Here is a 144,179-nt window from a genome sequence, read left to right on the forward strand (position 1 = left end):
GATCCTGATCTTGAGGCTGGGAGATACAAGTTTCTGGCCTGGATCTTGGCACAGAGATCTTGAGGTAGGGTGGCTATGAATCCCAGGAGACTAGGGCAGGAGATCTCTGAGTTCAAGGTCATCTGGGACAAATCAAGTCCCAGATCCAGGCATGGTGGTACACACCTTTAATCTGGGACACACCTTCTGCTGGTGACCTACATAAGGACATTGGAAGGAGGAAGATTCTTCACCTGCCTTGTGGGACTGAGCAACTGCTAGATCCTTGGACTTCCATTCACAGCTGCTGGTGGCCATTGTTGGGGAGTTGGACTACAGACTGTAAGTCATCAACAAATTCCCTTACTATATAGAGACTACCCATAAGTTTTACAACTCTAGAAAATCCTGACTAATACATCTGGATTTGGGACTTGCTCTGTCCCGGGCTGGCCTTGAACTCAGAGATCTGTTTTCCTCTGTCTCCTGGGATTAAAGATGTACGTGTACTACCTTGCCTGGGTCTAAGCTTTTCAAGGTCGCTATGCCTCAAGATCTTCATGTCAAGATCTGGGTCAGAAGCCTGTGTCTCAAGATCTGGACCATAGGTTCTATTTCCGGATTGTGGTTCATTTCAGAGGTAGTCAAATGACAACCAGGAATAGCCAACGCGAGGGGGGTAATGCCATCAATCCTGATGGCCTAAACTTGATGTCCAAGGCCCACAAGGCAGAAGGAGAGAATCAACTCCTACAGGCTGCCGTCTGATCTCCACACACGCAGCACGGCATGCGTGTTCTCACACAGACACTAAAGTAACTTACAACTTTTTAAAGAACTAGAATGAAGAAAATGCAAATAAAATCAGAGTTTAGGGATTGGCTCCATTAGCAATTAATAAGATAGTGACAAACATATTTGTGTCAGAGCGTGCCTGGCAAACGTGTCAGGAATGTGCTTAAAAGGCATGAGTACATGTTAATTCCAGTTCATCTGAACACCAACATGGACCACACATTGGGATTAAAGGAAGTCTGGGAATTACATTTTAGTAATAAAAATGGATGATGGTTTATGAGGGAAAGAAAAGAGTTGGAAAAGATGCTGAAGTAAGTGCCGAGACTAGATGACTGTTAATGTGTCACCAAGTAGAAGCAAGTTTAGAAAATAGATTTGTGTTTGCCACATGCTGTTGACATGACAAAGCTGATGTGATACATCTATCCTCTTTCCTGATTCCTCCTGTAGTTGTTACAAGCTATTAACATGACTAGTATATTAGAACAAGCCCTTAGGATAAACTGCCACACAGATTTATATATGACACATTCTGCCCTTTAATACACAGGGAGTTGATCTGAGCTGTTCAAGGGTTCAAATCATCTCCATTGCACAACATGGAATGAGCAATCACAGGATAGCTCTCCCCAGGTCCGTGTCAAAGAAACAGGGTTTTCCAGACATGACAGAGATGTCTCACAAATGAACTCATAGCTGCTATGACTGCATGCACAACACCTGCAACAAGATCCGTTCAGCCAAAAGTCCAGCATGATTGGAGGACAGACTCATGAAGGTCTAGTTATAGCTAAGGAGCTATGTAAAATTCACAGCCGCTCATGTTTTAGGATGAGGTCATAAGCCCTTACACAAACTTGCAGCATTAAGTAGATTCAGGGGGCTAAAGACATGATTCGATGTTTCAGAGTATTTGTTTTACAGAGCACTGGGGTACAACCTACATATTGGCTCACATTTGTCCATAACTCCTGAATAAAAAGAGGACATGGCTGCTCCAAGGGATGGTTGAGGAGAAGGGTTTTATTGTAGATATGAGAAAGGGCACAGCTAGAGGCATCTGAAAGAGTCCAGAGCAGAGAGAATTGTAGACGAAACATGACTAGTAGACTGAACTGGACCATAAGAGGAGAGATGGGGAGAGGGAGAGTATTGTGTTTTATAAAACAGTGGCAATGGTGCAGTTGAAGAGAGCACCTGGGCAGACCATGTCAAGGCATTTCCTCTGACAAATAAGGCCAGATTTAATATAAAAGTTTGTTGGTGAGAAGGGAAGGGAGAGAGGGAAGAGGAAGAGGGAGGGAAGATGAGAGGCTGGCTGGGGACATATGGGGGAGAAAAAGAGAGAAACAGAGAGAGAGAGAGACAGAGAAGTAAGGGTGGGGGGAAGAAGGGGGAGAAGAAGGAGAAGGATGAGGAGGAGAGAGAGGAAGCAGACCAAGAGCCAAGAGCACAGGAGCAAGAGAACCAAGAATGGCAGGGTTATACAGGAATCAGAAGCTAGGGGCAGTTGGGCATTAGTGGCACAGGCCTTTAATTTCAGCCCTTGGGAGGCAGAGGAAGGTGTATCTCTGTGAGTTCGAGGCTACCCTGGTTTACAGAGCAGGTTTCAAGGCAGTGAGGACTATACAGAGAAACCCTGTCTTGGGGAGCTGGGGAGAAGCAAAGCAGGCTAGATGGGTTTAGGGTGGGGCCGGGAGTGAGAAGAACTGAAAGGAGCTACTGGTACTGAGGGCGTATGGAGACCAGGTGGACACTTTGGGATGCTAATAGGCACCACAGTTAGCCATTTGTCCTAAGTTTCTTCAGGACCTGACATTTGTTGATAAGGTGAGATCTCTTCTGCTTTTTAGCTGAAATTTGGGCAATATTGTCAGGGACTCAGGAAGACAGGAGTGTTGGTCAAAGGCATGGAAGGGAGAGAGGAGGCTGGGGGATATCTGTTTCACTAGATGCACATCTAGTTTGCATCTGTTTCCAGCGAGTTCATGCCTCACTGGTTCTGATTTGGAGCAGTTTACCATCTTCAGTTGATTGGAAATCTGTTGGGAGAGATATAGACTAGGGACAGAAAGTAAAGTTAAGGAGGACAATCCTTTATCTTTGGCGTACATCTGAAACTTGCAGACCTGGACTACTGGTAGTTAAGGTACAGAAATAGTCCCAAGACTAGATGAAGCGGACAGAGGGACAGAGGGAGAAAGCAGAGTGTGGTGGGTGGCACAGGACACAAGACATCCACCCTCAGGAATAGAGAGTAGATTGAAAGCTGTTGATTAATGAGAATATTTATCTGGAGTGTGTTTGACCTAGATCCAATTCTTGACTACCTGAAGCATACGAGACTTTTTAAGTTTACAAAAAGATAAAATTTTAGATATACCATTATCACCACTGTTTACAATTTGTACTGAAATCCTCATTGTAGAAAAATCAGTAGCCTCACACGTTTAGTAATAGCAAAAGCTATGTTTTTGGATTAAAAGCATGAATATTCTTTTCTCTGTCTAGATGGCTCTATATATACATCTGACAGAGATCTGTTCAGCATGATAAGAAGACAAAGAAATTTAAATTTTTAGCTTGGGACTAGGATAACAGTAGTCTGTGCTTCACAAAGGCTTGACTGATAGTTTATCAGAAGTCCACTGATTAACCTTTTGGAATTTTAGTATAACAATACCATAAGAGGGAAAGAACTGAAATATTTCAAATTTTTGCATACTTTAAATCACTTTCTTGGACCCTCATAACTTACTGAAGCTTTCACATCTAGACCTTTACGGCTTATATTTACATCCCTAAATTTACTTTCTTAGTAAATTTAGCATTTCAACCTTTTTTTTTTTCTGTCCCAACAATTATCATGAGACATAAGTGGTTGATTACTGAAAGCAGTCATTTCAGAGGAAGTGCTTTTAAACAAATGACTAGTAAAAAAAAAAGTTACATTGAAATCCATTTTGTGAATTTATCTTTCAGTCTCCATAGGAGACCTGACGACTATAGAGAAAAGCAAGTCTTAATTGTTGAACATGAAATTAACTGCCAGGCAGCTGCAGCCTTACAGAGAGGAACTGGTTTGCTTGCTCTTACTAAAACAAGAATACTGCAGTAGCCATCAACCCCATCAGAGGTGCTGGCCTCTGTATCAGCTAAAATGGCAGAGACATACCCCCCACCTAAACAGTTTCCCTAGGCTTCCAGATAGTTTCATTGGGGTCAGTCAGTCTTCAGCTGTCACAGTGCCAGCTACCACAAATCAGGACAGCATTGGCCTTCAGCTGCCAGACCCAGAATCTCTGGGAGATTTTCCTGTGGAGGAAGAACTTGAGAAACCTGCCTACCTTGGTGGAGCAGAGTAGGTCGGTCAACCCAACAGTGTCCACAGTCTAGGCAGGGTTCTGGTGGCAGGTGAGTCATGGGCTAGTTATTTGCCCAGTGATTCACATTACCAGAATCCAGGTGGAGTGTGTCAGGTCCAAAATAAACCTAGGACAAGTGGCTAACTGGGATGTCTACTAGTGTGTGCTAGCTCCACTCAGCTATGGCCCCTCTCAGCTCCTTACCTGGCTCTCACATTAACCTCTCCAGCCCATTGGCTTTACTTTCCTTCCTCCAGCTTTTGATTCCTGTATAGCCCTGCCATTTTGACCATGTACTCTCTTGTATCTGTTTGTATCTTCCTCCTACTCCCTTCCCCATTGTGGATCAGTCCAGTCTGCTGGTCATGTTCAGTCTACTTCCTTCTCTTCATGCTCTCTTGCAGACGCCTCTGACTGTACCTTCACTCATACTAACAATGAAAACCTCCTCAACCATACGCTGGAGCAGTCATGTCTTCATTTTGTTGAGAGTCATTTATGCCTCATTGTCTTCTTTAAAAACCTTAGTTTCAGATCTTGGGACAAAGGACTGATGGTCCTCCTTGGTGGAGCAGAGTAGGTCTACCAAAGCAGACCTGACTTCCAGATTTTCCAGCATCCTTTAGTCCTTACCTAGCAAACCCTGCCCCCAACCCTGAACTTTCCAGATCAGCAGCTGGGCTGCCTTTTCCCCAGAGGCTCTTCCAGACATTTTAGCCTCTCCTTCTCTCTGCATGCGCGCGCGCACACACACACACACACACACACACACACACACACACACACACGCACGCACACGAGCACGCACACACACACACACACACACACACACATGCTCTAGTCTGCCTTGAATTGGCTCATTTCACCAGCATCAGAGAAATAGCCCGTAACTTAGCATTGTCCCCTAGGAGCTGCATTCTGTCATAGGACCTTTTTTTTTTTTTAATTAAACAATTTAAATCTGATATTCAGCAGATCTCTGAGGAATTTGAGGACCATCTATTAAATATATATGATTTTTTTAAAAAAAACTTTACTGTTTTAGTTAATGGCTTTAGGCTTAACCTTGAAAATATAACAGAAGGCTGAATAAATCTTGTCCCTTTAAAATATATTATATTTGTATATAGCATAACTACAAACATAGTTCTGATCACATTAAAGACTTTGATCAAACATTTATAAGGTGATTATTAACTTGCATGTCTTAATTATCTTTAACAGTTTACAGGAAGTAAGTTTTATAAGATTAGGATTTTACAGCTTTATCCCTGTGAACCTTAAAAATCTTGAGTTTAAGGTTTAACTGAAGATCCTTTGGCATACAATAAAACTATAAACATAGGCCACAGAGAGACTGGGAACCTCACCTTTCTGACCCTTTCATAGTGTACTTTTATAAACTATCAAGTTCTTAGATAACTCAGTTTATCCAAATAGCTAAAACTTAATAAAGTGAGCGAAGACAAAGAGGCTAGATATACATCTTCAAGTCAATTACTGTTTACCTGAGTAAAGGTAAGGGATTTATAAACTATATTTCTTAAACATACTTTTTAGAGTTTTTTTTTAAAGTTTTTTTAGAATCCTGGGGTTGAACGGTTGGCAAAGACATAAGTAGTTATCTCTAAGTCACTTTTTGTTATCCTGAGTATACTTGCATAATCTTAGGAATTTATCACTGTGCAAAAATCCATTCTAATCCAAAATACTTTGCAGACATGCTCCTTTTCAGTCTAAAATGGAGATCAAGGATAAGAGGGCTCAGTAGAAATCAGAGGTTCTGTGATAGTTGCTTTAGTTGGGTTTGTACCATGTGGTCATCTCTATTACGATGGTGGTAACGTGTCATGACATGGGCTGTCTTTTAACCTGAGTAAGGATGGCTGCAAGCCCCATGGTTGCTTCATCCGGATGAGATCATCAGTCCAGATGAAGGTGAACCACATAGTTATTTAAGAACATTTATTTCCCTAAACAAGAGTTGAATCCAAGTTACATAAATAGTGAGTAGGTCCTTTTTTTCTAAAAAAAAAAAAACAAACAAATAATTCTAAATAAAGAATTGAATCACATACATTGTAACAAATTCAGGTTACCTATGTTTAACTTTTTTTATATATCAACTTTTTGCTACAAGTTTTAAACTAACTTTACAGACTTTTTAAAAAAAACTATATTCAATGGGCTTACAAACACTAGGATAAAGAGTTTACGCAGTAGTTATAAGAGATTCCTTAGGAACAGAAAATGAAAAAATGGTAGAGATAATATTGTCACGAGTAGAAAGTAGAAGAGCTTAGAGATAAGAGCTTTTCGGAAGTGTAAAGTATAGCTGTAAGAGACTTGGTGTCATCTGTGCCAAGGCAGAAGTTATTACTGTAGGACAGAATTTGGGACTCAAGTGTGCAATTTTTGGCCATTGAGCAAGTGTGCTAAGGCCAAACTGTTTTTATAATACAGCAAGTGTTGTGTTTATAAAAAGAGAGAGAGAAAGAATATGTTTGGCGGGTGTGGAGTCGGGTGGGGGAAGGTGGTGCCTCCGTGGGCCTATACTGAGGCATCCCTTCCCCCTGAGGGACCAGTCACACGATGGTATTGTATAGAATAGAGTTTATTTAGAGTATGGGGAGGCGAGTTGAGAGGGTAGTAGAGACAGAGAAAGAAACACACACACATTCACAGAGAGAGAGAGAGAGAGAGAGAGAGAGAGAGAGAGAGAGAGAGAGAGAATATGAGTAGAGGCTGGCCATGAGCATGTGGAGAGAGGGGGAAGGGAATGGGGAGAGAGGGGGAAGGGACAAGAGGACAAAGCAGGAACGGGAAGGCAAGAGTGCAAGAGAAAGCAGAGAGGATGAGCAGCCCCTTTTATAGTGAGCCAGGCACACCTGGAGGAGCTTAGACAAAATACTAACATCAAGGCTAATGAAATCTGTCAGACTAAGGAGGAAACTGAGTCTATAAAGGAAAAGAAAGGGTCACAACTGATTGCCCAAAAGAAGGTTCCGGTAAGCTGCAAGAGGGAACTGATAGACAACAAGGTCACCATGAGGGACAAGGGCTGCAAGCAGGAACTCCTCTAGAGGGCAGATTTCAGTATCATACAGCCCCAGGAGAGAACTTCTGGGAGAGGGATACTAAGAGACATAAAGGACAGGGTCACAGACAGAAACTCTTCCAGAGGGAGGGTTCTAATATTTTAGAGGCCCGGAAGGGTATAGGGAAGTTGTAGGACTTCCCAGATGGTTCCTAGGGGGAAAGGGGGAAGAGAACAGGGTGACAATATGTAGGCCCAGGAATGTATATAAGGAAAGAGAGAGCAGGTACCTCTGAGGGGGAGGAGGTAAGAAAGAAGTCAGAATCAGGACTGGTACTAAAGGTAGGCTCTGGAGAACATAGAGAAGCTACAGGCTTCAACTCCTGAAGGAAGGCAAGAGAACTTCAGAAAGGAACTGAGAACAAAGGGAGCAGAGGAAGGTATATGTCATGGTGAGGAGAATGTCAATCTGGCACATCTACAAGAGAACTGAGAGGGCTGTCAGAGAGAAATGTTTCAAATCACAGAGGAGAGGTGTCACTTTCCACATGATAGAGGCCCCATCAGGCAAGAGGAGCTTTCTAGGACACTGGCGTTGTCTTTTGTAGTAGTCCAATAGAAGCAAAGCAGGCACCTCCAGAGTGACACCAGTAGAAGAGGAGAGTCCAGTGGTTAGAACAGAAGAGAAAACAGCTAAAGAGGTGGACTCGGAGAGGCTTTTGGGGGAAAGGGAAGTTCCAACTGAGGCAGAGAAGTGTCTTATTAAAAAGATGCCCAGGCGACAGGTGCCCAAGAAAGCATAGCAGGCTCTAGGAGCCAGAGACACCAAGTAGAACCTTACCAAGAAAGTGAGGAGAGGAGAGACAAATGGTTAGAGCAGGGGGCCTGAAGAAGTAGCTGAGGAAGTGGACTCTAGAGTCAAATATGGTGAGTAGCAGCAGCCAGAAGAAACAAACAATCTATACATACCTTAGGAGAATCAAATCAGCAGTTTGCTTTGGTTAGGAGAGGCTGAGCCCCTTGGGTTGGGGGAGCAGCATGTCATACAGTCCCTCCCGGGTTTAGGTACCAGATGACTGAAATGAAGACATAACATTTCCAAAGTGTGGTTGAGAAGAGTACAGACAGGGACATCTGGAAAAGCCCAGAGCAGGGAGAGAATGTAGTGGACTAAACATGGCCAGTAGACTGAACTGAACCATGGGGTTGGGGGGAGAGAAGAGGAGAGAGAGCAAGCAGACCAAGAGTCAAGAGCAGAAGACCAGGAGAGAGTTATGGCTGCAATAGCAGGAATCAAAAGCTAAGGGAAGAAAAGCAAAGCCCATGGGCTGGAGAGGGTTAGGGTAGCAGATAGAGTAAGGAGAGGTGAGAGGAACCACAGGTACTGAGTGAGCCTGGAGGCATGTCTGACACTCTGGGATGTTAATAAGCACCACAGTTAGCCATCTCTTTGGTACTTAATAACTGCAGCTCTAGGTATTCTGCACCTGCTACAGGATATTTGATCACACTGTGAGCCCCAAGATTGTCTTGTTTAATGGAAAAACCTGTCTCTAGTTGTGGTATGGCTCACCCTTAGAACACACAACTTTAATCCCTCTGGCTGGAAAAGGTGTGCCCTTAGTACACACCTTTAATCCCAAATAGTGAAGACAAAGTTAATTTGTAGAAGGAAGCACCCATGTTTGAAAGTGATGTTTAATTGAGTGGCAGACAAAGTGACGAATCAGAGAAAGATTTAACAGAAAAGATTTGCCCAACTCTCTTGAGAAGAAAGCTACTTGAGAGGGCAGGAGGGGGGAGGGGGAGAGGAAGAGGGAAAGGGAAAGAGAGAGGGAGGGAAAGAGGGAGAGGAAGAGGGGGGGCAGTTTTACTGGGAGAGTTTTAGAGAGAAAGATTGAAGAGAGAGCAAGCTAGACACAGAGGACCCCCCAGAGAATGAGAAAGCTGAAGATCTGAGTTAGTGTGACACCAAACAGAGGAAAAAATCAGAGACCAAGAGAGAAGCCAGATTGAATTAGTCAGCTTGGAGAGGATTTTGAGCCAGAAGAGCCGAGTTGAACCAGCCAGTGAGAATTCAGAAAGAACTGAACAGGATGCGCTTACTCAGCAGTAAGTCTCAGAGCCTGAAAACATTCTAGGTCTAGATTAGCTTCCAGGCTAGAAGCTTCCAGGACTAGGCCTAGATTAGCAGAATATGGCAGTGTTCAGAGACAACGATTACGCAAGGTGAATAAAAGATACTTTAACACAGGACGGTGGAACACCCTCTTCTGAGATCCACGTTATAGAAACGTATATTCAAGAAAACATTCATAAACAAAGTCAAATGTTAAAATGATAGAAAAGGAGTACTTTGAGTTGAGGAAAAGTCATAATTGAATATGGGGGTACTTGGGGGGAAGTGAATTGGAGGAGTGGATTTGATCAAAACATTCATGTACATACGTGTGGAGTGTGTGTAATGGAGGTTTTTGGTGCCAGATATGTAAAATAAGGACATGACTGCTCAAAGGTATGTTTGAAGGGAAGGTTTTTGTTGTATTAGCAAAAGTATAGCCAGAAAAATCCACAACAGGGAGAGAAAATGGTAGACTGGACCTGATCTACCGACTGAACTGGGCCATGGTGTGGGGTGGGGTCAGACAAGTATGGGCAAAGGAGACGGTGAGAGAGGAGGCTAAAGGAGGGAGTGGGAAGGAGAAAGAGAGAGAATGAGACAAATAGTAGGGTTTTGTGGGAATGAAAAACTCATGAGAGAGAAGCTCGTGAGCTGGAGAAGTTTTAGGGTAGGAGGTGGGGCAAGAAGAGCCACAGGTACCAAGTCAGAAGTCCAGTCCTATGTTTTGATAGGCTAATAGGCACCAGGGATCCTGACAGTGATGACAGGAAATGACACTTTTGGTAGAGAGAGTGGTGCCAGAATTTGGGGGAGTATTTGGACCTGACTGAGAATCAAGGGAACATCTTAAATAGGTGTGCTGTAGGCAGCCATGAACATCTTGGGCTGCTGTTCACTGGAATCTTGAGAACCAGTGTTCTGGAGCCAGATGCAGGCTAGAATATATCTAGCTTGTGATCTTGGCCAAATTATTTTTCTCCCTCATTCATTCCACAAGCATGACAGGACTCCTGGCTCATCAACTGTGCTTATCAGTTTGTGGGTGTGTGATCCTAATAACAGCTGTATGTTTCAGGAAACTCCAGTGTTTAGTACTTAATTCAAAGGGAAATTCCCAATAAACGTTAATTATTAGGGTTTGCCCCTTTTCACTCAAAAAAAAAAGCAGGTAAATTCTTAATAAAAGCAAGTTATTCTTTTGAGGTTTGCTTCTAAAGGCAGCTTTTGAATTTAAGGGTCTTAATTCTTTCGCGATCACAGACACGCCCATTCCCGGAAGGGCAGGGCATTTCCAGGGCTACACAAGCCCTCGCCTAAACCCCTTTACTGAGCTGCTTTTAGTCCCACACCTGCTACGACTGAGGTGGTGTGAGAGGCCTGTGAGTGAATCCTTAGATAGAAAATCGCCGCAATGGAAGACAGGCCAGGCTGACAATGGCTCTGGGGAGCTTGTCAGCTCCGAAGAGACCCATAGGACGCAGGTCTGGCGGGCTTAGGGCGATGCGGCCCAGATAACAATGGTGGTAGTGAGGGTGGAGCCCAGCGGCCCGCAGAGGAAGTCAGAGCGAGGATGTGAGTAGGTCTGGCCCAGGGGGGGAGGGGAAACTGGCGAAGACACATGATGCAACCCCACGCCCCCTCTTCATTTCCGATGCTCCAGCCTCTCCTTGCGGCCAGAACCCAAAGAAGTCCGTTCAGATAAAGGGGGCGTTAGCGAGGGCGGAGGCGAGGTCGTGCGGGGCGAGATCGTGCCGAGCGGGGTCACGTGCCCCCTAGGACCGCCCCTTAGGAAGCCACTGCCCGGCCCCCTGGAAGGGGCGGCAGCGGAAATGACCTCACGACGTCCTTTGCTGCGTGCGGCTACGTGGCGGAGCCGGCGGAAGCAGTTCCTTCGCTGGACCCAGAGTGTTTGTGTTTTGGTTCGTGAGGAGCCGGGGCGGTCTGAGGGGAGGAGACGGAGGGAGGAGGAAGAGGACGACGACGAGGAGGAAGAAGTCCTCGGAACTCGAGCCCGGCGACTCTGGAGGAGGAGAGAGGAAGGCGGAGCAGAGAGGCGGAGACGCAGCCCGGCAGGGGCGGCACGGCGCTCGGAGTCCCGCGTCGGCCAGTGTGAGAAGCAGCGAGTAGGCGACGCCGCTGCAACTGCGGCGCGTCGGATCTCCGGGCCGTGCGTGGCCTCACTGCCGGGAACCGCGCCCCAGGTAAGCTGCGGTCGGGGCGTGTCTCCGTGGTCCCCGGCTGTGCCTGGGCCTCCAAGCCTCCGTGGGCCCTCAGCTCTAGTGACTCATCCTTCCAGCAGCTTCCGAGCCTGGGACGCCGGGATCCGCTGAGGGAGCGGCGGGTGTCATCCTCTTCCCTTCACAAGATGGCGCCGTGGGAAGAGCCTGGGACCGTGGCGGTCTCCAGCCGGGTCCTTGGGTCTCTGTCCCGGCCGTCGAGCCGAATCGCATCCGGGGTGAGGGGTGGCTCAGGAGCGCGCCCACAGGGGCCAGCAGAGCTCCTGGCCCTCGCACCCCGTCTTGATGTCTCGGCTTCTTCCAGACAGGAACCCTGGCCTCAGCAGGTGGGGAGTGAGGAGCTCCGCCTACCTCTGACTGGTGTGGTCTGGCTTTGCTAATGGTGGGATCCTCAGGTCTTTTCCGTGGGAGGTGGTGAACCCAGACTGTGGGGCTCAGTGGGAGCAGGTTAACATCCTGACATCTCCAGAAGTTTAAAGCTTTGACTGTCACACTTGGCATATTAGTTTTTGCCTCGCCGAAATGGATTCAAAGTTCTGAATCAGTTGCCTTGCACGTAACTAATATAAAAACAAAAGCCAACCTATGTTACATCATTCAGAATATTGAGGGCTGCCCAGAGTGGTAAATTAACGTAAAATTTGAACCCGTAAGGTTGTGAACAAAGTATGCAGTACAACAGTGCCCGGCACAGTTTAAGGACGCGGTGCATTTTTAATCAAAAACTACCCAATCGTATAAGATAAATAATATTTTAACGATTCAAGATGTATATTATGCAGAAGTTTTCCTTTGCAGAATAAAGGTACAAGTAAGAAATACAGAGCCTCTGTGCGATGAGCAGTAGCTTCACTGAAGTAACCCCAGCCCTTGCACTCAACATTAATATTATGGTCAGTCTGTGTATGTTTATAATTTGGTTTGTTTCCGGTTTGAGGTCTGTGGAAGTACAGATTTAGCTTTTGCACTTTAAGAAGCATTGACTATGAAGGCATCCACCTGTCATCCCAGCACTCTGGAAGCTGAGGTAGGATCAGGAGTCCAGGCCATCCCTAACCTATCCTGTGCTTGCCTAGGCTACAAGTCCCTGTATCTCAAAAAATGCCATGGGGATGTGCGGCAGGGAACAATTTTTAAAAAAACAAAACTAAGTACTAATTTTTGTTTGTATTTTCAATGAGAATTGATGTTTCCCTGAGATTTTGGAAGTACCGTAGTCACACAGAACAAGTTTTGTCCTGGATAAAATCATTTACTGTGGGTTGGGGATTTAGCTCAGTGGTAGAGCGCTTGCCTAGGAAGCACAAGGCCCTGGGTTCAGTCCCCAGCTCCGGAAAAAAAAAAAATCATTTACTGTTTTGTAGGTAAGGGACAGTTGAGAAACATTTAAGCTGAAGATATGTTGTGCGCTTTCAGTCTGTATGAGTCTATTGATCTACAAGAATGCATTAATTAATTAATTCACCAAGAGGCCATTTTAATTGCCAATTTCAAAGACTGTGTACTTAGAAAGCACTTTATTAGAGACTACATATGTTGTCTTAATTCTCACAGTTGTGCAGTGTTAGAGTATAATAGACATAGAAATTTGAAAATTAAAACTTTGCTGAGGCAGAAATTGGCATAGCTGGGACTAGACTTCAAAATCTGGCTTATTTTATGAATTAGGGAGAAATGGGAGTTTTACTTACTTTTGACAAGCTCTCACTGTATAATTCTGGATGACTTGAAACATACTTTGCAGACCAGGGTAGTCTGGAACCCTCAGAGATTCATCCACCTTTTTCTGGCCCTGAAGTTCTAGAATTAAAATCTTGGACCACTATGTCTGTTTCGAAATGAGCCTTGCTAAATATTTCTGACTGGCATGCTTCTGCCTCAGTTTCTCAAGTTCTAGGACCACAGGCAAGCTCCATCATGCTAGGCTGAAATGATAGTTTTATTTATGTGCTGTTGGTTAGAAGCAATTCAAACATTTCATCTATAAATGTGTTAGTATTTATTGGTAAAGGTAGGAACTCTTCAAAAGTAGTAACTATAAGGCTAAGAGGTGGTATCTTAAAAACTGAGCTGGACTTGGTGGGGCATACCTCAGGAGGCAAAGACAGATGTACTGATTGATGGGGCATACCTCAGGAGGCAAAGACAGATGTACTGATTGATCTCTTTGAGTTGAGGGACAGCCAGGGCTACACAGGAGACCTTGTCCTTAAAGGGGAGAGAACTGTCACTCCGACCAGCTTTTTCCAAAAACATTGCTAAAAAGAAAATTGTGTGTGTGTGTGTGTGTGTGTGTGTGTGTGTGTGTGTGTGTGTGTATTGTTAACCCCAAAGCAACCCTCCAAAATTACTGTAAGTAAATATGCCACTCCTGATCGTACCAGAGAAATCGTTATCAGCTAGGCACACAATCATGGGAGTTAAAATTATTTGTTGTTTGGGAATTACAATTAAATGAAAAATGAGTCATTTAATGGAAGCCTTCAGGTAGTAAACTCTAGACTTATTCTAGAAGCTTTCCATTTACTAGCATAATTTCCTTCAAAATAACTTTAACCCAAGTATTATGACATTAGAACCTAGTTTTCTTTTTCTGTCTGTCTTTCTGTTCTTTCAAGATTTTGGTTTTAATTTGTTTTAGTTTATATGTCTATGGGTTTGTGCTTATGAGGCCCGAGGAGGATGTCAGATCACCTGAAGCTTATGTTGTGAGTGGTTGCGAATCGCTCTGTAAATTGAATTCCAGTCACCTAGAATTGCAGTACTTATACTAATACTAAGCAGCCATCTCTCCAGCACCTAGAATCTGAATTCTTGACTTCTCAGATTGCTGTCATAGTTAATGTGTGATCTCAGTGAAGGTATTTAACCTTTCAATGCCTGTTTCCTCGTTGATAAGAATTGTAATAGTGCTTGATACTGTTGAGTGACTTTATTAAGTATATAGAACCAAGTCAAGTCTTCTTTCTGTTTGTTTGTTTTGGACCTAGAGCTCACTGCCTGCCCCAGCTCCAAAGTCAAATTGTTGAAGGTTAGTTGCTGTTTAGTTTTACCGTCAGGTCTTAACATGTGATCTGTGACTTTGAGTCCTGCCTCTGCCTTCCCAAGTTTGGCATTGCTGTTGCCACCACACCATACTGAAAACTTACCTCTTTCCTTTTTTCATTTTTCTTGGTTAATATACAGAGGTGGGTTATGGGCGACATTTTCATTTGTGTCATATTTTGTTTCCACTGTTCTTTTTTGTCCTGCTCTCTTACCCCTTCTCCATAGATTATCTACCTTCTGCTTTTTCTTTTTAAGATTTATTTATTATATATAAGTACATTGTAATTCTCTTCAGTCACACCAGAAGAGTGTATCAGATCTCATTATAGATGGATGTAAGTCACCTTGTAGTTGCTGGGATTTGAACTCGAGACCTCTGGAAGAGCAGTTAGTGCTCTTAACCACTGAGCCATCTCTCCAGCCCTTACCACCACTGAGCCGTCTCTCCAGCCCATACCTTTTGTTTTCATGATACACATATTGTATTACTTTTTCTTCCAAGCATTTTTTTCTCCTTAGATTTCTCAGTCTTTTTGAAGGTTAGCTTAAGGTGATTTTAGGCTCAAATCTTGTGCCATTATTTCTCCTTAAAGGTGGAAAAATAAACTAAATGATACTGGCTGTCTAGTTAGTTGGTCTTTACAATATAGTGAGTAAACTTACTAATGTGACTATACTGACTTAGTTTTTTTATTTACTTATTATTTGTGTCTCCATAGGTATTTTCTCCAGAAAGAAGAAAACATTGATACCTTGCATCCTGGAAGTTCATTTAGGAATCTGAAATCAGGGACTTCTTTATAATTTGGACATGGCTAATCGAGGAGCAACAAGACCCAACGGGCCAAATACTGGAAATAAAATATGCCAGTTCAAACTGGTTCTTCTAGGAGAGTCTGCTGTTGGCAAATCAAGTCTGGTGCTTCGCTTTGTGAAAGGCCAATTTCATGAGTTTCAAGAGAGTACCATTGGGGGTGAGATTCATATTTTCCTTTTAATATTTGTTCTAAATGTGATTTTGAATAGCTAAATTGATTGTGCAAGAGAGAAAAAAAGTTTTAGGAGACCTCAAACTTTAAAATATACTTTATTTTGGTGTTTGTTTAAACAGGGTGTTGTACTCTAAACTGTTCTGAAATTCCTGTGAATTTCCGAGTGGCGTGCCTCCGCCTTCTAGTTATGGGATTACAGTTAGAATCTAGCCCAGCATTGTGTTTTAGCTCAAACAGTACTTAATGGTGGGGGAGGGGCACAAAATTGAAACCACTTGTTTATTTATGTAGGAAAGTCTTCCTTTTAAGACAAAGTCTAGTCCTATATCCCATGCTTCCTGTGAACTCTTGGCATCCCTACTTGCCTTGGCCTACCAAGTATAGGGCTACAGGTTTAGTTACCATACGCGGCTTTTTTTTTTTTTTTTTTTTTTGAGTCAGGGTGTCAAACCTAGCACAGCTTGTTTTTTGGGAGAGTGACATAAGAGGAGTGGGACATTCATAAGACTCATATAGCCAAGGTTGGTCTGGAACAGAAGCTAGGTAATTATGGATGACCTTGAATATCTGGTCTTCTGCCTCCTGAGTGTTTACAGGTGGGTCACCACAACCCATGTTTGTGGTGCTAGGAATGAAACCCAGGGTTTTGTGCGTGGTAGGAAAGCACGAGTAAGGTATATCTCTAGGCAGCGATTTTTAACATATTTTCATCTTTAATCCTCCAGTGCATGCTACTTTTGTTAGGTTAGGGAAGTCACATGTTAATTTTCCTCTTACATGAAATGGAAATAACAGCTTTACCTGAAATAAAAACAGATGTTCTTATCTCTAAGCAAAGGATAAATTGTCAGCTAAACAAATACCAGAATAATTGTTGCTGAGTAATTTTTAGCATGTTAATATTTTATATAATAATTTTTTTGGATGATACCTGATTAGTATTTGATTTAACGTTTTTGTTAAAAATTTTAATTAAGTAGGAGCTGGAGAGATGGCTAAGCAGTTAGCTCTGGTTGCTCTTCCAGAGGTAAGAACTTTAGACCAAGACTATATAGACCAGTGGTTCTCAACCTGTGGGTCCAGACCTCTTTGGGAGGTTGAATGACCCTTTTGCAGGGGTTGCACATATCAAATTCCTGTATATCAGATATGTACATGATGATTCATAACAGTAGCAAAATTATAGCTATAAAGTTGCAACAAGATAATTTCATGGTTTAGGGTTACCACAGCATGAGGAACTGTATTAAATGGTCGCAGCATTAGTAAGATTCTGAGCTACTAACTTAGACAATAAGATTTATTACTGAGGGGTTGGGGATTTAGCTCAGCGGTAGAGCGCTTGCCTAAGAAGCGCAAGGCCCTGGGTTCGATCCCCAGCTCCGAAAAAAAGAACCAAAAAAAAAAAAAAAAAAAAGATTTATTACTGAAAGTTACAGTTGCTAGGCATGGTGGTACATCCCTTCAATCCTAGCACTCAGGAGGCAGAGGTGTGTGCATTCCTCTGAATTGGGAGGTCGAAACAGGAGAATTAGGAGTTCACATTATCTTTGGCTATGAGTTTGAGGTAACCTGCTCTACATGAAATCCTCCCTCAAAACACAGAGATCAGAGTATGGTCACACACATCTTTAAATTCTAGCCCCCAGGAGACTCAGGCCAGCCAAGGCTCCAAGGTGAGACCCTGTCTCAAAAAAAACCCAGTAAAATAAAATATACACTACACATGGTGGTTTATGTCTGTTGTAGTCCTAATACTTGGCAATGTGAGATGTTAGGATTGCTGTGAATGTGAAGGCAGCCTAGGTTACGTGAGAACTGTCTCAATAAAAGGAAGAACCAAGTAAACCAGTAACAAATAAGTACAGAAATGTAAGAAGCAAGTGTTTTCTAAACCTGAAACTCCCTAAAGAAATTAGTTATGTAATTCATTCACACAGATAATATGAACATTTTACAGCCAAGTTTATGGAATTGGGCATGGTAAATTCTTAGTAATTTTAAGTTCATTTCTTGGTTTTCACAAATGTGGCCAGACATGTAAACAATGGATTTCACTCAACATCAAATGAGTTACTTGCTAGATGATTACCTTGGGGAGTACAGGTAAATAGATTACTACTTGTATATATGTTAAAGTTTCTGGTTATTACAATTAGTGATAATGTAATTTAAAGGGGTGGGTTGCAGAGATGGCTCAGTGGTAAAGAGCACTGGCTACTCTTCAGGGGTAGGGTTCAAATCCCAGCAATCACATGGTGGCTCACAACCATCTGTAATGAAATCTGACAATGTACTCATACATAAAATACATAAATAAAATGAATAGTTTTCTTTTTATTTTTTTTTAAAGATTTATTTATTTATTATATATAAGTACACTGTAGCTGTCTTCAGACACACCAGAAGAGGGCATCAGATCTCATTACAGATGGTTGTGAGCCACCATGTGGTTGCTGGGATTTGAACTCAGGACCTCTGGGAGAGCAGTCAGTGCTCTTAACCACTGAGCCATCTCTCCAGCCCATTTTCTTTTTATTTTAAATGTGAATAGAAACTAGTAGGTGTTTCATTTATTTGTTTCATTTAGAGACAAGAGTTTTCTTTGGACTGACCCAAACTCACTGTGTTAAGGCTATCCTGGCCTTAAACTCATAGCCTTATTACCTCGTGCTGGAATTACAGGCTTGGGCCACCAAACCAGGATGTTTGTTTGTATTGTTTGTTTCTTAAGACAGTGTTTATGTATATGATCTCTGCTGACGTTATGTATTATATGAGTATTGACAGAAGTGTATGTGCCACAGTGCATATTTGGAGGGCAAAGGACAACTTTCTGGAGCTGGCTCTCCTTCTATAATACATTTTCAGAGCTTAAACTCAGGTCATCAAGTACCTGGTTTACCCACTGAGCCATTTGCCTGCCCTAAAATTATTTTTCATTGCTAGACAACATATGATAGTTTGATTCAATTGTCAACAGTATATGCGTGTATCAAAACTGTGTGTTGAAGTATATTTGACTTTTGTTCCTCAGTTATATCTGTGCTGTCTTTGTTGGCTAGGCCAGTGAGGAAATGAAAAGACAACTGTAGACACACATAAATAGCTGGGATTGGTTGGACTAGGATCTCTAGAAGAGAAATCACAACAATCCCAGAAGCACCTGTTAATTTATTATAAAGTTGAGCAAGGAAGCAGGATTATTACATATAGCAGAACAAGGAGTAGAGGTTGTTACATAAGAATAAACAAAGGTAAAGTTTCTGGTATACAACTGGATCAAGGAGACAGGTTTGGCCAATCTTCATGACAGAATTGTCTGTATGGGAACAGTTCTCAGGCTATAAAAATCTCAAAGAGAACAAACTGTGATGGAATTTTCTACACACACTGTCAAAGCTTACACTCACTCAGTCCCCTAAGGAAGGCTTTGCTGTTGTTCCTCTGAGCCTAAGGCTATGGGGATCTTGACATGGCATTGCCCATGACATACCCATGTCAACAACACGCATTCACCTAGGACCTCACTACAACACCTTAATAAAATTAGCAGGAAAATGGGGCTGGGGATATTTATCTTTGTTTTGGTTTTAGACACAGGTTCTCTGTTGCACAAGCAGGCTTAGAACTCACAGCAGTTTGGCCTTAACCTCCTGAGGTGTGCCACCACACCTCAGCTTTCACGGTGTTGATGGTACTGGTTAGTTGGTTGGGTTTGTTTAGATAGGATCTTATGTAGATCAGGTTGGCCTCGAACTCACTGTGTAGCTAAAGCTAACCTCAACTGATTATCCTGCCTCCACTACCCAAGTTCTGGGGAGTACACATGTGTGCTACTGTCTACCATGCCCTGCTTTTGTTAAAGCTACTTTTTAATAAAATGGTAGAAGAGCCCCATGTGGGAAAGGGGATTATTATTTCAAGCAAGGATAATTCAGACTGGGCCTGAACTCCGGGTCTTATTAAGAGCTAGACCTTTTTTTTTTTTTTTTTTTTTTCCTCTTCTTTTTTCTTTTTTTGGGAGCTGGGGACCGAACCCAGGGCCTTGCGCTCGCTAGGCAAGCGCTCTACCATTGAGCTAAATCCCCAACCCCTAGACCTTTTTAATATATAGCATTGATTCATAAAAACAAGGGATACTTTAAAATACTTAAACTGTTTGTAGGTTTGTTGTTGCTGTTTGGCTTTGAGTTTTTTGTTTGGGTTTTGAGATCTTCATCTGTAGCCCAGGCAGCTTATAGTTATCTTCCTGCCTAAGCTTTCCTGAGTGCTGAGGCTAAAGGAATGAGCCACCACATCTAATTTATTGTGTTTCTTAATAAAATAATAATAATAATAAAACTACTGTGTGGTGTCTTTGGTTCTAGGTAAAAGACTGTTATCTTAATGGGTAAAATATTATTTCCTCATAGAACTTATGTCCATGGGCTCGTAGTTGTAGAAGATGTTGGTAGAAATTTGATTTTTCATATTAGTTTGTGCCACTCAAGACCTAAACAGATAATGATGCAGTAGTTATACTATCAGTCCTCTTGAGTTATGCATTTAAAATGTTTCTGTGTAATTGAAATATTACTGTTGAATAGGATTGATGACAATTCTATGCCCTTTATAAACACTTTTTGCATATTTTGCAAATGAGGTATTGAACTGGATAAAGATTTCCCAGGGACCCCTTTTGTTGATGTTTCATTTTGTTCGTAATACTGGAGGTTGAACCTACAGCTTCATGTAGACTAGGCTAGTGCTCTACCACTGTGTGACTGCATTCCCAGCCCCAGGTGTTCTTTTAAATTGCATGTCATGGTGCACACTTAACCCCAACGCTTGGGAAGCAGAGGCAGGCTTGAATCTAGTTTGGAGCCAGCTTGTTCATCAAAGTGAATTCCAGGAAAGCCAGGACTCATAGACTCTGTCTTAAAAACAAAACAGGGGCTGGGGATTTAGCTCAGTGGTAGAGCACTTACCTAGGAAGCGCAAGGCCCTGGGTTCGGTCCCTAGCTCCGAAAAAAAGAACCAAAAAAAAAAAAACAAAAAAACAAAACAAATATTGAAGCTATATTCAGTGGTAAAGTGTTTGCTTAGTATTCATAAGGTCTTGGTTTCAATTCCCATGCCCCCAATATCACAAAAGATGTAGTCACACATAGACATAGGTATTATGATCAATTGTGTATTTTATCTTAAAATTTGTTGAGAAGAATCATTATGAATTGTGAGTATTAGTATTTTTACCCTGTCTCAATGTTGGGGTTAGGGAGCTGGCACCAATCAAGTATTTGAAAATGTTCAGCAGACTAAGTTGACTAAGAACCTCTAACTTAGTGAACTGCCTCTGTTGGTTCACTTAACCATTCTGTTGGATACTGGGGCACAGTAGATTGTCTGAAGTTCATTTCCCATTACCAAACACTGTACTACCTGAAATTACATACCTGTGTATAATATACGGTACACTGCCAATAGTCCCAGCTTCTGAAGGTGGCAAAAGTGTAAGTTCAACATCAGTCTCAAATATGTAGTAAGTCTGAAGTCATATCTCCCTCCCAAAAGGGGAAACAGTAATTCAAGACATTTTTGTGGTTGATTTTTTTTTTTTTTAAAACAGGGTTTCTTACAGCCCAAACTGACCTTGAATTCACTGTGTAGTGCTGAGCTATTCCTTCTACTTCCCCAATGATAGCATTAGAGGCTACTGAGGCAGTGCTGGGGATTGAACCCATGAGTTAGTATATGATAATGCAAACTACCACCACCTAAACTACATTCTCAGTTCTATTTGGAAGGTTTTGGGGTTTGTTTGTTTTGTTTAATTAGTATTTTGTGTGATCTGTGGGTACTTGGGTGCTGTGGCATATGTATGTGGCAGTCAGAACTAATTTTACCATACTCCTTCCTTTTGCCATATACTCCAAGGATATACCTCAGGTTATCAGGTTTGTGTGCCAGGCACCCAAGGCCATTTTGCTGGCCCAGGTTTTTATTTTTATCAATTTTTTTTTCTTTTTTTGGAGCTGGGGACCGAACCCAGGGCCTTGCGCTTGCTAGGCAAGCGCTCTACCACTGAGCTAAATCCCCAACCCCTTTATCAACTATTTTGATGTAAGTAAACTCTAGCTATTTAATTGCTAACCCATGAAAACGAGATTTTTGTTGGTATCATGTCTTAGACTTTTTTCTTTATGTATTGTTAACATTAGGGATTGAACCTAGCACTTTACCCATGCTAAACAAGTACTCTACCTCTGAATTAATAGCCCAGCCCACCTTATTTTCCTCTTTGTTTTTAAGACAGGGTCTTTGAACACACTCTGGCAGAGAGAAGGATGTGAACTCTTAAGAGCAGAATCTTCCTCCCTCAGCTACCAGAGTAACTGAGATTTGATTTTTTTTTTTTTTTTTTTTTTTTTTAGGTCCAATCATCATTGGACTTTGAAGATAATCCCAGTAATTTACAAATCTCCACCGCTCCCTTCTTGATGATTTCTTTCTCTTCCTTTTTTCCCCTCCTTCCCTTTATTTTAAGATAGTCTTGTGGTATAGTCCAGACTGGCCTTGAAATCATGCTTTCTTTAGTTGGGACTACTGAAATGACAGGGATGGGGGATTGGCACTCTTTATCTTTGTTTAAAAGAAAAACATAAAATAACAGTACATTTTGGGGCTATATTGCATTTGTATCTAATTGGTAAGTTTTAAAAAGATGTTACTTTATAGAAACAATTTGACCTATTAAAACACATGTCCACTCATGAACTTAGATTACACATTTCCAAGTCTCATCAGTGCATTAGTATGGCTGTATAAAAACAGTAAATTTTATAGATGAAGAAACCAAGGCAGTAGCTTCTATAATTTGCCTGGGGTTTTGAAGTTAATTCAAAACAGGTCCTTCAGTGCAACAGTTGTGGTTGCCCATGTGGGGGTTTTGGGGTTTGGGTTTTTGTTTGTTTGTTGTTTGGGGGGTTTGCAAGAAGTCGAGACTAGAAAATCAGAGTGCCCATGACAAGCATTGTGCTGTGTAATCAAAATACTCCTTATTTTGTATCATTTAAAATAATGCGAAAACAGGCTGGAGAGATCGCTCACTGGTTAAGAGCACTGACTGCTCTTCCAAAGGTCCTGAGTTCAAAATCCCAGCAACCACATGGTGGCTCACAGCCTTCTGTAATGAGATCTGATGCACTCTTCTGGTGTATCTGAAGACAGCTACAGTGTACTTATTTATAATAAATAAGTCTTAAAAGAAATAATAATGTGAAAATATTTTCAAAAAACTTTGTCTTAGAAAAAAGAGGTAAAAGGGCTTGGTGATGGAGTATGCCTTTTCCAGTCCAGCCAAGAACACATAGTGACATCCTGTCTAAAAGAGGAAAAGGAGGTAGGAGGAGAAGAGACAGGGAGTTAAGGTTTCCATTGGGTGTCCAAGATACCCAACTTCGTTGTTAGTCCTTTAGGCTCCGATTTTCAGCCCCCCCCCCTCCAGTTTACAACTTTTACAGCTGTACATTATGTTACAAATTATGTTTTCATTTTTGGTTGCATGTATGGAGACTTATTCTCTTCCTGCCACCATGTTGGTCCTAGAAATTGAATTCAGTTGTAGCAAGCTGGCTTTTTTACACTTACTTCAGCCTAGGTTTTCCTTGACAATTTAATAGCCGAGTTTAAGCATGAGTTTTATGAAAAATGACCAAGCTCAAGTCTTGTAAGAAAATTGTAGTGTGACACCATACAATGTAGGTAGGTCTCTTGGAACATACAGTCTACTGTAAGATCTTAACAGAAGAGCTTCTTCAGTGTTCTTTATAATGGTCATATGTCTATTCTATGTTATTTGTTAATGGTAAAGTTTCTCAGTGTTCTTTATGGTCATATTTTCTTTCATACCTTGCAATCTCATTTTTTGTTTTCTTATTTTCTTAATGCACGCACGCTCCCTGGTGCTGGGGACCACCAGGGTCTTTGTAAGTTATGCAAAAAAACCTACTCCTGAGCTGTGTCCCTAGCTCCAAGGATAGACATTTAACACTCACTTTTCTGTTTGCAGTTTCAGGTTACAATCCCGTAGTGGATGTCATCTTCAAATGTTTGCTCCTGAACTTATTTCTGTAATGTGATTATTACATATGGTTATAAAACCAAAAGAAGCTTTAATGACTGAGGTTTAAAGGGTTCCTGTCTTTTTATAAGTTTTCTCCCTTTGAACACTTCTAGTTTCTATGGGAATCTTGGCTTAATTCCTGTAAGTACCTGTAACTGTTAATCTGATGGATTTGGGAGGTTCATTTAATTTGTTGTTATTTTGGCCTGTAACTCAAAAGGTCCTCACACTTCAGCTTCCCAAGTACTGATATTACATGGGTATGTGCTACCACCCACATCATTTATCTGTGTTATGTTCCCTATCTTTACTGGTCGAAGTAATGTGGTCCCAGCATTCAGGAGCCAGAGGTAGGTAAATATCAAATTTAGGGCCAGACTGGTCATTGTAAGGAGTTATAGGCCAGCCATAGTTAATTAAGATTTTAAAATATGTATGAGTATTTTGTTTGCCTGCATGTGTCTAAGTACATCACCTTGTGCCTGGGGAAGTCAGAAGAAGGCAGCATTGAATACCTTCCAACAACCATTATACGTGGTTGTGAACTGCACATAGGCATTGAAACTAGGGTCTCAACCAGAGTAACAGACACTCTTAAACAGTGATCTGTCACCCCAGCTCCAAAGCCTCATAACTTTTTTTTTTTTGCCACTTATATGTTCCATTAAAATCTCAACTTGTAACAAAAACTATTATCTACAACTAAGGTATTTGTGAACTTTTCCCACATGTTCATATAGCTATAACGCCTTAAAGCAAGTTAATTGTATTTACTTTTTCTGTGAGTTCATATGATAGTACTAAGGCTTGGCTTTTTTTTTTTTTTTCTTTCTTTCTTTCTTTTTTCTTTTTTTCGGTGCTGGGGACCGAACCCAGGGCCTTGCGCTTGCTAGGCAAGCGCTCTACCACTGAGCTAAGTCCCCAACCCCCCCCCCCTTTTTTTTTAACCATAAGGAAGACTTTATTACCAGATCAAAAAAAGAAACAAAGTATTATAAATGTGCTGTTAAGGGCAGCAGATAAATAATTAGGTGACGAGCAGGGATTTAGCTCAGCAGTAGAGCGCTTGCCTAGGAAGCACAAGGCCCTGGGTTCGGTCCCCAGCTCCGAAAAAAAAACTATTATGTACATTGCTGCTTTGAACATTTGATATACAAATATGCTTTTTATTAATACTAGCTTTATGGGACCTACAGAGGTCAGAATAGGGTATCATATTCCCTGGAATTATGAATAATAGTGAGCTGCTATGTAAGTGCTGGGAAGTAAATTGACTCTTCCTTCTGTAAGAGCAATGAATGCTGGACCATCTCTTCTGCCCCAGCTTTGTGTTATTTGAGGCTTTTGGTGTTCACAGGGTTTCATTGTATAGTTGAGATAGGCCTTCAAACTCCTTTCCCCCTTGTCTCATTCTCAGTGCTTGGATTATAGGCACCTTGCTTTGCTTATAGGAACTTTCTGCACACTAAAAATCACTTAGCATTCACCGTAGGAATTTTTTTTTTTTAAGATTTATTTATTTATTATATATAAGTACACTGTAGCTGTCTTCAGATACACCAGAAGAGGGCATCGGATCTCTTTACAGATGGTTGTGAGCCACCATGTGGTTGCTGGGAATTGAACTCATGACCTCTGGAAGAGCAGTCAGGTGCTCTTTACCGCTGAGCCATCTCTCCAGCCCCAGGAATTTTTTTGAGTGTATTCATATGTGCATTTTGGATGCCTCAAAAACATGGGGTCTCAGATTTGTTTGTATAGTTAAATCCACTAGTCTTACAGATTTTAGTTGTTGTTAAGTCTAGTAAAGTAATTTTTAGTTGAATTTGATACCTAACTTGGCAGCCTGGGGATGTAGTTTAGTAGTGTAGAGTGTGTGGTTAACATGTGTGAAGCCGTGAACATTACAAATAAACCATCTGGGGGTAGAGTCACTTTAGTTCCCATAGTTTTTCTGTTCTCTCTGTGTTTTATTGGGCAGTTTTAGGAGAGATTAACTGGTTTTTGTTATTTTGATGCCATCAGTTTGGATAATTTTTCCCCTCCTGGAACCAGTACAGTGGGAACTTGGGTATTTGTAGGCTCAATAGTTGTAGGTTATAGTTCAGCCACTATTTACTTAGCTCCTTCCTATAATTCCTAACATTTAGGAGGCTTAGTTAAGTCTGTGATACAATAGAATGTGATGCTATCTCTAAACAAAACGAGTAAAATAAGTAAGTCAGTAAGTCTGGTCAGATAAATAGAGCATTTGCCTAGCCTTGTTTGAGTGCCTGTGTTTAATCCCCAGCACCAGAAGAGTCAAGTCTAAAGCATCCATGTAAAGAGCTTTGGGAGCACATAAGCAGCAGATCCTCACTAGGGTGATAAAAGATGTTGTAAGCACACAGTGTGGACAATGATCTGGTCTTACTGGGGTTCCTTGAATCCTGTTACTTTCCAGGAAGTTTCACCTTCTTACTCAGTGTTCCATTGTACAACTACTAGCTCATCACAAGTCAAGAACTCATGCGTTAGTTAGATCTAAACCTGTTAGATTTAAAATAATTCTCAGTAACAATTTTATTATAGAGAAATAGTAATTTTAGCGACGTGGGCATTATTGTTCACCGAAGCAGAATTCCTCGGAGCCTTGCTACTAAGTGGTCTGCCAGTTTCATGCTTATAGATGGGATAGTTGCTCTGTTTTAAACTAATGGTTTAGTTCTCTAAAAGGAACCCTAACTTGCTGGTGACTTACTGTTCTTTTGATGTATTTAATATTTTCTTGTATGTACTTGGAATTTTTAACATTATATATGAAGAAGGTTGGCTGCTTTTTAATTTTTTTTTCTTTATTCATGTGAGCATGGGTATGCCTGTGCCATAGTAGCAGAGAACAGCTTTTTTCCTTGGTTGTTGTTTTTGCTGTTAAGTGGTTTTTGTTATAACTTAACTGTTTTGAGACTGGACTTTTTTAAGGTAGTGTAATTAATTGGCAGTTATCTCCATGGTCTAAGAATTGTTTCTAGTTATGCACACTATGTTTGCTTTGTTTTTTGGAGTTTTTAGGGGTAGGGGTGTTAAACGGGGTATTATTCTGTAGCCCAAGCTGACCTAAAACTCCCCCAAGTTTGTAACAATCCTATTCGTGAGTGTTGAAATAGCGGGTGCTATTCCAGCTTAGTTTTGGCTTTTTGAGATAGGATTTCATTCTGTGTCCCAAGAACAATTCCCTGTTTTTTAAGAAACAGGTCACAAGGGGCTGGGGATTTAGCTCAGTGGTAGAGCGCTTACCTAGGAAGCGCAAGGCCCTGGGTTCGGTCCCCAGCTCCGAAAAAAAAAAAGAACCAAAAAAAAAAAAAAAAAAAAAAAAAGAAAGAAAGAAACAGGTCACAAGACTCTCGCTTTCTTGGAGTTTTCTCAAAAACACGAAATGAACCATGTTCTTACAAACGGTTATGTTTATGTTTATCTATGGATCTAAGCCCAGGCTAGGCTCAAATTCATGATTCTTCTGCTTCCAGTGAATAAATGCTGGAATTACAGGCTTGCATCTCCATACTGAATATATAAAGTATTCTTTTATATAGGTAGGTACTGTTTGGTGAAATTAAAATCAGAAATAAAAACAAAGATTCTTGCCACACAGTCTGACCCGAGATCAATCAGTATAGCCCACACAGTGGAAAGAAAGAACCAATTCCTGAAAGTTGTCCTCTGACCTGTACATATATGTGGCACACAGAATGCTTTTAAAGATTTATTAATTTTACTTTATGAGTGTTAGCCTGCATGTGTATGTCTGAGTATACTGGATGCTATAAGATGCCAGATCTCCTGAAACTGGAGCTGCAGATAATTGTAAGCCTCCATGTGAGTGCTAGGAACTGAAACCAGGTCTACTGTAAGAGCAAGAAATAGACTTAACTGCTGAGCCCCACTTTTTGTTTGTTTTACTTTTTTGTTTGGTCTACATAACGAGTTCTGTAGTGATACTCTATCTCAGGATAAGTAAAAATAAATAAAAAAGGTAGGAAAAGGTAAAATTCTTAGGAGGAAGGTGGGTGTTGAAGAACTGATAGCTCAGTGAAGAAAAGTGTATACTGCTTTTGCAAAGAACTAAGTGTTTCTCATAGACCAACACACAAAATAAACATAAAAATGACCCTTGAGCATAATGGTACACCTTTAATTCTGGCACTCCTATGGCAGAAGCAGACAGATCTTTGTCTGAGGGCTACATAGTGAAGTCCCAAAAGAAAAAAAATTATTTTTATTTCTTTAGAATAAGAGTTAGTCTGGTGATTTTAAACTTTGATATTCACAGTGGTCTTCTGAGCTATGCTGTACACAAACAAAAAATAATGAGTTGGTTTTTAGGGTTAGAGAGATGGCGGTTAAAAGCACCAGGCGCTCTTCCAGAGGTCTTGAGTTAAATTCCCAGCAACCACAGGGTAGTTTACAGTCTATAATCAGTTCTGATGTCCTTTTCTGGCATGTGGGTGTACATATAGTTAGAGCACTCATACATTAAATAAATAAATAAATGAATAAATAAATAAATAAGTAATGTTTTTAAAAAGAACATAAGAACTCAGAGACTAACAGTATATACAAGTGGGATTTGGTGGGGGCGGGAGAGATGCCTTATGTAGACCAGGGTGGCCTTGAACTTGATATTGCTAATGTCTTTGAACTACTAGTTCTTTGGCCCTCTATCTCTTGGACTAGAAGTACCAGTATGCACTACTGTACTCAATTTATATGACACTGGGGTTCTAACCTAATTTTGTTTATGCTAGGCAAGCTATATTGTCAGCTCCTCCCACTTACTTTCAATAATCTCTAGATTGTTTCTAATACCTGAAATGTGAAGTTGGTAGGCTGGGATGTGGTTTTATTGGTAGAGCAGTTGCCTAGCATGCATGAAGCCCTGTGTTCAATTCCCAGCACCACATAAACTGGTTATGATGTAGCATCAATAGGGAGGTAGAGACAAAAGAATCTAAAGTTCAGTGTCATCTTTGGTTATGCACTGAATTTCAGGCTAGCCTGGCTCTTGTGTCTTTTTTTTTTTTTTTTTCAAGCTGAGAAAAAGGATAAACTTACAGATATTTTCTTTTTCAGCTGCCTTTCTAACCCAAACTGTGTGTCTTGATGACACAACAGTAAAATTTGAAATATGGGATACAGCTGGCCAAGAACGGTATCATAGCCTAGCACCAATGTACTACCGAGGAGCACAAGCCGCCATAGTTGTGTATGATATTACAAATGAGGTGGGTATAAAATCTTACTACCCTAAAGCCGGTTGGAATAGTCATTTTTAGTACTTATAATTTGTTAAAGATTCTTGGGAAGTCATAGCATTTCTGCCAAAGCTTTTATGAGTGGAATATATGATGAAAGTGCCTTAAATGATATAGTACTGAAAAATTTTCTTCCCACGGGGTCATGCTAGAGCAGTGGTTTTTTCAACCTGTGGGTTGCAACCGCTTTGGGGATCTAACCTCCCTTTCACGGAGGTCGCCTAAGATCATCCTGCATATCAGATTTTTACAGCACAATTTATAACAGTAACAAAATTACAGTTATGAAGTAGCAGCAAAGTAATTTTATGGTTGGGGTCACCACAATGTGAGGAACATTAGGAACGTTGAAAAACACTGCACTAGAGTCTTAAGCCTTCTCTCATAGAGAATACTTTCTAACTCTTGTTCTGAGCTTATGCCAAATTATTTTTTCCAACTCTTAACAGGAGTCCTTTTCGAGAGCAAAAAACTGGGTTAAAGAACTTCAAAGGCAAGCAAGTCCTAATATTGTGATAGCTTTGTCAGGAAACAAGGCTGACTTAGCAAATAAAAGAGCTGTTGACTTCCAGGTATGTGGAATTTTACTTTTAGCTTAAAATCATATGTTTTACAAAAGTAGTTTTAAACCTTAAAAATACAGACTTTGAAAAAACATGCAAAGGGGCTGGAAAGATGGCTCAGTGGTTAAGAGTACTGATTGTTCTTCCAGAGGTCCTGAGTTCAATTCCCAGCAACCACGTGGTGCCTCACAGCCATCTGTAATGGGATCCGATGCCCTCTTCTGGTGTGTCTGAAGATATTGACAATGTTACCTAAAACAAAAAGAAAGGAAGGAAAAAAGAAAGAACATAAAAAACAGTAATATATAGGTTTTTTTTTTTTCCTGATGCAGTCAGGGATATAGCTCAGATGATGGATGGATGGATGGATGGATGGATGGATGGATGGATGGATGGATGATAGCACTTGCCCCTGTATGGGTGTCTTGGATTCTATTCTGAGCCACTGAGCCACTGCCTAAACCAGGCATGCAGGTAGCACACATAATACCAGGGGAAATAGATGGAAGACGATGGGGTAGGGAGTGAGTAAGGACAGACAGTCTTGGCTGCATAAGACCCTGTCTCGTCCCAAAAAGAATCGCATGAAAGATTACAGAAATCCTGCTCTGTACTTTTCATCCTTCCACTCCCAAATATATAACTGAGAAAAAAAGTAATGTTCTTCCTACCTTCTGTACATATACTCTCTATATATTGCTACACACACACTCAAGTGTGTGTGCGTGCAGGTTTACAAAGCTGTCCTTAAAAGGCAATTAAAAAGTAGAGACTTGGCTACTCTTCATTTGAGACCCAGCAGTGTTACTCAGCACGAAGAAATGCTGAGTTCTGTGCCTTGAACCCAGGTGCTGGAGGGAGAGAAATGCAAATTGTCCTCTGACCTCCCCGTGCATACTGACTGGCACATACCTACCCCAAACATACATGCATGCATGCATACATAGATATATACATACATACATAGCATACATACAAATATGTACTATGTATATACGTAAAAATAATAATGCTTGGGTCAAGCGTGGCAGTGCACCCCTGTAATCCCATTACTTGGGAGACAGAGGTAGGAGTATTGCCACACGTTTTAGGCTAGCCTGATCTTAAAAGACCTCGTTTGTATATATTTAAGATAATTGAGAATGTTTTCCAGTACAAACATAGTAAATGCTATTTATATTTGCAAAATTATTTATATTTATTAGAACTATTTCTCTTGTTCAGAAATCTCTGGCTATGGCCTAATATGTAGATGGGACTCTTTCTTCGTGACATTGTTAGAATGTAGATAGAGGGAGATCATGGTGTATTAAGCAAAGCACTTTGCACTTGTAACTTTAATTCTTAAGATGGCCACGTGAAGTCTGTTATCTGCTATGCAAGACTATTACACTCTCCAGCAAAACATCTTAGAGGGCTTCAGTTTTGTTCAGAAGTGGCCCTGTGCTATAACAGCTCAAAGGGATCTCAGTTTTTCTGAGGGGATCAAAGACAACAATAGAGGTAAACTGGAAAGCATGACAGAAATGTAGGTTAGTTTGTAATTTTGAAGGAAATAGTTCATAATGTAATTTGAATTTTAATGCTGTATGTCATTGAACGTGAGGATGTGATTCAGTAGTACCTGTGCTAAGACGTTGGTTTTCCATATTTATTACAGATTTTGTCTTTACCTTTAAAAGTAGAAGTTGCCATTGTGATTGAAGAGAATTTAGAGTAAAATGATACATTGTCCTCCAATTATTATTGTGACTAGGTTTAATCTTAGATCTGTTGAGTAGGGGTAGAATATATAAAACATTAAGGTAAAAAAATATTCATGGTGGATTATCCTACCCATTGTGTCTTCCGTTGCTGCAGCACATTCTTTCATTGTTAGTAATAGAAATCAAATAAGGAGACCCATAAAGTAAACTGTACACGGTGCGTGCTTAAGGGTTTTTTGTTTTTTTGTTTTTTTTTTAAACAGGAAGCACAGTCCTATGCAGATGACAACAGCTTATTATTTATGGAGACATCAGCTAAGACATCAATGAATGTAAATGAAATATTTATGGCAATAGGTAAGATTAATATTTAATGAAAAGTAAAATATACTGAATGTTCCTCACCCTTCTTTTTTTTTCTTTTTTTTTTTTTTTTTTTTCGGAGCTGGGGACTGAACCCAGGGCCTTGCACTTGCTAGGCAAGTGCTCTACCACTGAGCTAAATCCCCAACCCCCCCTCACCCTTCTTAAAACATTTTTTTAGCTGATTACACAATTTTTCTAGATCCTTTTCAATAAGCAATATTTTCTTAGGAATACCGTAAAGGCTGGTTGGGAAGCAGGATGTTGTGGCCTTTCTTTTTTTTTTTTTTTCTTTAAGATTTATTTATTTGTTTGTTTGTTTGTTTACTTATTTATTTATTATCTGTAAGTACACTGTAGCTGTCTTCAGACACACCTGAAGAGGGCATCAGATCTCATTACAGATGGTTATGAGCCACCATGTGGTTGCTGGGATTTGAACTCAAGACCTTCGGTAGAGCAATCAGTGCTCCTAACCACTGAGCCATCTCTCCAGCCCTGTTGTGGCCTTTCTAAGCAAAAGACCCTTCCTCAGAATGGGGGAAGGTTAAAAAAAGATTGATTGGAAGTTAGGAGGTCCCACCCTGTTTTTTTAATTCTTTCTTCCTTCTGCTCCTCATCCTTCTCCTTTTCTTCCTTTCTCTTTTCTCCTCCTTTCTTCTCTTTCCTTCTTCCTCCTCCTTTCTTTTCCCTTCTTTCTTCCTCTTTCTCCTCCTTTAACTTTTTTTTCCCTTCCAAGAGTGTGAATTAGACCCGGCCTCCTACTTGCTAAGCAACCTATGCCTACCATGGAGGCAGTGGCCCCATTAATGTCAGTTTTATATTCATTTATGAATTCAGTGAGTGTTGGATTATATAAAGAGGTGAATTAAAAGTTGATCTTGGGGCTGGGGATTTAGCTCAGTGGTAGAGCGCATACCTAGGAAGCGCAAGGCCCTGGGTTCAGTCCCTAGCTCCGAAAAAAAGAACCAAAAAAAAAAAAAAAAGTTGATCTTATAGATAAGAGGTAGATTTTTTCCAAAGATGAATTGACTGAAAAGTCGTGCCTCTTGTTTGTATGGAATGTATTCCAAGAAACTGTGAATGCCTGAAACAGTGGATAGTGTTAAGCCTTCTAATTTGATGCCTTTTCTGTTCTGTATACATCTTACACATTCGCCATAATTCACACAGAGATGGAAAATCAAAACTAGCACAGAGTTCCCTCTCCCTTTTCCATAAAGATTATTTTCCATCTGCGAAAAGGATCAGACCCCTGACCTTAAAAATGGTAGGCAAGTGTGTTGTTCGGTGTTGAAGATTGTTTTCCTGAGTTTTTTTGTTGAAGCTGAGTTTAAGTTTGGGCTTGGTATATATCAAGGCTGGATTAGAACATGGGATTGTTTGGCCTCAGATTTCAGAGTGCTGGGTATATAGGGATACCACCAGATCTGTCTTTTTTAAAGTTGCTTTGAGATAAGTGTCTCCCATACCTGAGGAAGACACTGTATTGGTGCTTGTCTTAGTTAGGGTTTTACTGCTATGAACAGACACCATGACCAAGGCAACTCTTATAAGGACAACATTTAAATAGGGCTGGCTTAAGGTTCAGAGGTTCAGTCCATTATCATCAAGGCAGGAACATGGCATCCAGGTAGGCATGGTGCAGGATGAGCTAAGAGTTGTCTATCTTCATCTGAACTGCTAACAGAATGCTGGCTTCCAGGCAGCTAAGATGAGGGTCTTAAAGCCCACCCTAATAATGAGACACCTACTCCAGGCAGCTAAGATGAGGGTCTTAAAGCCCACCCTAATAATGAGACACCTACTCCAACAGGGCCAGATCTAATAATGCCACTCCCTGGCCCCAATATGCTTTTCCAAACATATGAATCTATCGAGGCCATGCCTAAACATAGCATAATGCAAAATACATTTAGTCCAACTTCAAAAGTCCCATAGTCTATAGCAGTCTCAACAATGTTAAAAATTCAAAGTCTCTTCTGAGATTCATCTAGTCACTTGCAAGACAGGAAATCAGCTGGGCAAACTCCAAATTCTTCATCTCCATGTCTGATTTCAAGGCAGTCTTCAGATTTCCGAGTTCTTTTTCATCTTTGTTGACTGCAATGAACTTCTTTCTCCTGGACTGATTCTACTCTGTTAGCGTCCTTCCTCAGCAGATAGCCCATGACTCTGGCATCTCGAACATCTTGGGGTCTCCGTGGCAACTTCAATGTTACAACTTCTTGTTTCAATGTCTGGGATCCTCACATGATCTTCTGGGCTCCTCCAAAGGGTCGGTGTCACTTCTCAAGCTCTGCCTTCTGTAGCACTCTAAGCTCGGGCTGATCCCCTCCACTGCTGCTGCTGTTCTTGGTGCTCATCCCATGGCACTGGCATCTCCAATAGACAGGGAACTTCCGCTGTTACTAGGCTTCACCAATAGCCTCTCATAGGCTGTCTTCATGGTGCCAGGCCTCAACTCCTTTGCATGACCCCTTCAGTCCTGGGCCATCAACTGCACGTGAGGCTGCACCTTCACCAATGACCTTCTATGGCCTCTCACAGTGCCAAGCCTCAGTTGTTCTTCATGACCCCTCCATGCCGTCAAAACCAGTACCACCTGGGTGACTCTTACACATTACCAAGTACAACTGCAGCACAAGATACAACCTGGAACACAGCTTCTTTGTGCTCTCAGAAAACACCTCCCTGATTTCACCTTAGTGATGCTGGTCTCTTCTTAATCGCCCCTAAATTTTTGTCTCCAGCTAAGCAGCATCAATAGTCCCAGTAATGCTTTCTATTCTGGACTCTAAAGATTTATTTATTTATTTATTATATATAAGTACACACTGTAGCTGTCTTCAGATACACCAGAAGAGGGCATCAGATCTCTTTGCAGATGGTCGTGAGCCACCATGTGGTTGCTGGGAATTGAACTCATAACCTCTGGAAGAGCAGTCGAGTGCTCTTAACCGCTGAGCCATCTCTCCAGCCCCTATTCTGGACTCTAAAGCCAAAGCCATATGGCCAAAGCGGCTGAGTCCTGCTGCTTGCTGGGTCTGGAACATTCTATTAAATTATCACCAGGTTTCTATTCTCCAACTTCTTCACTGCCTAAGCTTGGCTGTCCTGGAACTTTCTCTGTAGACAGACTTTGAACTCAAGAGATCTGCATGCCTGGGATTAAAAAAGTGGTCCACCAAGCCTGGGTTTAAGTATTTCTTCTAGGCTGCCCTTGAACTCAGAGATCTGCTTGTCTTTGCCTCCCAGGATTAAAGGCTCGTACTAACATGCCTGAACCTAAATTTAGCTGGGTGGGATCTTGCCCCAAGGTCACTATTCTCTTAATTCAATTTAATATCCTTGAACACAGGATTCAGCTCCATTTCACTTCGTGGTGCCCCATATGTCTTATATTTTCCCTTTTTAAGCTTGCTATGCTTGTTTAAAATGCTCTTCATGAGACTTAACCAGAGTACAAAGACTCTGCTGGGCTTTTTTGAGACTTCCTTCATTAATGCATTAATCTGAGTCTCTTCACCTCAGCTTCAGACTCTTCAGACAGATGCAAAAAGTAGCCACATTCTTCACCAAAAGACCACAAAAATAGTGTGTAGGCCACATAATGAAATTCTCCACTGAACTTTCTTGGGCCAGGACCTCACAATTACTTTCAGTAACAAAGTCTTCCATATTCCTATCCTACTAGGATAGGCCATTAAGTTCCATTTAATGTATTCACTGCTTTCCAAAGTCCACATTCTTCCAAACAAAAGCATGGTCAGGCCTATCACAACAATACCCCACTCCTGGTGCCACCTTCCGTCTTCGGGTTTTATTGCTGTAAACAGACACCACGAGGAAGGCAACTCTTCTAAGGACAACATTCTAGGTTCAGAGGTGGGAACACGGCAGCATCCAGGCAGGCATGGGTGGTGAGGGCGCAAATTCAGAACTTATGGTTGAACAATAAAGATTTCACTAACCAAACCTGTTTTATTATTTTTTTAGACAGGGTCTCACATATAGCCAAGGCTGGCCTGGAACTCGAGATCCTCCTGCCTCAGTTTCCCAATTACTAGAATTATAGGATGGAGCCACCGTTCTAAGCTGGGCTACACTTTATACTTAAGTTTAAAACTTGTGGGCTGCAGAAGTAGCTCTGTGGTACAGTGTGTATTATAGTCCTGAGGCCTGGATTCCATTCCCAGCTCCTAGATTTTGTTTCAAAATTAAGCTTTCTATAAAGAAATACCAAGCTAACCTGTACTTGACAGGCAAAGGCAGGTAGATCCCCAAGTGAGGCCAGCCTGGTCTACAGAGTGAATTCCTGGACAGCTAGGGTTACACACAGAAAAACAAATGCATGTGTTTGGGATTGGAGTCTTTCTTTGAAATTAGCATATTAAATATCATAGTAAATATGGTACAGTCCAGTTAAAAGAGAGTCCTTACTGTGTTCACTTCCACCTCCTCATCCGAGTCAGATGTGATTGTAGTCTTAGAAAGTCCTTAGAGGAGTAGGCTGGAGGAAGACATTTATACTCATTCCAAAACCAACTTGGTGCTTATTATCATACGGTATACAGTGCTAGTTTATTCTGTGTCCCTAGTTGTAGAGTTGGGGGTCCCGTGTCCAGGCTCCGCAGCTTGGGGAGGCAGAATGTGGGGAGTTTGTACTTGTCCCATGCCACAGGGACACGTGCTGTGTAGGGGAGCGCCAAAGCACCACTTGTGATGGGAAAGCGCAGTCTGAGGTGCTGAACAGCTGGGCCTGTGAAGAAGAGGCTGGAGCCCATGAGCTAGGTTTAACCGGGGAGGGGGTGTGTGTGTGTGTGTCCAGGAGCTCTGGCAGGTCTCATGGGGAGAGTCCTAGTCTTGATTGCAGCCTTGGGCCTTATGGCAGTTGTGGCTGGAGGTAAAGAGACCTTCTATGGGATATTAGACAGAGGTTCTATAGGCAAAGGCTTTCTCCGTGGCTTCCCACAGCGGATCCAGATGAAGAGAGACATTTCCAAATCATTTATTGCCATAGTGGAAAGTGGATGTGTAAAACCATGCCCCACTTCTCAGGGTGAGCCTGAGATTAAATACCTTTTACAGGGAAGAATGTCTTGGAAGGGAAGCCTATTGGCTCCCTATGTACCTATGTCTTGAGCCTATGTAGCCACAGGTCACATCCTTTTCCTCATCTGCATGTGGAGAAAATTGGGATGTTACCCTTACATGACTGATGGCCACAAATCTATGGATGGTGGCAGCTAGTGATGGGCCGGTGCCCAAGAGCAGGCCAAGTTCCAACCATCCCTTTAGGGTCTCGGGCTTTTAGCCTTAGCTCAACCAAGGATCAGGCTCCTTTCACAGTCCACTTCTCCATACCTAGTAGTACCATTGTTAGTCTATTTACTGGGTACTATTGTAAATACACCTGACTGAACACTTAATTGATATTGTACTTTATGGAATCTTTAGAGCAGTTTCTAGAGTGGCTCAGTGGAGCTCAGTGGAGGCTCTCTTCCCAAACATAAGTGATCACTGGACCTGCTTCCTGTAGCTCATAAGATTCTAAAGATAATATTGATGAGGGAGAAGTAAGGAAAATAAAGGGTTAAAAATTTCAGATTAAGGGGTATATGACTTAGTGATAGTTAACTTGGATAACATGTGTATGTAGGCCCCAGATTTCCTAAAAAACAAATCAAGGTCCAGGATTCAGGTGGGCATTGGACATAAAGCATTACTAATTATTGGTATTTATAGATCAAATCAGGGTTTGTCATAGCCAAAGAGGGAAGAAGAAGTTACCGGTCATGTAATTGTTTGATTAGGTTACGAAGTGAAGGACAAGTTTGGTTGGGTTGATGATTCTGTCAGTTGAATTTGTTCACATCCTGACTTGTTCTTAGAATTGTGATGAGAGCCCAGAGAATGTTGCTATAATATAAGCTTCTTTATAAATTTTGTACCTCTCCATGGTCTATGGACTTTATGTCTGTCTTGCTTGACTTTCTTTTTCAAAATGGAGTCTTGGTATGCTACTCAAGCTAGTCTTAATCTCCTGGGCTCAAATGCTTGTTCCAACTCATTCTCCATAGTGAATCATGGTAATTACAGTCATGCTCCCCCATGTCCAGCAGATTGTGTATATAGAAATGTAATGATTATAAAACAGACTAAGTGTAGCTAAGTGGTAGTGGACTTGCCTAGTGTGCACAGGACCCAATACAACCTAAAGTACCAGTAACTAAATAAACTGTGATTTCTAAAGGAACTGATATAAAAATTATGTATGGTCCTAGTTAAATTTAAGTTTAAATGGTATGTCTACAATTGGCCTCTTCCTACTACTTCCAAAGTACTATTAAACTCCCTTAGTACAGCAACCAGCAGTGTGGGGGCTGGGAGGAAGGTATTGTTTGGGGCAGGGGTTGTTTGTTTGTTTTAATTTTGTGGCTTGTTTAGTGCTTCATTTTGCTCTTTGGCATTTAGTAAGCAATAAACATTTGAAAAGAGCATACTGTCAGTTACATAAACCTTTGGAGATAATCCAACTGGGAGAGCATTACAAATAAGCAGGTCTAAGTGATTTTAATAGGAATGATATAATTTTATCTTGTTTATTTCTCAGCTAAAAAGCTGCCAAAGAACGAACCACAAAATCCAGGCGCAAACTCAGCCAGAGGACGAGGAGTAGACCTTACTGAGCCTGCACAGCCAGCCAGAAGCCAGTGTTGTAGTAACTGAACTCCAGTGTCAACTTCCTAAATGGCAAAAACCATGGAATTGGGAGCATTTAGCCGGCCCAGTGTGACTTCCAAAAAGAGACTATGGTAGAATCAAGTTTCTAATACTGAATTATTTTGAGTGTTTTGAACTTAATTTTTAATAACATGCATGTGTTCCTCCAGCAGTAGAAAGGAAAATGAGAACTGTGTATACACTTGTTCCATGGGAAAGTGCAGGGGAACAGTTCATCTCCAGTGGGTATGGACCCACTCTTAACCCACCCAGTCTCTAAACTGGGATGATAGTCAGGTATGGAAGATTCAAAATTACTAATGTATGCTTTAGAAAAACATTTTTAGAAGACTAAAAATATTTATGCTTAGCAACAAAAGCCAAGCAAATGGTAATTTTCTTTGATTGTCTTAAAAAGCCTACATTTCACATATTAATAAAGTAATCCCAAGAAAACAGTCCTATATCTCCAGAAAGAAGGAATATTGGTGGCATCTTAATTTTATTCAGTCATGTTACTTCTTAAAATTTAATTGAAGAAAAAAAAGTCACATGTAACCCCATCCTGTTTTAGGAATATAAAAACTGATAAGTGCATTTTAATGGATAGTGGTCCTTTCATAGGAGCTTCTTTTTAAGACAAAGTGGAAACAAACCAGGTATCTGCTTTCTATTTAATCACTGTTGGCTATTACATAGAGGTCTGTCTAGAACAGGGAGGGGGCTCTGCTTCCCTTTGGACATGATTAGTCAGTGCACTAACCATTATGTACATTCAAACTTGATTATTTTAAATATTCAGCTGTACTGTAAATAGAGTACTGCATTGTAGTCTCCATATGTTTATTATTTCCTGTAATATTTAAGAATTGCCTAAACATACAAAATGTACAGTTACTAAAACAGCTAATTATTTCTTTCTCCCCCTATGAAAGGAAGGGGCTTTGCTGTTCTTACATGCTAGAACCATAATAAACACCGTACTTGCAATTTGTAACATAAGTATTACAATGTTATTAGTAATCTTGAAGCCTTTTTTTTTGAAGTCCATTTTATTTTAATCAGTATATTGCACTAATTATTTTAGGTATTTTCATTATATGAAATCTACCATGTGTCAGATGATTTAATCTATTTAAGTGTTGATCTGCTAGCAGAATGTGTACATTTTACAGTAACTCAAAATTAGTAAGGAGAACAGCTCACCAGTGTTTAGTTTTATATTGAGGTGCTCAGGTTGGAATAAAGTGGTGTAAAAAGCAACACCGAGTTTTCTCTGTCTTTGACATAAAGTGTATACCATAATACACATGATGTATAAGCTGCAACTTTTGCGTTTCCTTCCTTTTCTGAGGAATGGTTCTCACAGGCGTCTTTGTAGTACTGTTCTAGGTCATTGGAGTGTTTCATGTCCGCCTGTGATACTCACTTCCATTGAGAAACATTACCATAACAGTGATGCTGTCTCTGGAACCACCTTCTATTGCAGCACTTACCAGTTGACAGCCAATGTACTCAGCTGCACCTTTATAGAAGTTCTTAATACATATTTCTTTCTCACTTTCCTGCTTACTGTTCGTAGTGGGTAAGCTATTACTCTCTTTTGTGCTATAAGGGTCATAAGAGGTCGCTTTTGGTAGAAATGTTTCTGCAGATGTATCTTGATGAATGTTGGTGTCAGCAAATGGTGAGTCAGATAACCTTTTCATTACATCTGTAGTTGACGTAATGTCTTCATTTTCAGGCTGGTATTGGAACAGCACGCGGATGTTACTGTCTGGTGGGAAAAGCAGGCTTTTAGATGGCCAGGGTTTATTTCTAGGGCCAGAAACACATGTTTCTTTATATGCGTGAAACAAAGTGATTACCAGTGCAGTGACTTCCTTCTTGTCCAAAACTTGCCAAAGTCCATTGGTGGCTAAGATGAGAAACTGACATAAATCATCTATAGGGACAGAAATTGTTTGTGGTACTGGAATAATGGCCTTTTTTAGTCTGAGGTTTCCATGGAATCCAAGACCCCTGGTGGTTTTTATGTGCCCATCCAGGAGACCATAGGGGTCATCTGAACTGATCCCTACTTCGCTGTAAAGTACTCTTCTTCTTTCTTTAGTGTTTCGTGTAGTGTGCTCCTTGGTCAGGCAAAATCCTTTTCCATTTCTGCATAAGACTGCTTGTACATTTCCTAAACAGGTATTTTGTTTTTTAAGAGAAAGGGATCAAAAGATTAATCATCAGTTTGTATCAAAGTATGCTACTTACTAATTGTTTCAGTGCTAATAAACAGAGTATGACATGTAAATATTTCTAGAATACATAAGCTGAACACTGTACCAATATGATTTTGAACTGGGAAGCCACCTAATTCAAATCTCAGCGATAAGCAGTAGAATTTAAAACACTTAACTATATCTACAAGTCACAAAAGATGATTTCTAAATTTTTTATGACTGTTTCAAAGTATGTTTTTTTACTGTTTCTTAACATCTATTCAGCAGATTTTTAAAATATTAAAATAAAGGGGGTTTTTTCGTTAATATTTAAATTATACGTGTGGGGGTGTGCACATGAGGAGGGTGGGTGCCTGTAGAGTCCAGAAGAAGGTGTTGGATCCCCTAGAGTTTGCCATGATCCACCCAAATGGGTGCTGGGAGCTGAACTCTAACTCTTAGGGGAGCAGCAAGTATTCTTAAATACTGAAATATCTTTCTAGCACCAAGTAATTAACAAACAAACAACAACAACAACAGATTCTTCAGTGGGGCTTGGAGAGGTGACCCAGCAATAAAGAGCACACACTCCTCCAGCAGAGGACCTGAATTTGATCGCTAGCATCCACGGAGGTTAGCACCAATTGCTTGTAATTTCAGATCTAAGAAGACCTGATGCCCTTGGCCTCTGTACTTGTATGCACAGGACCACACATATACATATAAAAATAAAAGAACTCTTAAAGAACAAAAACTCTTGGGAATTGCTAAGAAAATTAGGTAAAGGCAGCTGCTACCAGGCCTGTTAATCTCGAGCTCCATTCTTGGATCCCACATGGTGAAAAGAACTGTCTCCTACAAGTTGTCCTCTGACCTTCATATACAGGCACGTGCGCACGCACACAGGCACACGCACTAGCATAATCAAATGGATGAATAAATGAGCAAAGTACGTGTGTACATATGGGATTGGTGAAAGTAAAGCCCAAATGTATTTAGGATATGGATAATAAGATGCCTCTGTTAAGTGTCCGTCCTAGATTTCTGTAATATTTAATTAAACTGTAAGTTCTATAAAAATTCATATTAGGGAAATAGGCAGCCATATTAAACTCAACAGCTGATAACTGAAGTCTTCAGTAAGAGATGGCAGTATGATATGATTACAGTTGAGATAGACCTGGAATGTTTACATTTTGCTTCCTTTATGTCCTAAAGTCTAAATGTGGTCTGAACAGATTAAAAGATGCTATTAGAAGTGGTTTGGATTTTTTTGTTTTGTTTTTCCAAAGATTTTATAATCATTGTATATTTAAGAAAAAGCAGTGGTTCTTGTTACAGTATTATTTGTGACTCACAGCGTATCTGAGGTGGCATTGGTATCTGAATACTCTATCCCTGAAAAAATTTTTTTAAAGATTATTTATTTTTAATGTATATGAGTACACTGTCACTGTCTTCAGACACCTCAGAAGAAGGCATCAGATCCCCTCACAGATGGTTGTAAGCCACCATGTGGTTGCTGGGAATTGAACTCAGGACCTCTGGAAGAGCAGTCGGTGCTCTTAACCACTGAGCCATCTCTCCAGCCCCCTATCCCTGAAAATTAAAATTCCTACTTTAATATACCAATTCTAAAAGCAAACTTTTGTGGGACCAGTGAGATGGTTCAGTAAGTAAAGACACTTGATGACCTGTTTGACCTAGAACGCATCCCCAAAGCTGCCCTTGACCTCTACATGCATGTTATGGCATACATGCACATGTACCACACATTTTTAAATGAGAATATTCTGCCAGGTGGTAGTGGTGGATGTCTTTAATCCCAACACTCAAGAAGCAGAGGCAGGTAGATCCCTGAGTTCCAGGATAGCCAGGCTACACACAATGAAACCCTGTCTCCAATCACAAAAGAATATTCAGGTTTTAAACAGTGCTATACTTGGAATCAGAATTTTGTTGTTACTGTGTTCAATCTTTTTCAATCTTTAACTTATTTTTGTTTGTTTTTCTTTTGATTAGTTTTTAACTTGAGTCTCAATGTGTAGCCCAGGCTAACCTGAACTTGAAATCTTCCTGTCTCTGCCTCATTGCTGGAAAGCCTTTTAATATATTTAGCAAAAAAGAATCTAGGTTTAGAAGGCTGAAGTCTGTCCAGCTGGTATGATTTGACAGAAAGCCTATCTTGATGAGAGAAACAGTAGTATTGCCTCATTAACATAATAGAATGAATGCTAGTTGAGCTACTGGGTTGATTGCAAAATGTGACCCTGTGCTGTGCAGATGACGCTCCTGCGATCTGCACAAATTTGTACTCTCATTCTTTTATGCGAACTTTTGCATCTTTACTTTGTCGCAGGTAAGTCCGTAATTACTGAGAGGGGATTGCTTTGTTTGGTTTGGTTTTGGTTTTGAAACAAGCTCTTCATATAGCTTGAGCTGGCCTTGAACTGCCTGTGTAGCTGAGAATGTCTTGAAATTCCTAGTCCTCCTGCTAGCATGTGCCATCATGTCCTGTTTGCATAGGTCTTATGCACACTAGGTAGGCATTCTGCAAACTGAGCTATAATCCTTGGTTTTAAGTCAATAGTAGGATCTCGTCAGGTTCTAAGTAACTGTCACCAGCAAAGCAACTGGATAAACTATTAGGATGTAGTTCTGCGCCTTTCTTAAAAGAGAGGGGGGCAGGGAAGTGTGTGTATGTATAAATAATGCTATCATAGGTTTAAAACTGTGGGGACGTAGTTTAATTCACTTACCACCTTAAGGGGGATGATGGTAAGCAAGCACTTGGACCTTATACATCTGTAATTTGGCAGATAAATGTGAATATTCAGTTATTTAAAAGGAGTAGTAACTTGGAAATGCAAGAGTGAGGCCATCGCCATCCAGGATATAATATGAGACCACTGTGTCCAAAAAACAAAAAGAGGTCAATAGTAGTCACCATGGATCAGGGTCTAGACCATCTCACCAAACACAGTCCTGGTAATGTACTGTTAGGTCTCCACATGTTGATATGTTGATGCAGAACAAAGCTATTAAGTCAGAAAATAATAATGGGCTGGAGAGATGGATCAGTGGTTAAGTTCTTAAAGTTCTTCCAGAGGATCCAGAGGGTTCAGTTTAATACCCTGTCAGCTGATTGACAACTTCAGCTCCAGGGAATCCAGTGCACTCTCTTCAGACTCCCCAGGTACCTGCATATATGTTACATTCACAAAAACACATAAGAATAAATTCCTTGTAACCTCAAGCCTCTTGACTTAGTAACTGACTAAATCTCAGAAAATGGAGAGGGGGAAAAACACTAAAAATAAGAGGGAAGAAAGGAAAGGTGAGGGAGGAGAAGGGAAGAGAAAGGAAGGAAATTTGACAGCGGTGGTTAACATCTGTAAGCTCAGAATGAGACAGAAGGATTGTTGGGAGGACAGCCTGGGTTAGAGTGAGATCTTATTTCCAAAAGGAAGAAATGATGGCTTGCCAGTATGAAATTTATTAAAATCCAAAGTGTTGAGAAAGCTAATTCTTTTTCATGCCACTAAGTTTATGAGAATTTATTCTGGCAGCCCAGGTACACTATTCCAACAGCTTACAAATAAGCATCAAGACAAGAGGCCAGGAGAATTATAGCCCCATGGTAGAGTGCTTCCCTTGTTTGTGTGAGGCCATATGTTCAACTCCCAGTTCTGACACACACACACACACACACACAAAACTTTGAAACCAAGCAGTGATACATACCTGGGGAGCACTAGCACTAGAAAGGGAGAAGCAGATCTCAAAGAAAAAACCACTAGGCTTTCCTGAGAGGTCAGCCCCACAGCCCCAACTGAGTAGCACCAAACCCAAAATGTCACTGGAATTGAGATCAACAAGGAAGGTCTTTTTTTGTGAGACAGGGTCCACTGCTGTCTAGTTTCCTCCTTTTTCTCTTCTCCCTTCTCCACCTTTCCTCCTTTTCTTCCCTACCCCTCCTTTTCTATAACTGCATTCAAAACATTCAAATAGTGAAGATATAGATATAGAAAGACAAAAGTTAAAACCACGATGCCTGAAATAAAGAAAAACAAGAATTAATGCCAGACTGGATTCCAAAACAAATGGTAGGTGGATTTGAAAACTGTTAAAGGAGCCCTGTATAGTGGTACACACCTTTAATCTCAACACTTGAGAAGCAGAAGCAGTAGAACTCTATATAAAACTATGAGTCCCAGGCCAGCTATGGCTATGTGTGTCAAAAAAGAATGGCTCAAAGTTATAGTCTCACCTTGAAGAGACTAAAGCAGAAGGGTTGCCACAAGTTCAAGGCCAGGCTGGGCTACACAGAGTGATGAGACACTATCTCACCAAAAACAACAAAAAAACAAGAGTTCAAGAGATGCCTCGGTGGCTTAGAGCACTTGTTGCTCTTGCAGAGGATCTAGGTTCTATTTCCCACACCCCCATGGTGGCTCACAATCATCAATAATTCCAGTTCTAGGCCATCTAACACCCTCTTCTGAAGGCATCAGACACACACAAGGTGTACATATATACAGTCAAAACGTTCATACATAGATAAGTCATAAAAGGTTTTCTCTTTTTTTATGATTAAAAAAGGAAAGGAGATGGATGGAGGGAGAGGAAGGCCAGTGAGGTGACTCGGTGTTAAGGCGCAGGCCCGCTGCCAAGTGTGAGAACCTGAGATCAATACCCAGAACCTACATTGTAGAAAGAACTAACCCTGAAAGTTGACTGGCCTCCACACATGCACCATGATCTTTGTGAGTTCAGGTCCTCTGCATTTAGGAAACAACTTAATTGAAAGAGAAGTAGAAGAGTGAAACAAAGCATAGATTAAAGAAGCGTTAGGTTCCAGTGGACTGACTTAAATGACGTGAGTGATCTAGAGAGGAGCCGGAAAGAGGATGCATCACCATTCAAATGGCGTAAAATTCCAGGAAGCGGGGTTGGGGATTTAGCTCAGTGATAGAGCGCTTGCCCCTGGGTTTGGTCCCCAGCTCCGAAAAAAGAAAAAGAAAAGAAAGAAAGAAAGAAAAAAATTCGAGGAAGAGAAAATCTTTAAAGCAACCACAAGAGGGAGGCACATTCTGAACAGAGGAGCAAAGAGAGGTGGAGACAGTGATGCCAGCCCTGCCAAACAGGGAAACAGATTCTAGCAACTGAGAAAAATCTGCCAGTCTGGAATTCCACACCAGTTGATTATTTCCTTCAAAAACAAGAGGCAAGCAAATAATGTCTTAAAAATTCATCACTAGCCTGTGTGGTATATTCCTTTTTCCCTAGCCCTTAGGAGGTTGAAGCAAGTGGGTCTTAGTGAACTTGAAGCCAGCCTGGATTACATAGTTACAGGACAGTCAGGGTTTTTGAGACCCTGTCTCAAAAACAAAACACCAGAAGAGCCACATCATAGAAACCATGGAATTTTCCAGGCAGAAGACACACCAAGTGAATGGATCAGCACAAAGGAGTTAAGAACAAAAGGAGTAGGAGTTCCTGATACATCCCTCTTTCAAGTACAAAATATGAAGATATAGAAAGATATATATATATATATATAAACATTTACATACAAACATGTAAACAAAATAATGACTGAGCCAGGTGTAGCCCTACACACCTGTAATTCTGGTGCTCTAGAATGAGAACAGTGAAAACAGAGTAGGGGTAGTAGGAGGCTAGCTATACTTGCTGGTTCTGACGTCAACTTGACTCTAGTAAGAGTCATCAGAGAGGAAGGAGCCTCAATTGAAAAAATGCCTCCATGAGATCCAGCTATAAGGCATGTTCTCAGTTAGTGATCAGTGTAGAAGGGTTCAGCCCGTGGTAAATAGTGCCATCCCTGGTTTAATGGTCCTGGGTTCTATAAGCAGGCTAAGCAAGCCAGTAAACATGACCCCTCCATGCCCTCTGCATCAGCTCCTGCCTTGGGGTTCCAGCCTTGTTTGAGTTCGTGTCCTGACTTCCAATTTCTGTGATCTGAAGTATATGCCAAATACACCTTGGTTTTTGGTCATGGCATTTCTCGCAGATACTAGCCTAAGTTACCTAGAAAGACCATCTCAAAAAAAGAAAAAGTAGGGCTAGAGAGCTGGGCCAGAGGTTAAGAGCAAATACTGCTGTTGCAGAGAGCACCAAATGAGATGACAATATTGAAGAAATGTAGAAAAATAGAACTTTTTAGCCATTGCTAAATGCATAATGTCCTGTAATCACCATTCTGGAAAGCTGTGGCAATTCCACCCCCACGGACATGACCCTGTGTATGAATGTATGTGAGTATTTTAATCCTATAAGGATTTAATGAAATAAAGAAGTAGATCAAGGAAAGTTGTAAGACCGTAGATAAGAAATTGTAAGGACAAGAACTCAGCCAGGGCTAATTGCTGATACCCAATTTTGAGAGGCAGCAGAATTACAAAGTCAAGCCCACCCTTGAAATTTAGTGAAATTCTGTGTTAAAGTAAGAACGACAAAGTGGGCTAGAAATGTAGCTTGGTGAGAAGAGTTTGCACAGCACCTTAGCCAGTTTTAAAGCTCTGAAAACTGAAGGAAAAATGGTTACTCTGTTCTTAGGAAATGAATACAGCATGATCACTGAGCTTGAAAACAACAATCTGTTACACATGCATTGGTCTCTCCTTAGGAAATAGTTAATAGGGTGCTTGGCAACACATTCAGTCCAGTCTAGCAGCCCCAAGAGTTACGGTACATGTCTGTAAATCCAGCTCTCAAGAGAGAGGCAGGAGAGTCAGTGAGTCTGAGGCAAGCCTGGGGATCAAGAGTCCTGTCCCCAAAAGTAAACAAACTTACCTTAGCAGTTATTAATCAACTCTCCAGTCTAAAAAGGCGTGGGTTCCTTATATCTGTGTTGTTTGGATCCAGGCAGTTACTGTCTCCATATTGCAGTCACTTTTAAGCTTTATCAACATCCGTAAGAAAACAAATAAGTAGGCAGGCCCTGGCCACACCAGCTGCCTAGAAGCAGAAACTAGCCTATCTGCCTTGAAGACCAGAGTCACCTGGAAAGAACACTCTCCAACCTATTGAGTGGCCTGCAGGATATGCAGTGTGCTCCAGGTTCCCAGCTTTGTGCACTGTCATCCATGCTGGGGTGGACTTTAGTGATACAACTGTCTGTGAGTTATTTCTGCTCCTGTAAGTTACCCCTCCTCCATATTCAGGTAAGTGGCTCCAGTAAAGCTCGTCTGTTCCCTACATCTTACTTTCATGGTATCCATATTCTGTTCTATCTTGAGTTCCTTATCTGAGGTTCATAGAAGTGTGTATTTTGCCTCCCCAGAAAAAGTTTCATTACACAACTCATTACACAGCACAAAATAGTTGCTTGCTTTTATGTCTGCAATCTATTTAAACTGGATTTTTTTTTGTTTAATTATTTAGCAAATTGCTAAATAACAGTGATTTTAGCAGCATGAGCAAGCATTTATAAAATTTAGGTGTCATGGATGTAAGTGAATTACATACCAGCATTTGCAATGTGTAGTACTCCAGAGATGATCTGGGGAATCTTCTGGAAGGGAGAGCTGTTAACACCATGCTGATAGGTTTTTTCCCAGTCCTTAGTAGCCTGTGGGTTCTTGATCCCACCCTCTAATATACACGTGAGTGCTGAACAGCCGCTCCACCGAACCCGGGAGACCTCGTTCCTTCCCAGCCGTAGAAGCCTATCCATTCTCCAGAATGCCTTGGCAAACGCTTTGTGTACATCCTCATACTCCCGTTTATTGGTTCTGAAGGTTTTATATGTGGAAGAGAAGGCCTCTTCTCTGGCTCTGTATTCTTCCCTGAACACCGTGTGAAAGGAATTGATGAGATCCTGTTGCTCGGCTGTCATCTGGTAGGAAGGATCCTGTACAGACAGTTGATGGAGAAGTAAAACCTGAAACTCCTTTGATGCCAGGTCTGCTGCTGCGTAACCATGATGACTATCAAATAAACCGAAAAAGCACACATTGGCTTTATCGCCAAAGTCGTTCACGACCGTGAATTTACAGTTGGGCTCAGCTTTCCAGGTTGAATTACTATTGCTACAGATGGCTATACCTTTAATCAGAAGGTGGTAGCTGGTTGGAGAATATATAGAAGTCTCTCCGACCTTGTCACAAAGTTTGAAGTACGACGGAATTTGTTTCTTCCTAAGAAGCTCAAATGCATAATTCATACTCTGAAGGACTTTTTCACTGTATGTAGAAGATCTCAAAAGGTTAGAAATTATACACTCTCTGTGAAAACTGACCATTTTGGGCTTTGGTTTCCTCCCTCCCATCCACTCGAAACCCAGCGTACTCAGAGCATTGTGATGTTTCTTATGGAGAAAATTCCCAGCTGTGTTCAGTTCTTGGTGGCAGACAGAGCAGGGGAATGTGACCATGTCACCCATGTCAACCGAAGTCAGCTGGTCAGTGGACTCCTCTGGGTCATTCATTCGTGGCAGTCTACTACGCCTTCTGACATTTGTTCTGACAGTTGGGAGAGCCTCATCTGAAGTAAATTTTGAAGTTTTCTCATCCCATTGTTTTGATTTCAAAAAAACTCTGGAAGAAAGGTGAAATACGTTTACTCATCAGGAACTAGAGAGGTGCTTCAGTAGTTAAGGGCACCTGCTGTTTTTGTATAGGACCTACGTGAGGCCCATAACCACATGGCCTTTTCTAACCTATATGGGTACCACTGCATGCACATGCAGAGAAAATACTTATACATATAAAATACATTTAAACAATTTAAGATGTTTACTGAAAGAAATGGTACACCCTCCACATAGTCTTACTCATAATTTCATAGAGACCTACAGTTGAGTTTTATAAAGCCCCTCCAAAAAAGGTCCTCAATAAGTCACTGATTACTCAATGTTTGCCTAAGAGAAATTAGGTGCCCAGTAAACAAATTCAGCTAGACATCTGAACAAATACTCAGAGAAATAGTATTTTACTCCAGCTATGGAGAGAAACGTTTTGTTTTATAAATTTCTATGTGTGTATGTGCAGATGCATGGAGATCAGAGGAGAACATTAGTTGCCTTCCTCCACCACACTTCTCCTATTCCTTTAAGACAGAATTTCTTTCTTAACCTGCAGAAAGAAAGACAGTTGGGGCTTCCTGGCTACCAAAAAGAAAAAATAGGCTCCAGATCCACTGAATACCTGCCTCAAAGGAATAAGGCTTAAAACAACAGAGGACCCAGTTTTTTTAAACAAATCACTTTTACTCAGGTATAGCAGCAATCACCTTTTTAAAAAAAGATTTATTTATTTATTATATATAAGTACACTGTAGCTGTCTTCAGAAACACCAAAATAGGGCATCAGATCCCATTACAGATGGCTGTGAGCCACCATGTAGCTGCTGGGAATTGAACACAGGACCTCTGGAAGAACAGCCAGTGCTCTTAACCACTGAGCCATCTCTCCAGCCCTCACATATACAGTTTTAACATAAAATCCACTTGTAATCTTTTAAATTTTTCCAGTATAATTTGTAGCCCGAGACAAGATAGCTGTGAGGTTGAGGTTGGCTTTGGCTACATAGTGATTTAGTGTCTGGGAAAAAGAGAACCACAGAGTGGTGTTGTTAACCTCAGTTAATATGGTCAAGTCTCAGTCTCAATAACTGTCTTTTCCAATTTGGTCATTAATGATCCCAGGGTTAGGCAAGTGCAGTGTCTCTGAACTATAGCTCCTACCTGTAATTAACTACCAATATATCTTTCCAAATGAATGGGTGGCTAGAGAATAGAGGGAAGGAAATATTTACTATAAGCCAGGAGTGATAGGAACTTAACCCATTTATAATCCCAGTAACTCAGGAGCCTGAAACAAAATTTAAAGCTTGAGGCCAGCCTGGGATATGTACTGAGACCTTGACTTCAATACACACATATCCACACATAAACTTTCTGAGAGTCCTGATGTAGCCTATCTACAGGAGTCCCTCCGATTGCCCTATAGCCATTACCTGGGCACACTTCCACCTAACATTTTTCCACTGAACATATTTCTTTGTATCATCTGCCAGGTCACAGACATGGTTTCTACTAGGGACCCTAAGTGGCCATACTGTGGCTGACACATGTAGGTGATTTTTCACTATTCTTCCTTGTCAGGAGCCATCCAGAAACAGCTAAAGGCAAATAAGTTTTCTGGAGATGGCCCACCATTTTTGCATGGCCTATGATGAGTGAACTCTGAGAGGCAAAGTCCCTAAAGACTTCATCCTAGGATCACTTCTCACTGCTGATAGACTTTTTCCTATCCCTATTACACAGCTTAATGATTCCTGGGCCTCAGCCTACCTTATTGACCAAATTTTCTGCAGGTCAACATGAAAATGAACTTTCATGAATTAATGCTGTTTAGATAAATTAATGACTTTATAGAATTGATGATTGGATCGGTTTAGAAAGAAGTTTTTGGGAGATGGTGTTAGCTCTTTTGCCAGAAAGTTGTAATAAAGTCAGAATCAAGAACAGAATGTGCCCACTCCTCATAGAATAGTAAGGAAAGGCTGCATAATAGTGAATACAATGAGCTTTCACAACACTAAAAAGAAAAATAGGCTTGGGACAAATTTGTGATCAAGGTAAAACATTCATTCTAGGTCAGATCCAAGGATAAAGCCACAGGTGGCCTATTTTTCTTTTTAGCCATATGAAACTGTTGCTTTGAACTCATAATGAGCTTATAGAATGAACCACTGCTTTGAACTTAACTATCAACATTCTTCTATAATCCTCCCTTTGTATAACATTTTATCTATGAGGTAATTTTCTAGAGGACTTTTGTCTAAGAAGATATAAAAAGGCCAGAGAAAAGGTGATAGCATCTGCCCCATCCACTAAGTGTATGTGTTTGTGTGTGTGTGTGTGTGTGTGTGTGTGTGTGTATGTATGTATGTTCATCTATGCATATGTGTAGGTATATGTGTATGTTTGTAAGTATGCATGAACACTTGTGGAGGTGATGAGACAGGTCATCTAGATGGGCAGTGGTTGGCACATACGTCTAACCCCTACACTCAGGAGGTAGAGGCAGATAGATTTCTGAGTTTGAGTAAAGTCTGGTCTATAGAGTGAGTTCCAGGACACTCAGGACTGCGTAATGAAACCCTGTCTCAAAGAAACAAAAAGGAAAGAAGGGAGGGAGGAAGGAAAGAAGGAAGGAAGGAAAGGAGGAGTTTAGTCATATAATGGGGATGATGATGAATCCACTGGTCTTTTTTTTTTTTTAGAAATTTATTTATTTATCTTATGTACAGCATTCTGCCTGCATATGTGACTGCAGGCCAGAAGAGGGCACCAGATCTCATTACAGATGGTTGTGAGCCACCATGTGGTTGCTGGGAATTGAACTCATGGCCTCTGGAAGAATAGTCAGTGCTCTTAACCACTGAGCCATCTCTCCAGCCCTCCACTGGACACCTTATGCCCCCATGTAAAAATCCTTAGTGCTAGGAATGGGTTACCTCTTGAGTCAAAAGAGTTCCATGAGGGCTGGAGAGATGGCTCAGCAGTTAAGAGCACCTGACTGGGGGCTGGAGAGATGGCTCAGTGGTTAAGAGCACCCGACTGCTCTTCCAGAGGTCATGAGTTCAATTCCCAGCAACCACATGGTGGCTCACAACCATCTGTAATAAGACCTGATGCCCTCTTCTGGTGTGTCTGAAGACAACTACAATGTACTCACATATATAAAATAAATAGATAAATAAATAAATAAATAAATAAATAAATAAATAAATCTTAAAAAAAAAAAAAAAAAGAGCACCTGACTGCTCTTCCAGAGGTCCTGAGTTCAATTCCCAGCAAACACATGGTGGCTCACAACCATCTGTAAAGAGATCCGATGCCCTCTTCTGGTGTATCTGAAGACAGCTACAGTGTACTTATATATAATAAATGAATAAATCTTAAAAAAAAAAAAGTTCCATGAAATGCCCTCCAAATCACAGTCAAAGCTGTTGATTGCTCTATACAACCTGGTAGTAAGACCCTATTGCAGAAGATAACAATTACTTGTGTTATCAGACAGCAAAGCTAAACTGGTACTGAACTAGAAGTGTCACTTCTACTAAGGGTCATCATGCTAAAAGGAATTATTCATCCCAACAGAGGAGAACTCCAGACCTGGTGACCTACAATAGCACAAATGTGGGAATAACCACCCACTCTGATTGGATTTCATGCCACCTCCATGAGATGGAACCCGTGGCTCACATTACTAATGTGGCTAAGAACTTGAGACCAGATAGACCATGGTCCTAGGGGAAACCTAATATTATTTTGCTAAAATAACATAGAGATAAAATAACTCCTAATGGTATATTGCTATACCCATAGATAAGTGCCTCACTCAAACCTCGTCAGTAAAATTACTTCTTCCAGTGGATGGGAATTAATACTTTGGGGGACTACATCCTCCGTGGGATAAGACAGTCAAACTCCTTCCTTTAGTACTCAGGGAAAGAGAGGAAAGAGAAAGCAGAAAGATTACAGAAGCCAGAGGTGATGGATGATTCCAAGAAAACTGGCTTCCAGACACAACAGGACTGTTGGTATACATGTGAACTCATAGAAACTATAGCAGTATTCACAAGACCTGCACAGATTCAAGCTAGACAGGTCCCGGCACTGAAAGGGGTTCCCATGGGGTCCCATTGAGAAACTATTTGCAATTGATTCCATGTGGCCAAACAAAAAATCAGTTTTCTCCAATGGAGTCACACTGGGTATTATTAACCATACTTCAGGATAGGTCCTATGCCCAGAAGTAGTTTGCCAAGAAAAAAGAAACTTCATGGGGATTTTTTGTTGTTGTTTTCTTTTGGCTTGTCTTATTGACTGTTTTGATTTTTATTCTTGGATTTTGTTGATTTTTTTTCTTCTGTAAGAAAGAACATAGGGAGGTGGGGAGGACCAGAGTGGAGCTGGAGTAGAGGAAACATAGTCAAAATACTTTGTATGAGGAAAAGAAGGATTTGTCTACCTCTTTTTTCCTATTATTATTATTATTATTATTATTATTATTATTATTATATCTTTAAAGAAGGATTTGTCTACCTCTTTTTTCCTATTATTATTATTATTATATCTTTTTTTACAGTCCACTCATTATTCAGAATTGTCTATCTCTTTAAGGCAAAATATTTTCTTTTGTTTTTAAAATTTTGCAATTTTAGATTTCATATTGTGATCCACTTTTAGCTAACTGTGTGGTATAACAGCCCTTAGTTCCCCAGGCTTGTAGTGCACACTTGTCCCTGTTTCAAAGCAATCTGTTGTAAAATCTCCTCTGCCTACCAAGCCTTGCTTTTTCACACTTGTGCCAGTTCACTTCTGAGCACTCAATTCTGTTCCATGAAGCGATTTATCTCTATTTACAAAAATGTTACTGTGGGTTTACAGCAATTCCTGCAATAAACCAGTGCTGACTCCGGAGATTTATGTACCTTTTCAAAGCTATTTTGGATATGGATCACTTCCACTGGGATCTGAATGGCATAGTCCCTTTGTTGATTTTTAAAAATAAAGTAAATTCTGGGATGACAACAAAAGCTTTCCTGAAAGGAAAATATTTTAAAATCTTCTGGTTTCAGCCAATCCTATGTGATGTACAGAAAGTTTTAATATGAATGAATAAAAGCAATACACTGTAAAAATATAAAAACACAAAAATACACTTAGTCTCTGAGCTGGGCATATTGGCTACTCGTAGTCCAGGTAAGTTCAGAGGCTGAGGCAGGACTACCTCATTCTTGAGGCCAGCCAGGACACATGAGTAAGACCTATCTCAAAGGAAAATGTCTAAAGGTTTATGGTTGGCCTTGAAAGACAGCTTACTGGTAAAGGCACTTGCTACCAAGCCTGCTAACATGAGTTTGATCCTGAGGACTCCTGTCATGGAAGGAAAGACTGACTCTGACCGCTATACATTTGATGGAGCACATCTTCACCTGTCAAACACAAAAGTAAAAGTAAGTTCAAAAAGGGGGTGGGGGTCCACTTGGAGAAGTTGGGCATGTAGGCTTTCTGTAAATTCAAAGCCACCCTGCTACACCACCCAGGGGTTCCACAGTATCTGGAGTTACATATTCAACCTTTAAAAACTGTTGGCCATAGGCTGGTGGTAGAGCTGCATGCTAGCAGCACAGGTTCAATCCCCAAATAACGCAGAAGAAAATGGCTGAAATTGTAAGAGTTCATTTTTTTATGATGATGATTTTAAAAAAAGAGGAAGAGGAAAAAAAAACTATAAAATGCGTGGGTGTCGGTATACACCTGTAAGCATGGTACGGAGTATGCAGAGGAGTGGGAGCACAAGTTTGAGGCCCACCTGGGTTACAAAGCAAGACCCTGTGTCATAAAAACAAAAACGAGGAGCTGAAGCCTGCTCTGAGCTCCTGGCCCATCTGCACCCCCTCTGGAGTGTTATGTTAATAACATCTCTGTTCTGTGTTTTTCTGAGATGGGCACAAGACAGGGACTCCCACTGTAGCTCCAACTGGCCAGGAAGCCATTCTGTGACTGGCTCAATTCACAAAGTGCTGGAATGGCAAGCTACCTGCTTAGCTAGGGGTAACAGTACTTGAAAGGGTAAGACAGGAGGGTACTAAGTTCCAAGTAAACCTGGGCTACTACATAGCAAGACCCTATCTCAAAAAGAAAAAAAGAAAGAAACAAACAAACAAACAACCTCTAGGGCTGGAGAGATGGCTCAGTGGTTAAGAGCTGGTCTTCCGGGTTGGGGATTTAGCTCAGTGGTAAAGCTCTTGCCTAGCAAGCGCAAGGCCCTGGGTTCGGTCCCCAGCCCTGAAGGAAAAAAAAAAAAAAAAAAAGAACTGCTCTTCCAGAGGTCCTGAGTTCGAATCCCAGCAACCACATGGTGACTCAGAACCATCTATAATGAGATCGGATGCCCTCTTCTGGTGTGTCTAGGACAGCTACAGTGTACTTATATACATTAAATAAATAAATAAATCTTAAAAAAAAAACTATAGAGACATAGAGGGTGCATATAAGTCTCTCTTCTGGGCTGGAGAGATGGCTCAGTGGTTAAGAGCACTGACTGCTCTTCCAGAGGTCCTGAGTTCAAATCCCAGCAACCACATGGTGGCTCACAACCATCTGTAATGGGATCTGATGTCCTCTTCTGGTGTGTCTGAAGACAGCTACAGTGTACTTATATATAGTAAATAAATAAATTTAAAAAAAAATAAGTCTCTCTTCTGCCCTGTGTTTAGGCTTAATTTACAACAAACCAGGTGTAGTGATGTACTTCTGGGATCCCAGCACTCAGGAGGTGGAAGCAGGAGGATCAGGAGATCAAGAGTGAACTCGCAACCAAAGATCTAGAGTAAAAGGGAGTGGACAATTTAATAGGCAGAAGGAGAGAGACTGGGTGAGATGGTAGACGTCTGACCCAGACATTTTTAAGAAGCTAAGGAAGGGGGTTGGGGATTTAGCTCAGTGGTAGAGCACTTGCCTAGCAAGCGCAAGGCCCTGGGTTCGGTCCCCAGCTCCGAAAAAAAAAAAAAAAGAAGAAGCTAAGGAAGGAAAATATACAGGAGTTTCAGGCTAGCACAGACTGCATAGACTACATAGTAAATTTCAGGTCTTCTTTTCCCTCCACCCCTCTTGACTACAAATGCTTTTTTTTTTTTTTTAAGAGATCTCCTGAAACGAAGGTTGGCGTTGAACTTGCTTTGTATTCAAGGATGACCTTGAACTTCTGATCTTCTTGCCTCCACTGCCAGAGTGTAAGGATGACAGGCACCTGCCACCACTTGCATCTCCTGTTGTGGATCAAACCCAGACCTTCACGCATGCTAGGCAAGCACTCTACCAACTCAACTGTCTCCCCGGCCGGAAATGTTTTAAGCTATTTTAATTAAACTGCGCATTAAATTTTAAAAAGATAATATGCAGGTAAAGGATATAGTTTTACCAGCTGTGATGGCCTTTGGGAACAATATAAAATAATAAAATTTCACCAGCAGTCATTTCCTAAATAAGAACTTCAATTTTCATGTTTATGGGGTAGCCATGACACTGCTTTGTCAAGCGTGGAGCCATACTTAAAATGAAAACATCAGCCATAGCTGGGTATGGAGATGCATGCCTATAATTTCAGCACTAGGGAAGCTTAAACAGGACGATGGCTGCAAGTTTGAGGCCAGCCTGGGATACATAATAAATTTAAGGACAGCTGGGATCCAGAATGATACCTAAGCTCAAAAGAAAACAAACCAAGTAAGAATAGCTAATTAAGAGTACAGAGGGGGTTGGGGATTTAGCTCAGTGGTAGAGCGCTTACCTAGGAAGCGCAAGGCCCTGGGTTCGGTCCCCAGCTCCGAAAAAAAGAACCAAAAAAAAAAAAAAGAGTACAGAGAAGGGGGCTGGAGAGATGGCTCAGCGGTTAAGAGCACTAACTGCTCTTCCAAAGGTCCTGAGTTCAAATCCCCGCAACCACATGGTGGCTCACTATGGTGGATCTGTAATGAGATCTGAGGCCCTCTACTGGTGTGTCTGAAGACAGCTAAAGTGTACTCATATATGATAAATAAATAAATTTAAAAAAAAAAAAAAGAGTACACAGAAGGGAGTTAAGCATGAGAGTAAGTACCTGTCACCCAGTGTTGGGAAAGAGAAAGCAGGAGGATCTGAATTTCAAGGCCAAACTGGGCTACATCAAATCCTGCATGTGAACAGCAAGCCAGCCAGCAAGCAAGAGAGGAAAGAAGGGAGTGGGGGAGGGAGGGAGGCACGGAGGGAAGGGAAGGTAGAAGGAAGGAGGAGGAAATAGATGGTGGTGGGGGCTATGCCAGAATCTCTCTTTTGTAGCAGGTAAAGGATAGCCATTCTTCAGTCTGCATAGTCTAACAGAAAGACAAAGATTCATCTTTTGCTAAGAAAGTAAAGGGGGAAAAATAACACTCTAAAGAATACTGTAGACATACATGTATGAGAGAAATCTAAATTGATCCACCAAATAATGGGCGAGCCAATGCCTCCACTAGACATCATTCATTACAAAGTGGACCCTCCAATGCCAGGGATGGGTTACATCTAATTGAATCACTGTCCAAAGGGGCCCCAGGGAAGCCCCCAAACAATCCAGGCTATTGCCAAGGCCATCATTTACTCTCTGATGATGGCTCCCCACAAAAGTCCTATTGCTGAAGACAATATATACACAACTCACTGAACACAGAGCAGTGAAGCTGGTGGCTACCAAGAGCCTTTATCTATACTGACTAGTGTTCACAGTAGTAAAGTCTGTATACTACCAAAGGACAAAGGTAAACCAACGAAGCCACAACCACTGAGATCTGCAGTAGTGACCTACCCGCATGGTACACTGATACAATAGTGGCACAGATGTGCTAGTAACCACCAGAATGGATTTTAGTCACCCTCCATGAGATTGAACCTATGATAAAGTAAGATCTGAGACTAGATAAGCGGTGGGCATAGGAGTGAGTAAAATGCTACTATTCTGCTAAAGGAACATAGCAATAAAATGACTCCTAAGGACATTCTGCTAGACCCATAGATCACATACCCATGTCTCATTTGGCCATCATCAAAGAAGCTTTTCCTGCAATAGATGGGAACTAATATGGAGACCTACAAATGGACACTGTGCAGAGAGTGAGAATATTCAGTCTAAAATAGGATGCCTTCATTAAAGTGCTTCCTTTGTTGCTTGGGGATATATGTGAAAGAGGTATAAAGAATGTAAGAGTTAGAAGTAATGGATAACCCCAAAGAAACAGTGTCTTACACATACAACAGGACTGACATGCATATAAATTCAGAGACTGGGTCAGCATGCTCAGATCCAAACCCGACAGGGTTCCACTGCTAAGAAGGGGAAGCAGACAGGAGCTCATATACCTAACCCAGACTCTATAACTAATAGACAACCACTTGCAAAGGGAAAATTAACTTTCTCCAGTGAGTTGCACTGGGTCTATAAACCACACTTAAGGGCAGGGTTCATGCCCAACAGTAGATGGCCAAGACAAAATGTCTTAGATATCATGGTTTCTGATTTTGTGGTTTTTTTGGGGTGTGTGTGTATGTTTCATGAGCGCCCCTCCCCCCATCTTCTAAAGAGAGAAAGAAGGTATGGAATTGGGTGGGTAGGGAAGGTGGGAAAATATAGAAGGTAGAGGAGGGGAAACCATAATCAGAATACCCTGTATAAAACTTATTTTCTCCCAAAATCATTACAGTTGACCTTCAACTTTTCATCACATTTCCCTCCCTCCCTCCCTCTCTCCCTCCCTCCCTCCCTCCCTCCTTCTCTTTCCTCCCTCCCTCCCTCCCTCCCTCCTTCTCTTTCCTCCCTCCCTCCCTCCTTCTCTTTCCTCCCTCCCTCCCTCCTTCTCTTTCTTTCCTTTTCTTTCTTCTTTTCTTGTAAGATTGCCAGACAGCCCCAATGACTAACAACTGTAATCCTAGCACTGAGTGTGGTAAATTACCGTAATAACCCAGGCCAACCTGGCCAATAGAGTGGGGAATGTTGGAAAGATACCTGAATGATTACAAGTACCCAGTGTTCTTGCAGAGGACCTGAATTATTTTCCAGCACCCTCACTATAATGCCACTTCTAAGAAAATTTCACATGTCTGGTCTTTATGGGTACCTGTATTTATGTACACACACACACACACACACACACACTTACTTTAGAATTTGGGCTGTGCCAGGTGGTGATGCATGCCTTTAGTTACATTACTTGGGAGGCAGAGGCAGTTGGATCTCTGAGTTCAAGGACAGCCAGAGCTATAGAGAGAAACCTTGTCTCAGGGGGAAAAAACAACAACAACAACAACAAAGAAACAGACAAGTGTCAAGATGATACTTATCTTTAATCCCAGCAGGCAGGAGGTATAGGCAAATAGATCTCTGTGAGTCTGAGGCCAACCTGGTCTATAAAATGAGTACAAGGTCAGCCAAGGTACATAGTGAGACCCTGTTTCAAAAACCAGCAAGCAAGCAAGCAAGCAAAACCAAAATAAAATAAAACAAGGGCCGGAGAGTTAGCTCAGAGATTACACTTGATACTCTTCAGAGAGCTTGGGTTCAACTCCCAGGACCATTCCAGGGAATCCGGCACCCTCTTTTAACTTCTGAGATCACAGAGCATGCACACATCTGGAAGTATACACACACACACACACACACACACACACACACACACACACACACGTATATAATAAAATAAATACTTTTAAAAATAAATCAAAATAGATGACTCAGAGGTGAAGTGCACTTGCTGAGTGATCACGAGGACAACAGTTCAGATCCCACCACCTACCATCCAACTGGGTATCGCATGCCCACCTGTAACCCCAGCTCCAAGGAAGGTGAAAACAAGGTCACTAGGGCGCCAAGAAAGCCCAGTCCTCAGCCAGGGTCAGGGAGTGCTGCCTCAAAAGCAATAGACGTAGTGATAGAGTAGGACACTTAATGTTCTCTTTTTTGGCCCATAGGTCCACAATCAATCAATCAATCTTTTTAAGATTAAATAAATACCTTACAGGGCTATATATTTCAAAATCCATGTTCTTTTGGACGTAATACTTTTCTTTGTCCTTCCTTTACTTTATTTGCAGAACCTCTGTCTATCTTGAGCACAGGTGAGAGGGTATAGGGAAGAAAAAGGAAGAGGAAGGGAGGAAAGGAGGAGGGATGAAACAGATGTGGTTATGGCAAGCAGTGAAGGGAGTGGTGATGGTGGAGGTGGGGTCTTCTCTGATTGATGGAGACTCCCTATTACAATGTTGACCATCTCATCTGGAACTGTAGCCATAGCAACCTTTGTGATCCGGGACTTGAAACAGTAGGTCATAAGAGTATTAGCCAACTTCCCAGTGAGAGGACAAAGCTTATAGGTTCCACCTTATACCTATGATACATTATAAAGTATCAGAAATGGGCCTGCTTGCATCCTTCCTTCCTTCCTTCTTTCCTTCCTTCCTTCCTTCCTTCCTTCCTTTCTTCCTTCCTTCCTTTCTTTTCTGGCTAATTGTGAGGTTTTGAAACAATGATTATAAGGGGGCTGGAGAGATGGCTCAAGGGTAGAGAGTACTGGACCCGAGGAGTTTGATTTTCAGCATCCAAGTGGTAGCTCACAACCACATGGTACATAGGCATATGTGTAGACACAGAGACAGAATACCCATATGCATAAAAAAATACCTCAGGAAAAGCAAAGGAAAGAAAAGGGGTTTATTTGCATCATTTTTCCAGCTGGAGCAGCCCATTACTACTGAGAAATCTATGCAGTAGGAACTTGAACCAGATGGTCACATCACATCAGACCCATAGTCAGAAGCAGAGAGCCTGCCAGTTAGATGACCAAGATAAACAACTCTCCTCCCCCTCATCCTCATCCTCCCCCTCATCCTCCCCCTCTCCCTCCTCCTCCTCTTCCTCCTCTTCTTTCTCCTCCTCCTCCCCCCCTCCTCCTCCCCCTCCTACTCCCCCTCCTACTCCTCCTCTTCTTCTTTCTCCTCCTCCTTCTCTTTCTCCTCTTTTCTTTTCCTCTTCTGCTGCTTCCTTTCTTCTCTTTTTCTTAAAACAAGTTCTCACTATAGTCTCATACTCAATTTATAGCACAGGTTGTCATCTGATTTATGATCATCTTCCTCCCAGTTGCTGAGATTGCAGAAATGCTGGTACATTGTGATCTTTTCCAAACTGCTAATTTGTGTTTTATCTTTGGGTCTGAAAGATGGAAATTGGAGATACAATACTTAATACCATATGAGAATCTCTCAATGCTATTCTAAGCACCATATTTTAAAAAGATTTATTTATATATTTTACATATATGGCTGTTTTGTTTGCATGTACAGCTGCATACCAGAAGAGGAAATTGGATTCCATACAGTTATAAACAATTGTAAACAGTTGTGAACTGTCATGTGGGTTCTGGGAATTGAACTCAGAACCTCAGAAAGAGTACTTAGTGTTCTTAACCACTAGTATCTCATTTTTTTTTTTTTTGGTTCTTTTTTTCGGAGCTGGGGACCGAACCCAGGGCCTTGCGCTTCCTAGGCAAGCGCTCTACCACTGAGCTAAATCCCCAACCCAGTGTTCTTAACCACTGAGCCATCTCTCTAGCCCCCACCACATTCTAAAAAATGTAATATGTATCTCTAATCCTATAACCCCAGACTGAAGGTAGGAAGAGAAGCAAGGGTTCACACCCAGTAGGCTGCATACCTACATAGAACCATCTCAGCGAGTTCCCTCTTCAAAAACAAACAAACAAACAAACAAACAAACAAAAAACCCAACAATGACTGTAACCCCTGCCCTTAGGAGCTATAGTAGGAGGGTCAGGCCATCCTTGGGAGAAAACAATAGTTTAAAAATTAAAATAAAAGAAAAGAAAAGAGAAAACAGTCTGGAGAGATGGCTCATTAGTACTTTTTCTGTGGAGGAATAGAGTTTGGTTGCCAACGCCCATGCAGGGCTCACAACCATCTGTAATTACAGCTCTAGAGGGTCTAATGACTTCTTTTGGCCTCCATACACTTATGTACATACACACACACACATACACACACATATACATATATATAATATATATAATATATTATGATATATATAATATATTATAATATATATAATATCACATTTTTTTATCCCTGAGTTTCATCTCTAATTATTAGTTTTTTTGAGACAGAATCTTGCAATGCAACTAGCCTGGCCTTGAATTCCCATTCTATTGTTTGGCCTCCACTTGAATATAATTCATCAATATTGGATCCTCCTCACCAGGACTCCTCCTGGTTATCCTGTTAACCTGTGCCATGGAGATCCTGCAGCTTTGGATCAGCAAGGTTTGCCCTTTCACGAATTCTAACCAATCACAGATGATATAAATTTGGGGGTGGGCCAACTCAGAGCCCTGGAATTGGGCCTGGGTGGGCAGTGAGGTGGTCATCACTCCAGTTTTACGTTATCCGAACCACAAGGATGAGCTCTCTCCAGCACTACTCAAGCTAGGGCACCCAATGCCACCATTAGCATGAGGCAGGGTCAGTTCTCCTGCTCTCATGCCTTGTGGGCCAGCTCACTGGCAAGCACTAGCCCTGCGGGTCTCCAGAGACAGCCCACTATGCTGTCCAGTCAATGCACTGGGCCCACTCTCCCAAGTGCCCCAGCCTGTAAGGAGCTGGTTCACAGTGCCTTTGCCATCAGGGCCAGCTCCACTGTGTTGCCATGAGGGGGTGCAGGGCCCACTGTCATGAGTGCTACAACCACTGAGGCAGCAGGGCTAGCTTTCCTGCTCTCATGTCCTCCTGGCCAGCTCTCCTAACTACCACATGTGGAAAGCTGTGATAGCATTCGCCATTACAAAATGGCGCTGGCTTCTGCTGTGCCAGCCCGACTTCCTTTCAGGAAGCTAGCTGTGTGCGCATGTGCAAGAGTGTGTTCGCGCCAAGTCTTTGCCCACCCCGGGGCGTGCCTATGAGATCATGGGTAAGCGACCAATCAGGTATGGACGCGCCAAGCTAGGGTGTATATAAGCAGCGCCTTTCTGGGCCCCGGGTCTCTCCTCTTCAAGATGTAATAAACACTTTGCTGCAGAAGGATCCTGGTGTCTGCGCATCGTTCCTGCTGGCGAGACGTTGGGCGCGCGACAACCACAGGTGGTACACACACACAGAAGAAACATGCAATGCACTGTTAAATAATGGTATAAGAACTCTGCATGTGCTGAAGCTGTCTGAAAAGCATTCATCCACGCTGTCTCAAACACACACACACACACACACACACACACACACACACACACTGCAAAAAGCACTAACAGGTCAGATTCTGCTTGACACCAACGCTTTGGGAAGCTGAGGTAACACACTTAGTCAGAGGCGGGAGTCAACCCCAGTGGTGTTGACCAACAAAACAGGCAGCTTTTCAAGTGTGCAAGGAGCAAAAGTCAAGTGAATTTATTTTGGATGAAGAGGTCAGTTAGTCATACATTTTTGCTTAAAAGTCAGTTTCATGTATTTTGAAACCTATTTAGTTCAAATATGTTTTTTCTCTCTCTCTCTCTCTGTCTGTCTGTCTGTCTCTCTCTCTGTCTCTCTCTGTCTCTCTCTCTGTAAATACACATGTGTTCTGACATGGTATTTCAATAACCCAGGATGGCCTCAAACTTAGTAGGTGGTCAAGATTGGTTGTGGACTTCTGGTCTTCCTAGTTCTACCTCCCAACTACTTGGATTACTGGCGTGTACCACCATGTCCAGCCAAATTCACCAATCTTGAAATTTTCATTGCTTTTTACTGTTTTTTTTTTTTTTTTTTTTTTTTAGTTCCACATTTTCCAAAATATGATCTCGGTATATAGCCAAGAATGACCTTGAGCTTGATATATAGCCAGGTATGACCTTGAAGTAGGATCCTCCTTCCTCTACCTCCCAAGCCATGGGACAGCAGAAAGTCCCATGATACCCAGCCCATTCACCAACCTTAATCTCCCATTTTCTCTCTTTTCTTGTCTTTCTCCATGCAGAATAATACATTATTTTGGCTTGTCATCCTCCCAATTATAGGACAGTCATATATATATATGCAAACTTTGGTCAGAGGGGACTATGCCAACTGCTAGGCCAAACAATCTCAGTAGGCTGTACTGGGGGAATCAGAGAACCAACATCTGCAAGTTGCTCTCTGACTCCCATACCCCATGGTCACACACACACACACACACACACACACACACACACACACACACACACACACAGAGTGTAGGAAAGATGGTCAGACCAGAGAGTCAGCCTCTTGAGTTAGGCTGCTGTTGTTTTGTTTGCTAAAGCTGTCAGCCAGTGCTATAGACCTGTAGCTGATGGCTACAACCTTTGGTCTCCAGCAGGCCCCGAACTCAATCCTCAGCATCACAAAGATTGACTTAACCTACTCCAAACCAAAGCAAAAGGCGCTCACTTCCTGTTGTAAGAGAAAAGTGTGGTGCGAGCTGCACGGCAGAGGTTGTGGCACCGCTGTGGTGCGAGCTTGCGATCTGCACCTCAGAGGATGCTTAGGATGCTCTGCCTGTGGCAGATGAGGGCTTCGGAGCATGTGGTTGAGGACAGGGTGCGGGCACCTTGCCAACAGTTCTTATAAACATCTGGGTATTTATTTAAGGGCAGAAACACAAAGCATTAGCACAAAGAGCCAGCTTAGTTTGCTTGGCCCATGGTCCCAGATCCAGCCTTCCAGTATATTCTGAGGAGCTAGTGCCAGAGTCGATCTTGAGTTGTCAGTCTGCAGAGGGTGGAGCAAGGGAGCAGAGAACAATGGCGCCCTTGTACAGAGCCACATTTGTATGCTTGTTTTCTTTTTCAGTTTATTTCCTAAGGATGTCATCTTGCCGAAAACTTTTCAGCAACTCTGCTTTGAGGGTAAAGGTCAGTGGTCTCACTGGGAGTCACAAACATCTGTAGAATCTAGGGAAAGTCTGACCTTCAGGTTCGCCACTCCACTTTCCCATCCTCTAAGGATCTTCAAACAGGCACACTGCGCTCCTTAGACACACGTTCCGGTCGTACCAGCGTTTGACAAGCCCCCTCCTCGGCACCCCGCACCCCCAAGAAACCAGGCCAGGCGACATACCGGGTATAAAGGAAGTTTAATCAGGGAAAAGGGAAGGGAGTCAGAACCTGGAGAAGGGGTAGAGGCAGACAAGCAGTAGCAGAGCTATGAGGTAGAGAAAGGGTGTGGAGGGGGTGATAGAGAAGGACAGGAAGGAAGAGAGAGGTCTTTAGGGAACATGGGGAGGAGGAAGAGGAAGGAGAGGGAGAGAGTCTTTTATATGCCAGCACCTGGTGGCAGATAAAGCTGTTGCTAGGTCCCTGGGAGGTTCTTAATAGAATTGCCCGTAAGCCAATAAGCAGCTCACAATCCCAACATCCAAGAGGCAGGGCCAGGGGCAGAATCGCCAAAAATTGAAGGCCAGCCTGGGCTATATATGGAATCGTGTTAAAAAATAAATAAATCACAAAAGAAATAGCGAGAACAGTGAGGGAAATACAATGGAGCGCCCACATTCAGAAAACCCTTGGTCTCTGCTGTTTGTTTGCTTAAGATAAGACCTTCTATGTAACCCGGGCAGGCCTGCAACTCAGAGATCTGCTTGCCTCTGCCTCCCAAGTGCTTCCATTCAAGGCCTACAGTGTGCCACACCCAGCTACTATAGGATAGTACTATAGTTTCTTACTAGCTCCTGGTATTTCTCTCTGTGTTTAATCTGTAAAGTAACTTTTGCCACAGACATCACGTGTGTAACTCACAGAGAATATAGACTTCGGTATCCACTGGCTTGTGTTCTCCGGTGGCTTTGGGATGATTAAGGGGAGACGCACAAGCAGAATCCACAAAGGAGAAATCTGCCAAGAACTTGGCCACCAGGGAGTGTTACTCTCCAAAACTGTCTTGTTGGGGTTGGGGATTTAGCTCAGTGGTAAAGTGCTTGCCTAGCAAGCGCAAGGCCCTGGGTTCGGTCCCCAACTCTGGGGAAAAAAAAGAAAAAAAAAAAAAAACTGTCTTGTTTTACTTGGATTTCGTCTACTGGGAAGTCTGAGCTAGGTAGGAGGATCCCAAGTTCAAGGCCTGCCTAAGCTACAGAATGAGTTCAAGGACAGAACTGGTAATTTACTGAGATCCAGGCTCAAGATAAGATTTAAAAAAAAACAACAACAACAACTTGATACTTAAGGCCTGGGGTGTTTCTCTGTGGTAGGCATTTGCCCCATATGTGCCAGGAGGCCCATATAGGTTCAACCCTGGCACCACAATAAATCGAAATACTGCAAACAAAGAGTGTGGGTGGTGTCTTGGCGGAGGGCAGGGCTTAGTGCGTGCTGGGTCTGATGAGAAAACAAAACAACAGCTATACCTGACAGTGTACGACTTAGGCTGCTTAGGTCAGGGTTAGAGAGATTGTCTACCATGTGTGGGACACGGGGTTTATCGCTAGCCCTACAAAATAAAAACCATCACAAGAAAATGAAGATTTGGTGATGGTGAGATGGCTTGGCAGAAAAGGGTGTACACACCGTGGCACAAGCCAGTTCACAGTCACACACTGGCATTAACTTAGAAAACAAAAGACAAAGTTCCAGGGGCCCTTCCATGGCCTCTTTAGGCACTGCACTCTATTATACATACACATATACTCTGGTGTACACACACACACACATCAACACAAATCTTTTTAAAGATTCATTCATTCATTCATTTATTTATTTATTTATTTATAAGTACACTATAGCTGTCTTCAGACACACCAGAAGGGAGCATCAGATCTCATTACAGATGGTTGTGAGCCACCATGTAGTTGCTGGGATTTGAACTCAAGACCTTTGGAAGAGCGGTCAGTGCTCTTAACCACTGAGCCATCTCTCCAGCCCCCCCCCCTCCAAAGTCTTTTTAAAAGGCACTTGTTAAGTTATGTTTGGTTTCAGTTTCAGACCCCTGGGGACAAGGGACTGAGGTGCATATTTTACATATCAAAGCAGAGCTGGCCTCCAGGGTCTCCCAGCATTCCTCAGTCCCTACCTGGCATACCCTGCCCCCATCCGGAAATTTCTAGCCCAGGGACTAGGCTGCCCCCTTCTCCCAGGCTCCACACTATATAATCCAGACATTCTGCCTCCCTCCCCTCCTCCTCTCTTGGTTTCTGTGTCTCCCTCTTCCCTCTCTCCTCTCCCCTCCTCCTTTCTTTCTTTTCTCCCTCTCTTCTCTCTCCCTTCCTATGGCAACTTCCCCTGTCCTCCTTCCCTGGGACCAGTGAACTCACCAGAGAGCAATTTCCCAACAAACTTGTATTTAATATAATCTGGCTTGGTTGGTTCATTTCACCAGCAGAGAAATAATTTATCAAGTTCATCCCATAAAGATCCCCTCTACTTCAATGTGTCTACTCATCTTATCATCTATCTATCTATCTATCTATCTATCTATCTATCTATCTACCTATCTATCATCTATCAATCAATCATCTAACATCTATCTTTTTTCTTCATCTATCAATCAATCTACCTATCTATCATCTATCTATCATCTATCTTTCTATCATCTAACATCCATCTATCTATCTATCATCTATCTATCATCTATTATCTATCTACTTACCTGTCTACCTTCCTATCGCTCCAGTTTTCCACAGACAGGCCTGAAACTCACCAAATACTGCAAGTTAGCTCTGACCTGCCTGGCGGTCCTCTTTTTCTCTGGGTGCTGGGTTCACAGTGAGATACATCAGCTAGTTCCTTTTCAGTTCTTATTTTGCTATTGCTTTGTTTTCTCATGGATTTCTTTAGAAATTCAGTTTCAGATTTGAAGGTATTCCAGGTGTGCATCGGAGGATGTGTGGAGGGGGCCAACTCTGCAAGCTTTTGGCACTTCCTTCATTTCTGCCACAGACTGTCAAATCAACAAACAGATCACACTGTCAGAAAAGAGTTAACTTCTCCTTTGCCACCCACAAACCTGAGAGCTGGAAGGTCTCATGAGACCTAGAGGTTCCTGGTCTGTGCTGGACCCCAACGTTCTGTTAACAAGCGTCAGTCTGCCTGTTTAGCCAGCTGTGTTGTCTTCTCCTCTCAGATCTGTTTTGATAAAGAAAACTTAGTTCCAAACAGGGTAAGTGTGTTTGTATGGAGGAAGGAAGAAGAAAAGAATGGAAGCTACATTGTAGCTGATTTCAAATTAGAGTACCCCCAGTATGAATATCCACCATTTCTAAACACGGGTCTGAGCCTTCTTTGATGGTTTATTCACTTCGGAGAAAATTTTTAGAAAATTAAGATAAGGGGTTGGGGACTTGCTCAGTGGTAGAGCGCTTGTCTAGCAAGCACAAGGCCCTGGGTTCGGTCCTCATCTCTGGAAAAAAAAAAAAAGAGCACTTTTAGAAAATTAAGGGGCTGGGGATTTAGCTCAGTGGTAGAGCGCTTACCTAGGAAGCGCAAGGCCCTGGGTTCGGTCTCCAGCTCCGAAAAAAAAGAACCAAAAAAAAAAAAAAGGAAAAAGAAAAGAAAATTAAGATAGTGTTTCATGTAGCACAGGCTGACTCAAACTCACTGTGGAACTGAAGGTGTCCTTGAAGAACGTTTTAAATCCTGCTGTCTTCACCTCTGCTTGCTGGGATCACAGCCGTACGTAGCCATACCCAGGGCTTCATGTGTGTGCTCCACCAACTAACTGATTTACTGGCCTGCTCCTATTCGGTGTGCATGTACATTTCCTCTGTGTGTGTGTGTGTGTGTGTGTGTGTGTGTGTGTGTGTGTGTGTGTATGTGTGTGTGTCTGTGTGTGTGTTTATCCTTGTCACTGAGATAGCTGGGTTTTGAATTCATGGACTTAAGAAATCCTTCACTCGTTGGGGATTTAGCTCAGTGGTAGAGCACTTGCCTAGGAAGCGCAAGGCCCTGGGTTCGGTCCCCAGCTCCGAAAAAAAAAAGAAATCCTTCACTCTCAGAGAAGATGCACGGAACCCTCAAGAGACAGGAGGCCCCAGGGAGTTTAGAGGTTTGGTGGAGTGGGGGGAGGGGGTATAGGGGGGGATGGGAACATCCTTGTGGGAACAGGGGGTGGGGAGGAGGTACGGGATGGGGAACAGTCAGAGGGTAGAATGGGGAGGTGGAGAAAATCTGGAGTGTAAAAAATAGATTAAATAAAGTTAAAAAAAAGAAAAGAAATCCATCACTCTCAGCGGCCTGAGCACGCCTGTAGTTAGACTTTAAAACCGATAAGGTTTTGTTTGTTTGTTTAAATTTTAATTCAAATGTTCATGGTTAATGTTACTATGGTCATATGGCATAAAACTTAGCTGTGGGCTGGGTGAGGTTGAAAACACCTGTAGTATGAGCATCCGGGGGAGCCTGAGGCAGTGAGGTCCTGGGTTCCACACCTGGGCTGAGAATGTAGCTTCTAGAATGGGCACTAGCTTAGAGTATACAGGGTTTGATTTGATCTCCAGCAGCACAAATACAAGTAAAAGTGAAACAGATTTTGTGGTGGTTTGAACACGAATTGCTCCCGCTGCTCATATTTTAACTGCGTAGTTGTCACCCTTTGAGAGGGATTAGAGGAAGTGTAGCCTTGTTGGAGTAGGTGTGGCCTTGTTGGAGAAAGTGCCTCATTGAGGGAGTGGACTTGGAGGTTCCAAAGACCCAAGCAGGGCTCAGGTCTTTTTTAATCCTTGCTGCCTGCAAATCAGGATGTAGAACTCTAAGCTACTTCTCCTGTACCAGGTCTGCCTGTGCACCCTCTGTGGTCCCTGACATGATGATAATGGATTAAGCCTTTGAAACCATAATCAACCCCCAACCCCCACTTAAATTCTCTCTTTTATAAGAGCTGCCCTTGGTCATCGTGTCTCTTCACAGCAATAATGACTAAGACGGAATTCAAGGTCAGGTTGAAGGACCCTAGTTCTTACTGAAGCATAAGAGCTATTAAGAGGCCTGGCCTGGTAGAAACAGGGAGGTTATGGGGATCCTAAGGGCTCTCACCAGCTTTACACCCACCACCTCAGGTCATGATTAGGCCAAGTACCAGCTTCCCACCTCAGGTCAAGGCTAGGCCAAGTTCCATTCTCCACCCATAGTTCTCAGGAGGAGCAGGGACATTCTTGAAAATCCACAGAATGTACTGACTGATAGTCACCTGACCCTCTGGTCCCAGAGAGAGTTTGAATGCGTGTCATATGCTTGCTAGCCAATACATTCAAAGGTCAATATGCTTAACCAATAAGTTTAAACTGTAACCTTGCTGATGCAACCTGTACCCCTAAAAAGTATAAAAACTGCTTGTTACAGCCATTCGGGGTCGCCTTCTAGTCACTCACCACAAGGAGGCAGAAGATAAACCTTTTCCATTTGCATCGAACTCTGCTCTTGTGCCTCACTTGGGGGGACCTCCTGGTAGTTAGCACTCACTTCGAGCCTTACAAGTTTGAACTGCAAAATAGGTTTAAAGCCAGCACAGGCTTACTTGTGTGGGTCATAGTGTGGCCTTGTCTCAAAAAAGCAACAAAAAAGAAGGTGTTCTGACGTATTCAAAATCAGGGATCGACAGTAGAGCTCTGGCCCACCTTGGAATCTATTCCTAGCAAGTGGGTGTGGGCATGAGTCTCAAAATCACAGACCAAACAAAACTATAAAGAACAAACCCGAGGGGTTGGGGATTTAGCTCAGTGGTAGAGCGCTTGCCTATCGAGCGCAAGGCCCTGGGTTCGGTCCCCAGCTCCGAAAAAAAGAAAAAAAAAAAAAAAAAGAACAAACCAGGTGAACTCAAATATTCAAAACCATCTATCAAAGCTTTAAAAACAAATTAGCGAGATGAAGTGATAGTCACTATCACATTTTTAGTTCAATTACAGCATAAAGAAAAACACTGGATAGAAAATACAAAAATTTTGAGTCGTCAAGAGATGTTTAAGCACAGCTGAACACAACACCGGCATAGAAACAGTGCCAGCATCAGGGCATGGTAGCTCTCATTCAGCGTCTCCTTTGCCAGGGAGGACTGCTACCCGGCTTCCAAGGTCTGGGTATCTCTGCATATGAAGCTGAAGGCAAAAGGAATCCATTTTACCAAAAGTTTCCCAACCACTCTGAATAATAAAGAGCCTTCAGTGCTGGAAGAGGAGCTAATTCATGAGATTTGCAAAAGCATGAATCGAGTACAAAGAAAAGAAAAGGGCTGCTGAGCATGCTGGGAACAATGCTTTGTTATTGAAGAATCCTTCACGTTCACGCTAAGAAGCAGGGTTTGACAAGTTAATTAATTTGTCTTTTTACTTACCTAAGTGGCTCTGCCACTCAAATCCTTTCCATGCAAGGCTCTTGCCAGATAACTGAACACACCAATGCAGATGTCTTTTGTCTTGGGGACTTAGCACAAAGAGATGTAAGGAGGCCCCCCCCCCCCCCCCCCGCCTCCTGGGGTGGGGAGGGGATGGGGCTGAAAGTGACTCTTGGGCAAGAGAGTGAGCCTCTAGATTTATGAGGCTGCTCTGTCTGAAACGAATACCAAGTGACATACTGATTGTTTTGTTCGTGCAACATAGGGTACTCAGTACTACACGTCTCAGAGGAGGGTGCCATTGTCTAAGTTCCAGCTCCACGACATAGCCGTCTAAGTATCAATTTTGTGCAGAACCCGGGAAGGCATGCTGTAAAGTTTGGGAAATGGAGGACGGAAGACAGGAGGAACATTTGAGAGTTCCAGTATAGCTTTGGTTACAGTGTGAGGCCAGGTCGACGGAAGCCGAAGGGAAACAAAACAAGCCGATCTGTGGAAGGGATGGTCAGAGTGATGATTTACTATTATTCTCTGTCTCTGAGTTCCACCCCAGAACTCTAAAACAAAGTAAACACCAACAGTCTAAGGGCCGTTTCTGTGGATTGAACCCAAGAGTTCCTGCATTTAAGACAATGCCCAACCTCCAACATCTACCTCCAGATACCTCTCACATTTTTTCATTTTGAGACAGTGGCCTTGGACATACTCTGTAGCTCAAGAAACACCTTGAGCTTTGAAGTATTACACTTTACCTGAATGATTGGATGACAGGTCTGAGACCCTGGATTAGCTGGACTATTTAATTTTCTTTGGTTTGTTTCACTAACTGGGAGCACAGCCACCCATGATAAAACATAGCCTTAATCCCATCACTCAGTGGGAAGACCTAAGGGCCCGTCTGCCTACCTAAAAAGTCATTTTATTTTCTTTTGGGGACTGGGTTTCTCTGTGTAGCCCTTGGTGTCCTGGAGCTTACTTTGTAGACCAAGCTGCCCTTGAACTCAGAGACATACCTGCCTCTATCTCCCAAATTAAGGGCTTATGATGCCACACAACCAGCTAAATTCCTTTCTCAAGAAAAAAGAAAGAAAGAAAGAAAAGAAAAGAAAAGAAAAGAAAAGAAAAAGAAAAGAAGGAAAAAGAAAAGAGCATGGGTTAGATGGCACAGTGGGTAAAGATGTTTGTTGCCAAGAAATACGACCAGAGTTTGAGGTGAGGGACCCACCTGGTGGAAGATGAGAACCAAGACAGTGAACGAATGAATGAATGGGAAAATGTTGGAGTCTGGCCACCCTGGGCTACAGAATTAAACCGTTTCTCAAAAACATATAGAGCAGTTGATACCATTCAAGAGACAGAGGCAAAGGCAAGCAGATCGGAGCTCACTCTGTTCTATAGAACAACTTCTAGACCAGTTAGAGTTCATTGGCAAAATCTCAAAACACAAAACTGGGGCCAATGATACCTGCTACAGGCCTAACGACCTAAGTTTGACCCGTGGATCTCACATGGTAGAAGGCAGAAGACTTCTATGTGTGGGCATACATATGTCCATACCCATACCCCAAATAAATAAATGCAAGTAATCAAACAAAATAAAAGATGCATAATTTGGCAGTAGAAGAGAACTGACTCCCTTAAACTGTCTTCTGACCACTACATGTGTCATTGCGTGCACAACACCCTCATAAAATGAATAAATTATAATAATTTTAAAAGATAAAGACAAAAAGGTCTAGGACCAGAGATTTATCTAAACCAAGAGCATGAACTTACCATGGGCAAACCCCTGCCATTCCCAGTAACATGAGTTAATTAATTAAAAATTACAGGGGTTGGGGATTTAGCTCAGTGGTAGAGCGCTTGCCTAGGAAGCGCAAGGCCCTGGGTTCGATCCTCAGCTCCGAAAAAAAGAACCAAAAAAAAAAAAAAAAATTACAGACACTAATATGAACAAACAAGAGGGCTGGGTAGTACATATCTTTTTTTTTTTTTTTTTTTTCCGGAGCTGGGGACCGAACCCAGGGCCTATACACATACCTATAATCCTAATTTTTGAAGTTAGATATATTACATCTCTTATCCCAGAACTCAAGATGTAGCAGAAGGATCAGGAATTCAAGGTCAGGGTTGGGGATTTAGCTCAGTGGTAGAGCGCTTGCCTAGCAAGCGCAAGGCTCTGGGTTTGGTCCCCAGCTCAGAAAAAAAAAAAAAAAAAAAAAAGGAATTCAAGGTCAGCCTGGGCTACACACTTGAGACCCTGTTTCAAAGACAGGAAAAGGATGAGGAAGGGAAGATTTCATTTGTGTAGGTGAAATTGGTGGTGCAGATTTATAATGCCAGTTTTTCTGTTGCGGCAACAGAATTTCAAGTTCAAGGCTAGCCTACTCAACTTTGTGAAACACTGTCTTAGGGTTTCCATTGCTCTGAAGAGACACCATGACCAAGACAACTCTTATAAAGAACATTTAATTGGGACTGGCTTATAGGTTCAGAAGTTCAGTCCATTATAGTCATGACAGGAAGCATGAAAGTGTCCAGGCAAGCATGTCACTGGAGGAGCTGAGATATCTATGTCTTCATCCAAAGGAAGCCAGGAGCAAGACCACTCTTTCCCGGGCAGCTAGGAGGAGGGTCTTAAGGCCCAGCCCCAAACTGACACACTTTCTCCAACAAGGTAACACCCATTCCAACAAGGCTACACCTCCTAGTAGTGCCATTCCTCGGACCAAGCATATTCAAACGACCACATGCTGTCTTAATATTTTTGTGAGAAGTGATGACAACTGAGGTACGGTGCTTGCCTACCATGAACCAGAACTGTACTTTTTTTTTTTTTTTTGGAGCTGGGGACCGAACCCAGGGCCTTGTGCTTGCTAGGCAAGCACTCTACCACTGAGCTAAATCCCCAACCCAGAACTGTACATTTTTTTTTTTTTTTTTTTTAATTCTTTTTTTCGGAGCTGGGGACCGAACCCAGGGCCTTGCTCTTGCTAGGCAAGTGCTCTACCGCTGAGCTAAATGCCCAACCCCAGAACTGTACATTTTTAAATAAAATTTTTACATATGTAAGTATAAACCTTTTTATATGCAAAGGAATCAGAATCATCCTTAAGTTTATTTAAACAATTACCTGACACTAACATTAATAGCATTCATGATATTAAGATTGTTCCAGAAATCTAGGTCATTCAAAGTTTGGTTTCTCGATGTTTGTTTCAATACTTTTCAGGTTGCTTAAGAGATACTCATGTTTGGGTTTCCAAAAGCAGCAAGCCATTCAGCAAAAATCAGAAGGTGTGTGCTTCATTTCTTCCACTTGAAAAACGCTTTCTCCCCAAATAGGAGATACACTGGTAAATGCACCATGTGCTTGTATTATACATAGCAAGACCCTGTCTCAAATAGCATTAAGTAGACCTAATTTACAGAACATCACAGAGAAACTCAGCCTACCTTAGGCATGCTTACGATAGTTCACACTAGCCAACCTGGTGGCGTAGGCCTATAATTGCAGCTACTTGGAAGGCTGGGGCATGAAGACTGCCACATTCAGATCAGCCTGGGTTAGAGAACAAATTCAAGTCCAACTTGGGATAACTAGCGAGACTGTGTCAAGATATAAAGTATGCGGGCTAAGGCTACAAGCTGTTGTTGTGGCTAGGAAAGAGAGAACTCTAGGCTCAATCCCTAGTCCCTGTCCTTGTCCTGAAACTCAAGAAAAATCTAACACTTCCCTCGGTTTACTATGACACAAACCATCTGACATAAAGGCTGTTTTACGTTCAGTCATTGAGTAGCTTGTGTAGAGCTATTCGGTGAGATGGTTCCGTGGGTAGAACCTTTGCAGACAAGCGAACTTGAGCTTAACCTCCAGAAACAACGAGGTGGGGTTGTGGGGGAAGAGAAAAGAGAACTGACTCTGGCAGACCTTTACATGTACAAAATGACAAACCACACACACACACACGCACGCACTGAATAGTTCATGTAACTTATCCGAGCTTCACTGAAGATGAAAAGCAAATGACTGTGTGGTTACAGCTCCACACACTAGCTGTGATAGCTAAAGAAACTGTCTTAGGCTCGGCGTCCATTTTGGCACCCACTAGCTGTTTGTCTCTGACTCCAGTCCCTGGAAGGTAAGTTCCCAGTAATCTTGTCTCAATGAACCAAAATACATACAGCTGTGACTATCTACTTGTTATGATGTGACTGATTTTTTTGCCTTCTGTAACTTGTGTATGCAGATACCCAAAGATTATTTTGAGTTGCCTTTTCCACCTAACTTGGTAAAACAAACCAGTTTTTGTTTGCTTCTGTAGATATTGAAGGCCTTTCCATGGCTTTTGCTTTTTTTTTTTTTTTTTTTTTCGGAGCTGGGGACCGAACCCAGGGCCTTGCGCTTGCTAGGCAAGCGCTCTACCACTGAGCTAAATCCCCAACCCCATGGCTTTTGCTTTTACACAATCTCTTCCCCCTACCCCTCCCTCCTGGCATGCATTGAGATTTGGCTGTAAGGTTGGTATCCTGCCTGGAGCTAATCAATAAATCTTTCAATAATTGGATTGAGTCTAAGGTCTTTTCCCAGGCATCAGAAATCCCATAACACAATGGAGAAATCAAAAAGGCACCCCCTTTTTTTAAAAAAAAAAAAAAAAGATTTATTTATTGGGGGAGGGGAAAAGATTTATTTATTTATTTATTTTAAGTGCACTGTAGCTGTCTTCAGACACCAGAAGAGGGCATCGGATCCCATTACAGATGGTTGTGAGCCACCATGTGGTTGCTGGGATTTGAACTCAGGACCTCGGGAAGAGCAGTCAGTGCTCTTAACCACTGAACCATCTCTCCAGCCCGGCACCTTTTTTTTTAAAAGGTAAAATGAACCTCTGAGTTCTGAGATTATATATATGCACTTTCTTCCATTCTTTCTTTCATGTCCTTCCTTTCTTTCTCTCTTTCTTTCCTTCTTTCTTTCTTTCTTTCTTTCTTCCTTCCTTCCTTCCTTCCTTCCTTCCTTCCTTTCTTTCTTTCTTTCTTCCTTCCTTTCTTTCTTTCTTTCCTTATTTATTTATGTAGCTCTGGCTATCCTGGAACTCACTATGTAGACCAGAATGACCTTGGACTCACAAAGATCTGCCTGCCTCTGTCTCCCGAGTGCTGGGATTAAATGTGTGCCACCATGCCCGGCTAAATATTTTTATATACCTGATTTCTGTGGTTTAAAAATATATTGTTAAAAGTATTTCATTTATGAACCTGGATATTTTGCACACATGTGTATATATGTGCACTATCTATGGGTGTCAGAAACAGAACTCGGGTCTTTTACGAAATCAGTACCTGCTCTTAACAACTGTCTCTGGCTCCGTAATTATTTCTTTTACTCATTGCTCTCCTCGGAGTAGATACCACAGCTTTTTACATAATAGTTAACAGCCACATCACTGGGCACTGAATGCTCCTCTAGAGCTCCTGAGTTCAAATCCCAGCAACCGCATGGTGGCTCACAACCATCTGTAATGAGATCTGAGGCCCCCTTCTAGTGTATCTAAAGACAGATCCAGTGAACTTATATATAATAAATAAATAAATCTTAAAAAAAAAAAAAAGGAGCCACATCACCAATCCCCTCCCAGTTTTTCTGAGACCAAATCTCATGTAGCCTAGCATGACTTTGAACTTGAGATCCTTCTGCCTCTACCTCCTAAGTGCCAGGATTACTAGGATTCACCATTACAGTCAGTTTTCTACATGCTGAGATGGACCTAGTGCCTTACCGCCCGTTTGCTAATACTCCACTGACAGAGCTACATCTAGCTCCCTTTTGTCTTTTCAGATAGATCTTACACTATAGCTTTGGCTGGATCTTGTTAATTCCAAAGCAGGCCCCAAAATGGCAGTGCTGGTATCATCTTAAACCAAAGAACATTGACTGGTTAAACAGAAACCTAAATTCTATATTTCTCCTAAAACCACTTCCTGTTTATCAGACATCTCCTTTTATTTGCCCTCCAAGGTCAACTACCTAGAACAAGGTCTCCTAGTACTTGATTAATCCTAAAAGCCTCGATCAGCTCAAAGAATCCTACTCGATGACTGTTAAGTGAAACCTGCTTGTTTCCTACTACTTTACTTCCTTTGGTCACCCCACTCCCCTGAGATTATTGCCTTGTCAGTGTGATTGCCCCCAAAACGGTTCTACCAATGGAGTGGTCTAGTTTGGTGGTTTCACTGTTCCTTCACTTATAGCCCTGAACTTGCTATGTGGACCCTGGAAACAACTTATGGCAAATTTTCTGCTTCTGTCTCCAAAGTGCTGGGGTTACAGGTATGAGATGACAGGGACTGTCTGCACTGAATGTTTCAAGAGGGACAAAGAGAAGAGGGCCTCGTGCCATATATTCTTGCTGGAGAGCTGCAAGCAGGAACGTAAAGATGTATTTCATTTATCCCTCTAAAACTTGATCCTGTGAAGCATAGAAGTTGGAAGAACAAAGTGTTAGAGTAGATTATTGACTTTTTTTTAACCCCCAAACTGTGTTCTTTTTCCCTTTTGCAATTGTGGGACTTCTAACGAGGTAAGGGAGACTTACTCTCCCTCAGTTACAGAAACGGGAGACAGCTCATTGCGGTACTTCCTGGAATTCCGAAACAAACGAGGGAGGCCTCTAAAGGTGAGTTCAGGACCCACAGGTGTAACTTAGCAAGAAACATATAAAACAATAATTTTAGGACCGGTGAAATGGTTTATCTTGGTCTTGCTGCCAAGACTGAAGGCACATGTTAGATCTCTAGCAACTTTAAAAATGAGGAAGACTAGACTAGAAATCTCATCTGTTACTAGCTGGGTGGTTTTAGTCATTAGACAAAAGAAGTTAAAGAAAGGCTGCCATGGTATGGGGATGCGTCAGCAATTCATAATGGGAGACTGCCGGTCGGTCTCTCTCTGGCTGGCATATTCAGTCTCACAGAGACTTCTGCCTATACAGACAGACAAGCTGGCCAAGGCAGTGGGGATTCTGCCATGTTTACTAGGTAAGTCAGGGTTAAGGCAGGATAGCCAGGTCACTCAGGAAGCTGTTATCAACAGACTTGGTGTTAGCAGCAAACAAAGAATGATATTAGTGGGCTGGAGAGACCGCTCAGTGGTTAGGAGCACTCACTGCTCTTCCAGAGGTCCTGAGTTCAAATCCCAGCAACCAAATGGTGACTTATAACCATTTGTAATGAGATCTGATGCCCTCTTCTGGTGTGTCTGAGGATAGTTACAGTGTACTCACATATATAAAATAAATAAAACTTTAAAAAAAGCATCTCGTTTTTTAAAAAAAATATTGGTGTTACCCAAAGGAAAACAAACAATTTAGAAATAGTAGTAATCCCACAGGGCTAGAGAGATGGCTCAGAGTACTGACTGCTTTTCCAGAGGTCCTGGGTTCAGTGCCCCTCCCCCTCCAAAACCATCTATGATGGGATCTGATGCCCTCCTCTTATGTGTCTGAAGAGAGCAACAACATACTCACACATATAAAATAAATACATCTTTAAAAAAAGTAACCCGCAAGGAAATATTTCTTCCTTCTGCAAGAAGTTTGTGCCAATATCCAAATGTGGCTAATAAGCACCCAGACAGGAAATGAACTTGGTTTGTGTTCTAACACAGGTGATGACTTTTCCCCATTGCCTGGGGACTGATTTCACATTCTTTCTAGATGGGCTAGTTTTAAAAGAATTGGTATGAAGGAAACAAAGGAAAACAGGAAGTCAGTCCTGCAGTGGTGGCCCAAACCTTTAATCTCAGCACTCAGGAGGCAGAAGCAGGTGAGTCTCTAGAGTTCCTACAGACTGACTTCCAGTACAGCCAGGGGAACGCAGAGAAATACTGTCTCAAAAAAAAAAAAAGCAAATGGTTTGAAAATTGAGACATTGTCTTTTATCTGGTACTCCCTGCAAATGTTCCCTGCACAAGATCTCACTGCTGGTTATGAAGAGCATTCTAAGTTCTTTTGACCTTGAGGTTTCTCTCCCTGGTGCCCATCCTGTGCTAGGCAGAGGCCTTGAAATGTTGAACCTCCAGCCTAATGCACGATGTCATATGGTCTGAGCAGGAAAATGATGGAAAATGTTCAGTGTCAGGAGCCATTCCACATTCATTCCACATTTTCACAGAGTCAAGTGAAGCTGGCAATTTTCAGAGCTTGGGGAAGCAGCCTGTCTCCCAATGTAAGATGGGGGGGGGGGTTGGAGGTGCATTAGCAAACTGGAGCCCCCCCCATATATTATTAAAAGACATTTCAAACACACAGGGGAACTGAAGTCATCATGACTCCATAATTAGTGTTCTGCTTCCTTCTTTGCCTATTCACCTGCTTCCTTCTCACGTATCCAAAGGACATGGCTGTAGGGCATTCCCCATGAAGACCGTGTGTAAGTAGACTATGTACAGCAAACACCCAAGCTCCAGCAGCCCTGGCCAGCTAATCGGAGATCCACACATTAATTGCAAAGATAAAGACTACTGAAAAACAGGAAAGTTTTACTTTGTTTCAGTTTTTCTGTTTTTGTTTGGTCGGTTTGCTACAGGTTTTCCTGCAACCCAGGCTGGCCTCAAACTCTCCAAGTAGCAGAGGATGACCTTGAAGGTCCACTCCTCCTGCTTCTACCCCAGTAGAATTGTGTGCGTGGCCCAGCACATGCAGTTTATGCAGCGCTGAAGTTAGAACACAGGACTTGGTGCACGTGGGCAACTGCTCTACTAAACTAAACCACACCCAAACCTGGGAGATTAAGTTAAGACATTAACCACTCCTCCCTCCTTCCTACCTCCCCGCTCTTTTCCTTTTTTCCCCCAACCCATCCTTTTGGTATGCCTTTCTCATATGTTCATACAGGTTTTCCACCTCAAATGTGTGGAGGTCAGAGGACAGCCTGTGTTCTCTGTTTTCACTAGGTAGGTTCCAGGGATTTAAATCCGATTAGGCTTGGTGACAGGTACCTTACTTTTTGAGCCCCTCATTCAACACGGAGGAAAAAAACAGATAAAATGATCCAGTGACACTGCCCCCCCCCCCCAAGTCTATTAAGCAGTCTAGAAGGCATGGTTCTGCCTCCCTCTCTCAGATCAGGTTATGCAGTGACCACCCCCCACCCCCGCCCCAAGTCTATTAAGCAGTCTAGAAGGTCAGGTTATTCAAGATGGTCAGAAGTCCCCATTGCTTGAGGAGGTAAGGAGGTTCTCAGAACTGAGTTCTGCTTCAGAATAAGACTTTGACTTTGTAGATAATTGCAGGGTCAACAACTTATCTGGGTACCTTCATCATAAGTGAAAGACAGGCACAAAATGAAGGCACAATCTTTCATCTTGGTTTTAGTGGCCTGGTGGACCCAAGTGACTGGCCAGTGCTTTTAAGCAAAAACCCCCGAGTCAGTGTTTATTTCAACTGCAGCCAGCCTGATTTCAGCCCAAACATCATCAATGTATGTATATATAATATACCATACATTTATTTTGTGTATGATGTATGTATAATAATTGTTACTGGAGCCTGGAGAGATGGCTCAGTAGGAAAGAACATTTACGGGGCTGGAAAGATGGCTCAGTGGTTAAGAGCTGGGATTAAAGGCATACATGGTGCCCAAGGATGTCAGAAGAATGTGTCGGGTTTTCTGAAACAAAGTTGTAGATAGTTGTAACTGAATCAGGTCCTCTGCAAGAAGAGTAAATGTTCTTTCCTTTTTAAAAAATATTTATTTATTATATATGAGTACACCATAGCTGTCTTCAGACATACCAGAAGAGTGTATCAGATCTCATTACAGTTGGTTGTGAGCCACCATGGAATGGAACTCAGGGATTTGGGATTTGAACTCAGGACCTCTAGGAAGAGCAGTCAGTGCTTTTAAGCACTGAGCCATCTCTCCAGCCCCTAGTTAAGAGTTTCTTTTGCTGTGATGAAATACCATGACCAAAGCAACTTGGGGAGAAAAGAGTTATTTGACTTACACTTTGCAAATCACTGTTTCATCAATGAAGGAAGTCAAGACATGAACTCAAACAGGGTGGGGACCTGGAGGCAGGAGCTGATGCAGAGGTCAAGGAGTGGTGTTGCTTACTGACTTGCTCCTAATGGCTTGTTCAACCTGCACCCAGGACCACCAGCCCAGGAAAGTACAACCCACAATGGGTTGGGTCCTCCTCTATCACTAAGATAATGACTTATAGGCTTGCCTGATACTGGATCTGATGTGGAGGCATTCCCTTAATTGAGGATCCTTCCTCTCAAATGAAGTTAGCTTGTGTTAACAAACTATCCAACACAATAGCACTTCACAGTGTGTCTCACCATCCATTAGTTCTTACATTCCTTCTGTACCATTCTTTTCAGCAAGGCTCCCTGAGTTGTGAGGTGGAGAGCAATTGGTATAGATGCCCCATTTAGAGCTGAGCACTCACCAGGCACTAATGTGAGCATTTTGACCAGTTGAGCATCTGCCTTAACTACTGCCTGGTGTCAGAAGCTCCCCTGGCTTGACTACTGAGAGCATAAACATTTAGAATGTAAAGTTGACAGGATACCCAATTACTACAGAAACAGTGTGGATTAGTCAGGGTTCTCTAGAGTCACAGAATGTATGGACTGTCTTTTTATATTGAGGGAATTTATTATGATGGCTTACAGTCTGTAGTCTGACTCCCCAACAATGGTCAGCTGTGAAATGGAAGTCCAAGGACCTAGTAGTTGTTCAGTCCCATGAGGCTAGTTGTTTCAGCTGGTCTTTTGTAGAAGTAGATTCCAACAGATAAGCTGGCAGGTCAATGCAAGCAGATGAAGAAAAGCGAATCTTCCTTCTTCCAATGTCCTTATGTAGGTCTCCAGCAGAAGTGTGGCCCAGATTAAAAGTGTATACCACCACGCTTGGATCTGGGACTTGTTTTGTCCCAGGCTGACCTTGAACTCAGAGATCTCCTTGCTTTTGTCTTCTGGGATTAAAGGTGTGTACCACCTTGCCTGGACCTAAGCTTTTCATAACCAAGATATCTATGATCCAGGTCAGAAACTTACGTCTTACAGCCTCAAGATCAGAGGTGAGCCTGTAAGGCTCCCAGAGAGTCTTTTTTTTTTTTTTTGATTCTTTTTTTCGGAGCTGGGGACTGAACCCAAGGCCTTGCGCTTCCTAGGCAAGCGCTCTACCACTGAGCTAAATCCCCAACCCCCCAAGAGAGTCTTAATTACTGGGAGACTCCACAAGTGAGACACAAGAACTGAATTTGATGCAAATGCAAGAGGTTTATTTTCCCTGCGTGTCGGGGTCGACCTCAATTAGCCCCTCATGGTGAGTGACTAGAAGGGGACCTCGAATGGCTATAACAAGCAGTACAGGTTACAATAGCAAGGTTACAGTTTAAACGTATTAGCTAAGCATATTGACCTTTGAATGTATTGGCTAGCAAGCAAATGACATACATGTATTTGAACTCTATCTGGGACCAGAAGGTCAGGTGACTATCAGTCAGTAAATTCTATGGATTTTCAAGAATGTCCCTGCTCCTCCTGAGAACTGGGTGGAGAATGGAACTTGGCCTAGCCTTGACCTGAGGTGGGAAGCTGGTACTTGGCCTAATCATGACCTGAGGTGGTGGGTGTAAAGCTGGCGAAAGTCCCTAGGGTCCTTCACAGGAACTCCATAACCTACCTACTTTCTACCAGTCCAAGCCTCTTAATAACTCTTACACTTTTTTTTTTTTTTGGTTCTTTTTTTCGGAGCTGGGGATCGAACCCAGGGCCTTGCGCTTCCTAGGCAAGCGCTCTACCACTGAGCTAAATCCCCAACCCATAACTCTTACACTTTAGTAAGAACTAGGGTTCTTCAAGCCCTCCAGTTCTAGATTGTAGTTCATTCCAGATATAGTTAAGTTGACAACCAGGAATAGCCATTACACATTGCTAAGGACTTGGGGCCTATGACCTTCAAGCTTTGGGCTTTATCCCAGGTTTATAATACCAGGCATGGATTCCCTCCAGTGGAGCTGGATCAAACTGAAGGAGAAAGTGGTTGATAATGCCTATAACCTTCCTGCTACTCTTGCACCAATGGACACCAGGCAAGAGCCTGGCAAGCCTGTATTTAATATTCAGGATTCACCCTGAGTAATACCACTGATCTCTCTTCTCCCCCAGCAGGCTGTATAGCATCTGTAGGGCACTATGAAAACTATTCAGCATGCAGTAAATCAGATTAGTTCTAGCTCAGTTTCTCTATGTTCTGCAACCAGAGTATGCTGTATCTTCAGTAATAGTACCTTCTAGTTATGGTGGTTAGTCATGAGCTATGATAATAGCCTATGTTATTTTAGGGACCTCTGGAGTCTCACTGACCAACAATCTACAGGGAAATATACCATGACTGCTGGCACTGAGGTTTTCATTTAATAATGCATGTCTTCTTGAGGAAGCATTGTTTTACACAGCAGGATATAATTTTTTTCCCAAGAAGGGTTTCTCTGTGTAGACCTGGCCATCCTGGAATTCATTCTATAGAATGAGCTGGCCTTGAACTCAGAGATTCCAAGTGCTGGGATTAAAGGTACGTCCCACCACTGGCTGCTAACCTCAAACTTCTAACCAGCTTGATTCAGCTTCCAATGTCCTAGTCTTTTTTTTTTTTTAAAGATTTATTTATTTATTATCTATGATTACACTGTCACTGTCTTCAGACACACCAGAAGAGGGCATCAGATCTCTTTACAGATGGTTGTGAGCCACATGTGGTTGCTGGGAATTGAACTCAGGACCTCTGGAAGAGCAGTCGGGGCTCTTAACCACTGAGCCATCTCTCCAGCCCCCCCCAATGTCCTAGTTTTAAGATTAAAAAAACTTCTAGCCAAAAGAATAAGATCTTAGGCTTGGGTTAAAACCTAACATTTCAGCAGTTGGGCTGGCTCACCACCTGGCCTAGAGACATCCTAAGAAGACAGGTACATCTTAAGTCACACTAGAGATAAAGAAGTACTTTTCCTTCCTAGACTCTCTACTCCAGATGCAATGGCTCATGGGCTACTAGGCTGCACCACTGAAGTAATATAGTTTGTAAGTCTATCAGGTTTTCTGAATTATTCAGTGAAGTGTAACTTATCTTCCTTCTTTCTTTGAGACGGAATGTCTAGTCTGGTTTGTCCTGAAATGCCCTATGATGATCAGGCTAGCCTTAAGTGGGGAGATCTGCCTGCCTCTGCCTCCTAGTGCTGGGATTAAAGGCGCATCCAAACTCCTCCAGCCTTTGTGTCTTATGTGAGCTTCGCTCTTTAATCCTTTAGGCTTCCTTAACTCTTTCAAGCCGGTAGAATACCATTGTACATGAAGTCTCGGTAGTACAACCAATTTAAGCTTATTCCCGACTAGCTTATAAATAAGTGAGACTCAGACTATATTATTTCATTTGACTTTCACAATTACTACGGGGTAACCCCTAAACTACTTTTCTTTTAAATTTTTTTTTTTTCGGAGCTGGGGACCGAACCCAGGGCCTTGCGCTTGCTAGGCAAGCGCTCTACCACTGAGCTAAATCCCCAACCCCTTTAAACATTTTTTTTAAAATTTTTTTTTCTAAACTACTTTTCTAACTGCTGGCCTGGCAACCTTCCCAGCAGTGTACCCCAGATACTTCTTTCTCCTGGCCACGTGCTCATTGTCCACCTCCCCTCATGGTGGCTCAACCTCCTCTCTCCTTCTACCTCCTCCACCAGGTCTCTCCTCTCCCTTCTCCACCCCAGCCAGGTAACTCAAAACGCACCTACCCCTAATCCCTCCAGTAATTGGCTGTAGCCAATTCTATTTAACCAGTAGTTTTAAATCAAGGAACGAGGTTTGCACAACAAAAGCTTGTAAATGTAAGAGTTCACTTATAGGCTTAGACCTCCCCTTTGGGTACAGAATTTAGCATTTCAATATATAGCAAAGGATCAAAGCTCTACCATGTGTCTTCCTGTCACAGGGTCCTTTGTCCACTTGTGTCTGAATTATATGTCAGTTTCCATGGCTAGCCCTCTTCTTTCCCTTCTGTATTCTCCAATCAGGGACAATAAGTCCCTTCCTATAACCAGGGTTGCAGTTAAGTGTCACCATAGTCAGAAAGTCTTCCTTCTTTTAAAAAATGGGGGGCTGGGGACTTAGCTCAGTGGTAGAGCGCTTACCTAGGAAGCGCAAGGCCCTGGGTTCGGTCCCCAGCTCTGAAAAAAAGAACCAAAAAAAAAAAAAAAAAATGGAAGAGGACTAGCTGCTCTCCCAAAGGACCTGGGTTCAATTCCCAGCACCCACGTGGCAGCTCACAACTGTTACTCCAGTTCCAGGGGATCCGACACCCTCACACAGACATACAAGCCAGCAGAATGCCAATGTACATAAAATAAAAATAAATAATCTTAAAATTTAATTTATTAAATTTATTTTGGTTCCTCACCAGTGTGTTGCTATGTGGAACAACCCATCCTGGAATTCTCTATGTATAATAGACTGGCCTCAGGCTCAAACCTTTCCATTCTCAAGAAGGCTAATTGTTGTTTTCAGGTGAGGTTTCTGTAGTTCAGACTGGCCTGGAACTTATCACCTAGACTAGGCTAGCCTTGAACTCACAGAAACCCATCCCCCACCTTCGCTTTTCTCTCCCCTCGAGGATGCACCGCCACATCCACCCCTCGATCCCATCACCCGTTTTTCGAGATAATATTTACATCCGGTGGCACAGACAAATCTGAAGTGGACAAATAATCCGGGTAACAATGGGCAGACGTGGAACGTAATACCCTCTTGGCCTTTGTCAATGTCATGATGTGAGAAACCTGATCAAAGTAAAAGAAAAAAATGTCAAAAAGAACTTGATCTGAGAACAGCAGTCACTTAGTTGTGTCCGAAAGATGAATAGGCCTTAGTATGCCAGTCCTTGAGGATAGACCCCCTTCACGATGAGCACTGTTCTCTCCTATTTACATGGCAACAGAACTTTTAATCTAATTAAGTAACTTCAAGGTAGGGTCTCATTGTGTAGCCTTGCTGGCTTCCGGATCATTAGGTACCCAAGACTGGCTTTTAACTTGCTTCCAATATCTGGGATTACAATCGGGAATCATTACCCCAGGCTACCACACCATTCTGTAGAAAGGGAAGTATGGCAATTGCCCATCCTTAGAATTTAAAATACCTTAGGAAAGAGAGGAGGGTGGGAGTAGCAGGCTTTCTTGAGATCCATTCCGGAAAGCGCGGTCCCCGGTCCCCCCCCCCCCCCCCCCCCACCTCGCGCGCCAAAGCTTGGCTATTTAAAAAGAATCGTTTTGGGTTTATTGGTTTTAAGTGTGTGTGTGTTTTGCCTGTATGTAACGTATGCATGTGTCCCATGTGCTTGCCTGGTACCCATGGAGGTCGGAAGGAGTGGATCTCTTGGAACTGGAGTTAAAATGGCTGTGAGTGGCCATGTGGATGATAGGAATTGAACCCGGGTTCTCTGCAAAAGCAACAGTGCTCTGAACTGCTGCCCACCTCACCAGCACCAAGCCTGGCTATTTTACGTGCTTGTTTTTACTTTTTGAGACAGGATCTCACTATGTAGCCTACCAGCCTCTGCCTTCTAAGTGCTGGGATTACCGGCATGAGTAACCAGTGCCTACATAGGTTTCTTTTCTAAAACATTACCTTTAATCTACTCTGCGACACTTTTTTTTTCTTTTTAGACAAAGATAAGGAACTCAGATCTATTTCTGACTGGGTGGAGATAAGACATTTGAAGCTGCCTGAAACAAAACACACGGGTCTCAAAGACTATTCCCTCCCATCTGGGCCTGTCAAATCACCAGCTGTATACATGCTTTTAATAATCCCAGCTCTCAGAAGGCAGAGGCAGGAGGACTTATGTGAGTTCATGGGTGGCCAGCCTGGTTTACAAATTGAATTCCAGGACAGCTAGGCCATCTGTCTCAAAACCCTGTCTCGAAAAGCGACAAAATATCATCTGCCCAGGTGACCAGTTTTTAGGAAAACTGATATACCCACAAACACATTAAGGAGATGGGAAAAGTTTTCAACCTCTTAAATGAGATGATGTTCTTATACTTACCCATAAGCCCCTCTGTGCAGTCACTTACAGGCTGCTAGACTGACTGCTATACTTGCTGACCTCTTAACTCAAAAGGTTTATTTTTGACTTTCCCACCGTTCTTCTTTGGTTTCTGGCCAAAAGCATAAGAATACTGTCCCCCGACCCTCTGGGCATTCTCTGCTTTTCTCTGAAGGATATACACACCCCAACCCACCTTCTGTACAGCTGCTTACACCCCATCCAGCTCCAAGAGCAGAGCAGACTTTCTTTTCTGGACTCTAAAAATGAGCCAGTTTCTCTCTTCCTTCTCTGTTTTCTTCTGGGCAGCCGCCAGGATTTATAGCTCACTGCAATACAATGGGCCTCAAGCTTCCTTCAGAATCCATTTAAAAAGTGTTAGAAGAAGGACACTAGGAACAGACAAGAGAACCTACATCCCCCAATAATGGTTTAATGACAGACATTATTGTAGGAGCAGCTGTAGAAAGGACAGGACAGCGATGTAAAACCTGATGAGTTTTTCTGTTTGTTTTCTTTTTCTTGCTTGTTTGTTTATATACAAGATTTCACTGCGTAGTCCTGGCTGACCTGGAACTCTTAACTTAGACTAGAATGCCTAAAACTCAGAGACTGGCCTGTCTCTGATTCTGTAATTCTGAGGTCAAAGGTGAGGACCAACACACCTGGCCTTATCGGTTTATTAATTAATTAATTAATTAATTGTTGAGGAAAGAGTCTCACTCTATTGAGCTTCCACAGTGGGCTAAGGTCAAGCCTAGGTAGGGGGCGTTGGTCAAATATAGGCCAGGAAGACTGCAATTTCCCAGCCGTAGGCTTCATTCCTTTGAGAAGAAACTCCCCCCCCCCCCCCCCCCCCCGCATAGCATTGCTCTGCGTTAAAAGGACACAGAATCTGGAAAAACGCATCTTGAAACATAAAGTGTAATTTTTAGCAGGACCGACTGGTAAACGAGTATTTGCAAGGGAAAGCACATCCCATATGGCTGGAGTTCAGCAGGAGCTGCCAAGCTTGTGAGACAAACCAATCACAAACTCATTACGATCATTGTCCCACATCATGACTATGCTTGCTCCGCAGAATTAGGGCACTTGAAACGGTGCTGACAGGCAATGCAGGGCTTTTCAAGTCGCTTTAGAAAGGTTGACCCATGGTGAACAACCGAAACAACCTCTTTCTGCCATCAGAGACAGGGACAATAATTTTGCTTTTGAAGTTTAAGTCAAAATTGGTATCACTTTCCTGGACGCTGTCTTTCTGGTTAACTTGCATGCCCGGATTTCGTCTTTGAAAATATAATAGACAATAAACTAGCAGCAGACTTTAGCCAGCCCGGAGTGAACCCTGCAGGCAGACTCATTTCAAACTTTTTCCACGCGTTTAGTTTTCATTTTGCCGACATGTAATGTACTCTAACCAACAAGTATTATATACGTGTGAATACACACACACACACACACACACACAGAGAGAGAGAGAGAGAGAGAGAGAGAGAGAGAGAGAGAGAGAGAGAATTGAGTCTTCTCTCTTTGGTCATATTCGGTTCAGAAACTACCAGGGAAAGAGGATGGGGAAGAATCCTTAAAAGAAAAAGTTTAGCCCAAAGTAAAAAAAAAAAAAAAACACAAAAAAACAAAACACCCCTTCACGCCATGATTTTGGTGAATTAGCAACAAAGAGGAGGATTGGCCGCTGACGGGTACTTCTGGAAAACATTTTTTCCTCCGGCTCCCGCTAGGGTGGAGGAAGTTGGGTCTCGGCGCGGGAGGGTGTCAGGCCCAGGGACGCCAGCAGCGCAGGGCGGCAGGTGCCTGGGCTGCAGCGGCCCGGCCTCGCGGGTCGCCGGTCACCTACGGGCCCTGGCGCTCCGGGCGGGCGGCTACGCTTGCAGCAGCATGCCGGAGGCCCAGGGGAGCAGAGCGCGGTCAGGGCGCTCGGGCCCGCTAGCGTCCTAGCCTCCCGGGGAGGCGCGGGGGCCTGCGATCGCTGGCGGCCGAGCGCGGCGGGGGCGGGGAGGGCGCAGGGCGGCGGCCGAGGGGGGAGGGTCTCGGCTCCGCCACCGGCGCCCGCGGGGACCCTGGCGGCTGCGGGTGACAGTCGGGGCGGCATGGCTGAGGCTGGTGGGGTCGGGCCCCCAGCACTGCCGCCCGCGCCCCCGCACGGTTCTCCCCGGACCCTGGCCACCGCCGCCGGGAGCTCTGCTTCCTGCGGGCCAGCGACCGCCGTGGCCGCGGCGGGCACGGCAGAAGGACCGGGAGGAGGCGGCTCGGCCCGGATCGCCGTGAAGAAGGCGCAGCTGCGCTCTGCTCCGCGGGCGAAGAAACTGGAGAAACTCGGCGTGTACTCCGCCTGCAAGGTACCCGCTGGGAAGAACACAATCGCGGGGTCACGGGCGGGCCGGGACCCCCACCCCTCCCCCACCGTACTCCCAGCTTCCCGCCGGCACCGCGGAAGTGCTACATTCTCTACGCGCGCTCTGCCGCTGCGGCTCGCACAGCGTCTCACTGGGGCAGGGGTAGGGGGTCATCTAGATCTGGCTGTGTTCTTCTTCTGGGAAGGATGAGTCTTGGCTTTCGAGCGCTCGGGGTACTCTGGGGCTTTTCCTCTCTGTAGGAACTCGCCGGAGCCCTTTCACAGGGAGCGTAACTGTGCTTGGTGTGGCGGATCAGTCGGGGCTGGGAAGCAGCATTTTGGGGTTGGGGGCATCTTAATGTGTCTCCCTGCGTTCTCTCTCCCCATTGAGCCCCGCTAGGAGGAGCTGGGCTGTGGAGTGAGCGTCCAGAAGTGTCCTGGAATCCTGGCGCTCCGCGGGAGTGAAGGGGCGGAGCACGGGGTGGGAGGTGGGCACTGCCCCAAGCCCGGGTCCTTTGGCGCCTGGCGGCCTCGGCCGTGCGGCGACGGCCCTGTCATTATTGTTATTACTTATTTAAGCGAAAGCGCGATCCTGGCGGCTTAGAGTGTAAACAGGGTCTGGCAAGGTGACAGCCCGGGCGGCGAGCGGGTCTGCTCAGTTTGAGCACAGCTTTCTTGTCATTTTCCCTCCCAGAGGGTTTTAGGCACCTCGGGGCATCCAGCTATAGAGCACGTGTAGGGGGGCTCTGCTCCCCAGGCCGCATTGGAGAGCTACTCCGCGCTGTAGACCGCGGCTTTGTTTTGACAGGGTGACAGCAGAAGTGGGGCGGGGACTTGGCCTTGTTAGCTCGCGCGGCCTGTGGTTGGGACCGGGGAGAGGCGCACTCACACCTCCCTTCAGAGTTGCTTGCTGTCAAAGGAGTCACGTCCCCAGCATTCAGATTCTCATCCCCACTTCCGACTGTACAGCGAGGATGAATAAACCTGGTAGATGACATTCCTCCCGGGGGATTCTTGTTGTAATGTTTACTGGAGCTTCAAGGACCTTGGATGGTCTCAAGCATGGCCTTCCATTGTGACCAACTCCTGTTTATCCATGCTGTCACCCTCTATTTAGGTCGTGCACCCGCTGTGCCTTCCTGAGAGGGCACCAGTGCAGTGCTTTATACACATTGATAAGCTTTGTGATCGCTCTCTTGGAACTGCTGTTGCTAAATTAGGAGGTTGGGGTGGGGTCTGAGGATTTACATTTCTAATAAAGCCCCAGGAGTTGCGGAGTGGCAATTGAGAATACTTTCTTCGAGAAGCAAGTATATTACTACTTTTGAATTCTTCAAAGGAGCCGAGAAATACTAACGCCACGTGGTGTATCCTAAGGTTTGCAAAAATAAAATTGAAGTACGTGTCGAAGAAATGGGAAAAGCAAGGGGTTCTACTCCAATAGCTAAAGACTTCCTTTTTTTTTTTTTTTTTTTTTTTCTTTTTTTCGGAGCTGGGGACCGAACCCAGGGCCTTGCGGTTGCTAGGCAAGTGCTCTACCACTGAGCTAAATCCCCAACCCCAGCTAAAGACTTCCTAAGTCTTACAGTCCAACAATCTGTCCATCCTAAAACCTTCCTTAGACAGGACCTCTGGTGTTGCATGCAGGGAAGAGAGTGGCTGACAGAACTCAGAGCAAGTTCAGGGACTTAATAAATAGGCTTGGCTTTTGCAGCTGCTTTAGACTCATTGGTAAACTCAGTCAGCTATGTAGTCCTGCTTTTACTGAAAAGTATTAGCCTGAGTTCCATCACCAGTATCCCCCCCTCCATGCTGCCTGCCATCCTGTAGTACCAGAAAACATTCCTGTAGTTGTACACATGCATTCTTTCTAAATTCCCCCAGGTCTTCCTATGAAGTCCAGGATGGCCTTGAACTCCTGTCTGCCTGCGATTACAGCTCTACCACCATGCTCCTCCCCTGACCCACCCCAATACTTTGTATCATTCATTAGTGAAACTTCAAGTGTATAACTTGAGTATTTCTTGGTCATATTTTCTGACAAACTCAGAGGAAAGATAAACCTGTTATTCAAGCTCTTTCTTCCTGCTTTTGAGAAACTTTGAAAGTAATAGAGTTTAGTATGTGTGGTGTTTGTCTGCATGTGTGAGTGTTAGAATGTGTTCAACTCTTCCAAGTACTCCGGGAGCCATCTCACCAGCCTGAAGCCCTGTGGTCTTATTTGGTGATTTATTCAGCTAATGTTATGAGAAATTCTAACTGGGGCCGCGTTTTGAGCCAGGTGCTGGGTTTATGGCACCAGGATCTGTCTTGAGTTGTTGGAGTGTGTATTCAGATTCCAGGGTAAAGGCAGTAACCCAGCTGCAGTGGACCCCAGTGAAGCCTTCTTGGGGTGTAGGGCTCAGAGTTGGAGAACCCGGGAACTGCAGATCCAGGAGGTGGAGGAGGTGTAATCCTGATTTAGAACTTCTGGCCTGTCAGGGTTGGGTGGGGTAGGCTTTCTTGCTGTAAAGAGAAACTGAAAGCATTTTTGAAAACTTGGAGCTGGGCCAACCCGAGCCTGCCCTCCTTTGCTTGGGGCCTGCTGGATTGGGGGAGGAGTGAGTGTAGCCTAGTGGGTACTTGGGAATTCCGGACTCTAAACCTGGGAGGGATGTTATCTTAGATTTAAAACCAACTCAATGTTTATTTTATTATGTGCACGTGTGTTTGGGTGCACACTAGTGTTCAGATTATTTTAAGCTGGGCTGATTGGGCCTGATGAAGTTTTTCACATAATCTGTGGCTTTTTTTTTTTTTTTTTCTTCTCAGCTTGTCTTTGCTTTGTACTCTAGATTAAGCAAGTCACAAAAGACAAAAGACAGATGACACTACCCTTGCCAATGTCTCTTGCCAGTGACTCTTGGGCCAGTGGGATGGAAAAAGTCAGGTCTGGGAAGACTTAAGTTTCCTGGGGGCCAAAAAGCAAGAGATCTGGTGGTTAGACTTCATCCAGCAGAGAAAGAGGGAAGAGTCTGTGGCAGACTTGTCTTACAGGATCCAGCCTAGAGTTCTTTGAACTGTGTGTGGTAAAGGTTGCATCAGAGACACTTGGCGTGTGTGACACTGCCAGAGTGATAAGGGAAGCATAGTCTTGACCTTGGTGACTTCCGTCCTTTTGTTTCCCCTTTCCTGTGTCCACATTCTGTGTCTCCCCTGGCTGATTTTCAGGGCTTTGTGGAACAGTTCTCTTTCCACCTCAGGTCTTTGCACATTGAAAACTCTTCTTCCCTCTTGAAAATTAATTTCCTATCCTGGGGAGGTAGCTTATCACAAGGCCCTCTCAGAATTCAGTATTGATCTCACATGCAATACACACACACCAAACCAAATAAATGCAAAATTTTGATCTCGGATATCTTGTCTTATTTTCCTACCCTACATTTTCATTAGCAATTACCCAAATGCCTCCTTCCTGCAAATTTAATTGTTATCACAACGATCAAATTTGATTGTTAATCCTACCGGTAGAGAATAAGACCACTACTACAATCATTTTTTAAAATTAATTTATTTAATGGATATAAGTACACTGTAGCTGTCTTCAGACACACCAGAAGAGGCCATCAGATCCCATTACAGATGGTGTGAGCCACCATGTGGTTGCTGGGATTTGAATTCAGGACCTTTGGAAGAGCAGTTAGTGCTCGTAACCACTGAGCCATCTCTCCAGCCCCCACTACAATCAATTTTTTTTTCTTTTCTATTTTTCGGAGCTGGGGACCGAACCCAGGGCCTTGCGCTTGCTAGGCAAGCGCTCTACCACTGAGCTAAATCCCCAACCCCTACAATCAATTTTTAAAATCTGTTTTAAATACTCCTTCCTGCTTTGCCTCTGAGAGGGCGCCTCCCCCCAAGTTCTCCATTCCCTCCACATTCCTCTTCCCTGGGGCATCAAGTTTCTGCTGCATATGTGACAGGAGGCATGGCCCAGCCCATGTATGCTCTTTGGTTGGTGGCTTAGTCTCCAGGAGCTCCCATGGGTCCGAGCTAGTTGACACTGATGGTCTTCCTATGTGGTTGCCATCCCCTTCAGCTTCTTCAGTCCTTTCCCCAATTCTTCCACAGGGGTCCCTGATCTCAGTCCAAAGGTTGTGAGTAACTGCATCTGTCTCAGTCAGCTGCTGGTAGAGCCTCTCAGAGGACAACCAAGCTAGGCTCTTTTCATGCATGTCCTTTTGGGTCCGAGTTACCTCACTCAGAATAATTTCTAGTTCCATCCATTTGATGTCCTCATTTTTTTTTCTAAGATTTATTTATTATATATAAGTACACTGTAGCTGTCTGTCTTCAGACACACCAGAAGAGGGCATCAGATCCCATTACAGATGGTTGTGAGCCACCATGTGGTTGCTGGGATTTGAACTCAGGACCTCTGGAAGAGCAGTCGGGGCTCTTAACCACTGAGCCATCTCTCCAGCCCTGATGTCCTCATTTTTAATAGCTGAGTAGTATTCCACTGTGTAAACGACCACCTTTTCTGTATCCATTCTTTGGTTGAAGGACATCTGGGTTGTTTATAGCTTCTGGTTATTATGAATAAAGCTGCTATGACCATCGTAGAGCAAGTGTCCTTGTCACTACCACAATCTTAAGCCAAATTTAAAGCAAGCTTTACTTAAATACTGGCCAGATCCATACCCAAAATATGGCCACAAGTCATATTTTGCAGAGATTTTAAAAGGCAAAACTCAGAATTTGATGAATTTCCTAGGGGCAAATGTGTAAGCATACATCCTGATGTTTTATGTGTTGTGTATTACCCCCATCTTATGTCTAGTCAGGAGCAAACATACATCCTGCCCACATGTGATCCAGCATGACTGGTGCAGATGGGTCAAACAAACATAGACAAATAGGAACCTATTAAGAAACCTGCAAGGTGGGCTGGAGAGATGGCTCAGCGGTTAAGAGTGCCCCACTGCTCTTCCAGAGGTCCTGAGTTCAATTCCCAGCAACCACATGGTGGCTCACAACCATCTATAATCAGGTCTGGTGCCCTCTTCTGGTGTATCTGAAGACAGCTACAGTGTACTTATACATGAATAAATAAATCTTTAAAAAAAGAAACCTGCAAGGTGTATTTTCCGTTTTGGTCTCACATTCTCTCCATGACTTATAACCTGAGTCAAATCTTTGACTCCGTGATGACCTGTTTATACTGGGGTTTAATAACCATCAGTTTAATGGAACCCAGACAAGAATTAGTTAGGCATTTAGTTAAGGCATCAATGATGCAAGAGCCAATAGTAATTAGCAGAAGCAGAAGGGCCGAAGGCCCTGTGGTGGCTGACATCAGAGTTACTGTCTTGGTGGAGGCTGGAAGTGGGCGGGGCCCCAGTCAGTTATGTCATCACCTCCCCCCCCCCTTTTTTTTTTTGAGTAAAGTCAGATAATCTCTAATTATCCTGAGCGGTTTATGTAGAAACAACAATTTTCTTTTAAAGCCATGCAATAGCATCTTTGTTTTCCATAGGGCAGGTTGAGTGTCCTATTATACTGTAGAACTGTTTCAGCAAACGAATCTACTTATTGATAGATTTGGGGCTATTTGTTTTTTTAACAGATACCTTTCCTGGTATGCCAACGAGCACTATAGGTAGCCATTTTGTCCCCTATGGCAGGGAGTTTCTGTTTGATCTAACATTCCAGCCTGTAGGGGGACAAGGAGCAACATACTCTTTTGTGTAAGTACTTCCTGCTGAAATTAGGGAGTCCTTATCAGGGCCTGGGAAGGCTGGAATGCTAGTCTAGGTCACAAGGGAATTCTGGCAACGGGGCATTCTTCAGAAGCATCTGGTTTGCTGACCCCTGGAGGGACAGAGAACAATCCCACCAACTGGACCAGTTCACATCAGCAAGTCCAGGGCTCACGCGCAGTTGTAGTTAGCAGCTGATTCGTGGGTGGTGTCTGTCAGCCAAACTGGAATCTGCTGGGATGGATACAGACTGGGGACAGAAGCTGAAGTTAGGAGCTTAAATTACATCTGGAACTTTCAGGCCCATAGACCTAGTAATTGGGGGAGGAGAAGGAGCCTCCAGGAGAGACCAGGAGAGAGATCCCATTCTCAGTAATAGGCAGGTGAGGAAACCTAGGCTATACTTATCTGGGAGTCCTTTTGACCTGTGGGAGGTGGATCCAACTAAGTCCTAGGACTCCCTGAAGCTTACGTGTTTTGTTTTGATTTTTAGCTTACAAAGATGACATTTTTAGATATTTGCACTAATCTGTACATATATCCACACTGTAGAAAAAGTACCTTTACCAGCTTATCAGAACTCCATTAATCGATGTGAAAACCCTGGACTTTTGAAACATAGAATAACAAGAGCATAGAATGGGAAAGAAGTCTTCCACTTTTCATAGCCCTTAAATCACTTGCTGTGCCTTTACAACTTGAATTTACACACCTCAAATCAGTTTTTAGACCTTCATATCCTCAGACCGTCGTATACCTTAGAACTTTTTCTTAGGCCCTCAGAATTCCATAGACTTTAAACCTTTTTCTTCCCATCTACCCATTTACCCGGGAAAGGAGTAGTTATTACTGAGAACAGTTATTGCAAGCAAGTTCTTTAAAGAAATTAACAGTACAAAGTTTCATCTGAAACCGGCTTTTCCTTTAATATGACGCCTGTTAGCAAGGCAAACCTATCTGCCTTTTCTTAACAAGAGAACAAGAGATCTCTAGAAAAAGGCTACGTTTGGTTTTTATGTAAGAAATGGACTAAGGTAGAACCTTCTTGGGTTCTTGGGGAAGAACCTGGTTGCTCGCTGCTGTTAAGTTGACAGGTCTGCAGCTAACCTGGCTATCAGTGCCATCAGAGATCTGAGAAGTATAAATTATAGCAGGAAATATAATCCAAATGGCCTATGTATCAATTAAAATGAAGAGACTTACCCATTACCTCGATAACCCAGGTCTGTGGCGTCAGTCTTTGGTCGACAGATCCAGGAGACTTGGGAAACTTTTCTTCAAGTCTGACCATACTTTGTCTAGGCAAAGTGGGGCAATCATCTCTCCATTGTCCTGCCTGTTCACAAGTTAGGCAAGGTCCCAGTGGCAGGCAGGGCATTTGGGACAGTGTTGCTTAGTGGTTAGCATTACCATAATCCAGGGGAGTAGTGGTTGCTGCCGTGCTTTGGGGTCACTCTATGAGCTGGGGTCCCATTAAATATTTTAAATGTCATATTCAACAGATTTCTGACAAGTTAATTACTTGCTTTAGGCTTAACCTTGAAAACATAGAGTAGGCTAAATATGCTTATTTCTGTAATTAATTACGTTGGTATTTAGCATGATTACAAGCATAGTTCTGAGTACATTAAAGAATTTGATCCTTTATGAGGTGGCTGACCTTTAACTTGCATGTCTTAATCACCTTTCACAGTTTACGATGAGTTGGTAGCTTTTATAAGATTAAAATTTTATAGCGTTATCTCTGTTAAGTTTGATCCTTAAAAATGTGAATATTTTAAAAGCTGTTCCTTAAAAATATCCAGTTTTTTAATTTAAAATTTCTGTAAAAACTCCAACATTTTCTCTTAAAAAAGTTTTAAAAAATCCCTCTACTGTGTGCTCCAGCAATGTAAAAAAAAAGAAGTACCTTTTTCTTTCAAGAGGAAAGATACAGTCCATGATCATAAATCTGCACAAGACAAAGTCAGTTCTAAGTGTCCGGGATTCACTTATAATCATTTGGGGCTTGGCTTACCTCTTTGGCCCTCGGAGGCCAAACCCAACCTGGTGTCCAGACTCCAGCCAGCTCCATGTCCCCTTCATATCTCTAAAACCCAACACCACCTGGGTGACTCTTCCGTTACAAGGTTTGGCAGCCAGCACCAGGCCCATTCTTGCATATGAATGGAGGTACGGCTTTAATACCTTATTAAACAAACATTGGTTTTAAATCCTTCCATAAACCCTGTTTTCAGGACAGACATTAGCATATCATACATCCTAATCCAAAATATCTCGGGTACGGGTTGTTGCCTCCTTGCCATGCCACCTTTAATCAAGATGTCGGTGAAGTCACAGGACAACAGCTTTCTTCAACCCTAGCAAACAGGCTGTGTGACTGCCTAGAGATAATGGCAAGCTATGTATTTTTATGCCAGATGGTTCCTTTAAGATTACCCATGCATAGGTTTTTAACTCTTAGTCCTGTGTTGAGTTTTAAATTAACTTATTTTCACAGATTTTTCACCATACCCAATACACTTATAAATCTTGAGGTACAGAGTGTTCATATAAACCAGATCAGATCTAATATTTTTTTGGGGGGGGGGTTGGCTGTTTGGCTTTGCTTTCTTTCCCTGGTCATGTGACTCAGCTGACAAAGGGCATAGTGGAAACTTTAAAATGTTTGGGTCTAGACAAGGGAAAGTCGAGTGTGAACTCAAGAGTCAGCTTTCCAATAAAGAAGGACAGCATAAAACAACTTTAATGTTATCCATACCCAAAAGACTTCTGAATTCCTGCTAACCTGAATTCACCAATCAGAGAGCTCAGAGATAAATTCTGAGCCATTAAAGCAGTTATGGTAGCGGTGGTGGCTGGCAGCTGAGATGGTAAAAATATTCATTTGTGTCTCAGCTCCACGATTGCAGCAAAACTTACAGATCAGCCAGAAAACACAGACACAACTTTCCAATAAGACAGATAAAACCTTCCATCAACAGACAGACACAACTTTCCAGTTAACCAGAACCAGGTAGGCAGGTAGCTTAGCTATTTGCCCTACATGAGAAATATTGGGGTCCCGTGGAGCAAAAACAACCCCTTCCACATCTTGCAGAACAGAACAGACCGTGAGTCACCAGGAGCCCTCCATAGATGGCTAATTCTTTTCTTAGCATGGCAGTTTATCCCCATAGTCCATGAGCTAACTGAAGGTAGCCTCAGAGCCTTGGAACATCTCACAGCACATGCTCCTGAAGTGGCCCTTTAGCCTCAGAGTTCCGAAGCGAAGGTCTGGCTTTGGAATTTGGGTAGGTGGTCTGAATCTTGCTGGGAGCCTCTGGAAAGTGTTAACCCCACTGGCCCAGAATAAGACCACTACTATACTGTTAAGCCAGGTTTGAAGTAGCATGAATTAAATACTGGCTATGTGGATGAACTCTGGCCAGGTCCATACCCCAATTCTCGGGAAAATGGTGCCATGAGTCTTTTTTTTTTTTTTTTCAGGGACTTAAAAAGGCAAATCCCATAATTCACATTTCCCACCAGGTCCAATCCGGAGGAAGCATACATCCTGACATAGTTCCTACCTTCATACTTCTCTCCTACATCCAATCAGGGGCAAGGAGTACATCCTGATGTATTTAGCATGTCCAGTGTAGATGGGCCAAACATAGGACAAATAGGAACTTACTGTTAATTGCAAACAGAACTCTTAAACTGCAAGGTGTTTTTTTTCCTGGTCTGGTCCCACACTATGTGATTTGATTCTTTACTGTGGTAGGGGCTGTCTCTGTAGCCCCTACGACCCTGGAGCTCCATATGAAGACCAGGTTGGTCTTAACCTCACAGAGATCGTCTCCTCTTTGCCTCCCGAGCACTGGGATTAAGGGTGTGTGCCGTCTTGCCCAGCCTTATTTACTTGTTTATTTTAATCTAGGTTGATTAGCAGCTCAAGATCCCAGTCTCAGCTTGAGAAGGGCTGAAATTATAGGCCTTCCTCACAGTATCATTTTCTACTATTTTTAGAATAGCTGACTGGATTCCTTGATGAGGTTGTTGACTGACTGACTGAACAGGAGACAGAAGATGAAGCAAATGACCCATTTCAGCCACTCTGCGTCCCAGTGACTTTATGAAGGAGCCTTTTTTTATTTTAAGTTTTTATAGGACATTTATGGGTACAGACGTTGATGAGATTTTTTTTTTTCTTTTATACAGTGAAAGAATGGTTGTGTGTGTGCCTCTTTGGCTTACAGCACTCTAGAGGTTAGACATAGGAAGGGTATCTATCGTAAGTTTGAGGTCCGCCTGATTTCATAGTGATTTCAAGGCAAGCCTGAGCCACATGGGACCTACCTCAGGCAAATCAAACGAACAAATTAAAGAAGAACGCTCCAGTGAATGGAGTGTGAATAGCTGAAGCTCTTTTAGTTAAATATAATATACCTACTTTAAGACGAAAGCCACCACTGTGTGTGTGTGTGTGTGTGTGTGTGTGTGTGTGTGTGTGTGTGTGTATACATACTCATGTGGAGCTCAGTAAACAACTTTGCGGAGCTAGTCTTCTCCTACTTTAATCTTGCTCAGCAAACGTTTTTACCTGTGGAGCCATCTTACTGGCCTTTTACTGACCCTTCTTGCAGGAGTGTGTCATTTACAAATGAGGGGAGGTGTGGGAATTTGATTCTGAGACCCACCAAAAATTGAGAAGAGAACGAACTCGAGATGTGTGCCATGCATATGTGTCCTCCTCCATCCTGTGCACATCTGTGACGACGACGACGATGATGATGTGATGACGATGATGTGATGACGATGATGTGATGACGATGATGTGGTGGTGGTGGTGATTGGGGAGATGACTCAGTGGTTCCCAGCTCACAGCACCCATGCAAGTGGCTCACAACTGGAAGATAACTCTAGCTGCACAAGATCTGATGCTGCACTCTTTTGGTCCCCACAGGCATCTGCCCACTCTTTCACACATATGAATACAAATTAAAAAGTAAGTATAAAGTAGGACTAACTGTGGGATACAAAGGGATGTGCCCTTATAGGAGGAAATGTGTCTTCCTGTGGCTGAGGCTGGTGAGTGGGTCACACCTGAGCAAACCTGGTTGCTGCAGAGAAAGCAGTGGTGTGTGTGTGTGTGTGTGTGTGTGTGTGTGTGTGTGTGTGTGTATGTGTATATATGTGTGTTTTGTGTGTGTGAATGTGTATGTGTGTATGTGTGAGTGTTGTGTGTCTGTGTGTGTTGTGTGTGTGTGTGAGTGTGTATGTGTGTGTTGTGTATGTGTGTGTGTTGTGTCTGTGTGTGTCTGTGTGTGTGTGTTGCATGTGCTGTGTGTGTTGTATGTATGTGTGTTGTGTGTGTGTCTCTGTGTGTATGTGTGTGAGTGTGTGTGTGTGTGCACGTGCGTGGTCATGAGTATTGGTCAGTCTTTTGGCCTTTTGAGATTGGTTCCATGTATTTCAATAGCTCTGTACTCCTGACCTACTTCTACCTCCCTGCATCAGGACTCAGGTCTCCTCCCCCACACCAGGCTGCAACTTTCTATTTAAAGTATCAATCCCCCCTCTTCTGGGGGCCATTTGGTGCCTCTTCCTGGAGCTCGTGGCTGTGTCCTGAAGCAGAAGCGTTTTCTGTCGTGGCCTCTAGGAGGAGAGAATGCCTGAACCCTTACCAGATGGAGAGCAGGGACAGCACGGTGAAATAATGAGTTATCTGGTCAGGAGGCAAGCGCTGAAAATTCTCCTTTGGGGAATCATCACATTCAAAAGTCTCATAAACACTTTAGCAGGTGCAAGAATAGTTCCTCTAGTATTGATTTTATTACGACTGCGAATCTGAAAACTTTCCTTTGTAAATCATAGGATATTTATGTACAGACAGCTCACTGTTCTCTGTTTCTGCCTCTCTTTCTGTCTGTCTCTGTCTCTGCCTCTCTCTGCCCTCCCCCCCCCCTCTGTTTTCTAGACAAGGTTTCTTTGTGTAGCCCTATCATGGAACACATGCTGTAGACCAGGTTGGCCTAGAACTCAGAGATCCTCTGTCTCTGGCCCTCTCCCTGCTGAGAGCTGGGATTTAAGGTGTGCACTGCCACTGCCCAGCTACCCACTATTCTTTCTTTATACGGTCTCCGTCTCTGTCTCTGTCTCTGTCTCTGTCTGTGTGTGTGTGTGTGTGTCCATCCTTCTGCCTCCTGCTGGAATTAAAGGTGTGTACCACACTGCCATCTATGTCAAAGGTGGCTGCACCTCCTAAGGCTGGGAAGTATCAGAACCTGGCAGGCAGACCTAAGCTTAATTGGCAGGTTCAGGGAAAAAAAGGTGGAAAGAAAAGAAAATTCTAATTTTGTGTTTTCTCAGACAGTTTCAAGCTTATAAAAACATCAGATTGTAATTTGTAGTTATACTCCTGAGAAAGTTTATAGGTTTACAGAGCAAAACAGAACAAGATCTTCTGTGGCTTGTTTGGATTTAGGATGGATGTAGTTTCGAACAATGATTTGTGCTGGTTAAGGTGGTTTTGTTGTTGTTATTGTTGTTTTGTTTTTGTTTGTTTGTTTCTTTTTTTCTGAGACAAGGTTTCACTGTGTAGCCCTGGCTGTCCTGGAACTCACTCTGTAGACCAGGTTGGGTTCCTGAAACTCACTCTGTAGACCAGGCTGGCCTACTGTCACAGAGATCTGTCTGCCTCTGCTTCCCAAGTGCTGGGATGCCAGCACTGCCCATGGTTTCTGATTCTGAGAGAGATGTTAAATAACCCTGGTTGGCCTGTAACTCATAGGGACTTGGCCTACCTGTCCTTTTCCAGGGTTGGGATTACAGACACAAGACACCATTTTCTTTTGATTTTATTTCGAGGTAGAGTCTCATGCAGTGGCTTCAAAATTAGTAAGCAGTTGAGGGTGTCTTTCAGTTCTTGATTTTCTTGAAGCTACTTTAGAATTGTTTGGACCACCACACCTGGTTTTAGGTAGTGCTGTTGATTGAACCCAGAACTCATGCATCCTACGTAAGCACTCCACCAACTGCAGCACAGCCAGCTCACCCCGTGTCCCAGCGAGCTGTGCTGTATCATGTGTGAGATAGATAATAGTTGGAATGTCTCTCTTAAATGAAGGACCCCAGGGCTAACTGTAACTCTTATTTACTATTCATCTTGGTTCTTTTTTTTTTTTTCGGAGCTGGGGACCGAACCCAGGGCCTTGCGCTTCCTAGGCAAGCGCTCTACCACTGAGCTAAATCCCCAACCCCTACTATTCATCTTATTTACTTATTCATCCTATTTACGCATCTCCCATGGATGAGGCAGCTTTTGTCTTACGTTTTTTGTTTGTCTTTGTTTTGACACAGGATCTCTCAATGCATAGCGCTGTCTTGTCCTGGAATTTACTATGTAGCGTGTGGTGGTCTTGAACTCACGGAATCCTGCCTCTGCATCTTCGGTGCTGGAATTGAAGGTGTGAGCCACCCAAGTCCAGCCTGTTTTACGTTTTCCAGGACTGGTTTTTGCTACTTAGTCCAAACTGAACTCAAACATGCCTCACCACAGTTATTTTCTTTAAATGTATTTTTTTACATTTATATATGTAAATTTATTAAATCTACATTTATTATTATCATTATTATTACTATATTGTATGTGTTTTATGGCATGTACATGTGTGCGTGCATGCATGTATGTGTGTGTCTGTGTGCGTGTGTGTTTGTGTGTGTGTGTGGTGTGTGTGTGTGTGGTGTGTGTGTGTGTGTGTGTGTGTGTGCGCGCGCGCGTGTGCATGTGTGTGTGTGTGTGTACATTCTGAGCTCAGGGGACAACTGTGGAGTCAGTTCTCTCTCACCTTTATGTGGCTTCTGGGATAGAACTCATCCATATTTTATCTGCTGAGTCTTGTGGGAAAAGAATAATCTTGGTGTTTTACAAAGGAACAAAGTAAAAATAATTTTACAAGGCAATTTCTTTTTATAAAATGGGTGTGCCAGAATCCAAATTGGGCTAGTGAGTAGAGTCTGACAAGACAGTGTCTGTCTTTAATCCTTGTTGTGGGGGTTTCCTGTGCATCTCATCCTTGTGGTGGGATCTTGACTTAACAATCTGCCTCTTAGCTAACTGGCAAAAAGGGGAAGAGGGGGAGTCAGAAAATGGGGGGAACTTACAGTTAATTACTTGGGATAGAAAAGAAAAGTTTCTTACAGTCCCTTATTTTATTTTTAAAGGTGTTGGGGAGCCACGTGTAATGTTTTTATTTTATTTTTTTACCTGTAATCTAAGAACTCAGGGAGTTGAGGCAGAGGGAACTCTTTCTTCAGAGACATCTTGAGGCACAGTGACAGTCACAGGCCAGCCAGAGTCCTCACCTCAAACAAACAAATGAACAAACAAGGAAGCAACCTACAGAAACGAAACAAAACAGTGTTCCCTGATGGCAGTGTTTGACCAGAGGTGATTTGATTTCTCAGTTGATCGCCCTGGGTGAGAAGATGGCTAGAAAAGCCACTTGCTGGTGGATAATGGATACCCAGAGAGTTGAGACTCCTCCAGCTGCTTGGCGGCTCTGGATATGGAGTCTCTTTCCTGGGCATCAGTTTACCTCTTCTTATAGACTCTTTTCAAGGTGAAGAGGGTCCCTGCTCCTCTGAAGGTTCTGGGGAAGATTTCATCCTTCTAGGTATTCTGCTCTCACCTGACCTACCTGAAGAGGTGTGGCTAAAGGCTTTTCCAAGCCGTGGATCCCGCACAGGTGATGAACAATCAGTGTTCTTTATTATTGGGATAGGGTGAACATGTGTACAGTCCTGAGAACCTTAAAGCTGACAAGAGGACAAGACTGTTGGCAGAAGGCTGCAAAGGCTGCCAAGTTGCCAGGAGGGTAAGGAATTGAATGTTTAATTTGGAGGCCCCAGGGCCCTAAACAGTTTCTAGGGCTGCAGAACACACCGTGGTGCGTTTCAGAACAAACAAAACCCAAAGCCCCTCCCCCTTCCGCTCATCTCATGTTGCCCAGGTTAGCCTTAATATATAGCTGAAGGTGACTTGAACTCCTAATATCTCTCTCTCTCTCTCTCGATTTATTTATTTGTTATATATAAGACACTGTAGCCATTTTCAGACACACCAGAAGAGGGAATCAGATCTCATTATAGATGGTTGTGTGTGAACTCAGGACCTCTGGAAGAGCAGTCGGTGTTCCTAATCTCTCTTACTCTGCCCCCAAAGAGCTGGTATTATAAGATTATTGAAAAGAGAAAAAGGCCAGACATGGTAGCACACACCTTTAATCCCAGCATTTAAGAGGCAGAGACTAGAGACTGGGACTTTTCTGTGAGGTTAAGGCCAGCCTGGTCTATACAAAGAATTCCAGGCCAGTCAGAATTACATAGTGAGACATAGTCTCTAAACAAGCAAACAATCAAAATTTTTAAAATTTATTATGCAATACAGTATTGGTGGCACGTGCCTTTAGTCTTAGCACTCAGGAGGCAGCCTGGCCTACAGAGTGAGTTCCAGGAATGCCAGTGCTACCCAGAGAATAAAGAAAACAAACAAAACAAAACAAACATAATATTATATTCAAATTACAGGTTAGTTGTCCAAAGATTCTTTTGTGTGTGCTGTTGTGACCCAAACCCAGGGCCTTGTTAATCGTAGGCAAGCACTCTACTACTGAGGTAATACTTCCTTCCTTTTAAAAAATTTTCTCTTTGAGGGCTGGAGAGATGGCTCAGTGGTTAAGAGTGCGGACTGCTCTTCCAGAGGTCCTGAGTTCAATTCCCAGCAACCACATGGTGGCTCACAACCATCTGTAACGAGATCCGATGCCCTCTTCTGGTGTGTCTGAAGACAGCTACAGTGTAATCATATAAATAAAGTAATTAAAATTTTTTTCTCTTTTAAAGATTTACTTATTGCATGTATACCACAAGTATGTGATGCTCTCGGAGGCCAGAAGAGAGCATTGAATTCCCTGGAACTGGACTTACAGATAGCTGTGATCTGCCTGACTTGGGTGCTAAGAGCCAAACTCCTCCAATCAATGCCTTGAAACAACAGGAAGCACTCTTTTTAAAAAAAATAATTATTTATTTTATTTATATGAGTACACTGTAGCTCTTCAGACACACCAGAAGAGGGCATTGGATCCCGTTACAGATGGTTGTGAGCCAACATGTGGTTGCTGGGAATTGAACTCAGGTCCTCTGGAAGAGCAGTCAGTGCTCTTAACTACTTAGCCATCTCTCCAGCCCCCCAGGAAGCACTCTTTTTTTTTTTTTTCCCAGGAGCTGGGGACCGAACCCAGGGCCTTGTGCTTGCTAAGCAAGCGCTCTACCACTGAGCTAAATCCCCAACCCCCCAGGAAGCACTCTTAACTGCTGAGCTAGTCCTACTTTCTCCTTTGCAAAAGGACAGGGTCTCACTGTGAAGTCCACGTGTCCTATTGCCTTTATTATAGTCACACACTATATGACTGAAGTCATAACATTGACACGAGAGTACAACTGCATCTGTCCTCAGAGAAAGCTGGATGATCTTTCCAAGCCCTCAGCAGACGTTGCCTTTTCCTGCTCTGGTCATCCTTGCTGTGATTCTATTACCATTACCTGAGATTATCCTTGCTGTTCCTAAATTCCCATAAAATGCAATCATTTCAGGGCTGGGATGGGCCTCAATTGTTGGGTTGCTTGCCTACCATGTGCACAAGGCCCAGCACCTCAAGATCATGTGGGCTTTTGCTCATAATCCTAGGACTCAGCAGGAGGAGGAAGTATCAGGAGTTCAAGGTCACCTTTCAGTAGTTTGAGATGGGCCTTGGATACATAAGTCCCTATGTCTCTTACACACATAAAGGAACCATTGGTTTGAATACACTGTGCTTGTGAATGCAGCCAGGTTGTCTCGTGCAGCAGTGTTTTATTGTTTAAGATTTGTTTTATTTTGTGTGTGTTTTTGCTTACATGTATGTGCATAAAGTATGTATGTATGTAGCCTGAACAGGCGATCAGGTCCCCCGGAACTGGAGTTATAGGGATTGTGGTGAGACTCCATGTGGATGCTAGGAACCAAATCTGGGTCCTATTCGAGAGCACTGAGTGTTCTGACTGCCGAGGCATGTGTAGCCATACTTTATAACTGCTCGTGCTTTGTTTGCTTGGAGACACGGTTTCTCCTATGTTGCCCTGACTGTCCTAGAACTTGCGATTTTTCCAACCTGGCCTCAAACTCATAGACATCCTCCTTCCTCTGCCTCCTGAGGGCTGGGATTAAAGGGCCGAGACACCATCACCCAGCTATAACAACACTTGCTTTTAAGTTAAGAAAACAAAGCTAAATTTGCTAGCTGTTTTCCTTTTTTCTTTTTCTTTTTTGTTTCCTTTTAAAGACTTTTTTTTTTCTTTTTCTTTTCTCTTCTTTTTGGAGCTGGGGACCGAACCCAGGGCCTTGCGCTTGCTAGGCAAGCGCTCTACCACTGAGCTAAATCCCCAACCCCTAAGACTTTTTTATTATATGCACTGTAACTGTCTTCAGACACACCAGAAGAGGGCATCAGATCCCACTACAGATGGCTGTGAGCCACCATGTGGTTGCTGGGAATTGAACTCAGGACCTCTGGAAGAGCAGTCAGTGCTCTTAACCACTGAGCCAGAATCTCTCCAGCCCCCCTAGCCATTTTCAAAATGAAAATCAATGGATATGGAAAATGTTAGAGAGATGATTTCATTTAGTAAAAACTTAATTTTCATTAGTTGGTCTTTTGAGGTGCAGGTTTCTTACGAAATCCAAAAGTCACTGGGATTCGTTATCCTTCTGGCTTAGCCCAATAGATACTGGGATGATAGGTCTGAGTTATCCCTCAGCGTTTAGGCTTTCAGATTGGAATTTGATTTGGGTTTTGAAGAGCAGATGGGAATTTGACACGAGGATGTACTGAGAAGGCCTCGAGAGGCAGGGATATGGATGTGAAATCAGTGTGCCCAACCACAGCAATGGGGCATGAATGCTGGGAGATAGCTGATAGGTTGGTGGGTAAGAGAGGTGACGTCACAGTCGATGGAACGCCAACTGTAGGTTTCCACCTATTTGGTGCCATAGTTCCTTGTTCTTGGTGTTGGTCGTGGTGAGTCCTGAAATGGTAACTGTCATGTGCGGTCCTGCTGCCCCCAACCTGTGGTTCTGGAAGATGACTTGACTAGAGTTGTTACCCATCGTCCTCCAGAGGCTGTGTAGAACAGGAAGGGTTGAGAAGATGGCAGCTTTCTTGTAAGACATAGAAAACTAGGGGGACGACAGCGCCTCTGTGATGTTCGCCTACTGGCTGCAGAGTCTGGAAAGAGAGCACTCATTTGTACATTCTCCTCAGCTGATGCCAAGCTCCCGAGTGCCACTGTTTCCTCAGGAATGGCAGAGAAGTGGGGATTACTCAACACTCCCAGCTTTTCCATAACGGAGTGTTAAGCTTGAGCTTCTTGAGTGGAACCATCTATCTTCTGTAGCCAGCACTGTTTACCAAGGGTGATGGTCAGTTCTGGGCTGACTTACAGCTCTGGCTTTTACTGCTATTACTGGAATTCATTTAACTTTGTGGACCTTTTTACCTTTTTTTTTTTCTTCAGTTTAGAGTCTAATTTCACTGGCTTCTACTTTCTTTAATTATATATTTTAATTTACTTGGTGTGTGCATGTGTATTATGTGCCCATGCCACAGCTTGCATGTGGAGGTCAGAGGAAAACCCAGAGCACCGATTTTCCTCTACCATGTGGGACCCATGGATGGAACTCAGGCGCATCAGCAGACACCTTTGCCCACTGAGCCGTGCGGTGCGTGCGATCATGAATCCCCTATGCTTTGAGTTTGGCTCATCTCTGACATCAGTTTTACCTGAGTGACTTTTGTCTTGGCACACAAAGAGGCATCCTCACATCCCCCTTCCCTTCTTGTTTTCTGGACTGGACTGGGATGGGGTGGGAATGGGGTCTTGCACATACTAGGCAAGTGTTTGCCACTGAGCTCTATACTTCAGTTCTTTCCTGTGTTTATTTCTGCATCGTATTCTCAAACTTCCTTCTCAAATCCCAACATCTCAGAAGCTTTTAACCCCTCTCCCCTGCCGATCTAGAATAAGAGGAGGGCATATGTCACCTTATAGTATTTGCTATACTCAATAGATGGAAATCGTGTATGTATACATGTATGTATTCTATATGTTTGTTATATATAATCTAAATATATATATATATATATATATATATATATATATATATATATATATATATATATATTTGCTGTGTGGAGGGTGTAACGCAGGGCATCTAGAAGGGTAAGGAACTGCTCTCTTCCTGAACTACACCCCTAGATATCAAAAGTTGAAAAACCATTTCGTACCCATGTTCTAAGTCCCACAAAGCAGGGCCTTGGCCCTATTCCCCAAAGCATAAAGACATACATCCTAGGCACTCAAAAAACAGCTCTTGCGTAAAACGATAATTTTATATTCAGAGGCTTTGTGAGACTGGAAGAAAGAAAGCACTTTTTGGGTTGTGTGTGTTCAAGATAGGGTTTTTCTGTATAAGAGCTCTGGCTCTCCTAGGACATTGACAGAGATCACGAGGTGTACATGAGGTGGCTTACACCTGTAATCCTGACAACCCAGAACCGAGTCAAGGGATTGCATCAAGTTTGAGGCCAACCTGGGCTACATAGTGAGGTCCAGGCCATTCTAGATTGCAGAGTGGGATTCTTATCTCGAGACAAAAGAAAGAGAAATTGAGGCTCTACAAGGCTTTGTAGCTCTGGGTCCAAAGCAAAAGATCTGGCAGCTGTGACTGAGGCATCTCCTAGTGTGGTTCTCTTTGCTCCTGGCTGGCTTTTCTTTCTGTTCAAATAGGGTTCCATTGTTTAGTGGAAGCTGCTTCTTCAATGCTGGCATCACAGACCAATGCCATCTAACCAGCTTTTTTGCTGTTGGTTGTTACTGAGAACAGGGTCTTTGGCCTCAAATTCACTTTTTCTGCTCTGACATCTGGCCACAGGGCACGGTCAATAACAAACAATACTTTACTTATTCCCTGGATTTCTGCTACAGGATCCAGCAAAAAGAAGACAGACTTCGTTTTCATTCTTCTCGGCACAAATGTTGTATGTTTCTACTAGGCGAGGTGCCACAGCCCTGGAATCCAATCTAGGCTGAGGTAGAAGGATCTTAGGTTTGAGACAAGCCTAGGCTTCAAAAGAAGAGTTTATGTCAAAAAACCAAAACCAACAGCAACCAAAAAAGTTAAATTTCTTCAAATACTGTGTCCTTGTCGGTATATTAGAACCATATTTTATTAAAGACATCATAACTGTTTTGAAAGGCATGATGGTACATTCCTTTAATCCCAGCACTCAGAGACAGTGGCAGTATCTCCCGGGGTCTCTGAGAATTCCAGGTCAGCCAGAGGTACATAGACAAAGCCAATTTCAAAAAGTCAACCAAACAACCAACGGAAATAAACCTAAGCAATACAAAAATTGGCTTTCCCGAAAGTTTAAAAGTCTATCGTGTTAACAATAGGAACGACATCCGTTATGTAGAGAGCTGAATTGCGTAGCTCTTGTTTGTATATTTTTTGTGTACACTGCTCTTTGAAAATGGCAATGGGTTATCTTTTCTGCCTTTCCCCCTTCATTTTTTGAGGCAAGATCACATGTGACTCTAGGGATGGCTCAGACTTTCTATGAAGGCAGTGTTGAGTTAGAACTTCTGATCCTCCTGCCTCCACATCTGTGAGTTCTGGCATTGGAGACATAGACACAGCTTTATCCTCTCTAAATCATGAAGATATTGATGGTGGGGAAAAGTGAACCATGCCCTTGGAATGACTATCACCCAATCTCTGTAGGAGGCATAGACTTATCTCTTTGGTTGCCTCAGGGTTGGGTCAGGGTACTAAATTCCATGTTGACCATGGTCCCAATCCCCCTTAGTTAGTTATGTGCCTTTCTGTAGCTATTTGGGACCCCCTCACCCCCTTGCAAGACATGGCTCAGATCAAGGAAAGTCAGTGACTGTTTTCGTGATGGATGGTGGCAATGCTAATTTGCATCTGCTGTAACAAGCTGGTGTTGAAATGGGCTGGCAGAATGCCAAGGAAGCCAAGGTCAGCACACTTTGAAATAACAAATGAGTCATGCAACCCCGGATTGCACGTCCCTGCAGGAATGACTACCTGACTCTTCTTGCATCAGAACAGTGCCCTGGCCCAGCATTGCTGCATGTGCAAGAGGAGGGGAAAGCCACAGGGGCCCCTTGCTAGAGACACAATAAGGAAGGAAGAGAAAAATTAATGTGGAAAATCAAACTTAAAGTCACTTCAGAAAGGACCATCGTGAGTTGTAGAAGACAAGGTTGTGACAAGCGAAGAAAGTGAGGAGACCCAAAGCCTCCGGGCGGTTAGACCGCAGACCTGGGTTCAAATTCTCACACGGTACTTTCCATCTGTGCCCTCAGGAGGCTTCTCACCGTCCCCAGACTTGAGCTTCATAGCTGTGCATTGTAGATAGTGACAGCGTTTTTATTCAGTCAACGTTGTTACTCAGCCTGCCAGGCATTGATGTAGACGCCGTGGGGGCGTAGCGACAGATGGGCCCTTATTCTTGTAGAGCTTGCTTTCTGGTAGCAGAAGCAGATGGTAAAAGAGAAAAGAACAGAACGTGGTAAGTGCCACACAGAAGGAAAACAGAGAAGTTAATGATATTGCCTGGGGAATCCCTTCCTGTCGTACCCAGCAGGGATTGTGCAGAGAAACTTTTTTGTGTTCAGTGAGGCGTGAGTACGTTGGGGATTGAACCTAGGGCCTCTAACATTCTAAACAAACTCTAATCCAAGCCTGAGACCGGATGCTACTTGGGTAGCTCATCCTTGAACTTGTGGCAATCCTCCTGCCTCAGCCTTGCAAGTGCCTGGCTTACAGGTGTGCTTCATCCAGGCAAGAATATTCTGGAGTCCTCTTTCCTCCTGCTCTTTTCCTTCCAGCTCACCCCAGCCCTAGAAGCTGCTTCCAAACTGACTCTGAGTTTTGTCCTTTGGTGCTGTAGGCCTCATCACTCCAGCTGCTCCGCTGAGAGGAGAATGGGGTCACAGAATGAATTTAAGGCCAGCCTGGGCACAATTTAGATCTGGTTTCAAAGAAAAACAGTAAACAGAGAGCCGGAGATGTACCTTAAGCGGTGAAATGACCCTGGGTTCCATATTTAGTCCTGCCACCATCACCAGAAAATGGTATTACACAGCACACTTTCACTTTAATCCAGCAGTGTTTTTGAGATTCAGACATGCAGCTGCGTTCATCAGTAGTCACTTTCTTTTTGGGGGTAGGGGGCAAATTGAGACAGGGTCTCTTGTAACCTAGAACTCCTGGCCCTGCTGCCTTCACCCGTTGAATGATGCTGTAAGGGTCATATGCCACCCCACCGATTTCTGTGTCCCTGCACTTTAAGGAGGAGGTGCCATAAGATACTTTCACGTGCCAGAGATGAGTTCTGGTATTGGTTTTGGCCCCTTGCTCTTTGCCAGCTACGTAAACTCAGGCCAGCCACACCCTTCTCTATCATTGAATTATTCATTTGACCTTCCTATGAGTTATTTGGAAAAGAAGATGATTTAGACCATAGTTATCTCGAAAAGAATTAAATGTTCTCCCTGGTGGTTACAAGATTAGAAAAACAACTATTTTATTTATATGGGTGTTTTGCTTGCGTGTATGTGTACATCGTATGCATGCCTAGTGATCAAGGAGGGCGGAAGAGAGTATCAGACCTTTTAAAGATTTATTTATTTATTAATCTTAATAATTAATAATTAAATTAATTGATTAATTAATTAGTGTAAGTACACTGTAGCTGTCTTCAGACACACCAGAAGAGGGCATCAGATCTCATTACAGATGGTTGTGAGCCACCACGTGGTTGCTGGGATTTGAACTCAGGACCTCTGGAAGAGCAGTCAGTGCTCTTAACCACTGAGCCATCTCTCCAGCTGATTTTCTTTTTTAAATCCTCTTACTATGCTGGGCATGGTAGTTTATGCCTTTAATCCCCCAAATTGGACGGTATCAGACTGATCTCTGTGAGATCAAGGACAGCCTGGTTTATATAGCCAATTCTAGGCCAGCCAGGGTTATATAGTGAGACCCTGTCTCAGAAGAAAATCACTTTTATTAATGAACTCAACAAAAACATCACACATCTGGATCATGGTAGCTACTGCAACAGCTGCCGAGTCTCAAACTCGGCGAATCTCGGTAACCTTCCACATAGTTAGAAAGGCTTAAGCTTTTACTATCAATTATATCGTCATAGATTTTACCACAAGGGAAAAAGGTAAAAAGAAGGAAGGAAGAGAGGGAGGGAGGGAGGGAGGGAGGGAGAGAGAGAGAGAGAGAGAGAGAGAGAGAGAGAGAGAGAAGGAAGGAAGGAAGGAAGAGAGGCAGAAACTCCTGACAGAGTCGAAATTAGAAAACCTTTGCTTTTTCCCTTCTTCCACCACTCGTCCTACTGTTTATGTCCCATCCATTCTCACTGTCTGATGGTGGCTTCTATTAGTTTTTCTTCTTTTCTTAAATTAATTCAAGATTTTTGAATAGAGCAAGATTTTTATCATCCTTTTTTAGTGAAATTTTACTTTTTGTGTTTGTCAGAGGAAAGGGTTGAGGGTAGGGGTGTGTGGGGAGAAGGGAGGAAGCATCCTTTCAACCATGATGGCGTGAAGGAATCCTCAGCAACAAAACTGCAGAAGGTGTAAGACCGAGACTCAGAGGGTGGTGGGCGAGGCACTGAGTCAAAATGTCACCGGGCCTTAGAGGTTGGAAAAGGGTCACAGGACTCAGGGCTAGGGCGGTTGAAAAGGGGCTGTTGATGCTAAAGACACTCTGCCATGGAGCTCTAGGTAGAAAGCCAGTGTAGGCTGTCGGGAATGTGGGCTGCAAGATCTGTTTCACAGGTTGGGCTGGTTATGTGGCTTTCAAGAGACTGTCAGCTTCTAAGCAACCACAGGGGAGGCTCGAATGCTCATCCCATTGCCCTGGTGCCTAAACAGCAGGTGGAGGAGGGAGATATAGCCTGTCAGTCTGTCTGCATAGACTCTGTCTATATAGCTTATAAAGAGCATATATATAATACAGCTTAGCTATACAGTGACTGGTAGTGATCGGGTGCTAGCCTGCCAGTTAGGTGAGGTGTTCAAAGTTGAAAACTCTTTAGCTTCAGCATCTCCACAGATAAAGGTCCAGTATGTGCGTAAACTGAAAAATCCTATTGAAAACTGGCATGTTTGGAATTAGTTTCCATTCAGGATCCCAAGGCAGGAGGATCGCTGGGTTATATGGTGAGTTCTAGACCAGACTGGGATATAATGTGTGACCTTGTGTCACCCCCCCCCCCCCCCCCAAAAAAAAAAGGAATTGAGAGGCTGAGACTGGAGAAATCACAGGTCTGAGGCTAGGTCTGGGCTACATAGTGAGACGGGCTACATAGTGAGACGGGCTACATAGTGAGAAGCTGTGTGTGTGTGTGTGTGTGTGTGTGTGTGTGTGTGTGTGTGTGTGTGTGTGTGTATGTGTGTGTGTGTGTGCGCGCGCGCGAGTGCGTGTGCGCTGGAGTGGGAGCATTGTCTCTAATTCTGTTTCCAGCATACTAGCCACAGCTACAAGAACACATGTTCCTGATTATGACAGCCATGTCATATCCAGTGTTTCACACCCTCTTCTCCATCTTCTGACTCGACACCATCATCCCACCATCTCTGCCATGTTCTCTGAGCCTTGGAGAAGGGAGATGCCTGATTTTGGACTGAACACCCAACGGTTATATACCCAGACTGCTTTTGACCAGTTATCAGATTCTGCATTAACCGACATCTTCTGCAAAAAGAAGTTTCTCTGACCCTGGCTGAGAACAGCACTAATTCGTGGGTACAAACGTAATATTCGGGATGCAATTTGGCTTCATAGCCACTTAGGGAAGCATCAGTAACATTGATCTCTCCTAGGTTCTGCCTCTGTTACAGCAAGGAGGAGACTGGGCTTATAGCTCATTCCTGCAGTTGAGCAGCTGGGAGGCTTGGCCAAGAGGAGCAGCACAAATGTGAAGCCAGCTTGAGCTACATCGACACCCTGTCTCACTATCAAAAGGAAAAGAAACGGTGGGAGAAGAGAAGAAGGAGATGGCTTTCTGGGCTTAACTGGCTGGCAAGCTTGAGGCCCGGGTCTAGTACCCAGGGAGGACAGATTTGGATGAGTGAGATCACCGTGCTCCATGTATGGATACAATTGTCAACAGATTTTTTTTTTAAAGATTTATTTATTTATTATATATAAGTACACTGTAGCTGTCTTCATACACACCAGAAGAAGGCATTAAATCCCGTTATAGATGGTCGTGAGCCACCATGTGGTTGCTGGCATTTGAACTCAGGACCTCTGGAAGAGTAGTCAGTGCTCCTAACCACTGAGCCATCCCTCCAGCTCCCATGTCAACAGATTTTTTTTTTTTAAAAATCTGTGGCTTGAAATTTTCTACATGGGAGTCAGTGACACAGTGAAAAGGCTTGACTCGAAAAGAGAGGACCTCAAAGTTGTCCACCTACTTCCACATTGTGGCATGTCTTATTTTATCCCCGCCCCACCCCCCATCTCCCCCTCCCCCTTCCCTCCCCTCCCCGTGGCATCTTTAGTTGTTTCTGTTGCCCTTGCTGTCCTGGAATTTGCTAGGTCCACCAGGCTGGCTTTGAACTCACAGAGATCCTCCCATTTCTGCCTCTTGTGTGCTAGGAGTAAAGGCATGTGCTTACAAGCTGGGCACTACACAAAATTAAAAAGCCTTCACATGGCAAAAAAAGAGAAGTGATTCTTCCTAGGAAATTGTGTTGGTGGTACTCTGGGTTAAACTCAAGATTCCATCTAACTTAGACACGCTTTCTACCTCTGGGCCATAACCACAGAATAGAGATTTTTTTTTTAAAAGTTATTAAATATTTTTGAGTGTTTGAGTGTTTTGCCTTCATGAGTATATATGCACCACATGTGTACTTAATGTCTGTGGAGGTCAGAGAGGACTTCACCTGAAGTTACAGATGGCTGTGAGAGCTACCGTGTGAGTGCTGGGAACCATCTTTGGATCTGCTGGAAGACCAGCAAGTGCTTAGAGCCTCTGAACCATCTCTTTGGAACCAGAGAACTTTTAAAAATGTAGAATCTTAGCATGGTATGATAGCTTATTCCTGGAATCCCAACACTTGGGAGATTGAGACTTGAAGAGGAAAGGATTTATTTAATCTTACAGTTTGCAATTCATCATCTAGGAAAGTCAGGGGGGGAACCCAGAGGCACGAACTGGTGCAGCCACAGGTCATGGAAGAATGTGGCTTATTAGCTGGCTGCCCATGATTTGCTCAGTCTACCTTCTTATAACCACAGGACCACCTGACCAGAGTTGGCCCTACCCGAAGGGCTCTCCCCATCAATCATTAACTAAGAAACTGCGCTACAAACTTGCCTACAGGCCAGTTTTATGCAGACATTTTTTCCAATTGAAATTCTGGAACTGTAGCCAGTGTCATGATGACAAAGAGACTAACCAGGACAAGGGCTGTGACTTCTAATGTAGCCTGGACTACAGAATGTTACTTCCAGAAAGCTACCATCATGGCCATTTTAAGGTTCAGTAACATTAAGAAACTTATATTCAGAGCTGGAGCGATGGGTCAATAAGAGAATGGCTGCTTCTGTAGAGGACCTAAGTTCAGTTCCCAGCACATGTGAGGCCACTCATAACTACCTGTAACTCTAGTTCTGGAGGATCCAATTTCTTCTTTTGGGTTCTGTGGTACCTGCATGTCCATTGTACACATAATACACTTAGGCACACACATATACATTAAATAAGTAGATATATAGATAGATTAAAAAGAAACCTTCCAGAAACTTACAACATTAGGAAGCTGGCACTGTCATCCACCAAACAAAACTGACTGAACAGATTAACTGAGAATTAAACACCAGTTCTTTTTTTTTCTAATACCTGACAACTGCTGTCTACTTTTAAAGTTTTATTTTTATTTATGTAGTTTTGATATTTCAAAGCAAGGTTTCTCAGTGTGCCCCTGGCTATCCTGGAACTTATTTTGTAGAGTAGGCTGGCCTAGAACTCAGAGGTCCATCGGCCTCTGCCTCCCAAGTGCTGGATTAAAGTGGTGTGCCTTCCCCCTTATTTCTTATATTATTAGGGTGTGTGTGTGTGTTTGACGTGGATAGATAGGCAGATGGATGGATGGATGGATGGATGGATGGATGGATGGATGGATGGATGGATGGATAGATGGATGGATGGATGGATGGATGGATAGATGGATGGATGGATGGATGGATGAGTGGATGGATGGATGGATGGATGGATGGATGGATGGATGGATGGATGGATAGGTAGGTGAGTTTGGCCATATTGTGCAGATCAGAGGCCAAATTTGTGCCATTAACTCTTTCCCACCATGAGAGATTCTGGGATTGATTCAGGCCATCCCTGTTTGTACAGAAATGGCTTTACCTGCTCAGCCATCTTTTTTCTTTTTGAATACTTTTCATTGTTCTTTCAATTTCATACATGTATATAACGGGTCTTGGTCATATTCACTCACTACTGCATTTTTATCTTTATAAACTTGGCTCTTCATAGAAGTGAAGTCACACAGTGTTTCCTCCTCATGAGTGGCTTATTTTACTATTATATCCTCAGGTTTCACATTATAGCAAAATCATGTTTTCTTTTCCTTTCGAAGTCAAATCACGTAAGCACTATGTACACACAAACATACACATGCACACATGCATGCTCATGCACATACATAGGCACATAGGCATGCACACATACATAGAGGCATATATATTTCATATATATATATGTGTACATACATATTTCAGATGAATTCATTTGCCTGCATATGCCAGGTTATATTTACCTAGTCACTTATTGCTTCTGACCTTTGGCTACTGTGCTAAATGAAGAAGGCAGCTAGAATGTGGGCGAACAAATAGCTGTTTTGATTTCCTGTAATGGTGTTCTGGATTGCTGACGCTTGAATGGAAGGTCTCGTGCATCTTGGCAAGGACATTACTGCTTCAGTTCCTTAAAATATATGCTCATAAGTGGACTTGTTGGATCACATGGCTATGCCTTCTTAATTCCTGAGGTCCTGTCCTACTGTCCTTCTCCACCTCAGCTGCTCCTGACAGCTTCCACCTCAAGTGTTTTCTACATCATATCCAGCTATGCTCTTGTTTCTCCCTTCTAGCTTGCCACTGAGGGTGAGGGGAACCTCAGCAGGGCTTCGGTTTCCTAGTTATTAATGATTCCGAGCATGTTTTCAGGTTATTTTTTTGTTTTAATTTTTAGTTTTATGTGTCTATGAGAAGATGTGTGTTGGTCCTCAGAAAGGTCAGAAGAGAACATCGGATCTCTTGGAGCTAGAGTTAGACAGTTGGTGAGATGCCTTCTGTGAGATACTGAATCTAGGTCCTCTGCTTGAGGAACAAGTGCTCTTAACTGTTGAACCATTTCTGTAGTCTGGTCTGGCATGAGTCACCTCCCCTGAGTTGGCTGGCTCACCCTCCCTCCCTCCCTCCCTCCTCCCCTTCTTCCCCCTCCTCCTCCTCTTTGGCAGCTCTGGGCTGCTACTTAGTGCCTCTCATGATCGGCAATCACTCTGTCATTGAGATGTATCTCCCTTTTAATGTTTTAAAAAACTTAATTTTTTTTTATACGTATGGGTGTTTGCTGGCATGTCTGTGCGCTATGTGAGTTCAGTGCTCATGGAGTCAGAAGAGAGCATTTCATTCCCATGAACTGAAGTTATGGACATTTGTGAACATGGACTGGGAATAGAACCTGGGTCCTCTGAAAGAGTAGCCAGTGCTCTTAACTTGGAGTTGTCTCTCCAACTTCCAACTTTTGATTTTTTAGTGGTTGTTTATTTCCTCGTTGTGTGTGTATGTGTAGGTGAGAGTGTACCTCAGTGTGCTTATGGAGGTCTGAGAACAAGTTTGTGGAGTCAGTTCTCTCCTTCTGTCATGTGGGTTCCAGGGATCAATCTAAGATCATGAGGCCTGGTGCCAAGCGCCTTCACACTCTGAGCCGTGAGCCATCTCACTGGCCTCTTTTGACTTTTTTTAAAAAAATGTATCTGAGTACACTGTTGCTGTTAGAAGAGGGCATCAGATCCCATTACAGATGGTTGTGAGCCACAATGTGGTTGCTGGGAATTGAACTCAGGACCTCAGTAAGAGCGGTAAGTGCTCTTAATAGCTGAGCCATCTCTTTTGACTTTTTTTTTTTCTTTTTTCTTTTTTCTTTCTTTTTTTTTTTTTTTTCGGAGCTGGGAACCCAGGGCCTTGCGCTCGCTAGGCAAGCGCTCTACCGCTGAGCTAAATCCCCAACCCCCTCTTTTGACTTTTAAATAGTTTGCGCCTTTGTCAAATTTCAGAGCTAGGATGTAGAAAATACAATTCCCATTCTCTCCCCACTCTCTAATCTCATGCTCAGTACCTGCCAGGACAGGATCTGTGCTTCTGCATGGTCGGAAGCTCTCCCAGGCTCAGCTTGGTTCTAAGCATTGTGATAACTCATCCCTTCCTCATACAAGGTGAGGGGAGGATAGAGAGTCAGGTGTTTCTCCCAGCATGGGGACATGGCACAGAAATGCTACCATGAATGAATCTAGATTCATTGTTTCCCACCATTGTTTTCCTACACTTGGTCTGAGCCTGAAGGCTAAGAAGTCAGTTATTTATCAGTATGCTCTTCCTGAGTTTTCTACCTACTTGAATTAGTCTAGTATTTTTAGCATGACAGAATTTTGTTAGACAGCATGGCTGTCTTTTCTTTTCCTGTATGGCCTTCAAATATCACAAATACTTACATGTTAACACTGTGCAAACTGCAATCCCCTGCCCCTCTTGTTTGTCTGTCATCTGAATGTGACCACATGTCTATCTAGCTCAGATCCCTAGAGTCTCTCCAATGTCTTCTGTTCACAGTAAGAAAGTCACTGCATGTCTAGGAGCCTCCCAGGCCACTTTTTGTCTCAGGCTTCTGAAGAGCATTTTCTTCTACCTTGGATAGAAGTCTTGTCTGCATAGACTTGCTGTGGGGGAGATGACGTCACCTGGACAGCTGGCTCTTTCTTGGTGCCAAGGTTGCTGGCTGCTGTGGTAATTGGTGTGGCGGAGGGTTCCCTCAAAGGTTGTCCTCCAGCTGTTATTGAGTTAAGGCCGCCAGGCTAACCCTGCTAGAAGTTCTGTAAGGCAGCAGCTGTCACACCCAATTACCAAGAGCTATAGAGGAGGTGTTTCCAAGGGGACACCTTATCTCAGAGAGCAGTGGCTAGGCTGTAACATTTGGAGGAAGAGATGAAGGCCCAAGGAGGGCTTGATAGCCGCAGATCAAAGCAAAAGACAGAAATTCTGTTTTTTTAGCTGCTAATAACGGTGGAACTTTTTTTTTTTGTTTTTTTAATTTTTTAGTCTTTTTTTTTTTTTTTTTTTTGGTTCTTTTTTTCGGAGCTGGGGACCAAACCCAGGGCCTTGCGCTTCCTAGGCAAGCGCTCTACCACTGAGCTAAATCCCCAACCCCTAATTTTTTAGTCTTATTCTGGTACTGGGCTTACAACTCAGGGCCTTGTACATTCTAGGCAGCCACTATCACAGAGATACACCCCAGCTTTCACTGACTCTTTCTTAAAAGACTGTTTCCCCCTTCTCAGGGTAGATAATTTGTCACACATTATCAATACTGTGTACTCTGATTGACATTTCCCTGGGCATGCACAGGTGCCAGAAGTGATCTTCATACTTGAAACTCCAACCCCTCACATATGCTCCACATGCTCACAAACTAACTCGAGGGAAACTCTGTGCATCATGGGGTGTCCTTTCACCAGTGAGGAATATTAATACTTTCTACCCTAAACTACAATGTCCACAGTGAAGATTCAGTGGTTTCCCATTCTACTACACTGCAGTAATTACTTAAAGTTATAATGTGAGCCATGTGTGTAGTTTAATTAGTTTTTTTTTTAAGATTTATTTATATGTAAGTACACTGTAGCTAATCAGACACACCGGAAGAGGGAATCAGTTCTTGTTACAGATGGCTGTGAGCCACAATGTGGTTGCTGGGATTTGAACTCAGGACCTCTGGAAGAGCAGTCAGTGCTCTTAACAGCTAAACCATCTCTTCAGCCCCTGTTTAATTAGTTTTGAAGCTCAGTGTGGTCTAGAGCTCACTATGTAGTCTAGACTGGCCTCAAAGTCATGATGGTCCTCCGGCTTCATTCAGATTTCTAAGTTTTGAGATCATAAGCATGAATGACAATGCCTTAACCTACAGGTTTCTAGTTACCTCACATATCTTAGAGCTTTCTCACACATGATCACAAAATTGCTTGCTTAAAATAACAGCTTCTGTGTCGGCTCTGGGAGGCCGAAATTGTGAGCAGTATTAGCAAGGCTGACTCCTTCTAAAAGCCCTCTCGCCACTCCTTCTAAAGGCCCTCCCCCTCTTTCTAAGGGCCTTCTCTTCTTCTAAAGCCCCATTCCTATTCCTAAAGACCCACTTTCTTCCCTCTCTTCCTCCTCCTGCACACTTACAAGGTAAGACAGTACCACTGAGCCCCAGCCCTAGCAGGCTGTCACTTTATAGTCACCCTGCCACTGTGGTGCCTCTTACATCTTGCCTTAAACTATGGAGTGCCAGGAAAACCATTGACCTGTCATGTCTTCTTTTGCTTTGGGGGTTTTCTCCTTATTTGGGGAAAAAAAAAACCTCATTCATTCTGAACAATAGAAACCAAAATTGACTTTGTAAAAACTACTAGAGTATTGAGATTAACCAGTTTTGCAAGGAAAGCCATATTAATATATGTGTGAATATGTATATATGTATATGAATATATGTATACACACACACACACACACACACACACACACACACACACACACACACATATTCAGTGATGGGTTTGCATTCAAGAATCCCTGGACATGTTCAAGTGCCAGTATTGTATGGTAGAATGAATTCACCACTCTATCACAGTGACTTAAATATATGTGGCTGATATTTGGATTAAAAGAAGTATAAGACTTGGTTATTATAAATCCTCCTGCTATGAGATTCGTGACTTGAAGTTTATGAGCCCTGGTGAACAGGGCTATTGTCTTATGCATGTAGGGCAAGTAGAGGTGTCATTCTTGGCTGACTGCACACTAAGCCCATTGCAATTTTTTTTAATTATTTATTTATTTTATTTATATGAGTACACTGTAGGTATCAGACACACCAGAGGAGGGCATCCGACCCCATTACAGGTGGTTGTGAGACATCATGTGGTTGCTGGGATTTGAACTCAGGACCTCTGGAAGAGCAGTCAGTGCTCTTAACCATTGAGCCATCTGCTCAGCCCCCCCCCCCCCCCCCCCATTGCAATCTTGTAGTTACAGCCTCTGGCTCTGCAAGTCTGCAGGACCTTATCCAAGATTAAAAAAATCATTGTTTGTTCACTTGAATTTTAATGAGGAAGGCAAAGATGGTTTTATTTTGATTTTTAATTTTTGGTTCTTTTTTTTTTTTCGGAGCTGGGGACCGAACCCAGGGCCTTGCGCTTCCTAGGTAAGCGCTCTACCACTGAGCTAAATCCCCAGCCCCTTGATTTTTAATTTTGATTTATTTATTTTTATGTGTATGACTATTTTGCCTGCATGAATACCTGGTGCCTGAGGAGGCCAAAATAGAATGCCAGATTTCCTGAGATTGGAGTTACAAAAGACTGTGAGCCACCATGTGGTTGCTGGGAATTGAACCCAGGTTCTCTGGAAGAGCAGCCAGTGCTCTTAACCGCTGAGCTATCTGTCTAGCCTTTTAAATTATTTTATTTATTTTTAATTTTATGCACAGGGGTGTTTTGTCTGCACCTATGGATGTAAGTCAGTCGTGTTTTTATAAGTCACCCCACATGGATAAAAGTTTTGGATTATTGAATTCTCTTTCCTCCTCTAGTACTGGGGATTGAATCTAGAGTCTCTCACATCCTAGGCAAGTGTTCTACCACTGAGCCTTATATTCCCTTTTAAAATGTTTTTGTTTTGAGAGAGCCTTACTACTGAATTACCCAGACTGGCCTCGAACACTGTCTACAGCTCTGTTGAGCTTGAGTTGACAATCCTCTTGCTCTGTCTGCTTCCAGAGAAGCTGATGATTCAGGGGTGTGCAATCAAGCCCAACCAGGTCCTTCAGTTCCTTTTTTGTGGTTGTCAAATAAATCTTGTGTGAGTAAGTGTATACATATGCACATTTATGCAAGAGAGTCAGAGGGCTCTATCACTTTTAGTTTTTATTCCCTTAAGACAGTGTACTGCTGACCCTGGAGTAGGCTGGTGACTCATCTATCTTTTGTTTCCCTCTGCCTCAACACCTGACTTTGACATGGGTGCCGGGAATTTGGATTCAGGCCCTACATTTGCACAACAAGGGGTCCTATTTGCTAAATCATTCTCCAGTTCCTGGAAACTTGAATTTTATTTGTGTGTGTGTGTGTGTGTGTGTGTGTGTGTGTGTATGTGTGTGTGTGCGCGCGCATAAGTGTGCAGTGTGTTTGAGACAATATCTCTCTGTGTAGCCCTGGAACTTGCTATGTAGACCAGACTGGCTTCAGAGTCAGAGCTCTACCCACCTCTTCACCATGCCCAGCTTTGAATCATGAAATCTGATGCTTGACAGTGCTACAGCGTCTTGTTCTGCACCTTCCACAGGATGACAGCTGCTAGCAAAGGTTGGCTTTGTTCTCTTCCATCCAGTCTCCACCAGTTTGCTCTCTGCACTCAGCAGCCTTCCAAGGAAGAGAGGATCTAGGCTATGGCTGCTCGTGTCTCTGAAGCAAAATTATCGAGCTTGTGGAAAGTTAGGTGATTGGGGATTCCACAGAGTGGGAAAGCACTGCCTAACATGGGCAAGATCTTGGGGTCTCCATCCACACTTGGAGGAATTTTTAGAAAGTATGGTTTGTGGCTAGCATGGTAAGTGAAACTCTTCAGTGACGTGATTCCTTAGAGTTCAGACTTCTCCTTCCTACTCAGCTGAACTCTAACTCTAAAGTGAACCTCAGATTTACTGAGAAATGTTTCGACTTGAGCACCGGCCGTCTTTGTGGTGACTTGAGAATTCCATGATCTCTGCTTGTTTGTTTGTTTACTTGTCTTTGCTTGGTTTTCCCATGTAGCCCTGTCTGTCTTGGGACTTGTTCTATAGACCATGCTGTCATTGAACTCAGAGATCTGCTGGCTTCTACCTCTTGAGGGTTGATTAAAGGTGTGTGCCCCCACCCAGCTCCAGTGCTCTCACTCACGCTCTTTCTGAGCCTTCGTCCAGGCACAGGTGCTTCTTCCGCCTGTCAATTAATTAACGGGCGACTGCTGTCTTTGTCACAGATTGCCTGGTTGATTCTGTACTGGAAACTTAAAGGAAAAGAAAATAAGAGGATTCTTCACGGAAATTCGTAACAGAAAAGATATAGATAGGTTTCTTACAAGCCTCTGTGACTGTTGTCAAAGGAGAGGATGTGTAGATTCTGGTTGGGTGACCACAGGAGAAAGCAGCAGAGAAAGAAGGGAGGTTGAGGGGCACTTTCCATTTCGCACCCTGGAGTTCCCTTGGAGAGAGGATTGCTTGTAGCTAAGGTAGAGGCTGGAGTTACTGTGAGGCCTCACGTGGTTCCTTCCTTTTGCCACCTTCCCTCAACTCTGCTTTCCTCCGCCTTGGCAGCACTTCAGCCCCACCAGCCACCCTTCCTCTTTGTAGACCTCCTCACAGGGCACTTTCTCTTCTTTCTGCTTTGGTCCCTCAGATGTATTTGTCTTTTTCTCTCTTCCTGTACCACACTGGTGCTTTGAGCTGTGATTTGCTCATTTTGTGTTGCCTGGAAGTTTGCTGCACTAGAAAAGTCTCCTTGTTTCCTTTCACATCCAGTAAAAATGCTGCAATTTCCCATCTCCGTCTCTGTTTTCCTTCCCCTTGGAATTGTGGCAACCATGATACCTGATTGAGCAAAAGCAAGAAGCTTGTTCTTAGCCAAAGAGAGAAGTGTAAGATCAACTTGAGAGTCACCCTCTCTGATCTTATAGTGACAGGGTAAGAGACGGGGATACGGGCTTATGAAGGGGGAAAATGTTCATATGGTCTTCTGGGAATGGGCAGGAGTTTTCTGGGGAGATTAAACTGCCTCTGGCCAGGCGACTTTGGCACACGCTTTTAATCACAGAAACTGAGGGGCAGAGGCAAGTGAATCTCTGAATTAGAGGCCAGCTTGGTCTACAGAGCAAACCCCAGGATGGGCAGGGCTTCACAGAGAAACCCTGTCTCAAAAAACCCAAACCAACCAGTCAACCGACCAACGCCTAAGAAACAACAGAACCTCTGCTTCTTTTCTCTCCTTTTTGGGGCCTCTCTAGTTGTTGCCTGGCAACTGCCAACTGTCATGGTGCTAGGGCCTGTTGGTTTTCAGTAGTGTTATAGTGGAGTTAGAGATGTCTCGTAATCATCCCGGCCACCTTCTTAGATCCTGTAGTTTTGACTTGTCCAGAAGAGGGGATTCTGACTTTTAGGTATCCTGTCCTCAGAGACAAACAATATTAACAATCAGTAGAAGTGCAGTGTGTGTGGGGTTGTGTGTAGAGGCCAGTGTTCAAGGCTTGAGGGACTTTTCCTCAATCCTTCTCCACCTTATTATTATTTTAAAGAATTCTGTGTGTGTGCGTGTGTGTGTGTGTGTGTGTGTGTGTGTGTGTGTGTGTGTGTACATACATAAGGGTAGAGTAGGTTCTGACAGAGTCCAGATGAAGGTGTCAGATCTTCTGGAGCTGTTCATCTTATTTTTTGAGAGAGTCTTTCACTTCAGCCAGAGCCCACTATTTTAGTAGACATATCCAGAGCACCAGCAAACGATATTGGGGAAGAGACAGGACTTTCCAGAAGTACCAGGGATCCTTCAGTTAAGGATACTACTTGAAGGCCTCCCCATCACACACAGTATGGAAAGCCTGGTAGAGTAAATGATGTGTCCTTCATGTTTGATCTCTATTTTGTAGCGGAGTCTCGGTACAGAAGCTAAATAAGTCAGTTTTATTCTTTTCTGCAGGGTTAAGGAAGTGTGAGTCTTCAGGGAAACTTGAGATTTTTTTTTTTTTTTTTTTTTTTTGGTTCTTTTTTTCGGAGCTGGGGACTGAACCCAGGGCCTTGCGCTTCCTAGGTAAGCGCTCTACCACTGAGCTAAATCCCCAGCCCCGAAACTTGAGATTTATATCAAGCACTGTAAACACTTTCAAGTCCTCTCGCTGTTTCGGAGTGTTGCTTGTTTTCTGAAGCTAGTGTTGTGCACTGTCTTTGATCTGACCACTCCCTGAGCAATGTCCTGGGGAAGGCAATAGCAAAATGTCTGAGCTGTAGGTACCACCAGCAGAAGCAAATCTGAAGACCCCCAAAAGCACTCCCTTTGCTTCGCCCCCCACCCCATTTTATTACTCTTAACATATATGGAAAATTAGTTAGCACGTGTGAGAATGCCTGTCAGATAACTAGTGTGCATTGGTATCTTATAAAACTGTCCACGGGTGCCTGTTACAAGAGTTCTGTTTCTCTTTTTATTCCCATTTCTAGGCAGAGGAGTCCTGTAAATGCAATGGCTGGAAGAACCCCAACCCCTCTCCTACTCCACCAAGAGGAGACCTCCAGCAGATAATTGTCAGTTTGACAGAATCCTGTAGAAGCTGTAGCCATGCCCTTGGTAAGTTCCCAGATCAGCCTGACAGTCAAACTGCTGGACTGTGGGCAAACCAAATTTTCCACTTCATTGAGCAGGCTCCGGAGTCTGCTGGGAAGTGCTTCATGGGTGAGGCAGACCCCATCTGCTTGCATTTCCTTCTCCTTTGTCTTTTAACCATGTTATAAGAGCTGGGATACAGAAGGATGAAATTGAAATAGGTGTGATGGTTCTGCTGTGTAAGAGGGACAGGCCTGAGTGACAGGCCTCATTTGTCCTGGTGGAGGGGGCACTGTAGGGCTTTGGTGTAAGGTCTGAAACCTCAACTAAGTGGATAGTTATGTATAATAATAAGTGCAATGACAGTAGTTGTTAACAGAGATAGTGCTTCTCTGTATAGCACTGGCTGTCCTGGAACTCCATCTGTAGACCAGGCTGGACTCAAAGTCAAGAGATCTGCCTGTCTCTGCCTCCCCAGAGTTGGGTATAAGGGCATGTGCTACCATGCCTGGCAATATGTTTGTGTGGAAACTTGTGAGGGACAGAAGAGGCTATTAGATCCCTTGGGACTGGAGCTCCGGGTGTTGTAAGCTTCAATGTGGGTGTTAGGAATTGAGCCCAGGTCTTCTGCAAGACAGTCAGTGCTCTTAGCTAGCTGAATCTCATTCCAGTTCCCCTAACACCTCTTGTAGGATACATTTCTTCTACCTTTTTTTGGTACTGAGGATAAAACCCATGGCTTTGCACATACAAAGCACATGCTTTGACACTGAACCATGACATCAACCCTAGATGATTTGTCTTCCTTTTTTCCGTACACACACACACACACACACACACACACACCTACCTTGCATCTCAGGTTTCACTGTGTAGCGAGCCTAGTTGTGCCTTTCTTCCTAAGTGCTGGGATCACAGGTATGTGCAAACTCTGTTTCAGATCGAGTTCAGTGGGGAACTCGTTCGGCACTTCAGTTGGAAAGGCTCCTCTTTTTACGCTTTTCTGCCCATGCCAAATAAGTCAGATTTGCTGTCCAGTATGGCAAGGACTTGTCTTTGGGTAAAATGGGATCACCAAGTCCTCTCTTACTCCTTCTGCCCATGACCTGTAGAAGAGTGGCGTTTTGGCACTGTCTTTCTCTGAGTTTGGTGTTGGTTCAAATTATGTAACTCCATCTCTGAGGCCAGTCCACTGGCTTTTGTTTGTTTGTTTGTTTGTTTGGTTTTGTTGTTGTTGTTGTTTTAAAGATTTATTTATTTACTTTATGTATGTGAGTACACTGTTGCTGTCTTCAGACAAACAGAAGAGGACATCGGATCCCATTACAGATGGCTGTGAGCCACCATGCAGTTGCTGGGAATTGAACTCAGGACCTCTGGAAGAACAGTCAGTGCTCTTAATGGCTGAACCATCTGTCCAGGCCACCTGCCCAGTGTTAAGCTGAGTCTGACATCTTATTTGCCTCTCTGCTAGAGGGTGTTTCAGTGCATTTATTGCACTGTCTTGCATTTAATGCAAGTATTAGCATTTTAATACCTGTAAGGCAGAAGAACACACAGTGGTGTGATCTTCCCGGGAGCGGCTGCTCTGGAACGCTCTCATCAGGAAACAGAACCTAAATGTCTCAGAAGAAATCAACACACTAATAGGTGCATCATTGTGTTGACTGAACTGGGTGTCAAAAATAACCCAAGCTGTGATTAAAAGACAGATGATTTCAGTACAAAAACATGTTGTTTGAGGCTAAAGGCTGTGGTAGTTTAAGCAGTGCAAAGGAAAGATTCCAAAGATTCCAAAGATCCCAGAGCTGCCTTAGCTTATAATATACCAGTATTATAGCCCATCTGTGAGCTAATAGACTAGGTGCCCTTCAGATTGAGTCACGTGGGAACTATGATGCAGTTAATAGTAGGGTTCAAGGAATCTGTGACTGGGCTGAGCTGTGCCCAGATCGATTGGGAAATCCTATTATCCGTGGTCAGTTGCCATTAAAAAACAAAGATCTTGTTTCTTCCCCAGCTGGTGATTGTCTGGTTCTCTGCGTGTAAGCATACGTGCTGGCCAGAAATGGTGCAAGTGACAAAAGCCAGCTAGCTGACTTGGCTTCCCTTCCTGTTTGTGAACAAGCGTTGGCAGAAACGCCCCTATTTCCTAATCCATGTGGTTGTTTTATTTTCTGGTTCTCAGTGCTAGTAATGTAGCTGGGGACATTGTTTAAATTAGGTAAGTGCTAGGCTACTGAGTTACAGTCCAGCAGAGCGTGTACGCATGTGTGCGCATGATGTGTGTGTCTGTGTGTGTGTGTAGCTTCATGTTCTTTACACTTGCAAATTCACACCTGAGATTAACCTGTTCATAAGTTAAGATGTATGCTGAGATTAAGTTGAAGGAGTTTTATACTCATTTAAGTATCTTTTATTTACTGTCTGACAGTGCAATGCATATTCAACCTCAGCTCTCTCGCTGACTTCTCCCAACTCCCCGGATGCATGTCCTACTTCCATGTCTTCTCCTGTTTCCTGTAAGCTACTGGGTTCAATTAGTGCTGCCTGTTGGGATGTTGACCAAGTGGTCCTTCCGGAGGTAGGGAAAGCTGTTCAGTATTCAGTGCATGGTCTTCCTTGGGACATGCCCATTTGATGAGTTTAGAAAACAGAACTATCAAGCCGTGGTTCTCACCCTTCCTAAAGCTGCAGCACTTTAATAATACAGTCCCTGAGGTATCTGATATGGACCACTGTGAAAGAGTCGCTTGACCCCAAAGGGTCATGACCCACAGGTTGAGAACCATTTCTGTAAAGGACAAACTAAACTTTTTTGATTTATTTCTTTTTGTCAGAGAGAAGATACCTCAGAGGCCAGAGACATGATCCTCCTGCCTCAGCTTTCTGAATGTCTTTGAACTGGGAATACACCATCACTCCCTTCATCACTTTCTTAAATGGAACTGTCTGCATGTTTTCATTCTCACTGGAATGCTAGTTTATTCATTTGCATGAAATGAATAAAACCGTTTTGTGAGATTACACCACTCATCTCCTTCCCCTGCTTAAAAAAAAATATAATCTTATAAACTTGCTGATACACATCAATTAATCAACTAGTTTAACAAACAACCTCGGACCCTTCACCCACTTAATGATCCTTTCTTCTTCTTCTTCTTCTTCTTCTTCTTCTTCTTCTTCTTCTTCTTCTTCTTCTTCTTCTTCTTCTTCTTCTTCTTCTTCTCCTCCTCCTCCTCCTCCTCCTCCTCCTCCTCCTCCTTCTTCCTCTTCTTCCTCTTCTTCCTCTTCTTCCTCTTCTTCCTCTTCCTCTTACTCTTCTTCTTCCTCTTCTCCTTCTTTCTCTTCTTCCTCTTCCTCTTCCTCCTCTTCTTCTTCTTCCTCTTCCTCTTCTTCTTCTTCTTTTTTTTTTTTCCGGAGCTGGGGACCGAACCCAAGGCCTTGTACTTGCTAGGCAAGCACTCTACCACTGAGCTAAATCCCCAACCCCCCACTTAATGATCTTAACCTAAACCTTACTACTCTTTTATCTCTTCACCCCTACCCTTAGGGTATTTTTTTTAGCAAATTCTTTATGCATTTAATCTTTGTGTGTGTATGACTGTATGTGTGTGTGTGTTGCTGGAAGTTGAATCTGTGTCCTCATTCATACTAGGCAAGCACTCAGCCATCAAGCCATTTCCCTAACCATCCCCCGCCCCAATCTATGAAGGCAGGGTCTCACCTCATGCCTCACCATGGAAATACATCAGCACATGCTGTATTGTTACTAATCATGAACTAGGGGATTCTGTTAAGAGCCAAGTTATCCTGTCTTTATGGAGACTCTTCTACATCTTTGGAAGCAGGATAATCTGCTCGGATGAGAAGAACATTCAGTCAAGACTTAGAAAACAATCCTTCAGAAGGCCAAGGATATGGCTCAGTGGATAAGTGCTTTTCCTATGAAAGGAAGAGGGCCCGAGTGCAAGCTCACAGGTCCTACATAAAAGTCGGGCATGACCACCTGGCACTGTTAGGAGGTGTGGCCTTGTTGGATTAGGTGTGACATTGTGGGCGTGGGCTTTAAGACCCTCATCCTGACTCCCTGGAAGTCAGTTTTCCTAGCAGCCTTCAGATAAAGATGTAGAACCCGCAGCTTCACCTGTACCATGCCTGTCTGGATGCTGCCATGCTCCTACCTTGATGATTATGGAGCGAACCTCTGAAGCTGTAAGCCAGCCCCAATTAAATGTTGTCTTTTATAATAGTTGCCTTAACTAAGACACTACATATGCCTGTAACCCCAGTGTTAGTGGGCAGAGATAGGAAGCTCCCAGGAACTCACAGCCAGTCAGCCAGCCTAGCTGAAACAGTGCAACTTCAGGTCCACTGAGAGATATTATCTCTGGAAAAAGGAGGAGTGTATGCCTTTAAAACAACAACAACAACAAAGGAAGATGGTCTGAAAGAGGGGACACAATCTTGATGCCAGCATCACATGGCAGAGGCAAGTGGATCTTTGTGAGTTTGAGACCAGCCTGGGCTATCAGAGCTGCATGTTGAGACTCTGTCCTGACTAAACAAAACATTTATTGAAAGCTGTGCATTTACGCAGAAGACCAGAAAGCAAGAGATAACACCATGTGACCAAGTATAGCTGGAATTTTTGTTTTGGAGTTTATTGTTCTGTCCGCTGCAGAGGCTCGGACCCCACTAGTGATGAGCCATAAGTTTTGTTTTATTTAAATAAATTTATTTTTATTTTATGTGTATGAGTGTTTTACCTTCATGTGTGTATTTATGTGCATGGAGCCTCAGAGACCAGAGGAGGACATCAGATCTCCTGGAACTGGAGTTACAGTCAGTTATGAGCTGCTGTGGATGGTGGGAATGGATCTTAACTTCTGAGCCATCTTCCCATCCTTCCGTTCTGTACGGAAGCTTTGTGTGTGTGAGTGTGGAGGTGTGCATGGATGTGGAGGTCCAATCAGCCTCAGTGTACTTCAGGAACCGCCTGGTTTACTTTGCTTCTTTTATTTGCTTGTTTTTGGAGACATAGTCACCTTTTATAGTCCTGGCCAGCCTGGAATCTTCCAAAGCTCTGCCTGCCTCTGCCTCTAGAGTACTGGGATTGCAGGCGTGTGTCCCCACCCCAGAACTATCTTCCTTTCTTGAGACAGGGTCTCTGGGATACCCAGGAATTCGAGGTCTCCGCCTCCCCATTCTGACATTGCAAGCATGTGCCAGTGATGCTGGGATTATGTTGATGATGACGCTTGCTTTTTGACTTGTTTTTAACTGTTTCAGGGATCAGTGTCATCAGCTTCAGTGGACATTTTCAGTGCAAATGACAATTCTTTGTTATTGTATATTATGTTCATCTTTTTAGTCTATCTACTTTCTAAGGAAAGTAGAGATTGCTTCTAACATCTTGTTTTGTAATCACAATGCTCTTCAACTCCTACTAGTAAAAAGACAGATACTACAGGCCTGGGGGCTTTTGATTTTTGAAGAATAAGACATAATAAGGTTTTTTTTTTTTTTGGTTGAACTGGAGTCTAATGTAATGTTGGAAGGCCTTGAACTTCTTTCTGGTTTTCTTACCTCTTCCCCAATTCAGGGATTAAAAGTGTACACTATCATAACCAGCCAGCTTTGAGTTTCAGCTCTACTAGAAGTGAGCCCAGCCTGTGTGCAGGTTTCAGGATCTCAGGGTTACAGACTAGATCAGGAAACTTGGGTTCTAATTCTGCACAGTACTTTTTTCCTGAAGGTTGCCTCCCCAGCTTCAGATCTGGTTGCCCATACCTCATGCCTTTCTTTTGTTTTTCACCAGGGAATTCTTGTCCTCCCAAGCCTAACAATGCCAGAGCTTGTAGAGGAAATAAAGGCGCTTTTGGAGATCAGTTGGATTTTCCCTGTGTGTGATCACAGATATCAACTCTTGCTTTTCTGAACTGTGATGAAAGGCTGACCGTTGCTTGCACTTTAGGATATATTTAATTTCTTGGGTAGAATTGAGTTTATTCCTTTACTGGTAAATAGTTTTAAATTCAATAATATTTGAGGGGGAGGGCAGAGGGAGTCTGAGAGAGAGTGGCAGAGAGAGAGGGAGAGAGAGAGAGAAAGAGAGAGAGAGAGAGAGAGAGAGAGAGAGAGAGAGAGAGAGAGAGAAGCTCTATTGAGTAGCATTGACTTACAGATGTGGTTTCATAGCGTAGGCTCTCTGGGTACAGTGTTTAAAACTGAACTGGGCCCTGTATGACTAACAGCGCTTTAAATGTGGCTCACTGATAGGTTTTCAGGTATAAAATGAATACTAATTCTGAAGATGGACTTCCTCAAGCAAATGTAAACTAGTTGTCTTCGTTACTTTCTATTGCTCAGATAAAACACTATGACCAAGGCAACGTTAAAGAAAGCTTACAGTTTGGGAGAGTTAGACACCATACTAACCGAGCATGACTAGGGCAACGTGAAAGAAAGCTTATAGTTTGGGAGGGTTAGACACCATACTATCGGAGCAAAGGCACAGCTGCAGGAACGGCTGAGAGCTCACATGGATTTGCAAGGAGAAGGTAGAATGTCTTCTGAAACCTCAAGCCCACCCCCAGTGACATTCTTCCTCTAACAATGCCACATCACCTATTTCTTCCCAAGCCATTCTACCAAGTATTGAAACCTATGAGCCTATTGGCTCCATTCTTTTTCAGATATGGAGTATGTGACAGCAGTAATCGTTTGAGATAAATTGAGTTAAAGGTATGGGTAAAGTAGACTTTGTCTATTTCTTTTTTACCTTTTTTATAGCTAGGGGACATGACCTCAGAAGCTCTGGAGCAAACCCTGTACACTCCACACCGAGTTATAGCCATAGTGGGTTTTCTTTCTTATTTCAAATATATATTTATTGTGTTTATGTGCCTGTGTGTGTTTGCGTATGTAAGAAGAGGAGAATCCTCACCTTCCCATTACTGAGATGAGGGCTCTTTTGTTTCTGTTTTTTTTTTTTTTTTTTTTTTTTGCTGCCTAAAAGCCTTGGGTCCAGGCTGTTGTGAAACCCTTAACCATAGGAGCCACCTCCTCAGGGCTCCTTAGCTACCTCTTCCTGTACCTTGATGTTTACTGTTGGTTTGTTGTTTGTTGTTTTGTCTTAGTTTAAAACAGGTTTTATACAGTGTAGGTTGGCCTGGGTTGCTTGAACCTTCCCCGTCCCACAAGTGTTGAAGCTCTGGGCCTACTCACTTCCCTTTACCACTCTCTGTGTGGTTGTGGGGACACTACATCTAAAAGCTGGTTCCGCTGAGTTCCCATTAACTACCACCATTGATCGCCATCCTCTAATGGGCGCTGATTCTTAGGTTTCCTTTTTCCCATTTCAAATTTGTGATTATGGAAGAGAAACAGTCTTTAAATGATCATCTTTTTGCCCATTAGTATGCTAACAGTTTTCTTTGCAGGTGCTGATTTTCTAACCTTTGTGGGCATTGATTTTACCTCTTCTAGCTAAAGAGAAAAATGGATTTCTAGGCTGTATGTTGGCACATGATTTTAATCCCAGTGCTCAGGAGGTATGAGCAAGTAGGTCTCCATGAGTTCAAGTCCATCTAGGCCTACTTATTAAGTTCTAGACCAGCGAGAGTTACATGATGAGGCCCCTTTCAGAAGGCAAAACTAACAAACTAAAGACCCCAAACTGACTACAACAAACTGATTTGTGCTGCTTTCAAATTGGTTGCTTTGTGCTTGCTTGTGGTACAAAGGACCAGGGACACATTTGCTTCCAGTTCTGCAGGCCTCAAAAGAATTGACAGACTAGCCTTGAGAAGTCCGCGTAAGTATACATAGTAGAACTTAGCAAGGGTCACAGCACACAGTGACCAGGAGCTATGGGTCCCCTGTAAGGTAACAGCTGTACAGTAATTCTTAGCAGCAGATACATGGCAGGTACCTCATGCCTCTCAGGTGTTTGTGACGTAGCATTGAAAGACATCAAGGAACACTCTCCCAGAGAGATATCATAAGATGTCCAGTCCCCTGACCCCTGAGGTGCTTTTTCTCTCCATTTTACCCTACCTTCCACACACAGTGGAGACGGAGGCACATAACTGCCAGGGGTGACTGTTTCAGAGGAGTTAAGCTGTAGCCAGTCGCCCTCTGGTAATGGGCAAAGAGACACCTCGTTGTTGCTGGCGTTCTTATATTGGTGCTCAACAGATGACAGTCCTTTGTTCATCGTAGCTTGATGCCTGGCTTGGCAGCAAAAGCTGTTTTATGCCTAGGACTCATAAAAATCAAATCAAATCAAATCAAATCAAATCAAATCAAATCAAGTCAAATCAAGTCAAATCCAGGCAACACAGTGTGGAAGGATGAAGCAGAGTCCGGAAGATTGCCACGCCACCCACAGACTGGCCCTCCAGTGCATGGCACAGGTAGACCATAGACAACCTGCTTGCCAATGTGCCACTCAGAGTTGATAGAGGAAGTCACTCAGGGATCTGACAGAGGTGTGACCAGCCTGCAGTTGATGCCACCACAGTGAGAGGATATGGTGGATGGGAGAGAAAAAGAGGTGGGGCAGCTTGAGCATTATGAAGAGATGGAACTGGAGAATCAAGAGTAGAGAGGAGTGGCCCATTGTGAGTGGTCAGCCCTGCTGCCTGGGGCCATGGTGAGGTCCCAGCCCAAGCTGCCACTGGGGGCCATGTCTGAGTCTATGGTTATGCAGTGGCAGGAGTCGGTGTCGATGTCCATGGCTCATATTATCACTAGAAAACATTAAGACGTCCCTTGTCAGCACAGCTGACAGGTACTACCTAGATGCTGAGGGGCTGTGCAGATCTTGTCCACTGGATGTGGCACTCTGGAGAGCTGGCTGACCCTGTCTCTAACCACTGGCAGCACTCAGGAAAGCAGGCACTACGCTAGTATGAAGGAAACCAAACCAAAATTGAAGTAAAAACCACCAAGCAAAAATAAAACTTAAGGGGCTGGAGAGATGGCTCAGCGGTTAAGAGCACTGACTGTTCTTCCAGAGATCCTGAGTTCAAATCCCAGCAACCACAAGGTGGCTCACAACCATCTGTAATGGGATCTGATGCCCTCTCTGGTATGTCTGAAGACAGCTACAGTGTACTTATATGTAATAAATCAATCTTTAGAAAATTATTTGGAAATAACTTTATTTTTTTTATTTTTGAGAAAGGATCTTCCTGTGTAGCTTAGGTTGACCATGAACTCACAGAGGTCTCCTGCCTCTACCTCTTTCATGATGGAATTAAAGGTTTGTGCTATCACACCCAACTGGAAATAACTTTAAAGTTTTATATAGTTTAATTGTATGTGTACCATATGTGTGTGGTACCTAAGGAGGTGTGAAGGCTGCATCAGATCCCCTGGAGCTAGGGTTTAGATGGTTGTGGGCCATGATGTAGATGCTCGGAACTGAATCTTGGTCCTCTACCTGAGCATCAAGTGCTCTTAACTGCTGAATCATCTCTTCATTGCTCTAAATATTTAAACTTTAAATTCTTAAAATCATATCCAGGAAGTGGTTGCACACACCTTAATCCTTGTACTCCAGAGACAGATCCAGTTGGATATCTGAGTTGAAGGCCAGACTGGATGACAGAGAGAGAGTTCTAGGTCAGCCAGGGCTACACAGAGAAACCCTGTCTTATAAAGATAAAATTAAAGTCACGTTAGAGTCACGAGAACAGTGGTGAAGACTAATCCACACGTCCTTTTACTTGTTTGTAACATTTACACACACACACACACACACTCACACACACACACTCACACACACACTCACATACACACACATACACACATACACACATACACACACACACTCACACACATACACACACATACACACACACTCACACACACACTCACACACATACACTCACACACACACACACACTCACACACACATACACTCAGGTTCCACCTCCAGGTTCCCACCGTGCTTGAGTTTCTGTCCATACTTCCTTTAATTGTGGTCTTTACATGTGGGAGAATAAACTAAAATTAACCCTTTCTTCCCCATCTTGCTTTTGGTCTGGTTTATCATGGCAATAGGAACCTTAATTAGGACAATATCCTTATGTAATTAATTTCTGCTTAGTTCACAATTGCAGTAAGGTTAATATTAGTATGTGTGCGTGCCTAATTTTCTTAGGTAACCCAAAAAAATGTCCTTCATAGCCTATTTTCCTCTTCTTTAAACATTTGTACATATAAGTAGTTGTCCTGTATTCTTAGTTTTCTTTAGTTTGAAATAATTTCTTACCCTTTTAAAAAAGCGATGCTGACATTTTTCAGAGGCTTGTTTAAAATTTTGGAGACATCCTCACTAAAGTGCTAGGGCAGTCACACTTGCTTTTAGTCTAGCATTGGGGAGGCAGAGGCAGAAGGACCTATGTGAGTTTGTAGCCAGCCAGGTTTCTATAGCAAGCTCCACTATTTAGCTCTACAGAAAAACCTTTCTCCAAAGAGCAAAGTGCTCAGGGAGATTCCTTTCTATCACTTCTTTGTTCTTTTAGGACATACAGTTGGCAGAGCCAAAGAAATGCCAAACTATAGAGTTCATATTCTAAACAAGAATTTTTTAAAAATATTTATTTATTTATTATGTATATAGTGTTCTGCCTGCATGTATGCCTGCAGGCCAGAAGACGGCACCAGATCTCATTATAGATGGTTATGAGCCACCATGTGGTTGCTGGGAATTGAACTCAGGACCTCTGGAAGAGAAGATAGTGCTCTTAACCACTGAGCCATCTCTTCAGCCCTAAACAAGAATTTTTAATTTAATTTAATTAATTAATTAATTTTTTGGGAGTAGGTCACAAAAATCTGGAAATGAACCTCGGGAACTGGGAACTGATTGTCATTGGGTTGTATGGCATGAAATTCCCAAATAATCAAAATAAAAACATTAAGTAAAACATTATTCACTTATTTAATCACATGATTTTTTTTTTTTTTTACTTGAATGCATGTATGTGTATGCCTGGAGTGGCCACGGAGACCAGAAGAAGGTGTCAGAATACCACTCCACCCACCCAGACTATAATAACAAACAGTTGTGAGCTGCCATGTTGGCTAGGAACTGAACTCAGATCCTCTGGAAGAGCAGCCAGGACTCAACCACAGAGCCATCTCTCCAGCCTCCAAATTTAAAAATTCTATACTACCAAATCCATTCAGTCAAACACAGGTCCTTAAAAACTCTGTAAGGCTCTGCACAGCATATGACAGACCATTTTACCTGAATTCCTTTAAGGCAGTGGGCAAAGACTGGCAACGTCAGAACGAAGGCAGAGGAGTCGGCAGTACTAGAGAGTACAGGATCCATGGAAAGTAATGGCCAACACCTAAGGCATTCCATTAGTGCAACAGAGCACCATCAGTCATTACTGTTGTAAGCGTGGTCTGTTATGACAACACGTCCATTAAGGGGAGTGGCGAGGGCCAGGAGACCCTCCCACATTATGACTACAGTACTGATGAGACTCTCAGGGACAGGAAGCACTCACCACATCTTAAAGTAGCGCACCCTAGCCAGATCCAGCAGGGGCTGAGACTTGGCAGGACTATAGGGTTAAAACCAGCCAGGGCAATGAAGTGCATAGGGAGACATTGCCAAGGGGGGAAAAAAAGGCAAAAACCAACCCCAAAACCTGGGCATTAAGGTGCATGCTTGTAATTCCTGCAGTTGGGAGACAGAGGCAGGAGAGTTGCCATAAGTTTGAGGCTGGTAGGCCAGCCCAGTCTACAAAGGAAGTTCTAGCACAGTCGGGGCTACATCGTAAGACTTGAAAATAAATTAAAAAACACTCTGGAAAAGGAACTAATTATATCTCCATTATTTCTACGGCTGTACATAGTTTGCATCGATGTCAAATTACAAATGTTTATAGACAGAAAAATTACTGTTCCAAGGCTCTGTGGTGGTATACGCTTTTAATCCCAGCACTTGGGAGTCAGAGACAAGCAGATTTCTGTGAGTTTGATGCCAACCTTGTCTTCATATCAAGCTCCAGGCCAGCCTGAATTACATAGTGAGATGGTGTCTTCCCCAAAAGATAAATAAGTAAATAAATGATTGGGGCATGGAATACAGACCTTCAATTCCAGCATTCAGGAAGCAGAGGCAGGTGGATCTCTGTCAGTTCAATTCCAGCCTGGTATAGAGAGCCAGTTCCAATATAGTCAGGGCTACACAGGTAAAGCCTGTCTCCAAGAAAAAAAAATAAAAAAATGACATTCGTTCATTTTACTACAGTATGTAGTATACATATGTAGTATACAGTATGCAGTATACAGTATGTAGTATATAGTATGTGATATACAGTATGTGGTATACAATAGGTGGTATACATATGTAGTATACATTATGTAATATACAATATGTAGTATACAGTATGTAGTATACATATGTAGTATACAGTGTGTAGTATACAGTATGTAGTATACATATGTAGTATACAGTGTGTGATATACAGTATGTGGTATACAGTATGTGGTATACAGTATGTGGTATACATATGTAGTATACAGTATGTAGTATACAGTGTGTAGTATACAGTATGTAGTATGCAGTATACAGTATGCAATATACAGTATGTAGTATACAGTATATAGTATGTAGTATACATATGTAGTATACAGTATGTAGTATGTAGTATACATATGTAGTATACAGTATGTAGTATGTAGTATACAGTATGTAGTATACAGTATGCAGTATACAGTATGTAGTATACAGTATGTACTATGTAGTATGTAGTATACAGTATGTACTATGTAGTATGTAGTATACATATGTAGTATACAGTATGCAGTATACAGTATGCAGTATACAGTATGTACTATGTAGTATGTAGTATACATATGTAGTATACAGTATGTAGTATACGGTATATAGTATGTAGTATGTAGTATACATATGTAATATACACATGTAGTATACATATGTAATATATAGTATAGTATGTATACAGTTTTGACAACATGCTCAGAATTAGACTCCATGGAAGTAGAACAATGTTAGGTCACTTTTTCTTAGGTCTGTATGGGATCTTCCTTGAGGTCAGTTGGAAGCCTTTGGGGGACAAGGACAGACCTCATTTTGGAGATAAATAGCTAAGATATTTGTCATTTAAATTGCAGAAATACATTGTTGCTGTTGTTGTTGTTGTTGCCTTTTGAGACTGGCCTTGTGCTAATCATTCTCCTGCCTAAGCCTCTTGCATGCATGTGTGTGCCTCTCATTAATTCCCATCCCCAGCTTCTCCAAATGTCAGTCATTTGGGAGCCTTTAGCCTCCCTATCTCCAAAACATGAGGGTACCACCAGCAAGGCCAATTGGACTCCTAAGACAATGTGACAGTCATTCTGAAATGACAGCTGGCCTGTCTCTGTCCTCACCTTCCTCCCCATCAGTCACAGGGTTCACTCATTCTTTTTCACCTTCCAGAGCCTGCATTTTCTTAAACTCCAGACTGTTCCCGGGGAAGTCTAGACATGGCCTTACTCAAACACCCCACGTCTCTCTGAGACCTAAGATCACTCATCTACCTTATTCTCCTTGCTCCTTTTGTAAGTTGTTCAGACATATCAATGGCTCGGAGGGGGACGGGGTTCACATTTATGCCACACTTCTCGTTTTTAGGGGCTGATTGCTAGAAGTGAACATGCTAAGCTTATCTCTGGACTCAGGCATTCAGGCATCCTCCCTGATGCCAGCACCCAGGGGTGCTCCCTCTAACTGCAAGGCAACACTTTGCTGATAAGCAGGTTGTATGAAGTCCTAAAGAATGCCAATTACTTAAAAAATAGTTTTATTTATTTTTACTTTACATGTATGGCTATTTTGCTATATATATGTGTGTATATATCTATATTTATCTCTATCTATCTATCTATCTATCTATCTATCTATCTATCTATCTATCTATCTATCTATCTGTGCCCCACATGTGTGTCTGGTGCTTGTGGAGGCCAGAAGACATCACATCCCCTAGAATTAGAGTTACAGTTGGCGATGAACCTTCATGTGGGTGCTGGGAATCGAACCTGGGCCCTGGAAAAGCAATCAGTCCTTTTAACTGCTAAGCAGTCTATTCAGCCTCCTGAATCTTTTCTAAAGATTTTTTTTTCCTTTTTCTTTTTTTTTCGGAGCTGGGGACCGAACCCAGGGCCTTGTGCTTGCTAGGCAAGTGCTCTACCACTGAGCTAAATCCCCAACCTCTAAGGAAGATTTTTGATGTAAGCAGTCATGCTTCCTTGTTTTTTAAGACTATTTTTGTTTTTGTTTACATAGCTGCTAAGGATTGAATTCAGGTACTCATGCATGCTAGGCTGGTGTTTTGTGAAACCACACCAGTCCTAGAAGGCACGCATTTTAAGACGTGGTTCTTGGGGCTGGAGAAATTGCTCAGCCATTCAGAGGACTGTCTGCTCTATTAGAGGACTCTGGTCCAATTCTCAGCTTGTAAATGTTTACTAGTGCCAGGGTATCTGACCCTCTCTTCTGGACTCCTTGGGTAACAGGCAGATGTATCGTGTATATACATATATCCAGGCAAACATACACACAAAAGAATAAATAAATAAATGAATGAATAAATAAATACTTTTAAAAGTCAAAGAAATGATTCTTTATGTATTGTATGTTTGAAAACTGCCAAGAGAGTGGATTTTAAACATTTTCTCACTACTAAAACTGAACAGTGCTCTCTCTCTCTCTCTCTCTCTCTCTCTCTCTCACACACACACACACACACACACACACACACACACACACACACACACACACACACACACACCAGGCAGAAGCAGAAGCAGGTAGATCTCTCTGAATTTAGAGCCAACATGGTCTACATAGTGAATTCTAGGCTAGCCAGGGGTACTTAGTCGGACAGTGTCTCAAACAACCCCCCCCCCCCACCAGAAGATAAAATTTCAGCATGGAAATCTTTAGTGATTGATCTGACACAGGGGAGTTCAGCGTGGTGACACATGATGTGTGGTTACAGGTATGCTAACCTGGGCAACGTAGAGCTAGTTCATTCTTAGCAGCAGCTAACGTCAGACACAAGAGCACCAGTGAGGCTCTTCTTACTATAACTAGTTTTTACTTAGCATGCAGATGATGGAATTCATGATGGCATTTTCATATGTATGTACCATTATACTTTGTCCTAATCCAGGACCCTTTTGAGTCAGAGTCTTTTCAGTAATCCAGGCTCTTCTTAAACTCTCAGTTCTCCTGCCTCAGTATTCTGCATGCTGGGATAGCAGGCGTCCACTGTGCCCAGCTCAATTCCTTTTGAATTTGATAATGCAGAGATGTAGTATTGATGCTTGTGAATTCAAATGTGTCCCCTGGCTTTATTCAATTAAGATTACAAAGACTGCTTTGACCTCTGTAATTTTTGTTTACTGTGAAGCATATGTATACGTGTGCGAGCCTGCCTGTGTGTGTGTGCTACAGTGTGTCTGTGGAGGCAGAGGACAGCTGTTTGGAGTTGGTTCTCTCATTCTATAATGTGAGACAAGGAGACCGAACTGAGGGTGTCAATCTTGGATATTTATACCGTCACCCACTGAGCCAGTGCACTGTCAGCCACCATGCTGGGCTACTTATCACTCTTGTGTGTGTGTGTGTGAACATGCTATGGCACATGTGAGGAGGTCAGAGGACAGTGTTTAGGAATCTGTTCTTTCCTTGCACTGTGGGTCCTGGGTATCGAACTTGTGTTATCAGGCTGTGTGACAAGCATGTTAACCTGTTGACCCATCTTGATGGCCCCACTCTTTTATGTTTTTGTATCCGGCACCTTGCTCTGTAGCTCATGCTTGCTTGGGCTCTGTATTCCACCTGTCTCAGCCTGCCAAGGGTTGGGATTTCGGGTTAGTGCCATCATGCTAGGCAATAACCTTCTGTTCTACTGTGGATGATGTTTGTGACTGTCTCTTCACTTCTTGTACCTCTTCCCTCGGGCTCACCCTAAGCTGCTCATGTTTCCCACTTGGAGAATGTGTCAGAGGAAGAAATGAACAGACTCCTGGGAATTGTGTTGGATGTGGAGTACCTCTTTACCTGCGTCCACAAAGAAGAAGATGCAGATACCAAACAAGTTTATTTCTACCTGTTCAAGGTGAGATCCTAACATTTTAATTAATTGATTGATTGATTTATATTTAATTAGTTACCTGTGTGCGTGCACATGCACACATGTGTGCTCATATATATCATGGCTCACATGCGGAGATTAGAGAACAGCTTGTGGGAGTCACTTTCGTTTTTCCCACATTGGGTTCTCAGGGATTAACTCAGGTTGTCACCATCATGTTGAGTTCTTATTACTGTTTAGGTGACTTACTTTATTTTTAATTATGTGAATATGTGTATGTCTGTGTAGGAATATGTGCACATGGATATGGGTGCCTACAAAGGCCAGAGAGGCTGTCGGATCCCTTGGAGCTGGAGTTAGAGGGGGTTGCGAACTGTTGGATGTCCAACCTAGATGTTGGGAACTGAATTCAAGTTCTCTAGAAGTATAGCAAGTTGCTCTTAACCACTGAGCCATCTCTCCAGCCCCCTTGTCTTATGTAGACCATGCTGGCCATACTGTGTCGCTGAGGCTTGCTTTAAAATGACTTTCCTGCCTCTACCTTCTAGGTCTTAGAATCTAGGTGCTAGCATTTCAGTTGTGGGCCACTGTAGCTAGCGGGAGGTGAGATTTTTGCATTTCCAAAGCCTTTTCTTTCCCTGTCATCCCAGTGCCATTCTGTGGGTAGAAGGCACTTAGCTCTGTTCCTGCAGCTCTGCTTCTTCAGGAGTCTAAAATGCCTTCATATGCATCTGCAAAATTGGCCATCTTGAGTCACACGTGCTCATAGATTTCTTTCTATCTACCAAGCAGGTGTTTAGCACAGCCCGTATCAGAGATGCCACAGAGGTATCTTGAGGGACAGAGCTGTAACAAGACAAAGTTCTTCCATTATGGAGTCACATGTCAGCCAAGGATATGTTAAGCGAATAATTAGGAATGGTTTGACAATGTTAAAGTGTGTGGTGGGCAAAGAGCCATTCCTGACAGGGGGTTTTCCAGGCGGAGAGGCTGCAGCATGCAGGCATAGCAGTGAAGCCATTAAGGTGCAGCCTATGGAAGAACCCAAGTGTCTGGGGAAATCCGACTGTCCCCGGGCTGCCTTTTCTTCCTTCACACAGCTGTTCAACGTGATAATAGGGGACACTTTGTCAAAACCTCAAAGGAGCCGTCAGAAGGACAAGTAAAACAAGAGACCTGAGGGCTGGAGAGATAGCTCAGTGGTTAAGAGCCTCTTGTACTCTTTCTGAGGCCCTGAGTTCAGTTCCCAGCATCCATGTTCACAATTGCCTGGGACTCCAGCATGCAGGATTTACCTTCTAGCCTTTGTATGCACACGTGCAGATATATACATGCAGCCAAAGCATTTATACACATAAAAAGTATCTTGTAAGGTGGTTGGGGATTTAGCTCAGTGGTAGAGTGCTTAAGGCCCTGGGTTTGGTACTCAGCTTAGGAAAAAAAAAAGACAAAGAAAAATAAGGGGAAAAAAATGTTATAAGGAAATACACACACACACACACACACACACACACACACACACACACACACACACAAACCCAACCTGTTTTTGAGTTCTTTGCCAACCCTCTATTGCACAATCCTTGTCAAGATGTTAGGAAACACATCAAAACA

The 144,179-nt window shown here is 43.0% G+C and overlaps 3 protein-coding genes and 1 pseudogene across 16 annotated transcripts in view; 3 read left to right on the forward strand and 1 right to left on the reverse strand.

Annotated features, from left to right (window-relative positions):
- Window positions 1-10,197: 10,197 nt before the first annotated feature.
- On the forward strand, window positions 10,198-39,597 carry Rab5a (RAB5A, member RAS oncogene family). 5 transcript variants are annotated; one of them, XM_039084178.2, is made up of 7 exons: window positions 10,198-11,502; window positions 14,529-14,569; window positions 15,306-15,560; window positions 28,795-28,946; window positions 29,426-29,548; window positions 31,509-31,602; window positions 38,225-39,597. In XM_039084178.2, the coding sequence occupies exons 3-7, from the start codon at window positions 15,398-15,400 to the stop codon at window positions 38,338-38,340; spliced, it is 648 nt and encodes a 215-aa protein (XP_038940106.1). In that variant the 5' UTR covers window positions 10,198-11,502; window positions 14,529-14,569; window positions 15,306-15,397; the 3' UTR covers window positions 38,341-39,597. The 5 variants fall into 5 exon arrangements, with proteins under 5 accessions (XP_038940106.1, XP_038940109.1, NP_073183.1 ...); XM_063267691.1 differs by lacking the exon at window positions 10,198-11,502 and adding an exon at window positions 12,481-12,565; NM_022692.2 differs by lacking the exon at window positions 14,529-14,569 and having other exon boundaries at window positions 11,268-11,502.
- Window positions 39,377-60,376, reverse strand: Pp2d1 (protein phosphatase 2C-like domain containing 1). Of its 3 annotated transcripts, none has more exons than NM_001134567.1 (3): window positions 60,110-60,357; window positions 48,036-49,105; window positions 39,377-40,519 (listed from the first exon to the last, which is right to left on the reverse strand). In NM_001134567.1, exons 1-3 carry the CDS (start codon window positions 60,136-60,138, stop codon window positions 39,741-39,743), a joined length of 1,878 nt encoding a protein of 625 aa, NP_001128039.1. In that variant the 5' UTR covers window positions 60,139-60,357; the 3' UTR covers window positions 39,377-39,740. The 3 variants fall into 3 exon arrangements, 2 of the variants coding, with proteins under 2 accessions (NP_001128039.1, XP_017454756.1); XM_017599267.3 differs by lacking the exon at window positions 60,110-60,357 and adding an exon at window positions 59,918-60,046 and having other exon boundaries at window positions 39,537-40,519; XR_010054589.1 differs by having other exon boundaries at window positions 40,450-40,519; window positions 47,361-49,105; window positions 60,110-60,376.
- A 28,865-nt stretch (window positions 60,377-89,241) lies between these two features.
- Kat2b (lysine acetyltransferase 2B) overlaps window positions 89,242-144,179 on the forward strand; it is a 104,516-nt gene continuing 49,578 nt past the window's right edge. For 2 of the 8 annotated variants that reach the window (XM_039084397.2, XM_063266836.1), the window contains exons 1-3: window positions 89,242-89,870; window positions 126,324-126,450; window positions 142,444-142,589. In XM_039084397.2, the coding sequence (XP_038940325.1) occupies window positions 89,622-89,870; window positions 126,324-126,450; window positions 142,444-142,589 (522 nt within the window). In that variant the 5' untranslated portion in view covers window positions 89,242-89,621. Of the gene's footprint in view, window positions 89,871-114,177; window positions 114,887-122,738; window positions 125,273-126,323; window positions 126,451-142,443; window positions 142,590-144,179 lie in introns of those variants that run through there. The other 6 variants (XM_063266835.1, XM_063266834.1, XM_063266833.1 and 3 more) reach the window with 5 other exon arrangements.
- LOC120094907 (small nucleolar RNA SNORA48) lies at window positions 134,568-134,702 on the forward strand (annotated as a pseudogene).

Source organism: Rattus norvegicus, chromosome 9 (genome assembly GCF_036323735.1).
Source record: "Rattus norvegicus strain BN/NHsdMcwi chromosome 9, GRCr8, whole genome shotgun sequence".
Taxonomy (NCBI): Eukaryota; Metazoa; Chordata; class Mammalia; order Rodentia; family Muridae; genus Rattus; species Rattus norvegicus.

What these genes read in the sequence shown, in the direction of transcription:
- Rab5a (XM_039084178.2), top strand. Translation starts at nt 15,398, where the DNA reads ATGGCTAATCGAGGAGCAACAAGACCCAACGGGCCAAATACTGGAAAT. An exon ending in TCAAGAGAGTACCATTGGGG is followed by an intron (nt 15,561 to 28,794) that starts GTGAGATTCATA and finishes TTTCTTTTTCAG; the next exon opens with CTGCCTTTCTAACCCAAACT. An exon ending in AAAGAGCTGTTGACTTCCAG is followed by an intron (nt 29,549 to 31,508) that starts GTATGTGGAATT and finishes TTTTTTAAACAG; the next exon opens with GAAGCACAGTCCTATGCAGA.
- Pp2d1 (NM_001134567.1), bottom strand. Translation starts at nt 60,138, where the DNA reads ATGGATTTTGAAATATATAGCCCTGTAAG. An exon ending in GAAATATATAGCCCTGTAAG is followed by an intron (nt 49,106 to 60,109) that starts GTATTTATTTAA and finishes CCTTTCTTCCAG; the next exon opens with AGTTTTTTTGAAATCAAAAC. An exon ending in ACTACACATTGCAAATGCTG is followed by an intron (nt 40,520 to 48,035) that starts GTATGTAATTCA and finishes ATACCTGTTTAG; the next exon opens with GAAATGTACAAGCAGTCTTA.